Source organism: Hibiscus syriacus, unplaced genomic scaffold, assembly GCF_006381635.1.
Source record: "Hibiscus syriacus cultivar Baekdansim isolate YM2019G1 unplaced genomic scaffold, ASM638163v2 tig00110105_pilon, whole genome shotgun sequence".
Lineage (NCBI taxonomy): Eukaryota > Viridiplantae > Streptophyta > Magnoliopsida > Malvales > Malvaceae > Hibiscus > Hibiscus syriacus.
The window spans coordinates 211,405-346,026 of NW_024062591.1; the positions used below are offsets into that span (position 1 = coordinate 211,405).

General features: G+C 36.4%; 17 protein-coding genes and 10 pseudogenes across 23 annotated transcripts; 18 read left to right on the forward strand and 9 right to left on the reverse strand.

Moving 5' to 3' along the window:
* Positions 1–884: 884 nt before the first annotated feature.
* LOC120214721 (YTH domain-containing protein ECT1-like) lies at positions 885–6,790 on the forward strand. 3 transcript variants are annotated; one of them, XM_039212551.1, is made up of 10 exons: positions 885–1,036; positions 1,728–1,794; positions 2,304–2,368; positions 2,495–2,636; positions 3,284–3,348; positions 3,505–3,858; positions 4,191–4,697; positions 5,104–5,316; positions 6,059–6,223; positions 6,422–6,790. In XM_039212551.1, exons 2-10 carry the CDS (start codon positions 1,767–1,769, stop codon positions 6,602–6,604), a joined length of 1,722 nt encoding a protein of 573 aa, XP_039068482.1. In that variant the 5' UTR covers positions 885–1,036; positions 1,728–1,766; the 3' UTR covers positions 6,605–6,790. The 3 variants fall into 3 exon arrangements, with proteins under 3 accessions (XP_039068482.1, XP_039068481.1, XP_039068483.1); XM_039212550.1 differs by having other exon boundaries at positions 890–1,046; positions 1,736–1,794; XM_039212552.1 differs by having other exon boundaries at positions 890–1,046; positions 1,736–1,794; positions 2,304–2,365.
* A 2,261-nt stretch (positions 6,791–9,051) lies between these two features.
* LOC120214722 (ion channel DMI1-like) lies at positions 9,052–15,165 on the forward strand. The gene is given in 13 exon segments (XM_039212553.1): positions 9,052–9,790; positions 9,942–10,010; positions 10,355–10,984; positions 11,156–11,338; positions 11,503–11,562; positions 11,644–11,847; positions 12,775–12,892; positions 12,895–13,022; positions 13,288–13,386; positions 13,593–13,787; positions 13,959–14,051; positions 14,334–14,600; positions 14,734–15,165. Coding segments are annotated over 13 exon segments (2,871 nt in total). The 5' UTR covers positions 9,052–9,184; the 3' UTR covers positions 14,953–15,165.
* Positions 15,166–15,399: 234 nt separating this feature from the next.
* On the reverse strand, positions 15,400–16,162 carry LOC120214686 (annotated as a pseudogene).
* A 2,850-nt stretch (positions 16,163–19,012) lies between these two features.
* LOC120214723 (probable magnesium transporter NIPA4) lies at positions 19,013–22,990 on the forward strand. Of its 3 annotated transcripts, XM_039212555.1 has the most exons (10): positions 19,013–19,223; positions 19,459–19,625; positions 20,421–20,477; positions 20,844–20,934; positions 21,007–21,167; positions 21,276–21,403; positions 21,502–21,639; positions 22,020–22,112; positions 22,599–22,704; positions 22,810–22,990. In XM_039212555.1, exons 2-10 carry the CDS (start codon positions 19,475–19,477, stop codon positions 22,932–22,934), a joined length of 1,050 nt encoding a protein of 349 aa, XP_039068486.1. In that variant the 5' UTR covers positions 19,013–19,223; positions 19,459–19,474; the 3' UTR covers positions 22,935–22,990. The 3 variants fall into 3 exon arrangements, with proteins under 3 accessions (XP_039068486.1, XP_039068485.1, XP_039068487.1); XM_039212554.1 differs by lacking the exon at positions 19,013–19,223 and having other exon boundaries at positions 19,239–19,625; XM_039212556.1 differs by lacking the exon at positions 19,013–19,223 and having other exon boundaries at positions 19,240–19,625; positions 22,825–22,990.
* Positions 22,991–26,841: 3,851 nt separating this feature from the next.
* Positions 26,842–27,611, forward strand: LOC120214724 (protein JINGUBANG-like). The gene is made up of 2 exons (XM_039212557.1): positions 26,842–27,506; positions 27,540–27,611. Exons 1-2 carry the CDS (start codon positions 26,843–26,845, stop codon positions 27,569–27,571), a joined length of 696 nt encoding a protein of 231 aa, XP_039068488.1. The 5' UTR covers position 26,842; the 3' UTR covers positions 27,572–27,611.
* Positions 27,612–36,666: 9,055 nt separating this feature from the next.
* Positions 36,667–37,264, forward strand: LOC120214692. Its single transcript, XM_039212517.1, has 2 exons — positions 36,667–36,775; positions 36,831–37,264. The coding sequence occupies exons 1-2, from the start codon at positions 36,667–36,669 to the stop codon at positions 37,262–37,264; spliced, it is 543 nt and encodes a 180-aa protein (XP_039068448.1).
* A 2,792-nt stretch (positions 37,265–40,056) lies between these two features.
* Positions 40,057–40,853, forward strand: LOC120214725. The gene has a single exon (XM_039212558.1). It carries the CDS (start codon positions 40,072–40,074, stop codon positions 40,792–40,794), a length of 723 nt encoding a protein of 240 aa, XP_039068489.1. The 5' UTR covers positions 40,057–40,071; the 3' UTR covers positions 40,795–40,853.
* A 734-nt stretch (positions 40,854–41,587) lies between these two features.
* LOC120214701 (agamous-like MADS-box protein AGL62) lies at positions 41,588–42,440 on the forward strand. Its single transcript, XM_039212525.1, has 2 exons — positions 41,588–41,939; positions 42,013–42,440. Exons 1-2 carry the CDS (start codon positions 41,622–41,624, stop codon positions 42,403–42,405), a joined length of 711 nt encoding a protein of 236 aa, XP_039068456.1. The 5' UTR covers positions 41,588–41,621; the 3' UTR covers positions 42,406–42,440.
* Positions 42,441–43,338: 898 nt separating this feature from the next.
* Positions 43,339–44,764, forward strand: LOC120214693. Its single transcript, XM_039212518.1, has 5 exons — positions 43,339–43,402; positions 43,903–44,083; positions 44,214–44,375; positions 44,462–44,605; positions 44,689–44,764. Exons 1-5 carry the CDS (start codon positions 43,339–43,341, stop codon positions 44,762–44,764), a joined length of 627 nt encoding a protein of 208 aa, XP_039068449.1.
* A 9,492-nt stretch (positions 44,765–54,256) lies between these two features.
* Positions 54,257–57,847, forward strand: LOC120214729 (annotated as a pseudogene).
* Positions 57,848–57,925: 78 nt separating this feature from the next.
* On the reverse strand, positions 57,926–59,921 carry LOC120214734 (arginine/serine-rich coiled-coil protein 2-like). Of its 3 annotated transcripts, none has more exons than XM_039212563.1 (4): positions 59,814–59,921; positions 59,217–59,391; positions 58,480–58,747; positions 57,926–58,365 (listed from the first exon to the last, which is right to left on the reverse strand). In XM_039212563.1, the coding sequence occupies exons 2-4, from the start codon at positions 59,383–59,385 to the stop codon at positions 58,047–58,049; spliced, it is 756 nt and encodes a 251-aa protein (XP_039068494.1). In that variant the 5' UTR covers positions 59,386–59,391; positions 59,814–59,921; the 3' UTR covers positions 57,926–58,046. The 3 variants fall into 3 exon arrangements, with proteins under 3 accessions (XP_039068494.1, XP_039068492.1, XP_039068493.1); XM_039212561.1 differs by having other exon boundaries at positions 58,462–58,747; positions 59,217–59,385; positions 59,813–59,921; XM_039212562.1 differs by having other exon boundaries at positions 58,462–58,747; positions 59,217–59,390; positions 59,813–59,904.
* Positions 59,922–61,359: 1,438 nt separating this feature from the next.
* On the forward strand, positions 61,360–63,638 carry LOC120214694 (LL-diaminopimelate aminotransferase, chloroplastic-like). Its single transcript, XM_039212520.1, has 7 exons — positions 61,360–61,368; positions 61,572–61,634; positions 61,849–61,953; positions 62,073–62,123; positions 62,417–62,737; positions 62,836–63,042; positions 63,192–63,638. The coding sequence occupies exons 1-7, from the start codon at positions 61,360–61,362 to the stop codon at positions 63,483–63,485; spliced, it is 1,050 nt and encodes a 349-aa protein (XP_039068451.1). The 3' UTR covers positions 63,486–63,638.
* A 3,448-nt stretch (positions 63,639–67,086) lies between these two features.
* Positions 67,087–69,862, forward strand: LOC120214727. Its single transcript, XM_039212559.1, has 9 exons — positions 67,087–67,359; positions 67,536–67,600; positions 67,679–67,740; positions 67,831–68,712; positions 68,801–68,879; positions 68,988–69,107; positions 69,194–69,313; positions 69,388–69,441; positions 69,523–69,862. The coding sequence occupies exons 1-9, from the start codon at positions 67,206–67,208 to the stop codon at positions 69,736–69,738; spliced, it is 1,752 nt and encodes a 583-aa protein (XP_039068490.1). The 5' UTR covers positions 67,087–67,205; the 3' UTR covers positions 69,739–69,862.
* A 732-nt stretch (positions 69,863–70,594) lies between these two features.
* On the reverse strand, positions 70,595–72,045 carry LOC120214736 (peptide methionine sulfoxide reductase B5-like). Its single transcript, XM_039212564.1, has 3 exons — positions 71,659–72,045; positions 70,977–71,133; positions 70,595–70,840 (listed from the first exon to the last, which is right to left on the reverse strand). Exons 1-3 carry the CDS (start codon positions 71,988–71,990, stop codon positions 70,682–70,684), a joined length of 648 nt encoding a protein of 215 aa, XP_039068495.1. The 5' UTR covers positions 71,991–72,045; the 3' UTR covers positions 70,595–70,681.
* Positions 72,046–72,463: 418 nt separating this feature from the next.
* On the reverse strand, positions 72,464–73,565 carry LOC120214732 (annotated as a pseudogene).
* A 3,061-nt stretch (positions 73,566–76,626) lies between these two features.
* Positions 76,627–77,387, forward strand: LOC120214738. The gene is made up of 2 exons (XM_039212566.1): positions 76,627–76,859; positions 76,998–77,387. The coding sequence occupies exons 1-2, from the start codon at positions 76,815–76,817 to the stop codon at positions 77,256–77,258; spliced, it is 306 nt and encodes a 101-aa protein (XP_039068497.1). The 5' UTR covers positions 76,627–76,814; the 3' UTR covers positions 77,259–77,387.
* A 2,338-nt stretch (positions 77,388–79,725) lies between these two features.
* LOC120214739 lies at positions 79,726–83,253 on the forward strand (annotated as a pseudogene).
* Positions 83,254–83,766: 513 nt separating this feature from the next.
* On the reverse strand, positions 83,767–85,533 carry LOC120214695 (annotated as a pseudogene).
* Positions 85,534–95,099: 9,566 nt separating this feature from the next.
* LOC120214737 lies at positions 95,100–95,717 on the reverse strand. Its single transcript, XM_039212565.1, has one exon. The coding sequence runs from the start codon at positions 95,616–95,618 to the stop codon at positions 95,205–95,207; it is 414 nt and encodes a 137-aa protein (XP_039068496.1). The 5' UTR covers positions 95,619–95,717; the 3' UTR covers positions 95,100–95,204.
* Positions 95,718–98,557: 2,840 nt separating this feature from the next.
* Positions 98,558–99,615, reverse strand: LOC120214731 (annotated as a pseudogene).
* A 558-nt stretch (positions 99,616–100,173) lies between these two features.
* LOC120214728 lies at positions 100,174–103,498 on the forward strand (annotated as a pseudogene).
* Positions 103,499–104,038: 540 nt separating this feature from the next.
* On the forward strand, positions 104,039–105,186 carry LOC120214730 (pathogenesis-related thaumatin-like protein 3.5). Its single transcript, XM_039212560.1, has 3 exons — positions 104,039–104,153; positions 104,248–104,914; positions 105,021–105,186. The coding sequence occupies exons 1-3, from the start codon at positions 104,054–104,056 to the stop codon at positions 105,157–105,159; spliced, it is 906 nt and encodes a 301-aa protein (XP_039068491.1). The 5' UTR covers positions 104,039–104,053; the 3' UTR covers positions 105,160–105,186.
* Positions 105,187–105,347: 161 nt separating this feature from the next.
* Positions 105,348–109,834, reverse strand: LOC120214726 (annotated as a pseudogene).
* Positions 109,835–111,044: 1,210 nt separating this feature from the next.
* LOC120214735 lies at positions 111,045–114,026 on the forward strand (annotated as a pseudogene).
* A 1,065-nt stretch (positions 114,027–115,091) lies between these two features.
* LOC120214733 lies at positions 115,092–117,290 on the forward strand (annotated as a pseudogene).
* Positions 117,291–117,891: 601 nt separating this feature from the next.
* On the forward strand, positions 117,892–121,166 carry LOC120214696. The gene is made up of 6 exons (XM_039212521.1): positions 117,892–118,407; positions 118,528–118,646; positions 118,728–119,432; positions 119,571–120,538; positions 120,667–120,815; positions 120,969–121,166. Exons 1-6 carry the CDS (start codon positions 117,892–117,894, stop codon positions 121,164–121,166), a joined length of 2,655 nt encoding a protein of 884 aa, XP_039068452.1.
* A 2,594-nt stretch (positions 121,167–123,760) lies between these two features.
* On the reverse strand, positions 123,761–125,955 carry LOC120214697 (WAT1-related protein At1g68170-like). The gene is made up of 7 exons (XM_039212522.1): positions 125,771–125,955; positions 125,570–125,629; positions 125,374–125,490; positions 124,984–125,254; positions 124,743–124,901; positions 124,025–124,176; positions 123,761–123,956 (listed from the first exon to the last, which is right to left on the reverse strand). Exons 1-7 carry the CDS (start codon positions 125,953–125,955, stop codon positions 123,761–123,763), a joined length of 1,140 nt encoding a protein of 379 aa, XP_039068453.1.
* Between the last annotated feature and the right edge of the window lie 8,667 nt (positions 125,956–134,622).

Sequence of the window (134,622 nt, forward strand, 5' to 3'; positions counted from 1 at the left end):
CTAAGTAATGTTATATTATGATAATTTCATTTTTAATTTTCTTTTTATATTTTTTAAACCAAATATTTCTAATAGTTTAATTGTACACAATATTTTAATATTACTTGAGTGTTTTTTTATTTAAATCTTATGAAGAAAATATTGCATTTACGTGTGAGGATTTGATTGGGACCCAAAAATTTCATTTAATATCTAATCTAATTTGATCATAAAAGATTAATAAATTGAACTCAATATTATGATATCTGGGATAATTTAACGCAAGTCTTATAATTGAACAAGATTAAAACTTTTCTCGATTGTCTTGACCCAAAACAGAAAAAGATATGTTCAATTAACAAGTTATTTGTCATACATAAAATCAAATTCTTTGGTATGTTAATTATAATTTAATAATTAAAAAGATTTAAATTGATGCGTCTTATTGACAAGTATACTTACCATATATAAAACCATTTCTTTTAGTATTTAATTTATAATTTAAATCTAACCGTTCAAATTTAATCGGTCCAATTGACAAATATACTTACCATACATGCTATTAATTCATTTGGTATTTTGTTATGACTTATAATTCAAACGAAATAATGCAAATAGAACGGAAGTATTGGGAATTGGGGGGAGTTAATTGGAATTTTAATTTGAATATTTCTACACCTTTCTAAATTTGAGTGGGAAAATTTCATTAAAAAACATGATCAAAATTACAATTAAATAATTTGTAGGACTGGAGAAATTAAATGGAGCTTCAGCCCAGCCCAGCCCAAGGCGGACATTGACTGCACTCTCCTGAAATACAACGGTCAAGATTCCTTGTTTCTTAAGCTATGAACTAATCGCATCCGTCCATTATTTTTGGAATCTCTATTTTCACTTTTAAAAGCCCTTAGCGTTTCAGTCCTCTCTCCCACTTCCTTTTTCTACTCCACTCTCTTGAGAAAGGAAGAGAAGAAAAAATAGAGTAGTTTTTCTTCAAATCAAAAGCGGGTTTCCTAGCGGGTACCCTACTCATAAGATCGGGCCGGTCCTTCTTCAGGTAGGTATTTGATCCACGCTCCTTAGGGTTTGCTTTCGATTTCAGTTCATTTTAACTTCTCGAAACCATATTGCCCCAAAAGAATTTAAGCTGCCCTTATTTTGTTTATTGTTTTAGCAAAACTCTTCTTTAAAAAGTTGCAATGGGAGTTTTCTTGAAATGAAAAGCTTTTTTCTTGGCAATTTTTGTTTCCCTCTTTAAGTCAAGTTCTTTGGTGGTGCGAAATTATTCAAAACCCTGATTTCCCCTCAAAATATCTTAGGTTTTATTTGCCTTTTTCTCATATATATATATATTCTTTTTTGTCTAAAAATATATGTGTATTGTTTTTTTAGATATTTTTAATTACTTTTTAAAAAAGAATCTTTTGCTTTCTATTCATGAGTAAAGAATTGAATCTCTTTCTTTCACACCTATTTGATGTACCAACGTTCAAAAAATCTTTTTTTTTTAAGTTGATATGTATAGATAGTTTAATTTTTTAAATAGTTATTTAATATAATAAATAATATTGAGAGATACCTTATGCGCTAAGTCTACGACCATGACTTATAATATATAGGAATCGTATTAAATATTTTCCTTTCAATCATTGAAAATAGGGGTTGAAGTTTAGCTCGAATTTATCCTTTTATAAAATACTGCAATTTCAACCTTTAACCTGAGCCTTTTGACTCTTCTTTTTTGTTAGGTCAATTGGGTTTTCGAATATTTGTTTGGTATTTCGATAATGGCCGGTGAAAAGACCATGGGGAATCGTATCCTTTGCTTCAGTTCTGATTATTTGTTATGCCTTGTATGTAATGTGGCGAGTGCTTTTGATGGCTTATGATGTTTATAGGTTGAATGTTAGTGACTAAAACTCTGGTTTTATGTAGTTTATAGCTTGCGAATTACATCAACTTTATGATCTCTTAAGTTTGAGAGTGACCATTAACGATAGGTAGCAGTGGGGATTAATCAATTTGTTTGGCATCTCACTTATGGTGCATGGAACGGGTATGTTAACAAAATCACATTAATACTATTAATCTACCTTGTGATATCAACTTGATTATAATAAGAAGCAGCACTTTAACGTGTTATTAAGCTTCCTTATTGATGTTATATATCAGTCTCGCGAACTTGCACTGGAAGTCATGATCTAACCTGGATTGGTTGTGATTGTGTAATCTATTTTTATGAATTGCATTTTGATTTTGATTGTGTAATAGTTTTTGGAATGTTATGCGATTCTCTGATGATATTACTTAACCATTTAACGTAGCCGAACCTATCAATGTGGTTTTGAAGTCTGAAGCTGTTCCCAAATTGGATACCCAGCAGGATGTAGTATGCTGTGAAATTTTATTCAGAACTTTTATTTATCTAGATTTTTTTCTCAAAATTAAACTCTGTTTTTGCTTTATCAACTATCCTTCATGGTTTTGTGACGTTGGCACATTTTGATGTTTCCAGCCTTCTGGAAAACTTGGAATAGCATCTGATTTGACTTCCACAATATCTTCTACACCATATCCTTCTTCTGGTGCAAATCAAGACTTGGTTGGAGAGTCTGGTGCCAATCAATCTAGTGGCTTTGAAAATTATTACTATCCAGGTTAGAGTTAGATTAGATAGATAGCAGTTCTTCATTCTGAAACTTGGCTCTTGGACCCAATGTTGGAATCAGTACAGGCTACAACCATGGGTTTTATTGCAAATGAGATTAGGTTTTCATTCATCTTTAATTGCTGTGATGCATCAGATATCACATTTACATGCCAAAGTTTTAAAATAATGATGAATTACATTGGTTCTTCATGTGAAACTTGGCTTTCGGACCCAATGTTAGAATCAGTACAGGCTACAGCCATGGTTTTTATTGCAAACGAGATTAGGTTTTCATTCATCTTTAATTGCTGTGATGCATCGGATATCACATTTACATGCCAAAGTTTTAAAATAATGATGAATTACATTGATAATGTATTTTTATAAAAAAAATCAAATGAAAAAGCAATTGTTGGAAAGTGTTTTCAAATTAAATAGGTTTTAGAAATCTTTATGAATTTGTACGTGATACTTTAAATTCACCCTCACAATTTTATGTGACAAAATTTCTAGGCTTTAGTTCCTGTCACTAAATTTACTGTTCTGATATGTCAAATCATTTTTCTTCTTTTGCAATTTAGTTTACCATTGTACTTGAACTGTTAAGCAGATTTAGTTTTGTAAAAGAACATGAATTGGAAGTGTTTTGTGCAGGTTATGATGGGCCATTTACTCAATCGGATGATAAGGGCTATTTTCTTACCGATGGTTCACAAACAGTATGTTCTTCTGCTACTTCTTTCACTCTGCACTTTTTTTTATGACATCATTCCTTCATATTGATTCCATTGAATCATATCTTCACTTTATCATTAATGTGGAATCACAAATTCTATATATTGATTCTTCTGTTTTTTATTGGGTTGTTGCACCAGGGAGTGCAATCAGAAAATGGTTCCTTGGTCTACTATTTGCCTGGCTATAACCCATATGCAACTGGAGCTTTAATGGGTGTTGATGGTCAATGTCTTGGGCAACAACCATATTATTCATCAGGATATTATCAGCATCCGGTTTCCTATGGATCAGAGGCCATGCCTTGTTACACATGGGATTCAACATATGCTGTAGATGTTTCAAATGGGGACTTTGATGGTTTTGGAAACGTAAAATATGGTTCAGGTTCTGCTTTTGCGAAGTCGGATGGTTTCAACTCAACAAAATCAAATGGCCTTGGTGCTAAATTATCTAGATCTACTTATACTCAGCCTAACAAAGCACTAAGCAAGGTAAAGTGTATGGGGTGTCATTCATTTTGGAGATTATGATTTTATTTCTAGTTTATTCTAGGCATATAAGTTGGAATTATTTTCCATATGACAAGACTACTACTGTTGCTGCATATATTGGTAAATATGGTTTACATTATCATTTTTACAAAGATATTATGTTCTGGAATATTATAAGATCTATATAAGTCAAGAATTATGCTTCCATGATGCAACTAACTTGTTTGAAGTTAATTTGAACATCATTAGATTGTAGTGGACGGTCATCATTTTTTTGCATTTCTTTGCCCCTTGGGATTTCAAGGTTTTGATTATCTGTGTTCGTGTTGCAGGGGCCTTATTCGGGTTCAGATATATCAGCGGGATCTTATAGGGGATACTACCAAGCTGGAAAATCTCCTTCATTTAACAATCAAAAGCAAGGTGTTTCGCAATACAATGGTCCTATGAACTACAGACAAAATGGGAGAGTATGGAATCAAAATGACAGATATAGGAAATCCAACAGAGACGTTGACTTTGAAAACTCTGCTGAGCTAACTCGCGGTCCAAGGACCTCTAACAGGGCTGTTCCTTTGGATTCTTCTGTTAAGAAAGAAGACTTGGGACTTTATTCTTACAAAGATAAATACAACCTACCAGATTTTGAAATTGAGTATGAAAATGCAAAGTTCTTTGTCATTAAGTCCTACAGTGAGGATGATGTCCACAAATCCATGAAGTTTGATGTGTGGTCAAGTACTCCAAATGGCAATAAGAAGCTAGATGCTGCATTCCATGAAGCAGATACTAGAGAAAGTGAGACTGGCACCAAATGTCCTATCTTTCTCTTTTTCTCGGTGAGTTATAAATATAACTTTCGCAAGAGTTTCCATATTTTGTTTGCATTTCACTTAATCGAATAAAGGTTTCTCAAGGAATCAGTTTCCATTGATGTTTAATTAATTAACAATATCATATAGCATTTTTATCTGACCACTATGATGGATCTAAGATTCAGATTTGCTGTCTTGAATGTGTTGTTAACTGCTTATTTAAATTCCTATAAGTGTGCATTTAAACTCTTTCAGGATGTCTTTGCTAAGTATATCTATTATTTCAGTCTATTTCTGATGGCTGCTGAAATCATGATAATCTTTGTTCGTTTATGTTATTTATTATTTGCTGTTGATTGTTTTTTCTTTTGATTGGGGACTTACTTTTTAATTTCTCTGCTTATGTTGTTTCTTGACAATGTTATGTCAGGTTAATGGAAGTGGACAGTTTGTTGGCTTAGCTGAGATGATTGGCAAGGTAGACTTCAATAAAGATATGGACTTCTGGCAACTGGACAAGTGGAATGGTTTCTTCCCTGTTAAGTGGCATGTTATAAAAGATATCCCTAATAAGGAGCTGTTCCACATTATCCTGGAAAACAATGAGAACAAACCTGTGACTCATAGTAGGGACACACAAGAGGTATTTTGTTTTCTTCTCTTGATCTACAACATGTTATATTTATGGTTGTGTATGTCAAAAGTCATTTAGCTTTGTGGGTGTTCTTGCTTTGATGTGTTATGAAATGATTTATTGGAAAGAATGGGAGGGACAGATTAAAGTTCAACATGATGTGCAAGCAAATGTTAAAAGAAATATACTAAAGAACTAATGAACGCTTTCCTTCTCTTCTTCTCCCATCATCCTCCCTGTTGTCTTTTTGTTTCACCTTTTACATAATGAATCGAAAGGATTCCTGTTCATTGGAAGTGTTTAAAATTTTGTAGAGTTATTTATTAATGATCATTCAATAAACACATTATGTGGCTTTGTAGAACAAATATTGTGTAATTCAATGATAGGATTAGAAATTTTAATTCATACAGTATGTTGTTTTTATGATTGTTGTGATTATTGACTTTATCCTACATTTTGGTTGGAGTGTTATTTTTTTCCTCGTGTTTTAGTTCCATGAGTTAGCGATAAACTAGTTAACTTTTAGCCGTTCACATGACTAAGCTTGAACAAAGAGAAGGAATAAATATTACTTGTTTTGGATATGTATTATATTTTAGTCATCCTTCTAATTTCAAGTTTAGATTTGTACTAGTTCTTTTTGTATGTGTTGACAAACTATTGACCTCATGAAATAATTAAGCTTTTTCTTATGTTAACACTTATGTAACCAAACATATCGTTAATGTTATCATTCTTATGAATGCAGATTGGTCTCAAGCAAGGCTTAGAAATGCTGAATATCTTTAAAGGTTATTCAGAAAAATCATCGTTGTTAAATGACTTTGGATTTTATGAAAATAGAGAGAAGACGCTTAATGCAAAAAAGAATTACAAGTCCGGCACTCTAGGATTCATGGAAGATGTTTTGACTGTGAGTTCTCTCGGTCTCTCTCTCAACCAAACACATCATTGTTACTGCAAATTGCGGTTGACGGAATTCAAGAAGTGTTCACATTGCTGGTGCCAAGCATTATGGCCTTTAATGTTATCATACTTGTATTCATCTTTCTTTGTGGTTAATATCACAACTTGTTCATAGTTTGATACTGGGGTTAATCTGTTCATGCAGAATCAAACAAAAGCAGTTGAAAAGAAAGTGGAAGAAGACTCGAGGAGTACAAAGAACAGTGCAGATCCAACATCCCCCATCATCATTCTGACCAAAAAACTGTCCCTTAATGGCTGCAGTCGGAAGAGCGTTGGTGTGAAGAACCCGATAGCAAGTGTGTTTCCTTCCGTCCCCTCACCATAGCCATTCAAGTTTTAACTTAGTTAAGATGTGCAAGGGGTTCTGCTTTTTTTCTTTCCCTTCAGTTTTTTCTTCTTTAAAGTTGTTTTCCTAAGTTGACAAGCGGTGGAATTGAATTAGATTTGTTTGGAGTATTATTGTTCATTTCTGAAATAGTTAATTTCTTTGGTTTTTATGGATTCCTGTTCCTTTTCAATACCTAATAAAAGCAGTAATAAATATGAAGGTTGCTGCCATCTGATTAAAAGATGCTCGAATGTATTCTGTTTCTTGGATATGCCTGCATAGAAAAACCATACAACGACAGATGCAGAAATATTGGGCAAGCTAATAACATTTCAGTTAAATTACTTGTACAACCACTTGTGCAATTGAACATAAGTGTTGGAGGGTCTCAATATCAGCTCCACGTCAAGGAAAACAAGGAATCTTTTGTCAATACCAGAAATGATAAAATTAGACAAGTTTAGGGGTTAAACTAGAATTTAGCTCAGTAGTATATATTCTTTTGAATTCACCATTGAGTAATCCACTGCCAAAGGTTCAGACAGACGAAGTATCAAAAGCCGTCGGGTACCTTGCACTGCTTAAGTAAACGGAAGTCAACCACTACCTACGGTCGAAGATTCCCGGTGCTGGAGGAAACTTCAAGGGGCTTACTAAGGTGCTATGAAACTTATGGGAAGGGTTGCTTTAGAGGCAGGTGTTGGAGAGCTGCGTCATAGAGGCGAGTTTGACAAAGACAATGAGACCAAACAGCTGGTCGACATCATCGATAAAGGGCGGAAACGCATCAGCAAGTGCTGTAAAATCAACTGGTGGAACTTGATCAGTAAGATTTACTATGATCACAAACTTCAAGATTTGAAGAACTAGCTCGAGAGACTCGAAAGGTTATGCAACACATGCCGTGAGAGACATCAAAGAGTTGCTGTTTGAAGTTATAAAGGGAATGGTGTGGCAATTAGAAGATTGAGTTTGAGAGAGGGGTCCAGCAACGGGAATGAGATGTGTAGTCAGGTTGCAGATGTGGGTGCATTCAAAGTTCCCAAGCCTCAAGGACAAGTTGTTAGATTCGATGAACACTGGAAAGAGCTCAAGACACAGCTTTTTAAAGAGGGGGTTTCAGTCATTGTTGTGTATGCGCCTGGAGGATCCGGGAAGAGTACGTTGGTTAAACAGCTATGTCAAGATGAAGAAGTCAGAGGTATAATTCCCAAGCTTATAGCTTGTCTACTCTTGACCTTAGTTCTAGTTCTCGGCTGGTATGATTGTTCATGTCTACTCGTTTGAATGGGTTTCTAATGCAATGTTTGAACAGAAACATTCAAAGACACCCAAAGTGGAGGTCATTTTGCAGAAACTACATGTTAAGAATCATAGTGGAGTGTCTGAATTTCAAAGTGAGGAGGATTGTCTGAATCAGCAGGAACAAAAATTTAAGGCACGTGGCAACCAGTCCCATATTACTGATCCTTGATGATGTTTGGTCTGGGTCTGAATCCCTTGTTGAAAGCTCACGTTTGGATTGCCATAGTACAAGATCATCAAGATTTGATTTTATATATTATTTGAGACCACTAAATGATGATAATGCAAGCACCCTTTTCCGTCACAGCATTCCGGAAGATATCCAGAATAAAGTAGTTTGTCATCCCCAAGATTTGAACTTTCACCTCTTGTTAAAAATGACAGCTTGTGTGTTCTACTTTAGGTAATGGAAAGCTGTAAAGGACTGAAAAGAATGCTAAAGGACTATCCATCTTGCATTCTAATGCTGCTTACCTTCAATATTATTTTATAAAATAGTGATCATTTTATAATAATTTGACAAGTCTAATGTTTTTATAAATCTCAAAATTTGTTGACAAAAAAGATTATTTTGATATAGTTCATTTGATTTCTAGCATATTTTACTCGAGCATTGGATTAACCAGTTTTCTCATATAAACATCTTTCTACAGTAACCTGTTTGTGTTTTTCATGCAAGGTTTAACTAAGCTTTAACGATTGCTCTATTATTTATTATTAGAGTTGAGTAACATGGATATGCATTCTTGATATATATATTTTTTTAAATCCCAAAAGCAAGACAGTATCTTCAAAGCAAATTGGAGAGAGGTTTCAGGGCAGCAGATTCCCAGAATTTACAGCCAAACACCAGTTCCCGGGAAAGTTCACCAACACTTTCCGATTAATGACGACAAAAGTTGGCATAAAATGAATATACCGAGCTTCAAACTTCCAAACATGTCTGCAATGCAAATCCAAACGAAATTAACTGATGCCTGTCCTAAACACATCAACCGTCCACGTCAGCATCCCTTCCCTGACTTTTCGACGGCCCTGATATACTTGGTGCCCACCCCGTTTCAATCATAGAGTATCCTTTTAATAATTATTTCTACTAAAAGTAGAAGAGATCAAAGAAGATACAAACAGAAGCACAAGCTCCCCACTGAATCTGAGCATCCTTTTTTCTTTTAGCTAAATCTTTGTTAATTCAGATCTCTTCCAATGGTTTTAGCAATTTCAATTGCTTTATCCAATTTTTAAGAAAAGCTTTGAACAAAGCACAAAAGAATGCCAAGCAACGGCGACTCTGGAGAATCAACTTCAACTCAATCACCTCCAAACCCTAGCTCCCGAAAAGCCGAGAGGCCACCGGTGCTGAAGAAGTTCAAGACTGTAGCACCGGATGATCCGCGGCCCACACCACACTTTCCGGGCCCACTTTTCCCCACCGTTCGTCGCGTCACGAGTCTTCCCCCGTCGTCCGATCGACGTGCATCCGTTGACATCGATGCCTCCGCTGATAAGCAAAGTAGCCAAGGGAATGTTGCTGCTAGTAGCCTTAATCACGTTGATGCTGTGAATAGTTTATCAGGTAGGGATTGGATGTATCCTTCGTTTCTTGGGCCCCATGCTGCGAGGAATCGGTTGGTGACGGTTAAGCCGGCGTTGAAGCCGCCGGTTCGAGGAGATGGGGAGAGATTAGTGGAACGGGTTCAAGGTAAGTTGGTGGATGAGAAGCAGCTAAGTAACACTCCTGCCAACAAGGAGGAAATCAAAATCGTGGCGAATCAAGCTTCGACAACTACGACGATAACTGAGAGGAGTTCGGTGAGTTCGTCGAGCTCGAGGAGGATTCGAGGGCTGAAATTGAAGCGTTATTTCATCATCTTTTTGGTACGTTATTATTATTCTTTTAAAGCACAACTCTTATAAATGAAGCTTAAATTAAAATGATAAAGCAAAAGAGTAATCTTAGTAATCTAGCACCGTAAGAAAATAGAAAGTTGTTGGTTTCTAATATTATTGTTCTTATTATTATTTGCAGGTTATTTTCAGTTGTATATATCCTTTAACTTATGTGTGTCATCTGCGAAATAAAGTTGCCAGACTAGAGGTAAGTGAATTTATATACCTTTGCTCTTAACTGGTGTTTTCTTTTTAGAAGTAGTTAAAGAATTGGAATACGATATTTGAATAAATTTATACTTAAAATGTACTAATATATATATATACATACAAACCTATTGGTTTCTTATTAAAATAAAGTCATGTTTTTTCTTCTTCTTTTGATTGAAAAATGAAATAACCATATAATTATAAAGCATGAACTACTATATTGATCTTAAGAAGGCAACACTTTCTTATGTAAGACTTTCGGATGTTTTTCTGTAACATTATGCTATTTTGACCTGGAACATCGATTTTGGTAAATTTTTAAATAATGGCATCTGCTTGCAGGTAGAGAACATTAACCTTCATCGATGTTGTAGTGAAACCAATGTTGGTGGTAACAATGGCAATGAAGTTTTTCCGCCTGAAGCTGATGGTTTATATAAATTTTTTGGTAACGCTGACAGTAAAACTGTTGCTTTATACACCGTAATGTTAACCCTCACGATGCCTTTTGTGTTGTACAAATGTCTTGATTATCTTCCTCAAATAAAGATTCTCTCCAAAAGAACAAAGCCTAACAAGGAGGAGGTTCCCTTGGAGAAGAGAATTGCATATATGGTGGATGTTTGTTTCTCTGTATATCCTTATGCAAAGCTTCTTGCACTCCTTTTTGCAACAATATTTCTTATAGCATTTGGTGGCTTGGCATTGTATTCGGTCACTGACGGCAGCCTTACTGAGGCTCTTTGGCTTTCATGGACATTTGTGGCCGACTCTGGAAATCATGCTGATAGTGTTGGAATTGGTCCCAGGATTGTCTCTGTCTTTATAAGTTCAGGAGGCATGCTGATATTTGCAATGATGCTAGGGCTTGTCTCAGATGCTATCTCAGAAAAGGTTGATTCACTCCGAAAGGGGAAGAGTGAAGTCATTGAAAAGAACCATATGCTAATTCTTGGGTGGAGTGATAAATTGGTAATTTTCATCATTTTGTATATTCCTTTTTTGACCAGTGATTGATTATTCCTCAGTAATCTTTAAGTGATACTGAATCTCTAATTTTGGTCTTGTAAGAGATAGATGACTAAAGTTAAGGGCCTCCAGATAGAAAGCCTTGGGTTTAAGAAATAATATTTTTTATTGTAGGGATCACTTTTGAAGCAACTAGCAATAGCGAACAAAAGTGTTGGTGGTGGAGTGGTAGTAGTACTAGCCGAAAGAGACAAAGAAGAAATGGAGATGGATATAGCAAAGCTGGAATTTGACTTTATGGGAACATCTGTCATTTGCAGGAGTGGAAGTCCTCTGATACTTGCTGATTTAAAGAAGGTAATTTGAGATCTTAAATCAGTTGAGGGTTACATGGATGTTAGGTTCCCGAGGAACATTCAGTGGGTTGTTTCCTTTATTTATATACTTTGCTCATTTCATTTTCTCCCTTGTTTTTTTCTCCTTATACAAATGCATCTGGATTTATATTCTTCAAATTACAGGTCTCTGTATCGAAAGCGCGTGCCATTATTGTATTAGCATATGATGAAAATGCAGATCAGGTTGCTCAAACTTTCATTTTGTTCGTGTTCTTCAAATTTTTTTTCTTAGAAAACATCAGTGATTCTGTATTCTTTTTCCAGAGTGATGCTCGGGCCTTGAGGGTTGTGCTCAGTCTAACTGGGGTTAAGGAGGGTTTGAGGGGTCATGTTGTGGTTGAAATGAGTGACCTTGACAATGAGCCCCTGGTAAAGCTTGTTGGAGGAGATCTCATAGAAACTGTTGTTGCACATGATGTGATTGGCCGCTTGATGATACAGTGTGCTCTGCAACCTGGCCTCGCACAGGTTACTCTTTTTTAAGTTGCACCTTTAAATTACATGAAGTACATTGAAGTTGGGGACTTTTTCTTATGTGTTGAAGAATGTCCAGTAATTACCAATGAAAATATTCAAATATTGTTATCTGTAAATAAGGTGCCCATTTTGGATTGGTCACACATCTTGATTGGACTAAATGATTAAACTATTTTCCCTTTTTTTTCGAAAATACTTTTCTCAGCACCTCATTGTGCATTATATTTGGTCTTTTTCCTGTTGTCTTCAGCGCTTTAGACTCGAGTAGCATGACTGCTGATCTTGTTACTTATGGTATTCATTTTAAGAACCCAATATATTCTCTTTTGCTCACCTGTTTAAGTCAGTCGTTTGCTATGTAATTTTTTATACTAATTCACCTAACAATTCACCACCGGGCTATTCTCGTTTCTAGGTTGTTGCATAAGTGCTAAGTACTTCTTTCTGAGGAAAAGATGGTTTCCCAGTCCTCATACATTTAATTAAAATAATAGTTGCACATTCACAATTTGTAGAATCTCTCCACTTCTAATCTTTTGTGTTAGTTTCCTCTGTATCATTAATTTTTTTCCTAGAGAGGGTTAGTCCATGCATTTCATCAAAATAATTGTTGCACATTCACAAATTTGTAGAATCTCTCCACTTTTACTCTTTTGTGTTATTTCCTCATTGCATCATTTAAAATTTTCCCATAGAGGGTCCAACTTTATTATTGATTATCTTCTATTTCCCATGCCATTTTTATTTGAATACTATGAATATTGTGATTTATGTTCCTCGTTTTTTTATAGATTTTTGTAAACTTTGGATTGGTAGCATATATTCAGAGTCCTAAGCCAACAGTAATCCTTAGTTTCTTTATTAATCAAGAGAATATGTTTTTTCGCTTTAGTTTGATTTTTATTTTTCTATTGTCAGATATGGGAGGATATATTGGGGTTTGAGAATGATGAGTTTTACATTAAAAGGTGGCCTCAGTTGGATGGTATGCAGTTTGAAGAAGTGCTCATTTCATTTCCTGATGCAATTCCTTGTGGGTCAAGGTTGCAGCAGATAATGGGAAAATAATCATCAATCCAGATGATAATTATGTACTGAAAGAAGGGGATGAAGTTCTTGTTATAGCCGAGGATGATGACACTTATGCTCCTGGTCCTCTCCCAGAGGTAATTTCACTTTCTTTTCTCTCTCTAGCTATGAAATTCTTGAAAGCTAGAGCATTAGCAGGTTGAGAAGTTATAAAGCTAATTCATTTTACTGATTTTCTAAAACTATTATCCTAATGTCATATTTAGTCATGAAAAGCATATCTATGTAGAATTTACTGATGGCAATCCTGTATTTTCTCTTTAAATCTTTTCTATTCTTTATATTAGAAGTCTAAAACAGTGGTCCTTAGTTGTCTTTTCTTGTTTGATATACCGCATGCAGGTATGCAGAGTTAGCTTTCCGGAGGTACCTGAACTTCCAAAATATCCTGAGAGGATACTGTTCTGTGGCTGGCGGCGTGATATTCATGATATGATTATGGTAATTCACTTGCTTATTGTTCTGAACTGTATACTATTTCTTTCCAATATCCGTGTTGTTATATAAATAACATACAAAGACACCAAGGGAATTTAGCACTGATGGAGCTTAAAAAGCAATGACAGAAATTAAGAGATTGGAGTTTGTATTTCCTAGAAGATGCAGTCTCATCTTTCTTGATATGTGAACCCATGTTTAACTTTCAGGTTCTGGAGGCATTTCTCGCACCAGGTTCAGAACTGTGGATGTTTAACGAGGTTACAGAAAAAGAAAGAGAGACAAAATTGATTGATAGTGGACTTGATATTTCTGGATTAGAAAACATTAAACTTGTCCACCGTGAGGGGAATGCTGTCATTAGAAGGCACTTAGAAAGCCTTCCTTTGGAGACTTTTGATTCTGTAAGTTGTTATGTCCTCTCTCTGGACTCTCCCTTTTTCAGTTGGCATAACTCCAAGTACTTTTAATTTATGTTACTTCGCTCCAGTAATTAGTGTTACTGTTTCTTAAGTCTATTGTTTTAGTCACTCGCTCCACTCGTAAGTCAACTGATTACTAACTCTAAAGGACAGATTTTAATTCTTGCAGATGAGTCACTGGAGGACTCTGTAGTGCATTCGGACTCTAGATCTCTTGCCACCCTTCTCCTTATTCGAGACATACAGGCAAGCTTTATGCTGTCTTACTAGTTTTAATAAAATGAGACAGATTACTGTACAAACCAGGATCTTTTAGCTTCTTGCCAACGTAAAATACCAGACTACCAAAATAAGGAATAATAAGCAAAGCAGGGAATGATAAGAGTATGAAACTAATAATCAAGGATTTTGGTTAGCATCTTTAATGTGGCATAAGCAATCTGTTGAGGTAGGCATTAGGCTGCTTACATGTGAGATTCCCTAGTCATGATCATGACCAGTACTATTTGCTTCCTTTGTGAATTGCAGTCAAAACGTCTCCCCTACAAAGATACAAGATCAACTTCTTTACGGCCTGCCGGATTCTCTCACAGTTCCTGGATCCGTGAAATGCAGCAAGCTTCAGATAAATCGATAATCATTAGTGAAATTCTGGACTCTAGGACAAGGAACCTAGTTTCTGTTTCGAGAATCAGCGACTATGTGCTGTCAAATGAGCTTGTAAGTATGGCACTGGCAATGGTGGCTGAAGACAAGCAAATAAACCGTGTTCTTGAGGAGCTTTTTGCAGAGGAGGTAACTCTTACACCCCTCTTTTTTGTTTGTTTGATGATACAGAATGTTTACGACGAAAATAAGTACTCTTTATTGGTTTCAAAATGTGAGGTGCAAGATCTTTGCTGAGTTTTTAGCTTCTTTTCTTTTGCAGGGGAATGAGATGTGTATCAAACCTGCAGAATTCTACTTATTTGAGCAGGAAGAGCTATGCTTTTATGAAATAATGATTAGGGGTCGCCAAAGAAAAGAAATTGTTATTGGCTATCGCCTCGCAAATTCCGAGCGTGCAGTTATCAACCCTCCAAGAAAGTCGGAACCAAGAAAATGGTCTCTTGACGATGTTTTTGTTGTCATCTCATCAGGTTCATGAATGCAACGCATAGGATACTTTCCTCTGTAATTGTGCTATTACTGATCCTCCTCGATTCGTCTATATATGTCCACTTGCATTTTCAACTGTAACTAGAGTTTCACTGAGAAAGATAGCTTCATGAAACAAAGGTAGGTAGAATAGAAACCTTGATTCGCGGATTTAACCCGACAATCATGTTCTGCTACTGTACCGAGATTATTGTCAAGAAAATGAGGGCTTTTTAAAATAAAATAAAATTAAAAAGGGTGATGCAGAGTCATTCATTGATGTTAGTATCGGAGGACTAGGATTTGTTGCATTTTGATACACAATATGACACCGCAATGAACACAATTCACTGATTGGTGGAACAACAATGTTTTCTACAATATCAAGGGAAGGGAGAAGAATTCACATTTGACATTTATTCATAACGTTGATAAAATACAATCAATTGAGACGACCTAAATTGTATGAGGCATACAAAAACATGTTCTTCTCCAAAATCACACTTGAGGCCATGTCAAATTGATATGTCCAGCAAGTCCAGGACCAAATTCTCCATCATTAGAGCCGCCACTGCAGAACAATTCGTGCCCTTCCCTGCTTTGTTGATGGTAGAATTGGGTGGGCAAGAGGAAAGTGGAAGAACGGGGAGGTTTTGGCAGTTGCAAATCTCGACCATGTAGCCATCAGGTTAATGGAAGAACAACTGGTCCACTCGAACCCCGCCTTCTTCCACCACTGCCGTCACGTGCTCCATCCCCATCTCTTGCAGTTTCCTCATCACCTGCTTCATGTCGGAGCACTGGAATGATATGTGGTTGTCTTTGGGGTTTATCTTCTCTTTCTTTGCCGGCGGCACACTTTCTGATTCCAGCAAATGGATGCCCATTCCATAGTTGAACAACCTTCAAATGCCCATGTACAACTTAATTTACGCATACTACTAAAATTTCACTCGACATATTTAACACATAAATCCAAATTTAAAAAATAAGATTATATTAAAACAGCAGCTTAGAGAAAGCATACCAAGCTCCTTCAAAGTTGAAAGAAGAAGGGCGTTTGATGAGAACAAATCCAAGAACCTGCTCATAAAACCTCACAGATCTGCTGACTGATTTGCAAACAAAAGAAACGTGGTTCAAAGACAACAAAGGCATTCTTGTTGAGTTGTTGTTGAGTTTGAAGAAGACAGCTCTTCCATCTCTCCCACATTTCCCATTCTTATTACTTTCTCACTCTTTTTGCCGTTAGACTTGTTCCACTGAGTTTTATCATGACCCCTTTTATAAAGGCTAGAACTTCAGTGTATGAGAAATAAATGGTTAATTTCATCAAATGTCCTCAAACAATTGACTATATTATAAAGTGACCCCTAAATGTCAAAAAATCATTATAATCTAACAGCTGAGGTGATAAATGCAAATTTAGATATGAGATGTAGCCATGTAGGTGGATCAAATGGTAAGTATATATGTGTTTATCACATGTATGATTTAAAATTAATATACAAGTATTCACATACGTAAATTATTTATATAGTATTAGTATGTATATTTTCAAGTTAAACTTAATATATATATCCCATATATAATTTAAATTGATATTAAATATTGAAATTAATGACTAATTTAATAAGAAAAAAATTAATCAACTATCAGGTGGTCTAACGAGATGAGATGTTAAGTCTCTTAAGCAAAGTTAAGAGTTTGAATTTTGATATGGTGAATGAAAAAAAACATAGATTGAAATGATTGTCCTATAATATATATTAATTGATCAATAGATTAAATTTGGATGATTTAAAAGTGGAATTAATATTTTATAATTTAGACATCAATATGGTCATAGTTGGAGGATACACGCATGGTGCAACTAACCCTGAGAAAAATGAATAATGTTTAATATTATTACAAGCTTTCTTAGAGAAAAGGAAGGCCAAGTATATAATTAGTAAAATATTACAAGTAGTCCCACCAACGTAATAATTGATAGAAGGGGAAACTGCATGACAAGTTTTTTTTAAAACACAGATTTGGTGCTATTCTTATCCACACACAACCTACCACCTACCCCTCATTTTCTACCATTATATCAAACACATGTGTGGCATTTTAACTTTTATTTTCTTTAAATTGATTTACAAATAATGATAAGTCCAAGACTTCTTCTTTGTATTTCAAAATTCAATTTAATTATAAATAATTAATAATCTAAACTAAACTTAAAATGAAACTAATTTTAAAACCAATACTTAAAATTAATTAATACCTATACGCCCTCTCTCTCATATTAATAACTGATAAAGAGGCCTATCCCAATCTAAAACTTTCAACACTGGGCTCATAGCTCAGATTCAATTGTTTATCAATCTTTCAAGGATGGATATTAATAATTTATAAAGAAATTTTACTAATGCTTGGATTCAAATATTTAATGCATTGATTCCATTATAAGCTCCATAAATTAAAAGATATAAAAAATATACAATTTCATATTGAAATTTCAGTTTAATTACGTAGCTAATGCTTTCATTAGTATTCATAATACAATGTGAGGTAACCTAAGGCCTTGGTTGCCAATTCTCCTAACTTAGGATGCCTCAAAACAGCCGTGCGTCCTCCCCTTTGTTGGGTTAACTGTTCTACGGCCGCGCTATAATCAGGCAATGAGCTGCAACCCATGAAATTGCAGCCTCCATTCCCACTCAACAGTTTCACCAAAAGCTAAGCGGCGTTCAACTCAATCATCCTGTTGGAATGCTGTCTGCAAAGATGGATATGGTCACAGGCCAAAGCAGCTTCATTCTTCCCCATGCCCATTTTCAAGCTGCCATTACTAATTACCTGATGATTATCGCTATCACGGAAGATTCTGCCCAAGGAACCAATCCATCTTATGGCCTTTCCACCTGGGGAGTTGGTCTTAAATGCTTTGCATCTAAGATTAATATTATATTCGGCTTCGTGGTGTAGATGTGATTCACCACCACAATGTTCTGTTGTAACCATGCACGCCCAGACCAAAGGAATGGGTGAACCGGTTGAAACTTGGGTCGTAGATGATAATAAGGCGGTTGGTGTTGGCGATGCAAGCGTCAAAAAGGCGGTAGAGCTTGTGGAAACGAGAACGATTTGTGGCGGTGAAGAGTTGGCAAAAGATGGTCTTGCGTTTACACATGAAGGTAAAGATAAGGCCTCGTTAAGGATCCTGGAGACCGCTGAGATTACAGAGAAGCAATGAATTGGGTTCAAGTAAAGCAGTACCGGGTCCAAGGAGATGTAGCGGAATAGGGTTTTAAGCATTTGCGAAAGTTGACACACTATCTTCCCCATCTGTCTGCAGTTCACCCTAAACAATTTGGCTTGGCCGAGGGCATGGTCGACAACTGAAAGATAAAACTTTATCATCCTTCATATGCATTAACACACGATCTTTGTTTATAAAACCGATTACCTGGCGAAAAGGATTACACTCAATCGTTGTAACCGGCCTTCATCGGTAGCTTATTACTTTTAACATGTGCATCATCCTTCTCGCTTCCACCTAGGATTGCACTTGAAGTCAATCTCGCTCGGGATGACACTGGTTCCAAATCTACACTGGGCTTACCAAGTCGATGACATTGTCAAGGAAGGAAAAAGAAGTAGGCGGAGCTGTTATGTAAGTGTAAGTCTGTTTTATCGTAATATAGGCAAGAAGCCTACTAATGAATATGGTTTGGATTTCTTGTAATTTGTAAATATAGTGTATTAGTAAGGGATTTCTTAGAAATCATGGCCTAGAGTGATACTAATTCATCTCGAATGGGGTTGGGTATGAATGCTGCTGCTGTTGTAAATTCATAATAATAACTGCTCAAAGCATTAACAAGAAGCTGCCCTCAACATGTGTGGTAGCCAGTGGCCATGCGCACATGCCACCAACAAATTGGCCCAACTACCCCAAAAATCTCTCACAACTGAAATAATCATTTAAAAGAAAAACAAGGATCCAATCCGATTTGCTCCAAAATTGCATATAAAAGAACAAAAAATGAGGCTGTGATCCAAGCCAACAATCACAGCCAAACATCTGTTTTGCGATTGCTGAGTGACTCACTGGTTACCCAACTCATCAAATCTCTCATCACTTTCTTTTAAGCGCCGACAACCACTTATCTTTCCTTCAGATCCACTCGTTCCCCTCTCCCAACTCACCTATTCCCTCGTCAACCCAGTCAAGATTCTTACCCACCTTCCTATTTGTAAATGCTCGTCTTCCTATTCCCCTCCCCTCTTTCTCAAATATTTTTCTCGACTGATATTCCAAAATCGCTCTCTTTCTCAGGGCAAAGATCTGTTGAACACCTTCTACTCCAAGTTTGTGTGAAACTTGGATTTTTTCCTTACTCAGATCCATGAACTCGTTTTTTCAGACTCCGTCCGAGTTCAGATCAAAGCGAAAATCGTTGCGGAACTGTGACGACGTAGAATAGAGTTATTTCCCCCCCCCCTCAGAATTAGGAATTTTTTTTCAAGTGTAGGGTTCGAGTATGTCGGCTGTGCGAAGATGGAGCGAGGGAATGTCCTCGGATAATGTTAAGGGTTTGGTTTTAGCTATTTCTTCCAGTTTATTTATTGGGGTAAGTTTCATCGTTAAGAAAAAAGGCTTGAAAAAAGCCGGTGCTTCTGGCGTCAGGGCAGGTACTGCAATTTATCAAAAGTTTACTTCTTTTTTTGATGATTTGATTTCGCATTTCATTTTTTTCTCTTTAATTGGAAATTGCAATTAGGTTTAAATATCTTGCAGTGTTGTGGGATTCTGTGAAGAGTTGTTTACAAAATTTAGAAAACGAATTTGAGTGAAGTTTAAGTGATGAATATTTATTTGACCTTTGATTTTAATTCATCAATGCGGGAATTATTTGATTTGAACTCTTGTCAGTCTAGTATGTAAGCTTGTATTTAGTAAACTAATCTTCATGTTGTTTCTTTTTCTTCATAAAATTAATCATTTCTGTCTATCAAATTGCACCGGCCTTTTCGTATGCATCCTTTTGATCTTGGGTTTCAGTGTCATCTTTGATTGTATGTATCTTCTAACTTATTGATTTACGAAATTCCTCAATCTGTCCAAGTTTCTGTATGCTGAAGTTTTGCATAATTTGTGAAAGAAAGATACAATATGTCTCTATAGAATGAAATTGACGAAAATGATATGCTTTTGATTTTTCAAATTCTAGCTGATCTTTGGTATTGCATGTATGTTTTGTTGCAATTGAACAGATTTTTTTCTATTCATTATAATTATGTGTTTATTGCATTAACTTTTCTGCTACATATGCAATTAGATATATATATTATATTTTTTGTTTTATCTCAATTATTTAAAGAACTTTGAATGTATTTGTTAATATTTAGTGATTCTTCACCTTTTTGTTTCTTATTCTTATGCATGATCAATCACAATGACATTAGTTTTTTCTGGTTTATACACAGGAGTTGGAGGGTATTCGTACTTGCTTGAGCCACTTTGGTGGGCTGGCATGATAACAAGTGAGTTTTATGGGTTTCTCATTGATAATTAACTCTATCTTATGGACTTTTTTTCTTCCTATTTGGAACCTAAATCGTTTTTTTCCTTTTCTCATTTTTAACTTATTTTCCAAATATTATCCCTAAAAGCAGATGTTATAAAAGCTATGTTACACCAATTAACAATGTGTTATTCTTTTCAATAATATATCCTGCATCCATGATAAGATTTTCTTAGTTACATTGCATGCTTACACCTCAATGTTCGGGAAGTTATCAGACTGCAGCCTTTTAAATACTAGTGAGATGGTCAAGTTTTTTTGCTTATGATTCATGATTCTAGTGGAAAACGTAGTTAATTCTAATTTTTAATCAACTTTGCAACAGTGGTCATCGGGGAAATTGCTAATTTTGCTGCTTATGCATTTGCACCGGCCATACTGGTCACTCCTCTCGGTGCTCTCAGCATCATTATCAGGCATACAAACTTGTCTCTCAAATATAGGTTTGACATTTAAGTGTTTATCGTTAATCACCACTTCTAATGCAGTGCGATACTAGCACATATCATTTTGCGGGAGAGGTTACATACTTTTGGGATTCTCGGTTGTGCTTTATGTGTTGTGGGCTCAACAACAATTGTATTGCATGCTCCCCCTGAACGTCAGATTGAATCCGTATCAGAAGTTTGGGCTCTTGCTACAGAGCCAGGTTGCATTTTCTTAAAGATATTGTTGCTAGCTCTTATGTTTTTTTTTCTTCTCGAAATTGTTGAAATAAAAAAGGAAATGAATGTATCATATTTGAGTTTTTTTGCAGGATTTTTGTTTTACGCGGCTCTGGTCATAACAATTGTCTTTATACTTATATTCCACTTTGTTCCACAATATGGACAGACACACATTATGGTTTACATTGGAGTATGTTCTCTCGTGGGTTCTATTTCGGTATGCGTCAGGACTAGGTTATTGGTTGCTTTATCCTATGTACGTTTGATTGTATTGCCTTCCCTCAGATTGTTGTTTTTAAGAGTGTTCTTTGACAGGTCATGAGCGTTAAAGCACTCGGTATTGCCTTGAAGTTAACATTTTCAGGAATGAATCAGCTTGTATATCCGCAGACATGGGCCTTTACTTTAGTTGTGGCTACTTGTGTGATTACCCAAATGAATTATTTAAACAAGGTAATGGTTACACAGTCTTTTCTTCCTTTGGTACTCTCTATTTCCTAAAATGCCTAGATTTGTGTTTTTCTTTTGATTACTTTTCATACCCCTGAAAGAAAAGGAGATGAAAGAAATGTTGGCCAAGAAGAATTTTTTTCATTTTACTTCAAAATTTTTCTCATCTCCCCCTCAAATGTTACTTATGGGTATTTTTGTTTATGTTGTTCATAATCATTAATTTAAACTTGAAATCAGTTGAAATTTATGTATTTGTTATTTTCTTACTCGAATCAATGTTCACTTACCTTGAATTTGTGTTGCTGATTTTTGCTTATTTAAGACTTCAGTTTCAGTCTGATTCTGTTGTTGTTATAATTATTTTGCCTTCATAATTGCAGGCACTTGATACTTTCAACACAGCCGTTGTTTCTCCTATATACTATGTTATGTTTACGTCGCTGACCATTTTGGCTAGTGTGATCATGTTTAAGGTAATTTCCAGTCATTAATGGTATCAGAATGGCTCAAAAGTTTTAGTAGTTATTATGTTTAAAAGAACCTAGTTGATACTTTCTGCCATCGTGCACACAAATGTTATTGCAATTAATTTGTCTTCAACATGCAATGAGTTTGCTTAATCCTATATGTACTGTGCTTGCCTTCTTAAAGGAAAAAGAACTGTGTGTAGAAGTGCGGAATGTTTGGTCAGTCAAGATGTAGCCGACAATTCTAAGTTAAAATTCTCTTGTTTGGTTTCATATAGTAGCCCTGTTTGTGACTGCTATGATATGAAATCAAACTTCCTTTTGGTTCTGCGCTGGTTTAGATTGCTGCTGATCCCTTATCTGCCTTGTTCTCAATTTTGAAGCTAAAGATTTGAGTAGCATATTTGATAACTGCTTTCTAGTTTACTTTTTTTTTAAAAACTTGGATTGACCTTGGCATTACCTTATTGAAGTTTGATATTCTGATATCAGGACTGGGATAGGCAGACACCAACTCAGATTATAACAGAGATTTGCGGATTTGTGACAATCCTCTCAGGAACATTTCTTCTTCACAAAACCAAGGATATGGTTGATGGTATGCTGTCATGAACCTTGAATTGTGAATTCATACGCTTTGACCATTCATTCTCTAACATCTCCTTTTGGCTCATAAAGAAACATTTGTAAACTTTTAATAGAGATTATGTTCAATCAGGTCCGAGTTTGTCAACATCCATGTCTATGCGATCATTAAAGCATGAAGAAGAGGAGGTGGTAATTGAAGGCATCCCTCTTAAGCGGCAGGATTCACTGAGAAAACCTTGATTGAAGTTGTAGGCCATCACAGCTATTCCTACACGGCTCAAATAGCACCTGGGGAGGAACACCTCGATGATTGTATTTTATTAGCAGCTTATTCATTTTTTGGAGGAGGTGAGATGATTGTTCATGGCCTTGTTTCTTTCATTATCATTAACCCTTTGGCCGAAAATAACATCTTATCTTGAGCAGGGTCAGGGTCAGGGTCAGGGTCAGGGTCAGGGTCAGGGTCAGGGTGGTTAATACATAGTGTTATGGTTTGCTTTATTGTATCAACAATTGAGTGGAACACTAAGAAAAAGAATCAAATACATGCTTTGCTTATTTCTTTCGGTTGGAATGCTCTTTTTATTGAACTCCTCGATAGATAGAAATGTAGTTGAATCCATTTCTAACCGAACCAGAATGGGCTTTGATTCATTGTGGCTGTAACAAGAGTGATCTCTCTACTCCATTTTTTTATGAAAAAATAATAGATTCGTCACGTTATTAAAAATTAAGTTTTAAAAAAGTCGAAAGAAGATTATATATTAAATAACATTTAAAAAAAATAAAGGTAAAAAATATCATTTAATTTGTAAGGTCTATTTTGATCCCAGCCGAAGTGGATCGAGCTGCGATTCAGTTTCTTCATATTGCTAATTTACATTAACGTTTGCTTTTACAACATCTTTTCTGCGTTAACCTAATAACATCAGAGCAGCTGGCCATGGTTTTAGTTTGTCGCGCTGATGTAAATAATCCAAAACTGACGTATTATAGGTCAAACCCTAGTGAAATATTAAAAATGATGTAGATAACGTGTTTGAAGATTAACAGACAGGTTTAAATATTTTTGGTGAACTACAACAATACGTACTTTTTCTAACAAAACAATGAACATGTTCAGTTTGTCGGATTAATTTCATCGACACTTGCCCTAATCCAGTTTACTGTTCCCTTACTCAAAGCAAACTTGATTACTTTTATGTTTTAATTATTTAATTAATGTTTGCTGATAAGTGAACAGAACCAGAAAGTGGCCAAAACTTTGATTTCAATGAGGTCATGAATTTGTTTACATTCATATAAGCTAAAGTAAAACAAAAGCAGCTTTTTATGACACTTGCCATCTTCACCCTACGTTTTATAAATAATTTTTTACTTAAAGTGAAGTTATGAATAAAATACCCTACATAAAAAACAAGCTTTTAATTTAATATTGTTAATTGTTGCTATGCAAAGGCTGTTGACTTGTAAACAGGAGCCAAGTGTCCGACATTAACTTAACTTGTATACTAATTTCACTTGAAGAATATGATGTATAGTCCCCACGCTAGGATTAAGCAACATTGAAAAATTGATTAGTATGACCATTTAAATGGACACGTGTTGAATCTATGTCATATCTTCTAGGATTTTCTTCTCCATTAATCAAAACAAAGAATATTTTATATAGTATAAGCTCATAAAATAGGCCGCAAGCGTAGGTTATAATTAGGCTATGCCGACCAGCCACTGTAGATCTTGAGTAGTAGATACGTGACCAAGTATACTTTGGTTAATCATCTTACGACAATGATTCACCATTAAATTATATTTGTTAACCTCTCTACGCAGTTTAAACCTTACTTACGTGTGTATAATGATCCAAGTAAAACCTATAGATGTTTTTTGCCTCGTTTATTTCGGATAACTTATTAATTATAAATTTTCAATTCAATCAAACTAAAAAATTATTATTAATTAAGTAAATCTAATACTACCCCTCTAATTGAATTGATATTTTTACATAACATCTTTTTTATATATCACGATTAAATGATATTTAATTATTTTTTAATTATTGTTTATAAAAAAAACACATTCTCCTTTGAATTTATTTAAATGAAATGCTTGAGAAAATTTTAACATAAATTAAATTAAATTATTGGCCTTAATGAAAATAAAAGGACATATTTGATCGTTTCCTAAGAAATAATTGTTATGAATGAAGATACAATTAATAATACGAAGCAAATGAAAATAAAAATTGTTTTGGAAATTCATAAAAGATTTTTACAACATGGGACATGCTAAAAACTAAAGTATACAGTAGATGGTCACGGATATAGATGTATATGAGGGGAAGGTAGATAACGTGGCGAGAGCAATCCGAAAGCGGTTGAAGGTCGTCCACCAATCATATGCAGGTGGCAAATGGTTTGGGTTTTGGGGCAGTGAAATCTCATAGAATCCAAAACCACTCTCTCCTCTCGTTTCTACATCATACATAATATTAGCTTGTGTATACAAACCCAAACCTCAATCGCCCCTTATCTTTTTCGCTTCGCAAACTCTAATCGCATCTTCTTCCTAACATATTTATCCTCCAATCGTCTTTTCACACTTCATGTTTACAATAACATTTTCACGATATTTTACAAGGGAATATGGCAATCAAATTCATATTAACACACCAATCATTCCTGAATCATGATTTTCATTTTAGTATAATTACTAAAACAGTTATTATGTTAGTTGAATTATTATTAAATTGATTAAATGATATTTCTTAAATTTGTCTAGATCTATTATTATTGTTATTGTAACATCACAATTTTATTTTATAACAATTGAATCAACTTACTAATTATTCTATAATTTTTGGAAGTTCGATGATATGAAAATTATAATTTATAAACAATTGGTACAATTTACTCTTGATTTTCATTTTTGAAAAAAAATTATTCAGAGGAGAAAGGGAATTTCACTCATAATACATATTGTACTCACAATCCAATAAAAAGGAATATGTCACCTTAAAATTTTAACCACGTATTTTAAAGATTATCGACACCTTTAATTTTTTTATTTTTTGATGAAGGGAGGATGAATGGCTTGAATGGCGAAGTTAAGGAGCTAAGAGGGCCATAGCCCCATAAATTTGGTAAATTTAGTCTTTATAGAAATCTCTACATAAGTTGCATGAAATGAATTCATATATTTTGATAAAAAATAAATAAAGAAAAACTTAAATGATGATAACTAAAACTTCATTTTAGCTGGGATAATTTTTATACCATTGAAGTCTGAAACAAAAGTTAGATTGACATATATATATATATATATATTAGTTGTTGAGTGATGTCGATAATTTAGAGGAAGTATTATTTTTTAAAAAATCTTACTTTCAAACAGTCTGTAGATATATACACACTAAAATTATATATAAATATTATTTTTTTTTATTTTCTATGATTTAAAAAAAATAAAATATATAAATTTTCTTAATTTCACTTATACAAATGTGACCAAATAGGAAAAAGGAAATAAATATAGAAATTTCATTAAAAAAAAGTTTATCGTAGTTTCCATGTTACGGGCATACCCGGTTTACCCAATCGTAATGATTACGTCTCATCACTCCACGTGGCCAAATGCCACAACCTCGCATTACCTACCTCGATTCAACCTTTGTACAATATATACCCCTTGTATCTCACAATTCGCTAATTCTTTCCACAAATATCAAAAGCAACGCTCACATTTTTATATTTCAATCTTCTCTAAACACAGCTACAGTTTATTCTTCACATTGTTAATTCACCAGAAATTAGTAATGGGAAACGATAAAGGCGGAACCAAGGTAATGGAGCAAAGAAGCAGCCTCCATAGCCCCCGACCAAATCTGGGATCTCTCTTCAAACAGTCCGAGCCTTCTTTGTTTTCTTTTAACAACAACGTCGATTTTGGTGTCGACGAAGAGTTCCCTAATCGTAAAAGCAGTGCCTCGTTGGCCAGCCCGAGGTATTCCAACAGCACGACCTCGTTGGCCAAGACGGCACTTTGCCCTCATTCAAAGACGTCCTTAAAAGCTCCGTTAAACCTAAGAACTACATTGAAATTCGAAGAAACCGAAGTGTTCTCCGAATCAGACACTTTGACGCGGTCTCATGCAGTCATGCTTGAGCTTGAATGAAGAACTCGGGCTGTTATATTCAGGGTCTTGGGATAAAACTTTGAAAGTTTGGCGGCTGGCGAACTCGAAATACTTAGAATCCATTGATGCTCATGACGACGCTATCAATTCCGTGGTGGCCGGATTCGATAGCTTGGTGTTCACGGGATCGGCTGATGGGACAGTCAAGGTGTGGAAGAGAGAGTTACAAGGGAAAGGGACGAAACATTTCCTGGTTCAAGTGTTGTTGAAGCAAGAGAACGCGGTGACCTCATTGGCTGTGAACCAAGAATCGGGTGTTCTGTACTATGGTTCGTCGGACGGTCTTGTCAACTTCTGGGAACGTGAGAATCACCTTTCACATGGCGGGATCCTAAGGGGCCATAAAATGGCTGTTCTCTGCTTGGCCACGTCTGGGAATTTGGTGTTTAGCGGGTCAGCCGATTGGAGCTTATGCGTGTGGAGACGAGAAGAAGGTGGGGTTCACAAATGCCTCTCGGTCTTAACCGGTCACAACGGCCCCGTAAAATGCCTAGCCGTCGAAGAAGATGACCGAACGTCCACCAAGACCGACCGTAAGTGGATTGTTTACAGTGGGAGCCTCGATAAATCCGTCAAGGTCTGGCGCGTTTCTGAACACGCGCCATATATGAAGGAGAATAAGCAAGGTTACCTTACTGACCACCATACGGTTGACGATGTCATGGTAATGGGGAAGAGATGATGAGCTAGTTGCTAATGTCACGGACTAAACAATTGGGTCCATGGGCATTGGCGTAAAGGTTCACAGAAGGGGTTCAATTACGCAGACTTTGGGCTTGTTGGGCATGGTGAGTTGGCCTGGTTCTTGGAGAATGCTTGCGGGTCCGTAAAGGCTCGAGTTCGTGAAGGATCAAGTCCGAGGTGTCCGAGAGAAGCGACGAGGGTGTTACATGTTCGATGGGGGCAATTTTGTCAAGGCTCGTGGATTCGAACCGAGACATGTGTGAGCAAATTTCTGTAGAAGAATAATACAGAGTGTTGGGCTTGCCCAGAACCATCAGACCTGGCCCGTTCCTTGGAAGATTCCAGAAAGAATATTATTATCCAATAATTAAGGATTTAATTATGGATAATGTTTTATTTGAATTCAAATACCTTAGAGATAGAGTTCTGTTAAGGTAGGATTCAATGTAAGCCGTCGATGTACTTTGATCTAGACCGTTGGATCTTGAGGGCCTCAACTATAAATAGAGAGCTCCTCCCCTCATTTGTAATCATTCACTTCATTCATTCTCTTCAGAGTAATAAAACTCAGGCATTTACTCTTACTCTATCTGAGTTCTTTCTTTCTAGCTTTCCAGCTTGCAGCTTTCTAGCCTTGTCGGCTTGATCTCCTTTGTGCTTAAGCCTTTGTGGCTGGTGTTACCGATCGGGAGGGCTGAGATAGCCTCGGGAGTGTTCTTTCCGAGTTCTTTCAAAGTGCCAAAGTGATTCAAGTCTTGGTGACTTAGAAAGTTCCCACAACGCACGTGCTTCAGAGATCTGCTTCAACCCAGGTGGCTTGGATTAGCCCCGATTAAGTGTTATTTCCGCATTATTGTTTAACCCTTGAGGGTTTGTTCGTCGCTTAGTGAGCCAGAGACTCACAAGGATGTGGATAAGGCTGACTTAGGCGCCATTTCGACCTGGAAATCGTCTAAGTGCCGCACGAATCGTCTAGCAGAAGTCTAGCCCCGTGACAGGTGGTATCAGAGCGTTGCTGTAGCTGCAGCCCCGACACAAGTGGTGTCAGAACGAGTTGTCAGTGTAAGTAGTTTACCCGTCTGACTTAGTGGCAAGCAGTGACAGAGCGAGTCGTTACTGGCAAACAACGATCGTTTTGTACGTGGTTTGGGGAAGCAAGTCAAAGCAAGTCGGAGTGTAGGTGTTGTGGATTCAACAGTGATCCGAGCTTGTCTTGTGACAAGAAGCATTTTAGCGAGGTGATGGAAGCCGTTGTGGATTCAACGAGTGTTCCAGACAGGTTGTGGAAAGGAAACGAGATGGCACAACAAAAAGGAGTTGTTCCCATAGAGGATGGCGCGGAGAGCCGTGGTGTTGGGATTGAGCTAGAGAAACAAAGTGTGGGAGTTACCCCAGGATCATTGGAGGTGAGGATCAAGAACCTTGAGAGCTTCACGGAAGAAGCCAAGGAGGTCCAAGGAGTTATGGAGTCCCGTCTTGAACAGTTAGAATCCATGAGGGATGGGTTCAAGGATGTGGCGCAACAGAGTCTCCACAGTTGGACGTTGATAGAGATGAGTAATGCGCTCAGGGTCGAGTTGATGGCCTTGAGGGAAGAGATGGATGGGCTCAAGAGTGAGATACTCATGCGCAAAACAGTAATGAGTTATAGTGGTGCGTGCAATACCTTCATCGAAGGATTTAGACCAGGGGTGATGCTTGCCAGTGAGCAAGGTGATACCCAGAGTTATTCGGAAGCCGGAGCTGTAGCCGAGTCAAGGTGCGAGCTTGCAGGAGCCAAGCCAACCGAAGATGAGTCATCCAGACCCATGCCCAAAGATAGTGGTGAAAATGGGGGAGACCATGACAAGGGACAGTGGATAGATGGCAGAGAAAACTCTTCGAGTAGCCAAGAAGTGGCATCGACTGATCGTGGTCGGATAAAGCCATCGGGGAATCATGGCAAGGCCAAGTCCGTGTCAAAGAAGAAGGTGAGTAACAAGCCTCTTAAATGCTACTTCTGTGATGGTCCTCACTTGATAAGAGGATGCCCCGAGAAGAATCGCCTTGCTTCCATTGTCAAAGGAGAAGGCAAGTCAAAAGGGGAAGTAGCCGATGATGGTGCGACTGCGGGAGTCGAAGCAGTCAAACCAGGAGCGAGGCTCGGCGCGAATGCTAGTGGTGCAGGAAAGCCGAGGGTAAACAAGCGAGATCCACTGAAGTGCTTCATATGTCAAGGAGCACATAGGGCCAAGAGTTGCCCAAACAAAGCAAAGCTCGGTGCCAATGCGAGTGGCGAAGCAACTAAGCCGAGGATAAAGAAGCGAGATCCATTGAAGTGTTTCCGATGTGATGGAGAACACAAGGTGCGAGATTGTACCAATGAAGCAGGGCTCGGTGACAATGCGAGTGGCGAAACAACTAAGCCGAGGGTAAAGAAGCGAGAGCCATTGAAGTGTTTCCAATGCGGTGGACAACACAAGGTGCGAGATTGCACCACCGAAGTAAAGCTCGGTGTGAAAGCCAAGGGCCAAGCTGAAGAGCCGAGGGTAAATAAGCGAGAGCAACTGGAGTGTTTCCGGTGCAAAGGTCCACACATAGTGCGGGAATGCCCAAACCGAATCAAGCAGTCCAAGGGAAAGGACAAGGTCGAGAGTAGCGAGCCTGCCAAGCTTGGTTCAATGGTGTTTACTACTGCCAAGGTTAGTCAAAACCAAAAGCAGAACGGGTTGCCCAAACCCAATTTTGCCAAGGAGCTTTCCAAGGATACCGAGGAGGTAGCCGTTGCTGTTGAAGCTGGAGTTGGCAAAGGACCAAAAGAGTCCGAGACCTTTCAAGAGCAATCGAGCTCAGTGCATGCCGAGAGTGAGGCATGGTCTAAGTTGATGAATCTTAGACATGATGGGACGTTGAAGGAGTATGTGAGAGAGTTCGAGGAACTCATGCTCCAAGTCCCAGAGTTGACTGAAGAAGATGCATTCTTCACCTTCACAGATGGATTGAAGCCATGGGCAAAGGCGACGATGGAGAGAAGGGGAATCAAGGAGTTGTCTAAAGCCTTGATAGCCGCCGAGTCCATCATAGAACTTGGATTCAAGAAGACATCCAAGACAAAGTTGAAAGCCGAGGGTAATGGCGAAAATATTCGAGATGAGGGTCAGTCCAACAATGATGAGGAGCAAGGCTCTTCGAGTGAAGCTTGTTCGAGTGAAGTTTGTTCGAATGGTGAGCATTTGATCATTGATCGTTCAAGTGGTGAGCACATGTCAAGAAAAGACATGGATGATGTTGGCACAAGTAAAGCGAACAAGTGCCTTACACCGAGGGCAAGAAAGGAGCAGACGAAGGGTCACCGAAGTAAGGGGCCACAAGAGTTGCAAGTTTGCCGGGATAAAGCCGAGTGGTCCGAGAGGATGGAGAAGCCCAGGATCGAGTTACCCAAGGACATGGGTAAAGATAAGGTTAGCGAGGCTGCGAGACTTGGCTCAATGAACTTGAGTTCTGCCAAGGCAAGTAGAGGCCGAAAGCAGAATGAGTTGATGTGTGCAAACATCAACGTTGTCGAACCATCGGGAGTTGTCTTAGTAGACACGGGGGCAACTGATCCATTCATGTCAAAGAAGGATGCCGACAATCTTGGTTTAAAAGTTGAACCATCGAAGGGGGCAATCAAGACTGGCAATTCTGAAGAAGTTCTAATGGAGCGGAATGTTGTTTTAGGGACTACCATCGAAGAGACAACTGAGACGTGGTTGATGGAGTCTAAGCCTTTAAGAGACATGATGGGCAAGAACTTGCCACCCATGTAAGAGGGTGGAAGTCGCACCGGACTTCAAGGGAGGAAGTGCTGATGCGAGTAGAAACACCAGACTTCCGGATAGAAGTGTTGGTGTGTGGAGTGCCAGACTTCACGGAGTAAGAAGGGCTGACACGTAGAGTAAATGTGCTGGGGGAAATCGAGGAACATCTCAAATACATTCCAAGTGTTGAGTTTGATTCACCATCGTTGATGAGCATAGGTCGAGGACCTAACCATCTTTTTACAGAGTTATCAAAGGTTGGAAGGGACATCTGAGACTTTCAGAGTTCTTAGGGACAAGTGAGTGTTGCCGATGAATCTGAGTTGTCGTGTTGTATGTTGCCAGAGTATCCAATTCTTTACCGCTGGATAAAAAAAATATCCATGTTTGGGTGAATGCAAACGGGTAGGATGGATTTCCTACGTTCGAGATGAATGCCAAGGTGTGCTAGATGGTGATAAGACATGACGGTGTTAACCAAGGTGAGGAAGCCAAGGTGTTTGTTAAAGCGTCCAAGGTGATCAAGACCAAGTGTTCTCACCTAGCGACGAGGGCGTCGCTAGATCAAGTGGGGGAGATTGTCACGGACTAAACAATTGGGTCCATGGGCATTGGCGTAAAGGTTCACAGAAGGGGTTCAATTACGCAGACTTTGGGCTTGTTGGGCATGGTGAGTTGGCCTGGTTCTTGGAGAATGCTTGCGGGTCCGTAAAGGCTCGAGTTCGTGAAGGATCAAGTCCGAGGTGTCCGAGAGAAGCGACGAGGGTGTTACATGTTCGATGGGGGCAATTTTGTCAAGGCTCGTGGATTCGAACCGAGACATGTGTGAGCAAATTTCTGTAGAAGAATAATACAGAGTGTTGGGCTTGCCCAGAACCATCAGACCTGGCCCGTTCCTTGGAAGATTCCAGAAAGAATATTATTATCCAATAATTAAGGATTTAATTATGGATAATGTTTTATTTGAATTCAAATACCTTAGAGATAGAGTTCTGTTAAGGTAGGATTCAATGTAAGCCGTCGATGTACTTTGATCTAGACCGTTGGATCTTGAGGGCCTCAACTATAAATAGAGAGCTCCTCCCCTCATTTGTAATCATTCACTTCATTCATTCTCTTCAGAGTAATAAAACTCAGGCATTTACTCTTACTCTATCTGAGTTCTTTCTTTCTAGCTTTCCAGCTTGCAGCTTTCTAGCCTTGTCGGCTTGATCTCCTTTGTGCTTAAGCCTTTGTGGCTGGTGTTACCGATCGGGAGGGCTGAGATAGCCTCGGGAGTGTTCTTTCCGAGTTCTTTCAAAGTGCCAAAGTGATTCAAGTCTTGGTGACTTAGAAAGTTCCCACAACGCACGTGCTTCAGAGATCTGCTTCAACCCAGGTGGCTTGGATTAGCCCCGATTAAGTGTTATTTCCGCATTATTGTTTAACCCTTGAGGGTTTGTTCGTCGCTTAGTGAGCCAGAGACTCACAAGGATGTGGATAAGGCTGACTTAGGCGCCATTTCGACCTGGAAATCGTCTAAGTGCCGCACGAATCGTCTAGCAGAAGTCTAGCCCCGTGACACTAACGTTCTTTTTGGCCCTCAAAGGCAAACGTCAGACAAAGCGGAAGAAGATTCCCACGAGCAGACAAGGCTGCTACGGCAGCTTTGTCGTTTAGTGGTTCGGTCCTTTCGTGATTGGCTCGAGAGCCGAACCTTACCCTTGAAGGCAACTGAAGGTGGGTGTGGACGGTGCCACGTGTAAAGACGGAATCTTTCAACCAATGGAAGCCGAGTAAATGTGAAAAATGTTTTTTTTAAGCTCCAAACTTGTTGCATTGTTCAATTTGTTTATTAGATTGTCTTGTTGTTTGTGTTAAAAAACACATGGCTAGCCTCCAAGAAATGTCTTTAAGGGGAGTAGGAGGTTCCTCCCTGTTGACAAGTGAAAAACAATTGCAGTTTCTGAGGATTGTATAACTTGTAACTCAAGGCTCACAAATTTATTGAGCAATTTGACTTTTTACTTTGCTTTTGCAGTTTTAATGTGGGGTTCCATAGGTGTGAACAAACTTACTCTAATCTACCTCTATTTTATATACAATTTGCATCGGACGTCCTTAAATGTACGTGTCAACATAAACTATTCATCTTGATACTGTACAATTTCATACTATTCATTAATACTAATATAATATTTATTCGTTTATAATTTCATTTGACTATAATTTAAGGAAGTTTTATTTTATCTTATTTTTAGAAAGAAAAAAATCGAATCCTATCCAATTTAATTCGACCAAACATATGAAGTAATTCTTTCTAAATATATAAAAATTATTAAATTATTATATCTAAATTGGATAAATACTTCTTACTCTAAAATCGAATCTGATCCTATAAAATGGAATCGAATCTAAATCTACTGGGATAAGATCAAATACCCATCTCTCCATGCATGCAACCCCAATTATATCAGGCATTAGCAACTGAGACAGCCGGATGTGGGTCATCCATCACAATAAGACCAACAGTATGGGAAACCCTCCATATTGCTAACGACGCTGTAATTAATAATATTCTTTTGCCGCGACACATGCTGCTGTCTCTGCAAAAGAGATTCTCTATTGCTTTTATAAGACCAGCCGAAGGATGGTTATCCCTAACACCACTGAGAACACAATTAATCGAAACTAGGGAGTCATTTTATTTTTACCGCGATAGCGCCTCAAAATAACAGTAAAACTGTCTTTCGATATACCCGATACACCCACAATAGTGCCCAATAATATCCGTTATAACCGCAATCACGGTAAAAATAAAATGACCGAAAAAACGATCGCGACCACGATTTAAAACCCTGATTTCAACAATTAGGTCTCTACTCCATGCCAAGATAAGAATTCAAAACTTTATCAATTAAACACGTGTAAGAATTCTAGCAACAAATGAACATTCAAAGCAAAGCACTCGTTATTCATTAACATAACAACCAACCTTGTCTACATAAGACTAGAAAACTTTGTTATTTTACATTATATAGCACATGAAGGTCCATCAAATATAGTACAGTGGAACCTTCCTTGTACTTTCTTTCTCCGTCTCTTCAGCATCAACAAGGTACAAACCTGTCCATAAGCAGACATAGAGTAGTTTCCGACATACAGTCATCTTTAGCACCTTTTTCTTCAACGCGTCTTTCCTTGGCAGAGCGCTGCTCCTTTTTCGCCCTCGACGTCAATGTCCTTCTTGCTTGAACTTTCCCTTTGAGCTTTTCGATCTCATCCATCCACACCCCAACTATCGCAGACATTTCTTCCTTTCCTTTGAATGTGTTTGTTTATGTGCTTGTGTGATTTCTCTGTTTGAAGGGTTTTTTAGATATATATATACAAATAGAGAGAGAGAGAGAGAGAGAGAGAGAGAGAGAGAAGAAACCGTTGCAGTGTTCATTGCTGGTGTTAAGGCCGTCGGTTTTGACTAGTTGGAAGAAAAATATCCGTGTGTGATCGGCCACTAGAGACTGTTAAATTGGAAGCAATGGATATTCCCAAGGGCATGGTGGTATCTTTTGTTTTATGATTGAACCAATTGTTTTTGTTTCTCTCGAAAAGGTTTAATCTTCACGTGGTCTGGGAGCTAAGCAACAAAATAGTGCTCAACACCCGCGGTAATGAGCAATTGGCCTGATGGGAACCCAACATCAGGCCCTGGAGTCTAGTTTTCCCCTGGTTCCTGGAGGCTTCACTTTTACATTTCTACTTTATGAGCCGTCGCCAGGTTTAGGACAGGATTTATTTGGTTTTCTTAGACTAATATGGCTTTATATTAATGCGATAAACTCTTATTTGGCTGCAAATGCTTCATCTTGAATTGAAAATGCAACACTAACAGACAGGGTTTTTAATTTGGTAATCCCTGCTAATGTTTGGTCAAGTAGGTTCTGAGTTTATGAGAAAACAGCACTACTTCAGTCAGAACATATCAGCAAAGTGCAAAGATATGCACCGTTAAATGTTCCTGTTATTGTCAGAATCTCAATCTACCCGAGTCCTTTGGTCCTAATAAAAGTAAGATTTTCATATATCATACATTGGCAATTATAAAGCAGATATAAAGAACATTTTTTTTTCTTTTTCAAGGGCTGATGCATTCAACAAGCAAGGAAACAGAACCTCGCAGCAGGGCACCGGTTGAGCTAGAGATTTGACCCGCATAACTATGGTATCAAAAGTTCGAGCTACCTCAGTTGAGCTCTTCTCTTGTGACTGAACCGCTTGACTAGACTTGAACCGGTAGGGAGAAGGGTTTGACCCTTTTTTCGCAGCTTGTCAAGCTCATTAGTCCATATATCCACAAGCGCAGACATAGCAACAAAATAACAAAGAGTAAAGCAATTGACAGGGATTAGGAGTTTTTTTTTTCTGATATTGATGGTTAGTGTAATTAACGTTTTTGATATTTAGTTACGAGTGATTAAAATTTAAAATAACACAATTTTAAAAAAAATTCTTACTGATTCTGACGATTAGGTTGAGAGTGTCAGCCTTTCATTGAATCATCAACAATTTCCATGCATTAGGAACTAAGCAATACATAGCCTGTTTTCAAACGCCAGAGAAACGACCACATATCATACGTAAACTTGAGCTGCCATAAACATAAGGCCAACAAGAAAAAGGGGGGATCTGTATACTAAGAGAGCCTGTCGATAAAGGCAAAAGAATGCATCAAACCAAATGCAAGCTCCACTTCCCTCATCGTTGCAAGTACAAGTCATCATCCCACTCAAATGCTAAGGAAGTTGAAACTAGTTTGAAAGATAATTAACATCTTTAAATGTCACTGACATTGTCAGAACTCACAACCAACCAACCAACCAAGTCCTTTGTTTACAATAAAAAACCGTTGAATCTTATAAAAGTAAGGTTTTCACGCATCAAAATCATATATTTACACTGGGAAGGATATTTGAAATCCGAATACCCGATCGTATGTTACACTCTTATTTCTTTTTCCTTGGTGGGGTTTCTTTATCAAGAGCTGAAGCATTCAACAAGCATGGAAACAGAACCCTCGGAGCACAGCTCTGCAGGAGATTTGACTCTCATGATTCTGCTAACGAAAGCTCGAGCTAACTCAATGGAGCTCTTCTTTTGTAATTGAGCCGCTTGACCAGACTCAGCAGCAGCTGCAGTGCTTGAACCACCAGATAAAAGGGTTTGACCCTTTACTCGCTGCTTGGCAAGCTCATCAGTCCATAAATCAACAAGCGCAGACATACCTACACAAAAGCAGATAATGAAAGAGTAAAGTAATTGAAAGATATTTGGGGATATGGATTTACTTAGGGACATTGTGAATTATTCTTTGCCTGAGGATGCTGCCTTGTTCCTGACTAAGGAAGTTTCGAATGAGGAGATTAGACTTGCAATCTTCCAGCAGGGTGATGATAAAGCGCCGGGACCTGATGTATAGTCCCCTTGTTTTTTTTAATGCAGCTTGGGGGATTGTTGGGGCTGACTTCACTTTGGCTGTTCGACATTTTTTTGACCCTTCCTCCCTCCTGCATGCTTTTAGTGCTACAGTGATTGTTCTTGTTCCTAAAACTGTAAATGTGAGCAGTATGAAAGAATTTAGGCTAATTTCTTGTTGCAATGTGGTGTATCGAACTATCACGAGAATTTTGGTGAAAAGGTTGGGTGCTTTCTTTCCGGCTATGATTGCCCCTAATCAATCGGCTTTTGTTAAAGGAAGGAGCATTGTTGATAATACATTGCTAGCTCAGGAGTTGGTGAAGGGATATGTCCAGAAGTCGCAGTCCCCGCGCTGTGCTGTTAAAATAGACCTGCAAAAGGCTTTTGACAGCATTGACCGAAATTTTGTGCTAGCTGTTTTGAGGGCTATTAACCTGCTTGATAAGTTTGTTGAGTGAATTCGGATTTGTTTAACTTCTCCTCAGTTCTCGGTGGTTTTTAATGGCTCTTTGGTGGGCTTCTTTGAGGGTGCGAGACAGGGGATCCCCTCTCTCCATATCTTTTTGTACTGGTTTTAAACGTCCTCTCCAAGCTTCTGGAGTTGGCGGCGAAGAAGGACATTTTTCAGTTTCATCCAAAATGTAGGAAGGTTTCTTTGACTCACCTTTGCTTTGCGGATGACCTACTTATATTTTCAAAGGGTTCTGTTGATTCGATTCTTGGTATTCAATGTGTTTTGGAGCGATTTTATTTGTGGCCGGGCCATAATCTTAATGCGTCTAAATGTGAGATTTAAGCCTCGGGTGTCTCCAATGATGAGATGGGCAGAATTGAGGAGTGTTCGGGGTTCAAGAGAGGGCGGCTGCCGGTTAGATATCTCGGGGTGCCCCTTGTAACGTGAAAAACTCTCGGAGAAGGATTGTCATAGCCTGATTACGAGTATTAAGGGAAAGTTGGATCATTGGTCGAAGAGAAGGCTTAGCTATGCGGGTAGACTGGAGCTTATCCGTTTGGTGATGTTTAATATTTCTAACTTTTGGTGTAAATAGTTGCTCTTACCTAAAGTGGTGGTTGATTGTGTGAATCAACTTTGTATGCGCTTCTTTTGGAAAGGGGAGGATACGGCGGTGACCGATGCAAGAGTTGGGTGGACGCAAATTTGTTCAATTCGATCGAAGGGAGGTTTGGGTGTGAAGGACTTGGCGAGTTGAACAAAGCTTGCTTCTTCCAGTTGCTGTGGAAACTGCTTGCGATGGAGGGCTCGCTATGGGTTGCATGGGTCAATGCTTATGTTATAAACGGTGAGGATGTTTGGAGCTTTCAACCGAGAGGGATGATAACCTGGAGTTTAAGAAAAATCCTTTCCTTGCGAGGCAGCTGCTGTTTCGGGGGGTTAAGTGATTCTGATGCACTCCGAGTGCCGAAGATTTGGGAGAAAATTAGAACCAAAAAGCAGAAAGTTACATGGCATAGACTAGTTTGGTATCCATTACATGTTTCGAGGCATGCTATTAAAGTGTGGATGGCGCTCCTCGATAGGTTACCAACACGGGACAGGTTGTTACGAATGGGAATGAACGTTGCTCGTAATTGTCCCTTCTGCAGCAATATGATAGAAATTCTTGCTCATATTTTTTTCTGTTGCCCTTTCTCGGCTGGAATTTGGAGGACTATATTGGCCATGTGTGGTATTAATCGTTCGATGTTCGATTGGGAAGCGGAGGTTGCTTGGGCTTGTTCTCATGCGCAAGGAAAAACCATTACCGCCACCATTTAGACTTGCCTGGAATGCGTTCATTAATTTTGTTTGGATGGAGAGAAATAGGAGATACTTTAGAAATGTGAATGAATCTGCAGATTTTATTGTCCAGTCTATTAGGAAGGAAATGGGGAGGGAGACTTGACTCTCGGTTGTGTATAGTTTGGGGAATTGTTGGGTGAATATAGGCATTCTGGTACATAATAGTTTGATGGTGAATATCTTGTTTTTATGGGTACTCTTGAGGATGTAATATTCTTTGCTTTTAGATATAAAATATACATTATATATATATGTGGGGATGTGATGTGAAGGGGTTTGGAGTTGCTTTGGGGATATATATACACAAGGGAGTTGATGAGTGGTTTTCCAGGCCGTTGACCGCATAGCCCTCCTTACTTGACTTTTGTATCACAGTACCATGTGCTTTGAGATAGAGATATAAAGGATTGTCCTTTTGTTTTGTATTTACAAAGTCTTTTGAAAACCGCAGCATACATTGTTTTTAAACCATTGTCTACAGAGACAGCGATGGCTGTAGACGATGACTTCACCAAGGAGAATGCAGATACTATAATGACGTTTTCCGGTCTCGTCTCTATAAATATCTGATGCTTATATTCCTTTTCTTGTATATTCTGTACTATTGGCATTGAATTTTTAACAGGAAAGATGGCACAGCATAGAATAAATTCCATGTAATCAAATGCCCCATCAACATGGAGACAAGATGCCAATCATACAACTTATGGCACTCATGTTGAGCGTACAGTCATACAAATGTAAATATAATTTCTTTTACTATAAGCTAAGGAGCATATAGTATCACATAATTCGAAAGAATTTTGGATATATGTTGATCTTGAAAAACTGAGAATTTGTTCCCATACGTCATCTTTAATAATTGAAGAAAGAAGATATTATCCTCAAAATCATCTTCCCCAACTATGTCTCAAAACTCATGGCTATGGTTTTATTCCTTTTAGCATTACATCTCCCATTCCATCTACACGTATAGCTTACCACTTAGGATGGAAACATTCCTAGTTAAGTTTCTTCAATTCAACCATGTTACAACACTTCCTTTGCTAATGTTGCTCATGTCTTGAAATCATCTTTTAAAGATGCTAAGATTCTTATCTGCTCTTTGGATCCTTAGACACTGATGATGTTTCATATACTTCTGTGGGGCATGAACATATATGCCTTATTTCTGCACTTTACTATCTAAACATCAGGGTTTCCTATGTACAATCGCTGACCACCATTGGTTTATTGCCACCATTTTCAAGCATAATTCCTCATTTGGCTTCAGTTTCAAGCCATAAATTACATGACCCTAATTAGAAGCCTAACCATAGTTACCAGAGAATCTCAATTGAATTTAGCTCTCTTATCAGAACACAAACAAAAAATGCAAACTTTCAAACCATTATAAATCACTATCCAGATTGTTTCTTTAAAGGCCACACCAGAGGAAAAAAACATAGAGGAAAGGAAAAGGCAATGAAATACAATGAGATTTCCCATTTCAGCCACCCCCAGCACATACTAAAATTCGAGTACACCGAAATTCCATTCAAGTGTGACGGCTGCAAGGAAGTCGGCATAGGCTCACATTACCGATGTTCCTTCTGTGACTTCGATCTCCACATGCACTGTGCTATACCTTCTCTTTCGATCTACCACCCTTTCTACACCAAATGTTCCTTTCAGTTCTTTTACAGGCCGCCCGGTGACACCCCTCGTTACTGCAATGCCTGCGAAAAGGATATAACCGGTTTCGTTTACCATTGCAAATCATGTGGGTTTGATCTTCATCCGTGTTGTGCAAAGCTACCGATGGTGTTAGACGACGGAGAAGTGAAACTGTACCTGCATAGGAAAGTGAGAGCACCATGCCATAGATGCGGACGTAAAGGGAGGAGCTGGAGTTACAGGTCTGGTTGCAAAAAGTATAACTTGCATGTTGCATGTGTTAGGGAAATGTTGGTGGAGAATTGGCATGAATTATACTTTGGACATGGCAAGGGAAGTACTAGGAAACTGGAGACAAGAATCCCAAGCTTGGAAAATACACTTCAAACGCCTCATAAAAGGAGTAAAGGGAAGGTAAAGAAATGCTGTGAGATGGCTGGTTTGGCTCTGCAACTTGTGATATCGGCTGTGCTTGGGGATCCCACTGCTCTCATTGCTGGGGTTATTGGAAGTTTGATGTCAAGAGCTTGAACTGTTTGTGTTCTTGCATGATCAGTTTAATTCAACGTAGGTGCCTGTAAAGAGAGAAAAAAAAAAAACAAGTAGAGAGCAGAATGCTTAGCTTTTGGGTAGACGAAGTTGATGCACCAATTATCTGTTGTGAGTCAATTCAGTGTGTTCATGTTATCCATGCACTTTGATGAAATTGTCTTTTCCCTTGTACTCTGTTGGGCTTATTCCATTTAAGATCTAACAAGAATCATCCTCAAACCAATTTTGCAAGTTAATAACTTTCAATCTTATCTCCATAACTTTATCAACAGCATATTTATCAAAGGGCTCTTCCAAAATCTTAGCGAGTTTCTCAACATTTGCCTTGGGCTGCTGTTGCTGATCCTCAAATAGATTCTGTTTTATTTGCCTTTCCTCCTGTCAACTCAACATACGTGGATAACTTGAACTAAATTAACCATTACCAACTATAGCCTATCTACTGCTCATTGAAACATGACAACAATGTTATGTCACAAGACATTATGACCAAGAAATTTCTGAGTTGTATACATGATTTTTATTATGATGAAATGGGAAAGTGTTTAAACGCAAAGGTGGAGAGTTACATTATATTTTTTTATTAATTTTGGGTGACTTAATTCCCATATATGTAAATAGAAAATATAGTATATATTTAATTAAAGCAAAGGACAACAATAATTGTACATAAAACATAGTAAAATTGGACAGCTCAAAGTGTAAATATCCTATCTTGTTCCCCATATAAATACTAACCTTCTCCTTCCCAATCAATTGCAATTCCCATCACTGTCTTTTCTTTTCTGTGAAAGTTTCTGGACATTATGGGGAAGAAAAGCTTAGGCCGTCAGAAGGTCGAGATGGTGAAGATGAAGAACAATAGCAATCTCCAAGTGACCTTCTCGAAACGAAGGTCGGGTCTTTTCAAAAAGGCCAGTGAACTTTGTACTCTGTGTGGTGTTGAGATTGGCATCATCGTCTTCTCACCGGGGAACAAAGTTTTCTCCTTTGGTCACCCGGAGATCGGCAACGTTATTGGTCGGTACATCAACGGCAACCCTCAGGATAATTCGGGCACTTTGCATATCATGGAGGCTCATCGTAACGCTCATGTTCGTGAGCTCAACATGCAACTTACAGAGGTTTGATTCTAATCCGAAACTATTTTTATTTTATTTGTTTTGTTTGATTAATAGTCGATTTTTTTTGTTTCAGATGACGAGCCAAATCGAAGTCGAGAAAAGGCGCCGTGAAGAGCTGAACCACATGAGAAGAGCGAGCCAAGGGCAGTACTGGTGGGAGGCGCCGATCGAGGAACTTAGCCTGCCGCAACTCCAGCAGCTGAAATCGGCGTTGGAGGAGTTGAAAAAGAACGTAGCAAAGCAAGTGGAAAAGCTTGTGATTCAGACTACCAACTCCCAGCAGTACTTCATGGGGAGTTCGAGCGCCGCCGGGGTGTTTCCCGATAACATCGAATTCGACGTGAACATGATGCCTCAGGGATACAGTCCTCCTCCTCCCAATATGATACCTCCTGGATTCAATTTCAACCCCAATCCTGAAGGATACAATCCTTCTCTTCCTGGATTTGGACATTCATTCTTTTAAGTAATTAAGTAATTTTCTTTTGGAATAAACAAGGAATTCAGTCACATTGTGTTTGGTTTTATGTATGTATTTTGGCCTTCCTGTTGCTTCATCACGTCTGTATTTAATTGGGTTTTCAACTTCTTAGGATAATAACAGATTGTCTAATGTTTTTTTAAACTCCCATCGTCACTTTCGTTCAAATTCAGGGTTTATATTTTTTGTCATTTCTAAAGTTCGAATCTTCGTTTATAACTAGAATCAAAATATGTTTAAACATAAATTTGGATACAATCGACCTGAACCAAAATAAAATCTAAACGAACTCGGGAAAAATAATGAAAGGCGTTTTTAATTTCTCTTATATGTTTCTTTGATGATACATTGTATCACAAATTTTATCCAAAAAGGGTATGAAATGATATTGCAAGCAAGGTGGACCTTTGTTGTTTGGTGACAGGAATCATTTGAGACAACAACGTTGTCTAAACTGTCCGTAGATGTTGTGGATATTCATAATGATGAACTTGCCTTAAATGCTACTAATTTCATCATGTGGTTGAGGTTCATCAATCACGAATCAATGTAATAAGATTTTGCAGTTTAGGGGAATTAATCCTTTACAGCAATGCTCTTTTTATGATCTTTCGAAGATCAAACGCATAGTTGCATTGTAATTCTGCTTAAATATTTAAGATTTTGGTAACCTACAAAATCATGGATTAATCATACAAAGTGAATTTAATTAGTACAATAAAGATAGCTTAGCACAAATTAACGTGATTAATAACATATATTGGAAACAACTCTATGAACATCGTTTCGTGTTTCCTTTCCACATGCATATTCTAAAACCAATATTTTGCTACCAAATTTTCAATTATTTACATAGCTAAAGGATCACAATCAAACATTAAATAAATAAATAAATAAATAAAACTCATCGTGACTTCAATGGTTAAAGGGAGTATTGTTCTCCTTAGAAGTTATGGGTTTGAGCAGTTGCGTTTGCAGGAATGTGTGTGTTGCCAATAACTAAGAAATATTACAACTTTATAATCACCTTAGACTATTTCAAAGAAAATATTAAAAATTTATAGAGGGAGAGATGCAACCAACAACTCTCTTAATCTCTACATAAGTCCATCTCTGATAGGTTTAATAAAAAAAATATGTGCTTAAATTATTTCTTTTAAGTGTTTATAATTTTCTTTTTGTCAAACTAAGTTTCTAACGTTTCATTTTGTAACCGTTTTCAAGTCGTCTATTAAAAAATTGTTATCCTCTATTGATAAGTTGTCCAAATTCTATAATTTCTTCCCAAAACTCATCGTCATTATACGTTATTAATTAGCTAAATTTTAAGGTTTCCTTTTTATTAAGCAAATATGTTAAGCTTAGCCGTTCACTGAAATAATAATAATATATATATATATATATATACACACACACATAAACTGAATCTCAGTGGTTTGACCCTCACCTGGCTCCACGTACTTGTCCCTTCCGTCTCTGCAGTAACCCAGCTAATACTACAACCTGTTTTCTCATTCTCTTCAACTTTCCTGTTTGCTTTGAAGAAGAAACAAGCTCCAAAAAATGGATCCCAGCCCTTTTGTAAGGATCCTGGTGGGAAATTTGGCTCTGAAATTTCCACCATCAACAAACACCTCACTCTCAAGAGTTCACCCTTCCACTTGTCCATACTTTTGCAAGATTAAACTCATTAACTTCCCTAACCAAGTGGTTATAATCCCGTTTATAGTATCACAATAAGACGACAACAACTCTTCTCCTGATTCTCAGAAATCGCTGGACTCTTGTTTTAGTCTTGACAAGTCTCAGATCGATAGAATCTTGAGGGGTTCTTCGTGCAAAGTTTCTGTCAAGGTTTATTATGGTTCTAATGGGAGCACTTGTGCATTGGCTTATAACAAGTTGTTGGAGAAGGTCACGATACCATTGGATCTACGTGGAGCTGAATCAAGACCGTGTGTGGTTCACAATGGATGGACTGCCATAGGCCGAAATAGAAGCAGCAAGAATGGATCATCTCCACAGTGTGTTTAACTCTCAGAACCGAACCAGACCCGAGATTTGTGTTCCAATTCGGTGGCAAACCTGAGTGTAGTCCTCAGGTTTTCCGGGATCAAGGAAATCTTAAACAGGCTGTCTTCACTTGCAAGTTCGGTTTCAGAAACTCCAGCAACAGGAGCTTGGGGTAAGGTTACTCTTGGTTTGCTTATTAGTAAGATTCGAGAAAATCAAGTACTAGTTTTGACTTTGTATTGTGTTATTGTGCAGATCATCTTTGTCTGAATCAAAAACTTCGAGGAATTGGCTACTTCCTTTGAAATTTGATAAAGAGCAATCCTCCTAAGAATGAAAAGGAAGGTCGATTACAATCACAACCTCTCTGGTTCTCCCGTAGCAATGGAGAAAATGGTGACACCATTCGTGCCATCTCCTGGTTCGGACAAGGTCACCCTATCCAACCTAGGTGCATGGCTAATTCTGAGTCCAGGTTGTGGAACATGGAAGTCTTGGGGTCGGCTCAAATCCTGGTGTGAGTCTGGTTTCACCGACGTTCTGGGATACCAATTTGATTTCTTCCATGATGATATCGCCGCCACAAATGCAACCACCGCCGTTGCCACTTCCACCATCAACACCAAACATGGAGGGAAATTCACCATGGACACGACAACCAACGATGCTATATGTTGTGATTAATAGTGGCGTTTTTTCCACAAATGTCACAATTATCTTGTCTTTAGTGGTGTTTTTTCCCCACAAACGCCACTAATTCCTTTGTCTTTAGATGCAATTTTTGCCACAAATGCAGCTAGTTCTATTGTTTTTAGTGGCATTTGTAATAGAAAGCGCCACTATATATTATGATTTGTAGTGACATTTTTACCACAAACATCGCTATCTTAATCCTTAAACTTCCATTAATGCTAATATAATATTATTTTACTGATGAGTTTAAATATTGGGTCTGATGATATTATTTACAGAGCTGGTGGCAGCTGTTATTTTGCAGTAACCAGAAGCCTAGTTCTCACAAGCAACATTCTTTTTGGAGCTAGAGAATATGAAAGTAAGTAATTTATTAAAGAAAACAATTTATCATCATTCATTGTACATGATATCTTTAAAGAATATTAAGTTCAAAGCTAACAAATTAAACTTTCATAACTTTAAAGAATATCTTTGCACTCCTTGGAGCCCCAAAAGCTTTAAGCAACCTGAAGTATACGAGAGAAGATTGTTCAGTACATGATAGGGTATCAAGTGGAGCACATAACATTGCATAACTTGGAACTAGCTCTTACCAAGTTCAAAGATTGGTGGAGCAAATTTCAAAGCTTGAAATGCCACCTGATATTAAATAATGAAAAATTAAAATATTAAGAGCAAACATAACTTGGTAAAGAAGATGACAAAGACATCCAATTCCAGTAAGATTTTGTGTACCTTGCACAAAGAGCAAACGTAACAATAGGTGTAGATTAAAAGGAAAAGAGAATTGACAAATAGCAGCTGCTTCTTCAGCAGCACCTAAAATAATCAGACACAAAAGAATATAAATATGAATGAATATATGAGAACAAGCACTAAATGATACTAGAATAGGAACACATGAAAAATGAAATATTACGTGAAACAAAATCAAGCAAAACTAAAACAATCTGCTGAGACACTTAAGTGGCAATTCATAATACATGAAAATTTTCAATCCGGCAATCAACAAATTTCCACTTTGTCATCGTAACCTTTTTATTTCAAACCAAACAATCCATATAGATAACCAAAACAAGAGTTGCCCAGACCATGTTGGATTGATGTAGAAGAAGCTTACAAATTTGATGATCAATCTCACGCTGCTTTGTTTCATGGTACTTAATCTGCAAAGAAAAAGAGCAAGAAAGTCAATTTAGATATGTCAAAACTACTCTCGCACAAATCACACATGTAATTTTTTTTAAATGTCACTCAGAAGTAATCAGACAAAAGAGTACCTTGAATCATTGATTTAACCAGAGAATGTTCCATAATCTTGGAATGTTATAATGTTGAACTTTTTATTTCCCATGATCACTTATACTCTAAAACCTTTTAGCATCTAAACTAACTCCTTTTTACACAAATTGAGCATGAAAAAAAGGATTTAAAAGGAAATCACAGCAGTCAGAAGTACTCGAATATGGAGTTTGAACTAATAATTTAACTTGAGAATGTCTGTTAATCTTTACTTGGCATGCTATAATGCTGTACATTTTCATTTTCCATTATCACTTATCCCTTGAAACCTTTACCATCTAAACTAAATCCTCACCACACAAATGAACAAGTAAAAAATAATTTTTTTTCAAAAAAAAAAAAAGATCACTGCAGTCAAAAGTAATAAGATTTAAGACTATTTTTGAAATAATAATAATTTAACTTGAGAAAGGAACAACACCCTTTTATTTTCCATGACCATTTAACTTGAGAAGGTTATGCTTATATCATAAAAATCTAATTCAATACCAAAGAGTCAAAATGGAAAATCAAATAAAATGGAAAAACACCTTGGAAGATTAAATAGAGTCTCCGTAAATACTTTCTCCACCTAAAAACAAAAAACTCAAATTCATAACTAAAGTTTCGACTAACCCTAACCCTAACTAATTTAAAACGACTAGAGCAAACAAAATTCGCTGAATAACAAGGGGGATTACAAGCGTCGGAATCGGTGGGGTCACCTCCTTGGACGAGGAACCCTAACTAAGTAGGAAAGTTAAGAAAATAGGTAGAAAAGTTATGGATTTGGAACCAGGTAGGTTAAAAGACTAAACAGTTGCGGAAAAAACGCCACTAATGCACGTTATAATTACGACGTTTATTACACAAACGCCACTACATCACATCATATTTGTGGTGGAATTTGTCTAAAAACGCTACTAAAGTATTAGGTTTTAGCGGTGTTTGTCTAAAAACGCCACGATATATGTACCCTATTGCGACGATTGTTTAAAAACGCCACTAAAGAACAATTCTGTTGCGATATTTGTTTAGAAACACAACTAAAGTAAGATTTTGTGTCGGCGTTTGTTTAAAAACGCTACTAAAATACTTATCTGTAGTGGCGTTTGTAAAATAAATGCTACTAAAGTACTTATTTGTACCGCTGTTTATTGAAAACGCCATTAATATTATTACTTTATGGTGTTTTGGATATAAACGCCTCAATATATATAAATTTAATGACATTTTTTCAAAAAAAGAGCCACGAAAAATATCACTATATACTTGTTTTTAGGGGTGTTCAAATAATCGAACTAATTCGGTTAACCGATCGAACCGAATTAGTTTGGTTAATTCGGTTCGGTTACCGAATTAGTTCGGTCGGTTAACGGTTAAAAAAAATTTTAGAATTCGGTTAACGGTTAATTCGGTTTGAATTTGGTTAATTAACCGAAATTAAATTTTAAATATTAAATATATTATATATAACATATGGGCTCAGCCCAAACCATTTAAAACCCAATTAATAATTTAAGATCCAATAACTTTTAAATCTAAATCAATATTAATTAATTAAAAAATTATATAAATTTTTTATTTTATAATTATATATTATTTAAATTAATTGTAAACTGTTTTTTTAATTAAAAAATATTAAATATATTATATATAACATTTGGGTTAAGCCCAAACAATTTAAAACTCAATTAATAATTTAAGATCCAATAACTTTTAAATCTAAATCAATATTAATTAATTAAAAAATTTATCTGAAATTTTTATTTTATAATTATATATTATTTAAATTAATTATAAACTTTTTTTGAATTAAAAACATTTAATTTTTATATAAATTAGAAAATTAAAAAAATCGGTTAATTCGAAAATTAACCAAAATTTATTCGGTTCGGTTAATATGTTCGAAAAAAAGTTCGGTTCAATTAACGGTTAAAGAAAAAAAAAATTGATTAATTCGATTAAGGGTAATTCGATTCGGTCAACCACCGTTTTAACCGAATGAACACCCCTACTTGTTTTGTTGTAGTGATTGCCAGAACGTGAATCTTGCTTTCCGTGACAAATATACCCATCGAATATATATATTATTGAAACACGCGGATTTTTGATGTCGTAAATTAGTTTGAATTTGCTTTGATTTTCTTTTATTTTAGAAAATGAAATGATTACATTAATATTTGTATATTTAAAATTGAACTGTGTAATGGGCCTAAGTGTCCCTATAAACAAGGACCTTTGGACGACATAAAAGAGGCCCGAAAGCCTTCGGTTTACATCCAAATGAATTCAACGATGACCAAAATAAAATAGTGATTCCAAACTAAGTTGATGATATTTATTTACACAGATGGAATTTAATTTTATTTTTGCATGGTCTTAAGTAAATAATATATTATGAAATCAATAATATAAAAGATAATTATAATCAATCTCTCGTACAAGTATACAAATATTACTATTTAACTAAATATTTACCCACGGAAGCATTAAATAAAAAATAAATTATACAAGTCTAATTTAAATCAAACAAGTTCTTGTCCTACGCTTATTGGCACACTTGCAAGTGTTTTGTAGCTTTTGAGAAAGTCAGGGTTTTGTTTGTTTCAAAGAAAGTCTTAAAGGCTAAAACTATTGTGCAGTTTTTATTTATTTATTTATGACTCCAAATGAGTTTTATTTTCTATTTTCTTTCTTGTAGTATAGAGAGGGGACGATTCAATTCTAAGTCAAAGCATGCCATGATTTTATTTAAACATTATGATTTGAATTTAATTTGATTCGTTTCTCTCCGATGCATCAACTCATACTTATAATCAATCTATAAATGTATCAGTCGTTTTTTTATATAGAAATTATAATTCGAATTTCGTTTAATTTAATTTAATAATAAATAATTTTGTAGAATTAACCGACACCGTTGATGTATTTAATGATTATCCTTTAGGCGTTTGAAGAGAAACATAGGATCTATCTTCAATGGTCCAACCTGACCCGACCCGACCCGACCCTTACTCTAAAAGTATGATTGAGACGATAAAAAGTATATTATTGAGGCTAGGAAAAGCGAGGAGTCGCATTAATGCATGTGGGAGGAGAGGCCAACCCAAATGCTGACATCTAACCTAATTCATGTTATTTGTTTGAGACACCATCATCTGTTCTTGATAAACATCCGTTAATCGCAATTGTCAATGCCCATATATATATATATATATATATTATATCCATCCAAAGCATAAATTTTGTTACGTACCACATCACAAAACCTATACAACCTTTGTCGTCTCAACACTAACTTTCACATCGTTACTTGTCCCGCATATATTTGTATGTCTTTCTTCAACTTTGATGCTGATATGTATTTTGGCTCTTATATAATACTATTGAATTCAAATTTTATTTATCCACTGATTGTAGTTCGATTAATATATTTATATAAAAAGGTGTGAAATCAAATATATTTAATCATTTTAATTTATTAGTTTAAAATAAATTTGATAATATAAATATTTGTACACAAAGTAAATATTATCTTTAATTAAAAATAATAAAGATAATATAAAAATGTTATTCATGTCCTTAACGGTAGTCGATGAATTTTTTAGCTGTGACTTGTCACAATTTAATAGAGTATATTAGAGTGTGTTGTTTGAGAATAATCTGAAAACTCTTCATTTGTGTGTCGATGATATGAGTTTGAAACTAATAGTTTAAGAAACTTATAGATATCTAAAGAGATTGATTTCGAATTATATTTATAACAATCAAATAAATTAAAATAAATTGTGATATATAAAGTGTTATAATATCGAAACGATTATTATCGGCAAACAAATAAGCACGATCGAAAAAAAAAACGAAAAAACGTCAAGATTTAAGTGGAAACCCCCAAAAGGAAAAAACCATGAGCAGATAAAAAAATTTCACCAATATGAAAGAAGAAAATACAAGAAGATTATGGAGAAAGAAAAACCAGGTTTTCTACTTTCTCAAATTTGTATATTAATTAATTTGTATTATTTTGAATTCAAGTCAAACTCTAATAAATCTCCATCCTGACGTGAATTCTGAAAGTGCGAAGGTTTCTAGACAAAACACTCAAATCGATTTGACGTCCAAACTCAACAAAAATAATTCTTCACTTCAACGAACAAGTTCTCCACCTCTTCCACAACACCCCTCAAAGGGGTAAAATTCAATAATGGACACCGACCGAGTCCAAGTTTTTTCTAGTCTTTGATTTAGTCTTCATATCGACATGGTTATCATAAGTGCTAATTTTGCTCACAAATGTATCACCACGAGCAATATCATGCACAACATGATCCCGATCATTAATGATAGTTCTATCTTCAAATTCGTTATGATCACAAAATTGAACTCTTTTCTACTTCACATAATCGTTCTGCCCACTGTTATCTTGTTCAAAAAAATCTTCTTTTGCTTAATTTAGTCAATACATTTTTACCAGTAACAACGTTATTTAACACGAATGATGAAACTCCAGTTGTATTATCTAAAATTGTTGAACCCTGTAGAATATAAAATTTGACAGTCTTTCTCTACCCTTTCATCACAATAAAAGAGCCTTTGCAAATTTTCATATATCTACCTTCACTGGAGAATTTGTACCCTTATGAATCTAGGGTACCTAACGAAATTAGATTTATACACAAATCTGGATCATGTCTCATATTACCAAGTGTTCGAACAATCCCATCGAACATCTTAATCTTGATTGTGCCAATACCTGTGACTTTACAAGAGACATTATTTCTCAAAAATATATCACTTGCAGATACAACTTTATGCATCGCAAACCAGTCACGATTGAGACTCATATGAGAACTACTACTAGAGTCAAGTATCCACTCATCACTTGTTATAAAGTTATCGCCAGTCGCAAATAGGAGTTCTGTCATCGTACTCCTCCTCTACATCAGCTTCACCAAAATTTTCAAAGTTCTACTCTTCGTCTTCTCTTTTGATTTAATTCTATAACTTGTAAGACTATGATTTAATATGACAGTTCTTTTTTACAAAAATGACAAGTTTTACCTCAGTTGGAAGATTTTGATCTACCTCTTTTTAATATTATCAGAAGAACGCTCGCATTTTCTTCCACGGTCTAAGCTAGTCGATTCATGCACCATGAGACCTTTTGTCTGAGGCTCGAAACCAGATACAAGATGTTTCATCTTGTCAAATGAGTGTAGGCCATTGTACACTTCTTCAAGAGTGATTGTTTCGCGATTGTACAAGATTGTATCTCTGACAGATGAGTAGGAAGGAGGCGGCAAACATAAGAGGATCAATTCTAAGTCTTCTTGATCATACTTCACTTTTATAGTCTATATATCATAGACAATTTCCTTGAATGCGGTCAGGTGCTCTTTAAGAAACGAATCTTTCACCAACTTGGGCGAATAAAGTCGCTGATTTAAGTGCATATTGCTGGTAAACGATTTCTGTATGCAAAGTTGACCCAATATCGTCCATAAAGAAGCAACCAATTTTTCTTTCAACACATCTTGCAAGATTTGATTTGATAAGTGTAAACGAATCTCAGAAATGACTTTACGGGGCTTACGACTTTACGATTCTTACGCTTTTCCTCATCCGTCCATTGTGTTATTGGCTTCTCAACAATTCTTTCTATTGCATCGTCTACATCTAATTGTGCAAGAACATCCCAAATTTTCACCTGTCATATCGAGAACATAATTTTTGATCTAATAGCAGAATATCATACTTCATTGTTGCTATAATCTTAAACCCAAAACTCTGATACCAATTTGTTATAATATCAAAACAATGATTATCAGCAAAATAATAAAACGATCGAAAAAGAATAAGCGAAAACACCTAGATTTACGTAGAAAATCCAAAAGAGAAAAACATAGGTAAATGAGAAAATTTTCACTAATATGAAGGAAAAAAAATACAAGATGAACTTAGAGAAAGAAAAACTTGATTTATAACACGGTAACCCTTACTCTTAGTATCTATTTATAGAAATAAATACTTAATTACGAAGAAAAACTAAATATGGTAGAAATCTACTTTAATAAAATTATCTACTTTTAATCAAATTATACTTCTTATTTTCCTAAATTTATATATTAATTAATTTGTGTCACTCTAAATTCGAGACAATCTCTAAAAAAAATAATAATATAAATACACTTTTAAATATTCAAATTTAAAACATAGCGAAAGAATAAATTAAATTTAATGTGAAATCGATTAAATGTGGGTGGAAATTTTGTCAAAAGATAGGCAACCTTTTGGCTTAACTATGTCATTTTGTCACCGCTCACTACTTGGGAGTAAAGTTGAGATTTTTAATAAGTAGTAACTAGTGTTTTCCACGCGAATAAGCTAGGCATTCGTTGAAGTTCACCCGCGAATCTAGCGGCTTAAAGCTGTTTGACCACTAATAAATCAACTATTATAATCAAGCTATAGCTCAGCCGTGCAAGATTATTGTTTTATGCATTTTTAGCAACCTAATAATATTATTTTAATTACCACCCTCATTTTTACCGCTCTAAATTGATTTAATGAGATGAGATACTAGATCTCTTAAATAAGGTCAAATCTTAACATTTACGAATAAAACAAACTAGATTGGAAAGATCGTCTTCATATTAAACTTCTACACTATCTAGTCCGAATTAATTGACTAAAAGAAACGAATACCGATAGTTATAAAAAATATTATAAAATAAAAATATGACACAAAACTTATTTTCTTAGCTTAATTCTTTATTTTACTTATTTTTTTCTAATTTTTTTAAAAACTCAAATTCTAAAATAAACATAATCACTTTTCATCGAATCAATTACAACAATTTATTTTTCTATCATCGAATTTTCACTATCAATCTTCTCACTCTTTTATAATTACAAACTAACAAATATTATAAACATACGAGAGACAATGACAAATCTAAAACTTTAAAAATATGGTCTAAAATTCTAATATTCTTTTCTTAAAAATAATAAATATACAATTTTTTTATTTTTCATTTGACACATTAGATAAAATTAATTTTTTTTCTAAAACAACGAGGATGCGCTTGATTTTCTAGAGGGCTTAGAGCATATGCTCGAGACGAGAGATGTTATAAATTGAATCTTACAACAAGAGAATAAAACTTCATTGTCGTGATAATAAAATGTTAATGAAAGAGAAATTTAGGGATTTCAGAGAATTTTTTAAAAATTAAATATTTCATTTTTTAAAAATAAAAGATAATTAAATTGTATAAACAAAATAAAATATAAGATGACAGAAATTTAAATTAAATACCTAAAAAAATATAATTGAAATGCTGGATTTTAACCAAAAATAAATTATTATTTTAAAAATTAATGAGGAAGGGTTCTTGTGTAAAGTAAAATAAGCGGAGATATGAATGGAAGAGGTCGCCACTTAAAATAGATTTGATGATAGAAACGGGTTACATAGGAAGTCTGAGAGAGAAATAATTATAATATGTTTTGAAAACACACGCTGGCAGTAGAGCGGGACACGTAGGTATATCATCTTCATAACTTATTTAGTTAATCATAGACATGAGCTCGATAACCGATAAACTCGCAAATCACAACTGTATAGATTGGATCCTTATTTGTTGGCGTTTCTCAATTTCATCCACAAAAGGCATTTTCTTATACAACTTTGCTTTTGCTTTACTCATTTGTTTCTTTCAAAGCACCTCTTAACAAATTTGCTTCCGTAAGTAATGGAGGACGTTCCTCGTCTTCTCTTCCTCGTTTCTCTAACAAAACCCCTAGCTGTTTCTTTATTTTTAATTTTGATTTTTTAGGTTGTTTTGATAGAGAGGTAGAAGCCGAATGGCGGTGGAGTACAGTTGTTGTCAGACGGGTTTCTTTATTCACATATTGGTGATTGTATTGCTGGTGATGTTCGCCGGGTTGATGTCGGGCCTTACTTTGGGCCTTATGTCGATGAGTCTCGTTGATCTTGAGGTTCTCGCCAAGTCTGGGACTCCCAAGGATCGTATATATGCTGGTAAACTTCTCTTCTTCATTTTCATCCGTTTCTACTCTGATTTAGCTTGCGTAAATAGCTTTACTTTTTATTTTTGCTTTAATCGAGCTACGTTTCTTCTTAATTTAACTTGTTCTTTGAAATTTATGGGGTTTTCTTTCGTTGGAAAATCCAGTTTAATGAAAGAACCCAATACATGAATATTAATTGATAAGGTCTAACTGCCTAGTTCCTGAAATGCAGCAAAATTTGAACTTCAAGGATAGACTTTAAAATTACATGACAAAACTGGATTGTGCTTCTGAAATTAAGCGATAGTTATTGAAATTATTGTCAGATATTGCTGTACTCTGCATGTAAAGCATTAAGATTAAAGGTTACACATGCTGATTTTATCCTTTTTTGGAACAGCAAAAATATTGCCGGTTGTTAGAAGACAGCATTTGTTGCTTTGTACACTACTTATATGTAATGCTGCTGCGATGGAGGTATGTGTTATAGATACACCTTCGACCTGTCCTTTGATCTGGTTTCATGTGTTTGAAGATGTTATTTAATGTTTGGAACTTTTTTGTTATTTTCATCAGGCACTTCCCATTTTCCTTGATGGTCTGGTCACAGCTTGGGGTGCTATCCTGATTTCAGTGACCTTGATTCTTCTGTTTGGTGAGGTGAGTCCACCTTGGCTTATCTTATTTGAAGTGCTTTTGAACTCGCTAGAGTTAGAGATCCTTGTTAAACACTGAACATGACTATTTGCGATATGGCAACTTTGATGTTACTCGGATATTATTTGCTAAAAGTTTGGCTGAGCAGCTTTTTCCCCAAAGGTTGCAACCGTTGGTTTAAAAAATTGTTTTCCAACCATTATATTTATGGCTTAAGACTTGCTCTTAGAAAGTGAAATTACTTATAGATGTTAAAAAAGGAATCAAGTTCTCTTGATGTCCTAAATCCTAATTGCAATTTAACTGTTTGTGCAGATAATACCACAATCTATTTGTTCTCGATACGGTTTGGCAATTGGTGCAACAGTAGCTCCATTCGTTCGAGTTCTTGTTTGGATCTGTTTTCCTGTTGCGTACCCGATAAGCAAGGTGATGAATGTTGCTAGAAATACTCACGTTTAATGCTTTTATGAGGGTGAGAAGGACAACCAAGCATGTAGTTCCTGCAGATTGCTCTCGTGGCTGATCTTCTGTGTGTTTTTTTCAGCTCTTAGACTATCTGTTGGGCCATGGACATGTAGCACTTTTTCGAAGAGCCGAGTTGAAAACCCTAGTAAATTTCATGGCAACGAGGTTTGCATCCAAGCTTTTCCTTATAGTTGTTTAAATTGCTTGTTTCTATAACTAGTTATTATCTTGGTTGTTTCTGTTTATCAAAATCAATGTTTGTTTTTGACCATTAATTTATCTCTGTTGTTACTTTCTGACTTTCCTTATTTTCAATTGTAAAATTCTTGATGTGTCTTTGCCTTTTGAAGTGCAATGCCTTCTTTCAGAGGATATGCTTTCATTCATCATAACTTTCAGAGTTACGATCCTTCTGTTGGACCTTTATTAGGCTGGCAAAGGTGGAGAACTGACACATGATGAGACAACAATTATAGCTGGAGCACTTGAGCTCACTGAGAAAAAAGCTAAAGATGCCATGACACCCATATCTGAAACATTTGCAATTGATATTAATGCCAAGCTTGACAGGTATGTTTTTCTGTAAATTATCAAGAAAGATGGCATTTGCATATCTACTTCAACTTTCATTTGGTTTTGTAATTTACATGCTTGCTATTGACAGGGAGTTGATGAGTTTAATATTGGAAAAAGGGCATAGCAGAGTTCCAGTTTATTATGAGCACCCTACAAACATTATTGGACTTGTTCTGGTAATCATTTTTCTTTGACTAAAACTATTATCATTTATGGTTTTCCAAGTGATGTTTTTTAATTGTTTCCAACTTATCTTTTTACTTCCCTTCAAACTGCTCCCTTTAACATGAAATTTTGAACTAGATGATGCTCTATGACATAACGGGCTTTCTGGTTAACCCCTGCTAATGGTTGCATGAATCATTAATGAATCCCACCACCTTTGTACCTCCATTTCTCTTAAGATTTTCCCTTAAGTACTTATTATCTGGTGGTACATTTAGTACGAGTCCCCTTCTGAACAATTATATATATTTTTACTTATTTGACCTTTCCCTATTCCTTAAGATTTTACATTTTTTTGAAAGGAATTGAGACCTCACTAAACACGGCTTATCTTTTAATCTTGCAGGTCAAGAATTTATTGACAGTTCACCCTGAAGATGAAGTGCCTGTGAAGAGTGTCACTATACGAAGGATTCCAAGGTATCTTATAGTAAATCAACTATAAAAGAAATGGACGACTTGTATTTGTGTTGTTCTGCAAAGAATTCACAGTCCACGCTACACTCATTGGTTGATCTTATATGTGTATATATGTGCTTGTTACAGGGTTCAAGAAACATTGCCATTGTATGATATATTAAATGAATTCCAAAAAGGACATAGCCATATGGCTGTTGTTGTAAGACTGTGCAAAAAGACAGAGCAGCTATCTTCCAACGACTCTTCTATGAGTAAGTATCACCCTCTTAATTGGAACATTCTCTCCGAAGTTCCACTTTTCCAGTTAGCCTTCCATTAAAACTTGTTTTCTATAACTGTTTGATCCTCTCTTAAAATAGGCCCTTTTCCGGAAGTGAAAGTTGACATTGATGGTGAGAAACATCCACAAGATAATGCTTTAAGGCGTAAACGTTCACTTAAGAAGTGGAAGAGCTTTCCTGCTACACATAATTCTTTCAGAAGTGGTTCTCGGAGCAGGAAGTTGACAAAGGGTATGGATTCAGACATCCTACATCTAAATGGCAATCCACTCCCAAAGCTCCCCGAAGAAGAGGAGGCTGTTGGCATTATAACAATGGAAGATGTTATTGAAGAGCTTTTACAGGTACCTATCAGAGTTATCATGCTTCTAATTTCATGTTTGTGAACCATTTCTCACACATTTACCTTATGTGACCTTGGCCAGGAGGAGATATTCGACGAGACGGACCATCATTACGAGGACTCATGACGTTTGCCTTGCCTTGTTGTTATACCGAGCACTTGGCCAGGAGGAGATATTCGACGAGACAGACCATCATTATGAGGACTCATGTCATTTGACTTGCCTTGTTGCGATACCGAGCACTTGTTATTTCTTGTCTGGCACGTAGTTTAATTTGGTTTGTTAAGAGGTTATTATGGGCACATGTGAGGCTGTACTAGTTGCATACAATATACATTAGGCGGTTGAGGAAACTATATTTTTGAACCATGTATGACGAAAACAAGTAATCCATTCATAAATGTAAGGTTATTTAAAAATCAGAAGTTATTTGTGCTTGTCGACCATATAAACCCTATACCAAGAGTATTGCATCATCTCTTCAATAATCAAATTTGAGTCCACAACTTCCCAAATGCTCTCATTTTCATCATAGAACAAGTAACAATCCGTTTTTACAGAGCTACTACCGATCCAAATGTTACATAAATCAATTGACAAAACTAGCTTGTGTAAAACCTTTTATACACTAGCGATATTTTCTTCTTTTCTCCTCCCTCTTCCTTTTCTTATCTATCGATTTTTCTTTAGATTTGTGTTTTCTTCTATGTTTATTTTCTGAGCTCTTAGAGAGGTCCTTCTCTTTCTTCCGTCTATGTTCTCGAAGCTCCTCATCAGAAAAAGATTCATCAGATGTCAGTGAAGAAGGCTTCTCAGGACCTAATGTGACCCGATGTTCCCTCGCAATAGGGTATGTTGACAACATTTCCGGGGAGTGGGAATTTGTGGGTAGGTAAGGTCCAGTTTCATCCATCCTCGAACCTACGGAACCTCGACCGCGCTTTACCCTGTCATTGTAAAACAGGTTCAAGTCAGTCAATAAACCACTGTTTCTTCATACATAACAGTTTTCGTTCTCATATAAATGTGGGAAGATAAATTACAGCCGGTTGCAGGTAAACCTTGACTGAAGAAATTTCTCAATCTCTTCATCCCTTAGACCTTCATCTTCCCCCAAATAAGAACTCTCAGCTATTATCTTGCTTGATGAGGATGAAGAACTCAAATCGGTCTCATGCTTTTCACTGGTCCTTCTGGAGGAGTTGCTACTGTCCCCATAACTCCTGCTGAGCTTGGTACCATTTTTTGATCTTCCTTTTAGCCTATCATTTAGCTCCAGCTCCTTTTGTCTTACCCGCCACATCTCATTCACTTCAACAGCACGATTAGCTGAGAAAGAAGGGGAAAGAAACATGCACAGACAACAAAACACACATTAGCAACAAAATGTGAAAGGGACAAATCATTTACAAGGGGGAAATTAAACCAAGTTGCATAAGAACATCAATAGATGTTTATTGCTGGTTCAAAACTATCCAAAAACAAGGCAGCAGAAATTACAGGTCGAGAAGGGGTAAATCAAAAGATTGTCATTTTATTTTCTACTATTTTACAAGATTCATGTGTGCAATAATTGTACTTTGGAAGGGCACCTAGGAAAACACTAATTTGTTATAGGCATGTAAAAGCTCTTAGTTCTTCTCTCATATATCCATATTGGGATTTATATAATAACCTAACTTCGCTCTAGAATTAGACAGCAAGTATAGGTAGTGAGAACTCACCATCAATTACAACACTTAAATCTAGAAGCGTACAGAAGAATATGCAAGCTTGATAGAACGAAAAGATAACTAACCTTGCTGTACACCAAGCACAGTTGCAGTGAGGAACCGTGAATTTGACCGACCCCTTGCTTTTGGCTGCTGACAATAAATATGGACACCTTCCCTATCTGCTTGCCGCCTAAGTTCAGCCGCTTCTTTCAAGAGAATAGCAGCTATTCTGTTTTCAGTTTCCAGATCCATCTAAGCGGCAAAAGCATATTCAAACCCAGAAGAATTAACATATTTCCCATTCAAAAACCGATAATTCAAATTCAACAAAACAAAAAAAAAATCTTACAGCAGATGACTTCTAAAATACCCAACACGTATTTATCCAGTTTTTCAAACAAGCACAAAAGCAAACAGAATCCATTCCAAAACTTTGATAAAATATAAACAAAAATAAAATCTATTTATCGAAGGCATAATTCAACTCATTTGACCGTATTCACATGCATCGGCACATCAAAAGAATGCCCCTTTTCATTATCCTTAAATTCCAAGGAAAAACCAGCAGTTCAAATCGAAAAATCCCTACAAAGAAATATAAATTCGTTTTCTCATAGACGATTTAAGCAGTACGATTTCTCCTCAAAATAAAAAAAATAAGAAAAGGGGGGAAATTTACCCAATCACTTGAAGGACTGATGCAATCCCAAAGTGAAAACCCGAATCAATTGAAGCAATCACATGTCCTTCGGTATCGAAAACCCTAACCTAAGACTTCTAATTGAGAGGAGGTTTTCTCACATTTCCTAAATATATATTTATTTTAAAATTAACGCGTAAATGTTATTGTCCTTTCATTAGCGCGGATACGGTATCTGCCACGTCGGATAATAACATGACAAATAGATGGGTCCCAGTTTCTGTTGCACTAGGTGACTGAATTTTTTTATCCAAATATCACTGTTAAAATTATTATTTCTCTTAATCAAAAACATATAATTATTTCTCAAATTAATCCGATTTTTTTAAAAAAAAATCATTATTTATTAATCGAATACTTGTAAGTTGTATCTTTCAAAAGTATAATTTACTATACGTGTATTTATTTTACATGATACAATTCGATCAATGAGAAAGTTTTATTGATTAGAAAAATACAATTTATGAAATAATTTTTCCTTGAATTCGAAAAAAAATAGTAAAATATATTTTAAAAATTATTTTAATTTTTTTAAAAAAGCGTCCATTTGTCATTAAATTATTTTAAAAAAATATTTGAATTCATTTAAATTCTTTTTAGTAAAATTTAAAACTTAGCTTTTTCTTTTTCTATATAAACTTACAATTATTTACTTTGTGAACTAACACATATGCTAAAAATTTATGTAGACAAAATTTTTATAAATAAATAATTATTTACATATATTTAAGTTCAATTTTTATATTGTTTTCATCAATTATTTTTATTCTATTAATTTTAAGTATCTTTTTAGTTTTGTTTCAAAATTAATCATTTTTAATGTACCAAATTTTGATATTTTTAGTTTTTTTTCATATTAAATAATATTAATTTGATTAATATTAGAAAGTATATTGTTAAATGTATTACCACTCCTCAAGAACAACAGACTGGTGATTTTCTTACACTTTTTCCTTATTATTACAATATTTCTTTGGCATATGGAAGCTTTAATTTTGTTGTTTTGAAGCTGATGTTGAGTTGTTGAGTTGGTAATGTTACTAAGAACAGTTCATTAGTAGCAGAAATGACTTACTGATATTTATACTTATGATTAAATGGAGCTATGTCTGTTGCTGTTTGTTTTGAAGCTTACAAGACAGGTTTCTCGCAATGCGAACATTGCCAAACTTCAAGCTGGTTACCTGTTTCCGGAGGCGTGTAGTATTTCTCATTTGTGTAATGCTTTTCTTTGTTGCCATTAATGTTATGCACACACTTTTCCCTTGAGACACAAATTATGTTTTCCATGTCCTGTTTTTGGAATGCTTCGCTTTTGATTGTATTTTAGTTTTATGTAAGAAGGCATGGTTTGCTCAGTTGTTTGACCGGACTATTATTTATTTGATGTCGAGAGTAGTTCTTTTAAATGGTGTAATAGATTGCTAGAAGAAGAGCTGCGCACTTGCTCAAGTACCCAAATGCACAAGTGATTAGCCTTGGAATTGGTGATAACTGAACCTATTCCAGATGTTATTACTTCTGCAATGGATAAGGTAATTATTCCTTTTTTTAGGTTTAAATCTCTGTGTTTAGTCAATATTTCTCTGCTCAGTGCTCACTACCATCATTAAAATCTATTCAAGCCCGTGCAGTAGGAATTCTGCTGCGAAGAATTTATGTTTACAAGTAGTGTCTGAACCAATGGATGAGTACAAAATTAAGCTGATATCCATTTGAATTATTTTCTATTTGTCAGAGGTCTCATGGATTGTCTACGCTGGAGGGTTACAGTGGTTATGGAGCTGAGCAAGGTGAGAAAGTATGTCATCGTTTTGAGTCTTCATTGTAAACAGTAGAGGCTTCAAAGTTGAAGCTTATTAATAAGGTTATGGTTTGGTTTTATCAGTAGTTGGGGGGGTGTATCAAGTTATTCGTCAAACTACAAATTAAAGGCCCAAATTGGATTAACTGGGACAATAAGTTAAGTCCATTAATGTTATTCAAAGACACAACCTTAATGCTAATTTCTTCAGGCATTGAGGGCTGCACTTGCTTCGACATTTTATGGTAACCTTGGCATTGAGGAGGATGATATATTTGTCTCAGATGGTGCTCAATGTGACATATCTCGACTTCAGGTTTGATTTAATAATTCTTTGAAAGTAACTTGCCTTACCTCTTCTTGAAGTAGTTGATGTTTGATTTAAACTTGTCTAACAAAATTAATCTTGATGGATTTGTTTTCACTCTGGGCCAGGTTATTTTTGGATCTAATGTTACAATGGCAGTGCAAGACCCATCATACCCGGTAACTTTTCTTTGTTGTGTTATGTATCAATCCTTTTCAATTTATCATATTCTTATGTTAAATTATCATGTTGGGTTGGTCTGGTCATCTGGTGTATGAAGCTTCAATGAACATACTTTTAGATTGTTTATTTGAAAGGAGACAGACTTGTGGAATTCTGATTTAGATATTCCCATCACCCTCTTGAAACTTGGCATCACTCAGCCTTGTCATTTCTCCACTCGCTATGTCCGGCCAAGGTCTCTTACAATGATCGAGTTTTGTGTCTTTCTAAATTTTTCTATTCTGTGTAGGCCTATGTAGATTACAGTGTTATCATGGGTCAGACTGGACAGTTTGAAAAGGATGTTGAAAAGTTTGCAAATATTGAGTATATGAGGTGTACACCAGAGAATGGTTTCTTTCCTGATTTATCCACTGTTGCCAGAACAGACATCATATTCTTCTGTTCACCTAACAATCCTACTGGAGCTTCTGCAACAAGAGAGCAGTTGACTCGATTGGTTCAGTTTGCAAAGGACAATGGGTCTATCATAGTCTATGATTCTGCATATGCCCTGTATATGTCAGATGATAACCCACGTTCTATCTTTGAAATTCCTGGAGCAAAAGAGGTTAACTTTGGACTTAACAATTTTTTCTTACCAGTGCTTGTTGTGAGCGCGGTAAGGATAAATACATGTTTGAGGTGTAAATATCCTTGTTATTGTAGATTGCAATTGAAACAGCTTCCTTTAGCAAGTATGATGGGTTTACTGGAGTTCGTCTCGGTTGGACTGTTGTTCCAAAACAGCTTCTGTTCTCAGATGGATTTCCTGTTGCCAAGTACTTCAATCGTATTGTTTGTACTTGCTTTGATGGTGCGTCTAATATTTCCCAAGCTGGTGGCTTGGCTTGCCTTTCACAGGAAGGGCTTGAGGTTAGTGTCATTGCCCAGCTTTATTGTCAAAACATGGAGAGACCTTTTCGAATATTTTGCGTTCAGCTTCGCCAAATTTGTAATATTCTGAAATTTTCATACACAGCCTATTTTTTAATTTCATGATCTCGGATTTTGTTTCTTGGCAGGCAATGCAAGAGGTGATTGTCTTTTATAAAAAAAATACCAAAATTATAGTAGAGACATTTAACTCGCTTGGGTTTAAAGTGAACGGAGGACAGAATGCTCCATATGTGTGGGTCCACTTTCCGGGCCAAAGCTCATGGGATGTGTTCAGCGAGATACTTGAGAAGACCCACATTGTTACTACGCCTGGAAGTGGTTTCGGACCAGGTGGTGAAGGTTTCATCAGGGTCAGCGCATTTGGTCACAGGGAGAATGTCTTGGAAGTTTGCAGAAGATTCAAGCAGCTTTACAATTGAATCAGTATCATTTGACCTGTTGCCTCGGTTTTAAACCTGACATGAAAGGCCATCTGCTTTTATATTTTTTATTCTATTTTCTTTTAGTAGCATTGCTTATAATATTGTATCGGATTCTATGCTAAGAATGCAGAGCATTGTCCTGTAACATTCACTGAAGTGAGCTTAGATCTTCCCTCGGTTTGGCCAATTAGTGAGTTTAGATCTTTCCTCGGTTTGGCCAATTATTACATATGTTTTGTGGAGGGCTATTCCTGCAGGGTGAAATCACTCACTGATTTATTGAAGAAAGGAAGTGAGTGGGCTTGGTCAAAGGAATGTCAGGAGGCCTTTGATAATTTCAAGATGGTCGTGATAAGTGAGCCAGTTCTTGCCTTATCGCATCTTGAGAAACCTCTGGAAGTGGAGACGGATGCGTCAGATTACGCAATTGGAGGGGTACTGTTATAGGATAGACATCTCGTGGCATTCAAGAGGAGGAAGCTAACTAAGACTGAAGTGAGATATATGTCCCATAGAAATAACTTCTAGAAGTAATTCATTGTTTGAGGATTTGGAGGCATTATTTGTTGGGTTCCAATTTTGTGGTAAAGACGGATAATACGAAAGTTAGCCACTTTTTGACTCAACCGAAGCTGACAGCGAAGCAAGCTAGATGGCAAGAGTATCTAGCAGAGTTCGATTTCAATTTCGAGCACAAAGCAGGGAAAACAATCAGGTAGCTGATCCGCAAGGCGGATTTGGCAGCATTCAGACGTTTACTTCCCATATATGCGAGTAGAGTGTCCAACAACGTTCGTCAGCTTATTATGAACTATTCCAAGCAAGATCCACAAGTGGTGGCACTCATGGAGATGGTTAAGAAGGGTCATTCGAAGTGCTTTTGGATTTAAAATGGCTTGTTGATGACAAAGGGACCACAAATGTTTGTTCTCCGAGTTGAAAATTTGCGGCAAAAGTTATTATGGGAATGTCACGATACCCCATAGGCTGGGCATCCTGGTTGGCGGTGCACTTTTGATTTGTTAGGATAGGGGTATTATTGGCCTCAAATGTTCCAAGATGTGATGGACTACACCAAGACATGTCTCATCTGTAAACAAGATTAGGTGGACCGATAGAAGATAGCTGGGTTGCTGGAATCATTGTCGGTGCCTGCTCGACCTTGGGAGAGTATCTCCTTGGATTTTATATCAAGCTTGCCACAGGTTGGAGATATTGGATCTATTTTGGTAGTAGTGGACAAATACTCAAAGTATGCCACTTTTATATCAGCACCGAAGTATTGTTTGGCTGAAGAGGTCGCTAGGTTGGTGTTCAAACATGTAGTGAAATATTGGGGCCTTCCGAAGAGCATAATTAGTGATCGAGATGAAAGATTTATTGGGAAGTTCTGGAAGGGTTTGTTCAAGTTAGTGGGAACACAACTCAACTTTTCGTCGAGTTACCACCCTCAAACAGATAGCAGACTGAGCCATTTAATGAGCTCTTGGAGGAATATCTGAGGTATTTCATTCAGGCCAATCAGAAAAACTAGCCTCTATTGTTGGATGTTGCACAGTTGTGTTTTAATTCACAAAAGAGTTCATCCACTAATAAAAGCCCTTTTGAACTAGTGACATGTTAGCAGTCGAGACTTCCTTACACGATGGATGAGACTTCTCAAGGAAGATGCCATCATTCCTCGAATTTTTTTGGGGGAATGAAAGCAGAATACTAAGATTGCCAATGCTTACTTGTAGAAAGAAGCGGAGCGGATGAAGAAATGTGTAGATCGTAACAGAAGGGATATGCATTTTCAAGTTGGAGATTTGGTGCTAGTCAAGTTGATGTCAGAACAACTTAGATTCTTGCGCCTGAGAGATTGTCGCTTGGTGCGCAAGTATGAAGGTCCGATCTCGATAGTAGCAAGAGTGGAAAATGATTCGTACAAGGTTGACCCTCCTGCTTGGATGAGAGTTCACCTAGTCTTCCATGTGAGCAACTTGAAGTCGTTCCATGTCGATCCCAATTACGACAATTGGAGTCAGTCTGCTATAGAGTTGATTTGTACGCAACCACCTTCAGAACGACATGTTGATAAGATTCTTGCAAGTAGAGTGGTTAAGGTGGGTGGCAAGCAAAGACGAGAGTATCTAGTTAAGTGGGGAGGCCTTGATCGTGAAGAGAACAATTGGGAGAGAGGGTATGACCTCAGGGCATTCAAGGAAAAGATCGAAGAATTTCATGCAATGCAGTTGACGAGGGCGTCGACAAATTAGGTGGGGGAGAATGTCGTGGTCGTCCCTTTTATGGGGCCACAACCGAGTAGGTACGCCAAAACCAATCATGTATAGGGCCTATTGGCAGGGTAGAGTAAGCTTGTCCTCTTTTCAAGCATTTTAATGTCTATTTGTAGCATTTATGTTCTTTTGTTTTCACATATATGTAGGGGTGGGCAGTCAATAGAGTTTGAGCTGATCCACAGGTAAAGATACGTATCTGTGAACACCATTGAGGGCTGCCCATACGACTTAGTCGATGGTGTGTGTGAGTTTTATATAACCTGATGTTATTTTCCCATTAATAAAACATTTTTACCCTCGAAGAAGTCTGAGGTCGACCAGGTGCATCCGATATGCCCCACGGTCTCGGTTTTTGGTCGAAGGGCCCTGTTGTTGCGAAGATCTAACCAGATTCATGTTTGTGTTTGATCAGATATACGAGATTAAGGTTGGTGGGGAAGCGTCCCTTTCAAGTGCGCACGGGTTAGCAACCAAACCAACTAAGTTAAATCCGTGGCACGAGGTTGGCCCAAACGATTTACTAAATAGGGTATATAACAGCGTCGGCAGAATATACAAACCAGCAAAAACTTCCAGGAGAAAACAAGCCATCCGAGGAGTCAGCAACGGAAAAATTTCGCACCACGTTAGAGATTGTGCTCATGAATGCATCCCAAATGCGTAATTCCCACTCAAATAACACCCTTCTAATTTCGATGTTCCAGGACCATAATCCGTTAATCCTGGAACCAAATTCACAAACCATTCCCCTGCTTCTTTAAAGCAACATTATATATCCGCGGATAAGCCTCGCGAAGTGATGGGACAACAGTCCAAGGATCATCCCAAAAGACGATATTTTTTCCATCATTTAAGAAACACTTGATATTGGATGAGAAAGGTTCATACCTTTTTCATTAGCTTGATTATCATGACTTTTGCTCATTTGATGTTTGATTTGTAGTTTGGTCTGATATTTAGTCCATTACTTAAAAAGTTAAATCTTTGAGATCATATTAGTCAATGTATTTTTTTAATTGTAAAATATATTTCAAAATATAAAGGTTAATTATTTTAATACTAAAACACTATTTTTGTCTAATATATAAATATATAAACGTTGAAAGGGAATAAAGAACTTGTTTCTGAAAAAAATGGAATTATTTTAATTTATTAGTTGAGGAATGCTTGAATGGACAGGCGGAAGCGGTTGTGTTGTGTCTCAACTATCCAATGACCAGTTTACAAAATAAAACCCTTATGATGCAAACTATATTACGATCATGTCCGTAACGGCTAGTTTCTGCACCTGCTACAAATTTAAAACATTTGGCTTTGGGAAACGGCTATCAGTGAACAAAAAATAAAAAATACCAAGTGCCAAAAGCCTTTTGCCTCTCTCTACCGGCTAGTTCACGCTCCTCTTCGTCGGATCTTAGATCTACGGCAACTAAAAATGGACGATTTTCAGATCAACGGTGCCGGCGGTGAAGAAGTAATCGGAGACGATTTCTACGAGGAGATTGAGGCTCCCAAGTTCGTGGACCTCTCCGCACCTGATCGTTGCCGCACTGAACACGACGACCGTTACTGGTTCTGCCTACGTGTCGGTGAGTTTCCTTTTTTAAGAAAAAACTTTTGTTCTGTGTTTCATTGAAGCTATAATTGATTATGTGGAGAAGTTAAAGCTTCGATTTGTATATGGATTTCAGTAAGTTTGGTTAACAAAAAAAAAACAAGTGCTCGTTGTTATGTCCCAATGATTTTGTTTGTTATTGTTTCTCAGGATGTGATCAAAAGCATGAAGAAGAAATGGACTCTGAAGAAATTTATAAAAAATTTGTTCTTAGGGTTTGTACCCCCTTATTTCCCTTCACACTTCCTCATATTTTAAAGTCATTCCTCAACTTAAACAACTGAATCTTTCAGGTTATGGCAGCTAGGAGTCCAAGTGTTGGGATTAGAAAAGCTCTTTGCAAAAGAGACTCAAGGTATGTTCATGGAAATTCTTATCTGTTTTTCTTCATTGAGACTTACATTTTTGCTCTCTCCATCAATTTGTTTCTTTATTGTGATTTTAGGTCAAAATTGGAATGCCCCCGTACCGTTCCTGCTAAGTCTTCAAAGTCCAGAGTATCAAAATTGGCTATGATTTCATCCATTTCACAAAAGATGGGTGAAGCAAAAGTGAGGGTGAGACATGTTGCTAAGCAGAGTTCAACTACATCAAATGTGAAGGCAGCAAATCAATCATCTACTAAGGCCTTGACTACACCAAGGAATCGAAAAGCACTCCCGAATCCCACTACTTTTCGAAGTGCTCAGAATCCAAAACCGACTACAATTATGGTACCAAAGGATAGAGTGGTGGCAAAGGCTTTGGTGTTTCACTCTCCAAAGAAGGTAGTGAAGTTGAAGAAGTCTGTAGAACTGAGTAGTTCGTTGAGGAAGATATGTACAGGGATGAAGAAGCTTGAGATAAACGATGGAAGTAAGAAGAATGCATTGGGGTGTAATAATAAACCTTTAGATGCTCCAAGGAAACAGTTGAGAGGGAGAGAGGTTAAAAGCCGAGTGTATGATTCTTTGCATTGCCAGAAGCAGAAGACTCAGGAAGCTAAATCTTTAAAACGTTTTCAGAAAAAGAACAGCAACAAAGACTTGCCGTTGTCCGAGGCCCCTATGTGTCCTAAACCAACTGAAAAGGACTCGGTTGAAAGTGCTTCGAAGAATCCTTCATATAGCTTGGAGCAAGCAATTGGCGAGAATGTCAAAATTTCAGAGTCTGAAGGGGACAATGAAATTAATGAGAGCAGCAGCCACGAAGAGAACACTAAACCGTGTTCTAAGGACATTGAAATCTCAGAAGCAACGGAGAATGACGACAAAGAAAATGCTTTGGCATCGAACATCAGAGTCAGTGAAAGCAATAAGGAAAATGCAACAACTTCTGGTGAAAATAGGTATGGAATTCATGACATGTTTTTTCATACTTTTGTCCTCATTATTCACCTGCATTCGCCATTGAATTTGTACAACATTTAATTGCAGACAATTGAATTGTGCTACGGGAAAGCAGGTGAAAAGGGATGTTCTTGGGAGGCATGAAACCTCTAAAAACATTCAAAAGGTAGCTTATTTTATAACTAAAGTCGAATTTTTTGTTTGTGTAATATCTGTTTCGTGACAGTTTGTGTATCACCATTTGATTTTCTAATATCTGTTCGTGATTATGCAGGGTAATAAAGTAATGAATAAGACAACGAAAGAAAACTCTACAGCAGATAAAGGTGCTCAAGGGATGAAGTACAGAAAACCAAAGCTTACAAATCCCAAGCCTTTTCGACTTAGGACCGATGTATGCATCATTTATTGAGTAGATATTATTGAAAACAAAAGAGGCATAAACTGTTTCCATGTTATCTGACAATTTTCTGGCTTCAGGAAAGAGGAATTTTAAAAGAGGCAAACTTTGAGAAGAAGCATCTTCAAGCACCATTGAAAGAAACAACCTTTACAGGACCCCAAGTTGGAAATTCATTGAGGAAACATCAGACTGTAGAAGTGAGTTCTTTGAGCTTACACTCATTATACCAGGGAGTAAACATAGCCCTGACCTAATGGTTTTCTATTTGCAGATAAACGATATCGGTGACAATGGATCAGATAAAGTAACACTTGAAGATCAACCAGTAAGTTAATTTTCTATTTGCTTTCCATAGCTGTTCATTGGTCATCTAGCTAGTTTGCTGAAGTTATACCGTACTTTGTAGCAAACCATCAAGAGTTCTAGCTCGAAGAAATCTAAAGGATCAGCGGAAACGAAGATTTCTTCTGGTACTCCACAAAATCGTAATGTTCTTATGCATCAGAAAATGACATTTCCATCAATGATGGAAAAAGGTCAAGACAAGGCAGCTCAAAAATCCAAGGACAGACAGAATAAATCACCATCAATCATCAAACAATTAGTAAGACCACGAGGGTAAGTAGTAAGCTGGAAAAATCCCATGAATATGAATTCGTATGTTCTGTAAGGGGTTAAATCATATTCCCAGTTACAGGGTAGCATCTAGTAGGAAGAAGCTGCCCAGGCCCCAGATCCCCCAAGGAAACATCGGATCCTAACAATAGTGGAACTTCCTTAGCGAAGGCGTCATCTCAGCAAACAAGGCATAGGAACATTCCAAAAGAACCAAACTTCCATACCCTTCATGTGCCAAAAAGCTGCAAAAAGAGAGTAGCATAATGCACTGTCATCTCAGCAAACAAGGCATAGGAACAGTCCAAAAGAACCAAACTTCCATACCCTTCATGTGCCAAAAAGCTGCACAAAGAGAGTAGCATAATGCACTGTGTATCGTAATCGTCTCAGTCACTAGTCATCCTTTTTCTTTTAAGTATTTATTTATTTATTTGCTTCTTGAATTATTTTAATAGCACTTGAGGGAATTCCAAGTTCCTTTGTAAGCAATCTTGTATTTAAGCTGTAACATTTGTGCTAGAAGAATGAAATATGTAAGTAATCTTGTATTTAAGCTGCACAGTTATAGTACGAAAATGCTGTGACCGCAAAGGGAGTAGAATTGCTGTAGTTGGAGTCTGATTTTGAAAAACCAGCATGGATGAAGCATGATGAGCATATCAAAATCTATTCCGAGGAAACATGGAATGAGAAAGGATGATAATTTTCAACATCAATGCAGGAATTGTAACAAATGCAACTGTTAATCTGATGCTCACATTGCACTGGAAAATGAGTTGAAAATATGTGATAAACTGAAAGTAGTTCAAGCAAAGAATTTACAACAGGCTTCTCTGCCAGATAGCATAGAATCAAATACTCTGAAATTAAACAGAATTTACTGCCATTATGGCCATGTTTCCTATAAATAATGAATAGTACCAACATATCTGCTACCATAACAGGATTTACTGCCCAGAATTAGCAGGAACAAACTTGAGTGATATGCTATTGACACAATGGCGTTCGTTTGTGGGCGTTCGAAACCCTTCACCTTTAAATACATGGCCTAAATGCCCACCACAAGCTGCACAAGTAATCTCAATCCTCATCCCATCTGGGTCCAGCTGTTAAACGTGAAACTCTCACCATTAGTAAAATTTAGTTGAAAGATACACCAGCTTTAAGATAGTACAAAGAAAACACTAGAATATACAGAAGAAAAGTATTAAGACAGAGCAGAAACGGATGACGGAAGCTCACATTACGATTAATGGCTCCAGGGAGACCTTCATAGAAAGCAGGCCAACCACAGCCAGAATTGAATTTCGTTGTAGATCTGTAGAGCGGAGTGCCACATCCTGCACAGTTATAAACACCCTCACCAAAGAACTTGTCATATTCTCCGGTGCCTGGATACCTATACAGTATCAAAGTATTGCTATGAATTTATCATGAATTTGACTTGAGCTATGTGCTCGGACTCTTCATTTCCATGAAGCACCCGTGTCCGACACTTGGATATGGTATATGAACTTAAGATCCTTAAATATATGCAAAAACTTGGAAAAATCTAACCGTACAAATGTAGGATAAAATACCCAAATCCGACACTTAAACTAGAGTGGAGAAACATAGGACTTACGTAGCATGAGTCGGACGAAATTATATTGAGCAATTAAGCGTATGATAAATTCCATTTGGGAGAACATATGCCACAACTTTGAATGAACTTCCTAGAAGCCATTCCATGAAAAAAAAACAGCTAAAAGAAGAGAATTTTGCATATTGAAAGCTCAAAATTCTCCAAAAATGTCAACTATCCATGTAATTTATTAGATTACAAACTTTAATGGGTCCAAAAACAATAAAAGTTGAAAAAAAATACAATTTTCCATAGAAAGGTTCTAATCAACACTGTCAATTCTTTAGAAAGAAAACTTACTCAGTGCCCTTTTCTCTCAAAATTCGAAATTGCTCGGGGGAGAGAATAGCACGCCACTCTTCCTCAGATTTCTGGATCGACCCAGAAGCAGCCATAGCCACGACCACGCTCCCCCGGTACCTACGATTGCTTTGGTGGAGAAACCTTCCGGACCCAGATGAAGAGATGGAGCAAATAATGGCCTTTGGCAAAGAAGATGGAAATCTCAAGCGAGTATTACAAGGAACAACAGAATTAGAACCGATACATCTAGCAAGAGTGGTGGTGGTACAGAGTAGAGCTTTGGAGGAGGAAGAATAGAAGGGTGTCGTTTTAAGGATATGAAGCCCCATCTCTGGGAGTGATTTCCAGTTTTTTCGCGAATAAAAGGATCGTAGATAATGCGAAGCGAAAATGGCAAAATGCTAAAATTTTCTATTTGTTCGAGAAGGGAAATTAGTAGAGGGTTGTCACCAGGCCCATCCGAGAAGGTGAACACGACTTAACAAAGCAATAAGTCCTCGAGGCCCCCGCAACAAAACTGTAGACTAAGGGCCTGTTTATTTTTTGGGCACAAATCCCTTTGTATCGTTTTGTGGCTTGTGGACCGTCAACTATTTTTAATTACGATGAAACCAAGATTAAATAATAGGAAGAGAGCAACTTCAAAACACTGAAATTTTAAAAAAATTGTCTGATTGTTCTAAAAATAATTTTTTTGGGTTTCAGTTGTGATATTTGTGGCAGACCAAACCTTATGTTTCGATGATTGGATCAAGTTACTGCAAAAGCCCTCCGGATTGCATTATTATTTTATTACTGATATACAAAACGGGAGGCTAATACAATTATTTTATTCAAGCCTTACAGGGGGAATATGCTTCTGAGCCAACGGTGTTACATAACATTCATATCATTACAATGAACTAAACCAGGACCAGTGCGTTCAATCAAGCAGACAAAGACACCCATACAAGATTATCCGGCGGGAAGAAATGGCACACCGGGCATGACCCGGGCTCGATTTTCAGCAAACGAAACGATACATGATCGAGGTCCCATTGAGAGGTATCCATGTGACAAGCAGCAATAGCTCTCACCTTATCTCCATTCTCAGCACCTAGTGAAACCCGAAGCAGCCTGGTTTCACTCTTTTGGGTGTGACAATAAAACACGGCATAAGGATATGGCAAAGTATGGCATGCAATCATTCTAGAGGAAGGGATCCGTTCTGGAATGTCCGAAATCGTATAGTTCTGTAAAGGAACGGCCGGCTTTCGGAGCAACGTTGTAGTTAAAACTTTAATGTTCGAGTTTGATCCGAACAATGAACGAGCATAGTCTAACATTGATTCCAGGGAAGTGGCGCAGAACATTAGCTCACCTTTGAGGGGTTCGAGCTCACATAGTTTGATTGTGTATTCCACGGCTTTGGCTTGATGAGAGTCGTTCGAGAATTCGAACAAGTCGATGATTTGGGAGTTTTGTTGATGTGAAAGGGATTGAATCGGCTTCCTTTCTAGAGAGAAGTCTTGGCGAGGCCGAAAGGTCTTTGCTGGTGAAGTAGACAGCCATTGTTTTGCTACTTTAAGGTCTTCCATCTTGAAGAAAATTTTCCCTGAAGGGTCAATATGGTCTCCATAGACGGTACTCGAAGGCTGGTACAGATAATTCGAGCTGATCGAATCTTGTTCGATATGATGTCTTCGAGTTATCTTCCTAGCATTACTTACCTGTACAACCTGCAATCAAAATTGAAGAAAGAAGAAGTTTCAAAGTAGGAACAATAGGTTAGTTATCGAGTATAAATCTAGCAAAGCTTATGTTGGTCCGTACCATCAAAGCAAGCAGAAAAGAACATGATATGCACCAAGAAGCAAAACTAGAACCCATATCTCTCTGTTTTTTTTTTGGTAAAAAAAAAACAGTGCTCAACTACACAAGCTACAATATATTTTCTAACTTCCACAGAAATAATGTACTTTTAACTAATAAAATATATGTGTAAGAAAATAATGGACTAAACCCGGTTCCAATGGTCAGGTGTCGGTCAAATTGTTATGTCATTCGGCATTATCTGGCTTGTTGGCTCGCTCTATCATAAAAACCAGGGGCTCTCAGGAAAATATGGTTGAATCTAAGTTAACCAGGGTTGGATTGGCAGAAAAAAAACAGAATGGGTTGAATTAAGACCTGCAGAAGAGTTGACTATATAACAATGGGGTGCCCAAGTGCAGAACGTACCTTGTCAGGTACAGAATGAACATATGCATGAAATATTGTTCATTTCTTCATTGCAATGATTAAAGTAGCATATTGCTATTGAACAAGAGAGCTGAATGTCCACTGAAATTCTTATGGAGGAGATTCATTTCTCTTTTATATTTGACAATATAGCACATCAGATCATACCAGGTTCATATCTGCAATTTCATAAGTTTTTATTTTTCTGATATAAAAGTTACAGATGTTGAGATTTAAATCCCGAATTAAATATTAAACTATATAAGCACAGGTTTTGCACATTGCATAACATAATATCATCCACATAACATGGAAAACAGGTACCCTTTTCTTTTCTTTGCCTAAAGTTGACAATGTGAATGATTGACCTTTCTTTAGACTCCAATGAAAGTGATTTTATCACTCCCCAACACAAAAGCAACCAATAGAACATTGACCAATGGGATTAAGTGAAACTTCAAGGAACTCCCTATTTATTTTTCTTCATTAAAGCTGCTCACAGTGCTTTGAAACCTTTTGCTTTGTGTAGTTTTTTATTATTATTATTTCCTTGATAGTGAAGCAATCAGAATTTACAGTATTAAAATGGGTTATTTTCCCATCAAAGGTACAATCAAGCTTACATGTTTGATAGGCAAATGAAGTTGACTTTAGCACATCAGGCCAAGACAGTGATCATGTGCACAGCAAATCACAGCATAAGTAGTCATAACAAAAAAGTAAAAGATTAGACCGAACTAAATGATAAAAATATAAAGATGCTGTTTGCATTAACCAAATTTGAACCAGAAAAACAACTAGACAAATTCTTTGATAAGCACAAGATAGACAATTGTGTATCAAGTTGACTTTAGCCCTGGAAAGAGCCAACTTAGAGTTGTCATGGGGTCTCAACACTCTATCTAACCTTCAATATTTTTCCATTTTCCCATCTTCAAAGTCTCACCCCCTTCTCATTGCACTTAAAATAACTGTATTGTTTTGGTCATCTGATAATGAACAATAGGATCATGCAAGAGTATATCGGGATATATATTTATTTATACACACACACATAGGCCCATCTCCATGATTAAATAAGAACATGTCACTAATAAAGATGAACAAATCTTTGAATTGAAACCCTTTTCTATATTGTATCTTACCAAACGAAATGAACATATATATAAAACATACGGGTATAGGCTATGTTTCACATGACAGGCATTAATTGAGTAAAGGTAATCATAACAAGAGGCTCAACTTTCAACAGAAAATTTTGAAGTTTAAAAGTTTTTTCGTGGTGTGTAAGAATCACTTTGTATTGCATCATTGCTGACTGATTGGCATTATTTACTTTTCAGCTAAGTAATCTTCATTTGAGAGTCAACTTAAGACTAAATGGTCTTGAATTTGTTTTCTCCGGTATTTCTCACATCAAACAACAGATAATGCTGTTCTCTAGTGTCTCTGTGCATGAAAAGGACATCACATCAACTGTTCATCAGAAAAAAACCTAACCTGGTTTGCTCAAACATTAGCCATTAGATGTTGATGAAATGATTAATTTGTTCAAGTCAACGAAACACTAGGAAGATTTTTTATTTTCCTGCTATACTTGATTACCTTCTTTTCAATTAGGAAGATTTTATGTTTGGTTCGTTTAACAGGAATGTACGATTACAATATTTGGTTAAATGAATAAAAAATTATTAGAATTTATATTTTACCAAATTATCCTTATTATATATTTATTGTTTTAACAAGTTGAATTATACTATAATTTATTTATTTTCTTTAAAATTTTTAAATTCATAAAAATTATATAATTTTTTTTACAAAATTGAAAAGATAAATAGGTTTAATGAAAGGGTAAAATTTTATTTTAACCCCTAAACTTCATATAAAATTCTAATTATGGACTTTTATTGTAAATCTAAAATAGTTTAAGGATAAATTTGTAATTTAACCTTCGTAGAATTTTTTTATGCAACGATAGAAGAATGATATTTTTGAGAAAAAAAATTTAAGGACATTTTAGTCCAAAATATCGGGAATGTAACAATACCTAAGGAAAATAGGGTAATCATATTACGGGTAATATACCCAAAATATCACTGTTGGAAATAAAGGATTACCGGGGGTTGGGAATGTTTGCCAATCAAACGGGAGAATGACATTCCATTCTCCGATAATCCAAGATTATTTGAACCATACGCCCCCTTAGTGTTTGGTACATCATCACTCCAAATGCGGCATGATAGGATAATGTCCCACTCAGAAATCCATTTCTAGATTTTCATATCCATTGCCTTTTGCCATAAAGTGAGACTTCTTCAAAGCTTGTTTTGCTGTTGCAGTACAGATTGCAGATATGACTTAATTTAATCAACAGGCTTGAAATACATCAAGTACAACTGGGTGACATGTGAGATCAATTCGAGGTGTTATCCTTTGAATATCTTATCAGAAAAAAGGTTCATAACATAAAATATAGGTCAAAAGTAGGTTATTGCTTTTAGTATTATCAGCTTCCTTCCCACCACAAAACAAGATTTCAACAATGCTTGCCATTAAAACGTGTAGGAACATTGTCCACCACTGAAAGTGACAGAAAAAGGGTCATTCATGTGCCTGTTAACTAATCGATGAGGGATAGTTTCCCGAAAAATGTTGACAATATTGGACTCTTGAAACTTGAGGCTCTAAATTATATTAACATTATATCTAATGGACACTTATGCCTACAGATCATGCAAAAGTTAATCAAGTTAAATAACAATACTATCTGTTTAATAGGTTCTTCAATAAAACAGTGAAAACACAACATATAACAATCATCACTTTCTTGTCCCTTTGCTAAAGGTCTATAAATGGTTGGTCATTCTTGAGCAGCTTACAATACAAAATAGCAAAACCTAACCCTTGTTTCTCAACAGGCTACCACCATAGATATGAAGACTTTCTCCGCTTTCCTCATTTTCTGCTTTCTCCTCCTGGTAAGCAAAATCAATACTTCATCAGTTTCTTTTCATATATCAATTGTGTGTTAGAGTATGCGACTCGAATTCTATTTTCGATCTTATCCTGATTATCTTAACAGTGTGTTTATTTGAATTTTCTTGTTGGATATATAGTTTGCGAATCTTATCCATGCTAGAAAAGAACCAGGGGAGTACTGGAGAAGTTTGATGAAAGATCAACCCATGCCCGAAGCAATCAAAGGGCTATTACATGAAGATCCGACAGGTTCTGGGAAGAAAGTGAAGCATTTTGTAAAAGATTTCGACAGTAGGCATAGCCTTATACTATACCACAACAGGCCCGAGTCTAAGCAACAAGACATGACATATGGCAAGGATGAGGAACAAGTACATAAATCTGATATAAAAAACTAGACAGCTTTCATATTTGTCTGATATGTATGCAGCTGCTTGGTTGTTGTGATTAGTATTTTAGAGTTTAGACAATCAGAAACACTATTGCTGTTTCTATTGGGGAATAAACATCCATCATTTTCTTAGTTATTTTCAATCTCCTGTCTCGACCCTAGTTTCCTTGTTCAAAGAGAATTTGCACAAGCAAATTGAAATCTATTTAGCTACTGTTAATTATATTTTAATAAAATTTAATCATATCATTTCGGTTAACTGTCCCCAAACTATAACCCTCGTCTTAAATTGATCCTTAAACTTTTGAACATTCTAATTTCATCCCCATACTATGACCCTCTTTCTAAATTAGTCCCTAAACATTTGAATATTCTAATTTCATCCCCAAACTCATCCAAATATGAAGTCAGTTCAACCATAATTTAACCGAATTTTTTTTCTTCCAAACATTTAATAATATAACTTGGACTAACGATTTTATTGACAAGAGAAGTGATTAGAATGTACGTATGGTTTGGGATGAAATTAGAATGTTCAAAAAGTTTGTAACCAATTTAGAATAAGGGTCATAGTTTGGAGATGAAATTGAAATGTTAAAAAGTTTAAGGATCGATTTAGAATGATAGTCGTAATTTAGGGATGAAATCAAAATATTTAAAAGTTTAAGAATCAATTTAAAATAAGGGTCATACTTTGAGGATATGTCTAAATCGATTAATTTAATTGACATGAAAACTCTTGTCCGTTAATTGCTGAGAAAGTTTAATGAATTAAGAGTAAAATCCACATTACTTCTTGTGAAGGTGTGGGCCTCATATACCAAATACTGGGCTTTAAAGAGCCCAATTTAACCCAAAGCTTAGGTTTTGGGGTGAAACAAATCCACCCACAGCCTGCCTTTTAATCATACCAGCTATCATCTTACCATTTCATTTGTTCTATATTTCATCAAATAAACTATATTATAAAATTTGAATTACAAATTCTAGTAGATGTGAGACATAAATATAGTTGATCCCATGGTACCATAATTGAATTACCGGACATGTTCCATAAAATTTGTGATTCCTAGTAGATTTGCTTTTTAGAAAGACAAACTGGTCATCGTGTCAATAATGGTAATGGAAACGAGTGGAATGTATCGTTTACTTTTCCATTTGAATTATTAAGGATCCTTTTCGTGTTTACAATGTGAGAGGTCATTGTCTTGTCATACTTTAGTGGTTGATTATCCAATGGGGCATCATAGTATTTTCTAGGATTAATTACATCACACATTTCTTTTAATCATTAAAACTATTAATTGCTATATAAATACAATATGATATGATATAAATAATAATTAATTGCTATATAAAACTATGATGTTTTAAGTGCATGTTAGACACGTGCTAATTCTAGTCCATGCTGTGAAGATGTAAATCATAGCGTGCAGAGAGAGAGATTGTAAAGTTTAAGAGCATCTCCAACGTTGCGCTACAGTGGAGATATTTCCACTGTAGCGCGCTCCAACCCTACGCTACATCTGTCGCTACACTGACAAATTGCTACTCTAATGGAAGGATAGAGAGATTTTTTAGGAGAAACTGAGAAAAAATGATAGTTTATCACTAATGAAAGGAAACTTTAAGTATCTAACTGCAAATCGAACTATAGTTTAAGGTCCATTTGTTAATAAAGCCAAATATTTATATATAAAAATCAACGGGACCCAGATTGTCATTTGGCAAAGGTATTGCTGCTCTCTGTCTTCCACGTTGCATTTGCTGATTAGTTTCCTACAGAGAGACTGAGAAGACAAAAACAAAAAAACAAACAATTTGCACTAAAAATTTTAACTTTTTAAAAAAAGAAAACTAGAGTGTTTTGGAAAGAAATTTGATGATTCCCATAATCTGAATTCGAAACATTAGTTAATGGAAAAAAGGGATGCCCAATAGGCCATAACACAGAAAATAGTAAAAAAGAAACAGAACAGAATAAAACAAAGAGAAAGAGATAAGAGTGGAGACGGAGATGGAGAGGTGAAGTGTCAACTCAAGAGGAATACATTCCCCGGGGGGCAGAGCCTGCTGCTGATTATTATTATTTTTACAAGAATCATAGATATTCATTTAGTTTTTTCTTTCTTTTTGCCCTTTAGATTTATGGTGTATAAATTCTGGGTTTATTCTTATTTTCATTCAAGTTTTGTTGTTGAATTCGGATTGTCCTAGTTCAGAAGGAGGAGGAGCTAAGTTTATTCTCTATCCCAAGTGAGTTTATAACTGTTTTGATCCGAATTCATGAGTTTCTGCTTAAGAAGTTATGATCTTGATTATCAGTTGGTTATGTTTCATAGCTGCGTTCTTGATACATAGAACATGAACATAAAAGCATGGAAGATGATTGATAGAAGTTTACAATTACTGCTTTACCTGTAGATTCTAGGAATTATTTATGTTTTAATTTTAACAGTGGCATATTATTTCTTATCTTTGTTGCTTGAATGACTTACTTGAAGAATCAACTTGATGAGGATTCTGAAATGGATGCCGAACCGCCCTGCCCCGTATCATGCAATGTGCAGAATACCGAAAGGTATCATTACCAACTCTTCGGCACCACATTCTACTCCTTTTCTTTGTTGTCCCCCTTTCTTTAATGTACGAAGGCTTCGAATTCTTGTTCTTGCAGGCTTAATATGAAGGCCTTCTCGAACGGAGATTTCTATGTTGGTGATATTAAGGAAGTTCTTCCCCATGGAAAGGGGAAGTATACATGGTCAGATGGAACCGTGTATGATGGTGATTGGGAAGGAGGGAAAATGACAGGTAAAGGAGTGATACTTTGGCCATCAGGAGAAAAGTACAATGGTGACATATCGGGGGGTTACCTTCACGGTTCCGGCATGCTTACATCTCCTGATGGATCCTTATACAAAGGAAAATGGAGGATGAATAGACATCATGGATATGGAAGAAAGAAGTATTCTAACTCTGATGTTTATGAAGGAGAATGGAAAGAAGGAGAGCCTGAAGGTAATGGTAGATATTTTTGGAACAACGGAAACAAACATACCGGGAATTGGAAACGTGGGAAAATGCACGGTAGAGGTGTTATGGAATGGGGAAACGGTGATCAGTACAATGGCTGTTGGTTAAATGGCTTCAAACATGGCTCCGGGATTTATCAGTATGCAGACGGGGGATATTATTTCGGAACATGGACCCGAGGCCTTAAAGATGGAAAAGGAGTATTATCCTGCTGGAAGTATCTCTTTGGCAAATGATAATGGTCCTAAAAGAGGGTTATCTCAATGTTCTTCACTAAATTTGGAGGAACGTGCCGTCAAGAAACCAAGTGTTAAGCGAAGTTTTTCTGAGAAAATCTCGGTAACTGGAGTTCTAAGAAGTTCAGGTCGATTATCGCACAAGAGTTTTGAGAGTTCTAGTCATTCTGGTTCTACTAGAGAATTTGTACGCCATAATTCCTCAGGCACATTCTCTCTTGGTTCTGATGCTGGTCAGAGCGTGGTTCAAGAAAACGCTGCCATAGTTTACGAGAGGGAATACATGCAAGGAGTTATGATTAAAGAGAGAGTAAGAGATTACACTGAATTATCACAGAAAGCTGAAAAGAAAACCAAACGTCATGCCAAAGAAACAGAAAAGATTTCGTGTGTAGCCATTTTCAAAGGCAAAAACAGCTATCATTTGATGCTTAATTTGCAACTTGGTATAAGGTAAACCGATTGAGATTGTATTTCCTGCCGTCTTTTGACAGCTAAGGTTAATGGGATATGAAAGTGATTGAATTGAAATTCACAGGTATACCGTTGGCAAGATAACACCAGTGCCTAAGCGTGAGGTTCGAAATGCTGATTTTGGAGATCGAGCTAGAATTACTATGTTTTTCCCTAGAAGGGGTTCACATTTTACACCTCCACACAAGTCTATTGATTTTTACTGGAAGGACTATTGTCCTATGGTTTTCAGGTATTAAAATCCTAATGCAAATGTTCCTTTTAGAATTCTGATTAAGGGATTGTTAGTCTGCCTTGTTTAAATTCTAATCATCTGCAAAAACGATGGAATTATGATCTTTTATACTTCTGTACTTATTTTTTGTTCCGTCTTAAGGAATTATTTTTTGTTCCGTCTTAAGGAATCTGAGGGAGATGTTCAAGCTAGATGCTGCAGAGTACATGATGTCCATTTGTGGAGACGATGGTCTAACTGAGATTTCTTCTCCGGGGAAAAGTGGCAGCATCTTCTATCTGTCTCATGATGATAAATTTGTGATCAAGACATTGAAAAAATCTGAACTCAAGGTTTGAACCCATGTAGCTCATCATGCATATCAGCCACTTATTCTTATGGTTATATATCCGATTTCAATCATGTTTTCTTTCCCAATTACTCATCAAACCTTAGCAGTTGCCTGATTTCGAACAGGATTTTCCATATGCTGACAGAAGCTTAAAAGTTTAAACCACTATGTTTTCACTTTTATTCGTGTTTATAATTAATCATGAGGTGTAGCATTAAAAGGTGTCCTCAAATATTACATAAGTAATCTTCTTCTGCGTAGGTTTTACTGAAGATGCTGCCAAAATATTACGATCATGTGAAAGAGCACGAAAATACTCTGATAACAAAATTTTTTGCCGTCCACCAGATAACTTTTCAGGGAAGAAGAAAGGTATGTGTTATCCATCTGGCTTTATTTATACATGGTGCACCTAGCTTATGATTGATTTTCTGCTTCTAGGTGCGCTTTGTGGTGATGGGGAATATGTTTTGCACAGAACTCCGAATTCATCGTCGTTATGATCTAAAGGGATCAACTCATGGGAGATGTACCCACAAAGAAAAAATTCATGAAAATACCACATTGAAGGATCTTGATTTATCATATGAGTTTCATATGGACAAATCATTGCAAAAATTCCTTTTTCAGTAAGTTCCTCTTCATCCTTCTATTCTATGGTTTTGAGCACTTACATCAGTGCGTTTATTCTTTACCTACTAAAACCTAACACCTATTATGCCTACCCCAAAGTATATATATGTGTTATAACTCCGAGTCTACTTGACTTCTGACAATCCAGTTTTTTTTTTCTTCTTTCTTTCGCTTTCATCCAAATTGCTGTGGACTGTAACTTCTTGAAATCTCAGCAGATAATTGATTATAGCATTTTACTGGGGTTGCATTTTCGAGCTCCTGAGCAACTAAACGGCCATCTGGGACCTCCCAATATTGAGAGCTCACAATCTGATCAAGGTAGCAGTCGTATTCGATTTGACCATTTTACTTTAAATTTATGATCTTGTCGTAGCCCAGTAATGTTTTCATACTATGAATTCATTGAATAGCATGCAACTTATTTTCTTCTTTCACTAGGTTTGACCACGGAAGGAGAAGTGTTATTCCCTTCAAAAGGCTTGCTGCTGGTGGCCCACGAACCTAGCTCTGTTAACACCGAACCCGGACCTCACATCCGAGGAAGACCCTTAAGAGCTTTCTCTCTCGGTGACAGGGAAGTTGATGTTTTGGTGCCCGGTACTGGAAGGTAGCTGCTTCCATCCCCTTCTTTTGGCACAAAGGACTGAAATATCGTCTTCAATGCTATGCTATACTTGTGTTACATATTTCTGAATATATAGATTTTTCATTGTTGAGACTCGTTTTATTTAATTTTGGCGACCACTTCTTGCTCAGGTTACAGGTACAGTTAGGAGTGAACATGCCCGCACAGGCTAGTCAAAAGCTTTGCCGGGATGAAGCTGATTCAGCCGAAGCTGAACTTTTCGAGGTTTATGATGTGGTCGTCTATATGGGAATTATTGACATTTTACAGGAATACAATGTAAAGAAAAAGGCCGAGCATGCATACAAATCAGTGAAATTCGACCCCTTGTCAATATCCGTTGTTGAACCCCAGCATTATGCTCAACGTTTCATCGATTTCTTACAGAAAAAGGTTTTCCCAGAACAACCCTGAAAAAAGAAACTTCTGGGAATGTCTGATGGTAGAGAAACAATCGAGCATGCTTATGCATATGCATATGCATTTTGCTTCCAATAACTGATAATTACATCCTGAAATTGTAAAACTTTAGCAGAAAGTCTAAAATACAAGATGTTGTTCCTTTATTTTCTTGCTTGTTATTTTCTTGCTTGTTATTTTCTTGCATTGCAAGCCAATCCTTTTTAGTGAATATATGGTTCCGAGTGTCGAGCTCACTTGCCGTTCATCCCTTCTGCTTGTCGACCAAAACTCGAGAACAGTCTATTCTTCAAATGAACCTTGTTATTTATAGAAACGACTCGGTTTCTCTAAATTAAAAAACGGATAAAATGGTTATATTTCTAATAAAAATATTATATTATTTATTTGCATTACCAACAAAATTTACTTTCGGTTCGAGCATAATACGATCCCCAAATGTTGTTCGAGCATTTTACAATTGAAGAATGGCCTAAATTTTACTGAGACCCAAAACTAAGGCAAATTGTATCCTTGAGTCCTTTAAAAGGCATTCTTTTTACCAATGAGCCACAACCAATCCAGGGCTACCCCTGAAAGTATCCCAGTTACTATACATAGTCCTAGTATATTGCCCAAGGCATTTTGCTCATGCCCCTGCCAAAAAGATTAAAAAAAATCATTATAAATTGCAAAGATTTGTAACAAGTTTTCATGTTGCAAATGATTACGTTGACACTTGACACTAACCTTGTAACCTCTAGGTTCTGAAATCAATACACAAACTGTAAGGTGACCGTTTACTAATCCCAGAACAGTATCGAGAAATATCATCCATCCCTGGTCACCATATTTTCCGGTGAAGTAAAAAGCCGGGACAAGTAAGAAACAACAGAGTGTTGCAATCATAAGCCATTTCCTGGATTCTATCTTCAGCAATTCCACCAGGGGAAAATATCTTGATATCAGATCCCATATGTTGAAAACGGCTATCAGCACAAGTGGATACCATGTACTCGGTTTGTGTTTTCCGGTGTTTTCGTACAAGAATCCGGGGAAAATTGACAATGTCAAGGCGTATATCAGAAACATACCGAGCGCGTAATCTATGTTCTGATAGAATAATTGTTTGTTGCTTAGCCTATCAACCTGTTTCACACTATCTTCATGCTGTGAAAACGGAAAACAATATAAGAAAAGAGTTTTGACAAGTATTATGCTAGAAGAAGGTTATAATACTCACTGGGTCTGTTTGTGTTTCGATACCGGCTGCTTCGAGATCGCCTAATACAGTTTTCGATCCTTCTAAGGCTGCCTTGGCGCGGAAGTACTTCACTACTGGCAATTTGGGGAAGAAATATGTGTACAGAAGGATTAATGATCATTTATCATTCTATTTTTAAAATGAATTAATTTAATCTTATTTAATAATATATAATTATCGTATATATATATATACTATCTAATTCATTATTTTAATTTGATTGGAATAATGTATTTATATTCTATGCATCAAATAATAACCCAATCTAATATATATATAATGCATATTATTCTAAGCACGATTAATGATCACTTATCATTCCATTTTCAAATATTTTAATTTAATATTATTTAAGAATATATAATTGTCTAATTCACTAACACTATATATAATGTATTACTGCCCGTAAATCAAATATGAACCTAATATATATAATGCTTTATAAATTATTTCCTTCTCCCTTTCAAGTAATAACATGACATAAGGTTGGTAAAAAAGATTCTTTTATTTCTTCACTATACCTTCTTTTTTATTATTTTCTTCTACAAGGTATACATATACATTTCACTTCACATGGGAACCAAAGCCCTCATCGCCTTCATGATTTGTATGGAATTTCACCATATCCAACCTTGACAGAGAAACATATAATTAGACATATACATATATGCATGTATAACAAAAAACAACATGATATATACACACTGAATATGCGAGCAGTTGCATATACCTGTGAGTGCAAAGTTTTCTTTATTCGTAGAACAGATATGGAGGATGTAAAAAGGTGAAATTAAGAGTTGATTTATTATTAATTAATTATATTAATACCATAGATCTATCATTTATGTTTGGGGGAGAATTGTCGTGGAAAAGAGAGAGAGAGAGAGAGAAGGTCCACACGAAAAAGAGGCAGCAAATTAAAACCGAGTGAATGGAATCTTCTGTCAGCGTTTTTGATAAGTTGGTCAAAAGGATTCCATGCAAAGCTAGTCAACCAAAAACAATACTGCCAGAAACTGAACAACAGAAACAGATGGGAGCAAGTGTTAGGTTGACGGGAATGAAGCCTGGTCCGAGATCATGTAGGGGCGTATCCAGAAACTTCCCCGGAAAGAGGAAGAAGAAGAAAATTTCGTGGAAATATAAAGATCAACCTAGATGACCTCGAGCCAAACAACATTCCCATCAACCGTTTCTCCTTTGTTTTTCTTCTTCGACCGCAAAAAAATGAAAATGTTTGAGGGGAATGAAGCCTGGTCCGATACCTTCACTTGAATAAAGTTCAAAGCTCAAAGCCCTCGCATCGAGCCAGCCAACATTCCTCTCAAACTCAACCCATTTCCATCAACTTTCTTGCTAAAAACAAAACCCTAAGAGGCTTCTTCTATAATCAACAACCCCGGAGACGATAAAGAAGAAGAGAAAACAGACCAAAGAAAGAAAAATGGCAACGGGAGCCCTTGTTTTGTTTTTCATCTTCTACAAAACCCTAGCCTACTCGGATTTATAGAGAGAAACAAGGTTAATCGGTGACACTTGAAAATAAGCCCCCGCTTATCGTATAGCGCGTTTCTCCACGCTCTTCCACACTAGTACTTGGTTTTTTAAATATTAAAATATTTTTGGCATCCAATGTTGTTATTGAAATATATTGATAGTTACTCGTGGATATTATAAAATGTTGGTTTGGGGCATGGTGTGGTCAAATATTCTATATAATATATAGAATAAATAAAATGATTTGAAAAGAGTATGTAGGTGTGTATTAGGTCAGTGAGTAGATGGAGCAGCAGAAATTAAATAAACATTTTAGTCATTAGGATCTTTGAATTCTTAAAGTTACGAAAAGAAACAAACAAAAATTAGTATGAATTCTTTAATTTTCAATTTTATTTTGTGTTTGGAGCATTGAGATTCTTAAGAAAATGGCACTGCTCTTTCCAATGCAGGAATATCACATGATTAGTTTGCCCCTTAATCTATTCCTTACCCTAAAAAAACAAATGAATTAATTTCTACTCGACGTTTCCAAATTCCAATAAAATCACTGTGTTTATTTTGATTAAGATGATGACAATTTTTTTTAAAAAACAAATAAATTATTTGTCAGTGTCGCTTGTAAGCTAATTTAAATAATTTATATTATGCAAATAATTATAATTTGAGTTTATTTTTAATAAAAAAGTAACTAGATGTATGGGTGAGTATGCATTTAATTTTACTGAAATCAACCTATGCATGTTACTGTTTGAGTTTGTGGGCACGACTACCTCTTTGTGATCCTTAAGCATCCCAGTAAAGAAACATTAAATGTATTTATCGGTATATATTTGCATAAATTAATAAAATAATTAATTGTTATAAAATATAATTAAATTTAGAATATATTCAAATATGAGTCACATATAAATTTAAATTTAAAATAAAATTCAAAACTAATTTATAGTACAAGATATACTCAAAAGTCATAAATGCAATGGAATTTGATTTTCTCAAGTAAAGAAAAAAAAAAGGGGCTTCGAAAGAGAGAGCAGGCTTTCTCTATCATTTGTCCCAATGCTTTCATCATTACCTTATTATTGGACCGTTCAAATTTCAAAAGTGAAATAAATCAAATAAAAACAAGTACGCAGATAGTACTAGTTTCTTTATTAGTCCAATGACCTTTCTATCTCTACATTCATTTCTCCTGTGTACGGCTCCCTCCTCAAAGTTACCATATTAATTCCCCTTTTTTATTTTTATTTTCACTTCCACAAATAAAATGTCAATCCAAAATTTCATTTTTTTTCTTTTGTAAAAATGGTATGCTTATTTTAATAATTAATAGAATGGAAATATTATACAAAAATATTAAAAGAGAGGGAAAAAAAGTGAAGCTTTGGAGGGTGTTAAATTAGCTGGAATAGGAGGAGTTGTCAGCGTGAGCAATGGAAATAGCCCGAGTAACGAGGAACCGAATTTAATGGCCGACGTCGACGCTTCAAACATGTCTCCCTCCTCACGCTCTCCGAGTAGTGCGCGACAACAATATTTTGTTTTTTTGGACGACAAATTTAAGCAAAGGGCATAAGATACATTGAATATTTAAAAAAATAGAGGTACTACAAATTTAACAAAATGCAGGGATACTTGAATCATTAACCCTATAAACTATATACTAAATAATTTATCATGTATACATGAACTGTAAATTAACATTATTTTGACATTTTTCATCATAATCGAGATGAGAAATGTTTTTCGAGGAATGTGAAATGGACCTTGATGTTATAAGGTTAGGTAGGATTCTATGTTAGGGGAGAAATTGTTAAAAGTTTAGAAAGTTACAAATTTATAAAATTTTAAGAGGGATGAAAAAATATTTTTAATAGAAAATATATAAAAAAATCTAAAATATATGATAATTTTAAATTTTTAGAGAATAATTATCTCATCCACCCCTTAGTCCCCTTAGTCTATCCCTCACAAGATGGATGTGAACTCGAGGGCGTTGAACTTTCTACTTTCGGACTCTTTTACATTAAACTCGGTGCTAAGTGCTAATCATCGTACGTGGAAAGTTACATAAAAAAAATGACAACAAGTCAAAGCTCAAACCGGCATGATAGGAAAATGCAGAATTGAATAGATTTGAAGGTGTAGTAAGATGATAGGAAAAAACATCTAACCCCATCTCACCTTAGAAACTATTTATTTACTTCATAATGATTAAGTGCTGAATGATTCAGAGGCTCTGTATGAATTAGCTCTGAATGTGACATGTTGTTTGATAATGACTCTGAATCATTCAGAATGCACTTCTGTGCTGAATCATTCAGCATTGTTTTGCTGAATCAGTTAGTACTGAATCATTCAGAGGTACGAAACAAACACATGAATAATTTCATTAAGAGGCAAACAAACAGCTCCTTAAACAACATCCGGTTGTGAACCGAAACTACCTATGAATATTGTTTTGCATGTAGGGGAAGTGGGACGTATGATGGAAGAGATGAACGGGTGAAATTCTCCCACATCATACGTAGTGGGGAAGAAAACTTCCACGTGCTTGTAATAAATGCACATTCCCACGTACAATCACTGTTTTTTAGTTTTTTTTATCTGAGTGTGGGTCATCACAAAAGAGGAGACATGACCGTGTTGGTGTCCTGAGAAGCTTACAAAGGGACACGTGGTATCATATGGTTCGAGGTGTTTTCCAGAACAGGGCCCTCAATGAGTCCAACACATTTTTCTCTTAGCTTTGAAGGGTTAATTATGAGTTAATGATGAAAGATGTGAGAGAGGAGAGAAAAATAAACATAAAAGATGCATCATCAGAGTCAGATTCGGCAGTGCCACCAGATGCTCAGGCTACAAGAATTGAGTCGCTGAGTTAGCTCCATTCTCACGGATGTTGCATTTGTTTGATTAGGTCTAACCATGCTCTCGGTCCCTATACTATTTGAAAACTTTAAATTTAATCCATCTACTTCTCATCGTAAAAGTTTAGTACCTTCACTCATTTGATTTAATAATTAAAGATTTGATGTAATAGTTAAAGTTTAATTTAAATTTTCTACTGAGTTAGTTTGAGTTGATTTAGTCATTCAAGTCAATGCTTGTAAAGATTTATTGGTTTGGAAGTGTAAGTATAGTTGAACGTTGTAAAATAATTTTTTTAAAAAGGGACTAAATTTTAAATACGTGAAGAGTATAAGAATTGAGAGCATAGCATTATTTGCTAAGAAAAGAGGGAGTGATTCTCGTTCCCGCCAATTTTATGTTGGTGTTTGGAATTGGGGTCATATTTATAGCTGGGGTCCTACTCAATTTAATGAATCTATTTCTAGTTTCGAAAAATGAAATTGCTTTGCGTGGTACAACTACAATTATTATCTTTCATTTTTCTCCCACCAACCTTTCATCTATTGTTATGTAGACTCTTCACAGTCATATTTAATGAGTTTGGTAACTCATACAATATGAGTTCGACAATTCATCATAAAAGTAGTGTCATTTACAACTCATAACACATGCATATATATATATATATATATGATCAATTATAGCGGATATCTCTAAATTAGATTTGTTCATGAATCAAATACTTTGATCACTTTGTCTTGAGCCATAATCTAACAAGGATTCTGTTGGGATTTTCGATGAAGCTCAATGATCAACTGAATAATTTGTCAAGAGGGGTTGAATTGGTTTTTGAGATTAGGGAGTAAAGAGATTAAAAAAATTAGACAATTGACACAATGATTTATAGTGATTCGACTTCTCAACCAAATCTACATCCACTACCTTAGCTTCTCACTAAGGATTTTCTAACAAATTCACTAATTTGTTCTTTCTTTTTACAGGATAAACAAATAACATTTACAAACTCCCTAGCTTTTAAAATGCTTAGCTAGAAACTCTCCCTTTTTCATAAAGGATAAAAAATGTAAACAAGAAAACCCTTACAAGGTAGGTGTTTACAAAATTAAGCTCATAAGAACAAAAATATTTACAAGAGAAAGGAAAATAGAAATGAAAAGCTATTCTCTTGCGTTTGATTGCTTGGATAGATGTTCTCACCCTTATTCAAGTGTCCTCAACTTGTTTTCATATGTTGAAATGTGTTTGTGGTCGTTTCTAGCCGTTGGGGATAATTTTTTTTGCAAAATAAAATTGTTCAGGACAAGGAGTATCGATACTCCTTTAATGAGTATCGGTAATACCTTTTTAATTTTTAAATAAACTAGTCGTTACTAACCGTTGGGCCTGACCATTATCGATACTATGATCATGATATCAATACTATTGTGTAAAGTAGTATCGATACCCCTTTGGGTATCGGTACTTATTTTGCATTCTGGAATTTGAGCAATATGGAAAAACAACTGGTAGTATTGATACTACCTTGAGAGTATTGATACTGTAAGAACAGTATCAGTACTACATACCCAAAAAAATGTTTTGTGCTCAAATCTTAGTTTAATGAACTTTGCATTATTTTTGAAAACTTTGAACAAATTCAATGAAGTCCATAAACATTTTTCCTTTAATTTGTTATATCAAAATATTATAAAAACATGATTCAACAATCTCCACCTTTTTGATATAACAAAACATTGAAAAATTATTTTTGGTAAAACTCCCCCTTAATAAAACATATAATGGAAAAGAGAACTATTTTGAAAATATTAAAGCTCCCCCTCTTTCATTCTTGAAATTTAATTTTTCAAACCCATACTTCTCCCCCCTTTTTGTTATATAAAAAATAATTCAACTTTAAGGTTCAAATATAACAATAAAGAGTAAGTGATAAATTTTAGCATAAAAATCATTTGAAAAATCAAAACTCCCCTCAATAAAAGCATTCCAAACAAAAATTTGACTTTAAAAGCTTGACACTTAAAAGATTGAATTTCAACAAAGATGAACAAACATGTTAGTAGCACAAGAAATTCAATATATCAAGTATAATATACTTTATGCAATACTAATTGTTGAATTTAAGTGCATGTGCATAAAGATATCCAAAAATATTATGCATTTGAAAAATTAATATCAATTGTTAGAGAGCTATCATTTGCAATAAATCACATGCATAAACATTTAAATTTTAGGTAAAAACAAAAAAGTTTGTAAAAACAAAACATTAAAACCAATTTTGACAAAAATTATGAAAAATCATTAAAACTTTAAAATGTCCATCATAATACACTTTTCAACATGAGATGAAAAACGTAAATTATTTAAAGTCAAAACTCATGTATGCATACAACAAATAGGCAACCAAATATCCAAAATTAATAGCATTAAGCTTAGAGATTACCCATTCCTTTTCAAGTGTGACTAGAGCATTTGAATATCTTCACTTTCATCACCATTGTTCCCACACCTACAAGAGACATTTAAGTGGGTTTTTGTATCCAAATTACTTGGGATCCTTGAATGTTAGTCTCAATGCCCCTTGTTTCTTTAGGAATACATACTTGTTTAATTTAAAATGTTTTCCTTTCTTTAAAGGACAAGTATGTTCCTTGTGACCATGATAATGTGAGCATTTTGTCATTATGGAACTAGATAAATTATTTAAAATGATTTCTTTTTCTTTTATTAATCATTCAAGCTTAACCTTTAAATCAAAACATTTTTTTTCAAAATTTTCAATTTTCATTTTGAAAGCTCTAAATCATTTTTCAAAATTTCATTTTTTTTCAAAATCAACTTTTGCTTTGAAAAGAAAATCGTTTTCAACTTTAAATTTTGAAATCATTTTCTTATATTTGGAGTTCATGGTCTTAAACTCCAAAATTAATTCATCGTATGCATCTTGTAACTCTTTAAAAGAATATGAATTAGATTCACTAGAGTTAGACGATACCTTGGGCTCTTCAATAGTCATTACTCACATCGCCTTTGTTGGTTCTTTTTTCTTGTTTCTATGAAATTCTTTGAGCTTGTTCCAAAGGTCATTGACATTTGAATAAGAAGAAACTCCTTCATAGATTTCGGGACTAAATGCACAAAACAACATGTGCATTTTGTTGATTTTTCTTTCGTTTTTGGGCACTCCACTCCTTCGTCTTCTTATTTGGAGAAGAGTATCTGTTCTCGATCATCTCCCATGCATCAAGATCATTGGATTGTATGAATAACTTCATTAATTTCTTCCAATCACAGTAGTTTACTCCAATTAAGTATGGAGGTTTGTCGGTTGGTTGGGAGTCTTCCATGTGGAATGAGTCAGAGGTGGAAGCCATCTTCTCGGTTGCTTCAAAAAAATGGATAGAGCTTCTTCAAGGAACGTCTTAAGGTTGTTAGACCTTCCAATGAGTCAAGCTCTTATACCAATTGTCGGGATTTTCGATGAAGCTCAATGATCAACCGAATAACTTGCCAAGAGGGGTTGAATTAGTTTTTGAGATTAGGGAGTAAGGAGATAAAAAATATACAATTGGCACAATGATTTATAGTGGTTCGACTTCTCAACCAAGTCTACATCAACTACCTTAGCTCCTCACTAAGGATTTTCTAACAAATTCACTAATTTCTTCTTTCTTTTTACAGGATAAAGAGATAACATTTACAAACTCCCTAGCTTTTAAAAGGCTTAGCTAGAACCACTCCCCTTTTCACAATGGATAAGAAATGTAAACAAGAAAACCCTTACAAGATAGGTGTTTACAAAATTAAGCTCACAAGAACAAAAATATTTACAAGATAAAGGAAAATAAAAATGAAAAGTTCTTATCTTGTATTTGATTGTTTGGATAGGTGTTCTCACCCTTTTTCAAGTGTCCTCAACTTTCTTTATATGTTGGAATGTGTTTGTGGCCGTTTTTAGCCGTTAGGGATGACTGGGAGTTGTTGGAGATAATTTTTTGCAAAATAAAACTGCTCAGGACATGGAGTATCAGTACTTCTTTAATGAGTATCGGTAATACCTTTATAATTTCTAAATAAACTAGCTGTTGGGCCTGACCAGTATCGTTACTATGATCATGGTATCGATACTACTGTGTAAAGTAGTATCAGTACCCCTTTGGATATCGGTACCTATTTTGCATTCTGAAATTCGAGCAATTTGGAAAAACAACTGGTAGTATAGATACTAACTTGAGAGTATCGATACTTCTCTTACTTTTGGTATCGGTATTGTTCATGCAGCATCGATACTGTAAGATAGTATCGGTACTACATACCCAGAAAAACGTTTTGTGCTCAAATCCTAGTTTAATGGACTTTGAATTATTTTTGAAAACTTTAAACAAATTTAATCAAGTCCAAAAACATTTTGCCTTTAATTTTTTATATCAAAATATTATAAAATATGGTTCAACATATTCTTTTTATCTTTGGGCCTAAGCTTGGTTTTACTCTTTTTTTTTAAAAAAAAAGTCATTATTTAGTCTGATTTGTGGACACCTCTATTTCAAGATTTGACTTTGATTTATTTTGGTCCTAAATTTCATAACATTCTAAATCATATGAGTATTAAAAAATATGTTAATCAAGTCCTCTCATTAGTCGAACATTTGTTTAGTTACATACAAGTACGTTTTAAATTTATGAGGACTATTTTTGTTTACCAGTCAGATCCAAATTATCTATATAATAAGAATAAACATGTTTAAAATTTAATTTATATTTTTTAAAATGTTTAATGTCATATCTTAATTAACATTTAATGTCAAAATGCTAGCTATTGATAAAATAATGTAGAGAATGAGAGGTCCCTATCCCCCATTTTTTATCTAATGAAAATTTTGGTTCCTAATAACTTGAATACATGTTAAATCATATCTCACCTCTAATCCTAATTTTGGTTCCTAATAGCTATTGATAAAAAGTTGGGATTAAATAATTACTAAAGTCATTGTTAATTTTGAAGTCATCTCTCACCTCTAATCCTAACTTCAACCCTATTAACAACTATGATAACGAAAAAACAATGAATATAATATTAATTCTTTGAGAACTTAATTAATATCTGTTAATGTTAAATTTAGTTTTAGGAAATCCATACGTATGGGTGTTGTAGGTGTAGGGCTTAAAAGCACCATTGACAATGTTCTGGATTGGGTCGTCAGTAGTCATCTTCCAACAAAGACTTGAGTTTTCGATGAATCTAACAAAGAAAAGGTTTGGGAATTGGTTGTCTGTCTTAAAAACACAAGACAATAATTCTTGTGTAAGCTATTATATCGTATTGAAATTCAATTCAGTCCCAACTGTTTAGCATGCGAATCCACAACTACTTAGTTTGAATAATGTATAGATTATAGAATCTATGCCTCCTTCCCCCAATCTATAGTTATCAAGTCAGTGTGTGTTTTAAACAACAACCTTCACTTCAACTTCAACGTTTCTTCCTATAAATTGCAAATATAGTCTCTTATGGTAGATTTGGGTTGGAGTGGACAAAGTTATTCAACACTGTTTTTCCGCCCACAAGCATCCAACCTATAACTTTAAGGATCCATACGCTTAGATGATATTGGCCTTGGATACAAGTTCCAAGATAAGCTATGTGATATAAATTATTAAAATAAATATATAAAATAAGTTAAGTGGAGTTCGAGTCTTGAATCTTGGAGTTACGGGTTCAATTTCCGTAGAGTCTAATATTTTTGTTCAAACTTTCTGGAATTTCAGACGAGCTCTAACCCTTGAACAAGTTTGTTTTAAACCTCAAAGAATGTGCTGAAGCATAAGTTTTGTGCCCCCAAATTATTAGAGTGAACCTTGAAGTTATTTGAAGAGTTCACCTTTGATGTGAGCAAGGCTGGCTTATAATGGAGGGAATAGATTGATTATACAAGTTCAACATACATGAAGAAAGATGGCTAGCAATTACACGTCAATTAAGCCGTAAATTGAACTCGTCCCTGCAAATATTTCAATCAAAGCATCCTTCTAAATATCAGTTAGTAAATTCAGCTAACAGTTTGGTTTTTCTCTCAATCTCAGCCTATCAGATCTCAGTTTGTGAAAACAAAACAACTATCCATTACCGATGTTGCTGTTAATATCCTGCGGTTTCAACTCTCTTTTGTCAATAATATTTGTTATGTCTGTAATCTGAAGAATTTTGTGTTGGAATCAGGCCAAAAAGAAACTTCAAACCTAGTTCATGGATTTCAATTATAAGAAATAAGCGAGTAATAAAACAGTGGCATCAAAGGAAACCCATAAGGGCCCTTTGAATCGTACATGTAAATTACAAAAGCGGATTTCATGATGGATGAACCTTGTTAGTGGAAAGTCCCTTGAAAGCAGATTTCATAGCAGCTTCAATATAAAAATTTGAGGCAATAGTTGCACCTTTCTCCATCAAATTCCCCATTCTTCTAGCTTCCTCAGCTGCATCTTCGAGATCATCGACTTCGTCCCTCGACTCGCGTTCCATTTCCTCTTCGAACCGCCTGAACTCGTCCATCGCGGTCTCCATGACCGAGTCGAGATAGTCTTCGGCTTCCTGCATGGTTATTTCGGCTTGCTCTTCGTGTTCCAGCTCCGTGGCTGGCCATGCCTTGTAAGACTCGATCTCGAAGAGCTTCATTAGGTCTTCCATGGCCGATGGATCGAAGTTCTTGTCTCGTAAAGCTTGATCCGACAGGAAGGTGAATTGGGAGAGGAGGGCTTCCATGGCTTTTTGATGCAGAAACAAAGGTATGAATTCAAGCACAGATCTACTTGATGAACAGTGTCATGTTTCAATGAAGAAAAACAAGTTGCGATTGTGATTTCTATATAATTCTCTAATCATATCTCATTCTATTACTAGACTTTATATATATATATATGGGTAAAGTGTAAACCAGTGGACCGCTTGAACTCATTATCTTTTTCATTTAATTACGAGAAAGCTAATTGGTGCTTAATGTGTAATGACATTGCTAAAGTAGTAATAATAACAACAACAATAATTTGATAAAGTATACCGTATTTTAATGAACTATGTTTAAATGATTAATTTTGGTCACTAAAATTTTAAAAATTATAATATAATTATTAAATTTATCAAATTGTTAATTGATTTTTTTATTAATTTGAAAAATACAAGATAATATTAATTTAAGAATTTTAACAATTTTTTGATAATGAACATTCATTTCCCTACACATACTCAAACTCGATTGAACTTTAATCTGAATTGACTTGATTGAACTTTAATCTAATTTGATGTTGAAATATTTTTATCCAATTTGATGGTTCGAGGAAAGTAGAGAAGTGGATGGCATTGGTTCCTTATCTCAATCAAAGGATGTGAATCTCTAACATAGTGAAAGGTAGGGCCAAGGCCATGACCATTTGACATCGAAACTGAAAAATAGGGGTTTTCAATGTTGCCAATAATGTAAATTTAGGTCATGATTTGAGGGGTCTGACCGATAACGAGCACACACAAATTGGAATTTATATTTATATCAAAACAAAACAATGTGATGTGGACCTTCCTTTGATGACCGTTGAAAACAGACCCATTACCCTTTTCAATTTTACATAAACACAATCATGCCCTCATCTGGTTATTACCCTCGAATTCCCAATTTTATTTTAACACTAACTTTTATATAAATAAATAAAATGTTATTTAATCTTTGAATTTATTATTAGTTTGATTAAATCTTCGATTTTTATTTATTTAATCCTTGAATTTTTTAATAAGTTCGTCACACATCACTTTAATATAGCATAATCTCTAAAGATCACATCATTAAAATAACTAAATTCCAAATTCTTATTAAATTTAAAATAATAAAAAGTTCAATGATTAAATTAAATATAGGGGCATGAGTCGATTACATTAGCTTAAAGCTTTTAGTTTTACACATTTTTATGATTATTGGGTGAGAGAAATCAAATGTTGATATTAACAATAAGAAATGAGAATATTCACTAAAAAACAAAGAGTTAATCTCTTGATTTCCCTCATCCAACCAATGATCCTAAAAAGATGTAGAATTAAAAAGGTTTACACTAGGGGTAAGTGGATCTTTACCTTAAAAATATATATTAAATTTAAAGATTAAATATTGATTTACCTCTAATTAAACTGGCAGAGTGACCATCCTAGGCCTATTATTGGCCCAAATCTGATATGGAATTTTTGTACCTCCACGGGAGCCACCATGGGGAGTATTCAGCTGCAGTCTAATGATCTTTGAACTCTGGGTTTAATGCTAAGCAAGCTATTAAGCTCAGTGGTAAGACTTCTTTCAAGTTTAGCTTCTTATATTCTTTGTATGGGAAGTCGGCATACCTCATCGGTTTCAAGAACCATCTCCCATATTGATTCAAGTATAAAAAATATGCTGTTTCATTTTGAACAACTATAATGTAGGGTAAATGCTAAATGTAAAGACTAGAGTTTTATAATAATGAAAGATAGATAAAAATAAGAGTATATACTTGTATGAATATGACATGTTGATTAGATTCTTCCAATGGATGGAATTCTTAAATGGGAGGAACAAGTTACAAGTTAATGAACCTAGAATGGTTTGAAGTACAATCTGGTCTGATCACGGCGGCCTTAGCTCATATTTCCAGGCAGGTCCAAACCAGGACATTGCTGCTCCACCAAGAAAGCAGAAGACAGCACAGAACCAGCCTAGACAAACGAATAATCAATTATCAACCTACGGTTTCCATAAATCCCATGGAAACGAAACAAATATGAATCCAAGTTCTTCACCAATCTTATCCACTCAGTCTTACCTTAGCTCCCCAAAGCAACAGCTTCCCTAGCGTTATCAGTTGTGTGCATCAAAAAATTCTGCAGACCACCATATGTTAACTTCTGATTTTTAATAGACTTGTGCATGGGAAAACTTTCTAGGCATTAACGTGGGAGTAACTGAGGATACATTGTGGGAGGACCGGAGGAGGAACCCTATGGTGGAGCTGGTGGCAGACACAAGCTGCTGCGGTGATAACATGGGTATCTGAGTTGGACAATGGCGATGACCTACCGGGTCAAGTTCTACCGGAAGTGTGGCCATAACCTCTTCTTTTTTTTTTAACCAGTGTTTTGTTTTCATTGATTTTTGTTTCTTTTTTTTAAATTTAACCAGGAATGTAAGATTGGAGACTTTATGAATATTTACATGAATATAACAAGTATACATATATTAAAACACCCATTTCTATATCGAAACTATGACTACTTGACTAGACACTGAATCCTAGGGCTGAACACTAAGCTCAAAGCATGTAGTAATATTGTCTTCGTGTGTTAAGTAACTGCAGATACATAAGAAACCATGTAACTTGTGAGAAAAATTGCTAGCAGCAGCAACAAAATCTTGAAACAACTTAATTTCCAAGAAAACTTATGTTCTTCCTTGCTGAGATGAATTGGGACATCTTGCGGAACAAAAATGTAAAAGAAAAAGAGCAGTAACATACCTGGTAAAGCTCCAATAACTTGTCATTAATTTTCCCATATATTTTTTGTCTTGAAAGTTAGTAAAATATAGAGTCAAACATATATATACACATATATACACCCGCCTTCGAAAGTGTTGCAAATATTACCATTTACCATTGTTAACAGGCTGGTGATTTTAGAGTTGACAGAAGCTATAGAATGAGCCAAGATGGCCACCAGGAGCTAGCTGTGGGGGAAATCATAGCAGCCGGGTTACAGAATTGCTAGATATATATGCTAGAAATATACATATATACATACATATATAGATGTAAACCACAAGCAGGGAGAAGATTAAGGTCTGACAATAGATCCTACCCTCTCGAGAGAGATCGCTTGCATTGGTTGTGCTACCGAGAAAATATAGATATCGGTGCGTCCAGTGAGAGAATGTACGAAGAGGCCCCGAAGAAAGGAACCGAGTTCGCAACCGGGTAAGCCCATTCGCAAGATCGTCCACAACGAAACCGATGTCCCGAAAAACATTTCACCGGTTTGATCATCGTTGGCGGTGGCAGTGTCGTTATCATCACTAATCTCGTAGCGACAAACGGGACAGGTGTTGTGAATGGTCAACCAAGGTACGATACAATTAGAGTGATACAAATGCTTGCACGGTAACTCTTTTGCTTCGCCGTCGACCTCGAACTCATCCTTGCAAACGGGGCAATGAGTGACATTGATCAGATGGTTTTCTGTGATTTTCACCACCGGCAACGCTTCGATGGCCGAAGCAGCCGCAGGTGGCGGCCCTGGCCTGTCGTTCTCAGTTAAGCCTTCGATGAAACCATCTATGTCGTTGCCTGTAACCTGGGGTGCAACGATAGGACTCGGCTGCTGGCGAGGTCGTCTAATCTCGGGCCCTGATTGATCCCCACGAGTTCTTCTATTAGTGCTTTGACGCCTGGTGGAAGGGTCGAGAGCCGCGGCCAGCGTATCGAATAACCTGGTAGTCGTCTCATATGATTGGAGGCCATGATCAGGTCGAAGCCTAGGCCTTGAGACATCCAGCTCGTGACTCAGTTGATGAAAACAATATGGACAATAAGTTTGGAAAAGGTTTGAATTGGTGAACCTTATGGTCCGTTGGCAATGGAGACACCAGAAATAATGGTACGTTCTCATCCTACGGACTCCATTAACTATAACACCAGGACGACGATGGGTGCTTAGAGACATGGTTCTGCTGGGTATGAAAATGGGGATTAATTGTGTTCAGATTATGGAAGAAGAATTCACAGCTCATTATATACGTGAGAAATAGAGGAGAGAGAATATCTTGTAGACATGCAGCAAGGGATTCCTTTCTCTCTTTTAGCATGTTGTGTGTTTTCCTGGACATTTTCCCCACTTCTTGATTGCAGTAAAAGCAAAGGATGAATTGACGATTGTTAACTCGTTGTATAGGTTTTGTTTATCGAGAGGAATTAATGGTTTTTAATTTTCCTTTTTTTAAAAGATTATCTTCTGTTTGAAGTATGCTCCGAGTTGTAATGAATTGGAAAATATATTTATTATATAAGTTAACATAAAGAAAAGGGTGTCAATTCGTTCTTAAAACAAATTGGTGGCCGAAAAGTACTCTCACTCTCTGTTGGTATGGCCCATGAGCCCAAACTCAAAGAGCCTGTTGATTCCCCTCGCTCCGAGTCAACTCACTTATTTTTTCTCGCCAATCGGATTGGATTGGGTTGGGTTGGGTCAGCCTAACCATCCATCAAAAACCACCCCAAATCCCTTCTGCATCTTTCTCTTTTTGTTTCGCTCTCACTTCGTGAGAGCAATCCAAACACGCGAAAATGTCTCATTTAGTGTTCCAAGCATCTCCACTTCCCAAAACGTTGTTATTAAAACCCAGACTGCAGCCCTCTGCTCGTCCTTCAGTTTGTAGGCTCAAGAACAATCTAACTGTGAGATGTTCGTCATATTCTTTAATCGACGATGTGGATTCCTCCGTCGCTGCTCTCGAGCGTTGTTTCTCGGCACCTCCGGCTCCAGTGGAGCTCGGTTCTTCGGGTTCGAGTGAGGTGGGACCGGTTATGAAAGGCGGAAAATACGGTGCGTTTGGTGCGGTTACTTTGGAGAAAGGGAAGCTTGATTTGACTCAGAAACAGACCACGTCTACCCCCGAGGTTCGTTTTCAGTGTTTTAGCTTTTGCCTTATGAGTTAATTAAGCTTAATTAGAGCAAGCACTTGCTTAGTATTTTGATATCAAAACTTTGCAAATATTTAAAGGCTAGTTTTTATAAAATATGTGGAGAAAAGAGTTGTCTTGAATTTAATTAACGATTTTATATACTTTGGTAAAAAGATTTTTAATATGTAGAATGAATTCAAATTGAAAATTTAGCTTATTTATGTCATTTAAGCTGAAGGAATCTAACAGAGAAACTTCCTTCTAGAAAGTCTTTATCTTCTTGTTAAATTAATGAAATTTGAACTGTTTACCTTTCATAACATGTATTTTCGAACTAGGGTTTTAAATATTAGTTTAGAAACAAAACCCTGCAACACACAATGGTGAAAATGGAATATGCTTCGGACCTTTTGGTGTTATGTTTGTAAAACTCTTAAAACATTTGCAGTGCTAAATTAGGAACACAGTTATTTTCGTTTGAATCTTAAGGTATCCTACCCACATGTGATCTAGTTTGCATGATTTACATATGAATTTAACTACAGTTGTTGGTTTGTTAAAATATCAGTTACATAGCAAGCTATGGACTTACGTCAGGTTTGTGCCTGATGTATTGTTTAGACATCTTTATATTTATGCTACTTTGAGTCGATTTTGTATGAGGATTTGGGTTTGGATGCTCAACCTATTAACCTCGATAATTAGCTTTTATTGTTTTGAGTGTCAGGTTCATTTTTTTATTGTAAACCAGATGTTTAATTCTTGGTGTCGTTTATTATTTGTTTCCTTGGGAACATTGTCCAAAATTTTGGAACGATCAGCTAATACATTCGAAATTACAGCTTGCGACTGGGGGAGGTGGTGGAGATATTGGTAAGAAAATTAATCATGGAGGTGGGGATGGAGGTGATGATGATGGCGATGATGATGATTATTTCGATGACTTTGATGATGATGGGGAGGGAGACGAGGGTGGACTCTTTAGAAGGCGGATGTTTCTGGAAGAGGTAAGAGATCAAAGTCTAGTAGATTCATTATGCATATTTGACAACTTATTTGGCTAAATGCTTAAGGAATAAATAGTCACTTGAATTTTTGGATTTTCCTTCATTTTCTTCCCAGCTTTTTGATCGAAAATTTGTAGATGCTGTATTGAACGAGTGGCAGAAGACAATGATGGACTTGCCTGCTGGCCTCCGACAAGCTTATGAAATGGTTTAGTGACTTTTCTTATTGGTATATCTCATGGTCAAGGACTGTCTGTTCTTGTTCAGTTGCTGACTAGAGCTTTTTCCCTTCAGGGATTGGTCAGTTCGGCACAAATGGTAAAATTCTTAGCAATAAATGCCAGACCAACCACCAGTAGATTTATTTCTCGAACACTCCCTCAAGGAATGTCTCGGGCATTTATTGGCAGGTAATCCTTGATATGCTCATGTTTACCTCTTGAGGATGTCTCCAGCAATCCGGATAAAATGAATATTTGATCACAGCATATCGTTGAATCTATCATTGATACTTACATATTATCTTTTTCTGTTTTTAGGATGCTTGCAGATCCTGCCTTTTTATACAGGCTTCTTTTAGAGGAGGTTGCTACAGTTGGTTCTTCTGTTTGGTGGGAGGTGAAGAATCGAAAGGATAGGTGATTTTAAATAGCACGATGAGATATATGTCTGCCTTGTTTATCCATTTTGGTAAATCAAACTAATAGAATTGCTTTACTTTGTCTACAGGATTAAGCAAGAATGGGATCTGGCTCTAATGAATGTTCTCACAGTGGCTGCTTGCAATGCTCTGTAGTTTGGTCTCTTGCTCCATGTCGTTCTTATGGAAACACCTTCCGGTTGACTTGCAAAACACATTGCAGAAGCTTCCAAACAATATTTTGAACGGAGTTACCCACTTAGAGAATTTGACTTGCAAAAGAGAATCCATTCTCTTTTCTACAAGGCTGCAGAGTTGAGTTTTGTTGGATTAGCTGCTGCAACAGTGCAAGGCTGTTTGTCAAATTTTCTAGCCAGTAAAAAGAAGGAAAAGTAAGTAGATTTCACTGATCTTCAGTTATCCTTTTGTTCCATCTATTTGGAAAGGAGAATCTTTTCTTCTAGTTAGTAGGCTTCTTTTAACTGTTGGCAGGTTATCTGTGACAATTCCATCTGTGAGTACCAATGCACTTGGATATGGTGCTTTCCTTGGACTCTATGCAAACCTTAGATATCAGCTTTTATGTGGATTTGATCAAGCAATGGCCAACCATTTTGATGTCATTGGTGTAGCATTGTTCTTCAGCACAGCTTTAAGGTCTATCTCTCTCTTTTTCTCTCTCTCTCTCTCTGGGTCATCTCCGCCTGGCAAGTACTTCTGACAATTTTGCTATGTGATTCCTTTCTTCTTTTTGTTGATGACTTAAATGGAATTTGTGGTATTTTTGCCTCACCTAATCGGTCGTGCGCAGGGTTTTGAATGTTCAATTAGGCGAAAGATCAAGGCTGGCTTGGCTAGGTGTTGAGGTGGATCCGCTCGTTCAGTCGGATGACCTCTTGAAAGCTTACAACAGGCCTTCTGAGGATGGTGCCGGGTCATCTTCTAAGTGGTTTATATCCAAGAACGCCATTGTTTCCGGCCTTGGACTTCTTGGCATCAGACAAGGAAATGCTGAATCTGTTGGCAATGGGGAACCTGGAGCTCCAAAGGCCCGGAGAAAGAGGATTGTCCGGAAGAAGGTAACTGCAGGCTCTACATAGTTGGTTGACATAATTAGCATGGCTGTCCAATTTTGCTACTTGATGAATCACATAAAGAGTAGCTTGTAGATGATTTTGTGGGGGGAAGAGTTGTTGACTCTTTGTATTCGTTTTTGATTGAATGTTAAATTTTTTTTCATATTCAATGAAGTGCTACACTCCAAGTTGAGAGCCCTTAATAAATTGCAAGGGATTGTTTTTTGGGTAAGATCCTTGTTTACTCGACAAGAGCTTGTATGAAGTTTTTCTTCCTTAAAGCTGAGGCTTTCTTCGGAAATAGATTCTGATTTTTACATTGAATATTAATATGAGTCAAGTCGGATAATAATTACTGTTTTTTTTTTCAAAAATATTAAAAATGCTTAAAATTTTCAATATTAACAATCTAATGTCCAAATATTATGGATGAACCAATCAAATCAATCGAATAGAAAATTGACAACCTTGGGATTCGAATACAAAACGCAACCAACTTAATTAGCTCTTATCACAGAAATTATCCAGGCTCTTAGAAAGTCAGAAAAGGAAAAGGAAAAGAAATATGGAAGATTGTAAGACAAGAAAGTTGTAAAAACTATATTATATGTTGAGCATAATGTAGTATATGGTAGAGGCAAGGTATCGATTGGTTAAGGAAGTAAGCAAAGTCGGTCTTTTGGGATTCTGCCAGCAACTGCTCGTTAGATTCTACCAACTCACTCACGTATTCTCCCCCCTTTTGAGCAAGTTATGCTCATTTAAAACCAACCGACATTAGTCTTACATGGCTGTCTCAAGTGCCTCTTGCTTGCAGGTTTACTCTACTATGGCATTGCCTCATAATCCCATTTTATTTTTATGCATTTTCATCATCTTTGCATCAGGTAACTTCACCATTTTTGTTGCATCTGTTTTCTTTAGTAAGTTTTAGTGGTGAATTGTAAATGTAATCGGTTTGCATTTATGTATGATTATAAGGTGCAACAAAGCCTGCAAATGCCAAAAATTTTACCCTGGTGAATCAGTGCAAAGACATGATATGGCCGGCGATAATCACAGACGGAAGCAACTTCCATGGCGAAGGGTTTACATTGAAACCGGGAGAAACTGCTTTCTACAATGCCCCAAACGGTTGGAGTGGTCGCATATGGGGTCGAACAGGTTGCAGTTTTGATAAAAACGGCAATGGAACATGCCAGACAGGTAACTGTGGCACTTCCGTTAATTGTACAAGCTCCGGTAGTCTCCCTGTTACCATTGCTGAATTCACCCTCGGCGATATCGATTACTACGATGTTAGCCTCATGGATGGCTTTAATTTGCCTATCGTGATTAAGCCTGGTGGTGGTAAAGGAAACTGCAGCACGGCTGGTTGTGATGGAGACTTGAAGCAAAATTGTTCATCAGATCTCGTTTTTAAGAAAGACGGGAAGGTTGCTGGTTGCAGAAGTGCCTGCGATGCGTTCAATACCGATGAATATTGTTGCCGTGGGGCGTATGAAGATCCGGTTGCTTGTTTGCCAACGAATTATTCCAAGAGTTTCAAACAAGTTTGCCCTGCAGCATCTAGCTATGCTTATGATGATCGTGTTAGTATCATAACTTGCTCTGCATCAGATTACATGGTGGCATTTTGTGCAACAAGGTAAAGCAATATCATAGTTTCGCAACTGCACATAATATATAGTATCGAGAAAAGGGTATGTGCTATGGTTTGTTAAGCTCACTGATGGGGTTGTTGCTGGATTCAGGAACAATACAATCTGCAGCTTTCAGGATGAGAAGCTTGTTTGCAGTGTTACATCAGAGGGCTTCAAAGCATTCTCTCAAATATGGAGGATTGTGATGCTGGCATTACCGTTGGCTTCCATTTTACAAAATTTCTTTTAGCAAACTCTAAGCAGAATGCTGTTTTGATTTATATGATTTTGAAAACTAAATTCATGTTAGGCTTTCCTTTTTTTGTGTGTGTAAGAATCGTTGCAGATGATAAAAACAGTGTATCCCTATGTTTGACTTTCAATATCTGTAACTCTTTTCTATGTTCAAATTTCAATATCTGCAACTCTTTTCTATGTTTATGCTCATGTTAGGAGCATAAAAGAAGTGATTCTTTCACTATAAAACTCAAAAGTGTTTACGGATGTCAAAAAATTATGTCTCCAATTCCTCTGCATTGTTTCCGATTGCCTTTTTACCAGTCTGGCTTTTTTGATTCACTGATTTGGACTCCTCGTCTTCAAACGGTAATACAATTACGGGGGCTGCCGGCACCGTAAGCCAACGCTCTTTCAAGAAGCTTAGGAATCTCTTGACCATTTCCCTCCTGAATTTGAGCTCTCGAGTGAAGAGATCGCATAGAACAAAAGCAAGTACGTACTTGAAAGGTATAATGAGAAGAATGGTTGCGGATGTTAAAAACACTAGTGCAACCTCAGTTGTTATCTGCAAAAAATCGTTTAAATGAATATAATTGATTCCAAATTTGCCTAAGCAGTCAGTATAAAATCACGATGGTCTTATTATGTTCTCATTCTTGAATCATGGCATCGTACCTGAGGCTGACCAGCAAGGAGGATCGTGCGTAATTTCAGGAGAGTAACGTTCAGATTCTGGAGAAAATACTCGACATCGCGGATGCCATCCTTTACTGCTATGATCTTTGAATAGTATTTGAAGGTGGCTGATCACGTATAGTGACTTTCCCGAAAGATCTTCCGAGACGACCTTGCTCCTTGAGGCCTTTAAGCGTTAGCATGCAGGCAGCTAAGACAATCAAAGCCATCGGAAAAACATATGGCAGCAGGTTTCTAGGGAGTAAATGCTCAACGCATCAGCATACCAGTGCTCAAATGGAGTGATAAGAGGGAAAATAATAACAGAAAGTAGCTAACAAATAAGGCCATCGCCTTCTATCGCAAGAAAAAGCTTGAAAGCTCACCCTTTAACCAAGAGCTAAAGCTTGAAAGCGAAGTACAAATTTCTAACCTTAGAGACCAAAATATAGACCACGAACCTGAAAATAATTGTATAAACAAATGCAAGGAAAGAGAGAGTCAAGTGTGGCTCCTCCCAGCGTCTAAGCTTGTCAAAATTCCGAGCAGTGATTGTAAAAGGAAGAATAAGTTCCTGCATAAAGAGAACGCATCAGTATAATCGATTGACATGTAAGGTTATATGTATAAAATAAACAGTACATGCTGAAACAAGAACAAACGTATGATAAGTAAGAAAAAAAAACATAGTAAAATAGATGCCGGACCTTGAAAAGGTCGATATTACTGGGTATCCCTTCAGGTTTCGCTGCATCGATGGTGGCTTGAGTTTTTTCCACTGCCTGGTATTTTTGTTTGCAGGTCCCTGCTGCCCTTTCAATGAGAGACTTATCAGCCACAACAAGATTTTTTATTTAGCACTACTGCGGGTCTATTTGAAGAATGCTTCCAAAAACTAATGGAAGCACTAGAAACCCAAGACGGAGATCTCATCCACTTCCACAAGTAAACACTTCCGTCAATGTCAAATACATGATCGCTGATTTCTAATCCCGATTCAGAACGGCTTGTTCCTTCAGCTCCCGTATCCGTAGCTTTTACAACTAATGGTCCACCCCAATAGTTTAAGGCTAGAGTTTGGAAGACGAGATCACCATGGGGTGCATTTTGCAAAAACGAGAACTGAACAAGTTTGATTGGATCATCCAACAACTTTCGCATGAACAGGAGTGCTTGAAGTCTAGCAATGCCATTAACGGTACCTGTCGTAGCCTTTTGCTTCCCTTTTTGAGAACCAAATACTTGAGACAGCGATCGGTCACTATCATCCGGTCCATACTCAATAAGAAACTTGTGTAGAGTTATAATTTCACTGATAGATGCGTGCCAAACATCTCGCCTCAATTCACCTCCCAAGTCGACAAACTCCAACACCCATGTTTGGGTTCTGAATACAAGTTCAAAAATATTAATTATTTGTTTAAGAGGAATTCCGATGGAGAAAAAATGGATCTCCAAGACTAAGTTGGCAACAAAAGACTGGAGAAGCTCACCCCGGACCATTTGAAACAGCTACTCCAGAGTCAAAAAGGCCCCAATTGAAAGGCCCGACTTTTACTTTCTCAACTTCCAATCCCGGACTTGTAAGATCAAGTTATTGCATCGTTTTGACCTTTAAATTTAACATCCTGCAACAACATGAAAGTCATCAATCTCCCATGCAATTATATGCCCAAGAACTGGAACAGTAGGATCGTTCTAAGTTTCCTTGCAAACTTGTTAAAAATTTTCCAACTTTTCAACTCATTTGCTTAGTATGCTAGAAACGGAATCAGTTAGTGCCATCAGTCAACTCATGAACTAATGAAAAAAGGTATCATGGGCTACAGCATAAAGGTGCAATAGACAAGTTGTTATCAACAATATGTACCTCAAAGTATAGAGCCTTATCCGTTAGAGTAAGTTTCCCAGGCCATGCCATGTTATTCTCCCATTTTAGAACAGGTCGTTTCCAGCTAGAACCAACGCACAAGATTCATTCTTCTGAAAGCTGAGGATATTCATGGATTTGATACGATCTCCTTCCTTCATGTACTCTACACTAGAACTAGCAGGAATCAAACTTAGCACTACGGCAATAACTAATGTAAGTAACACACGTTAAAAAGGATACAAGTCCAGTGTTCAATAGCATCTTACTTCTATTTTCAAGGTTCAGATAACAATACACGGAAAGGAAATACGAAAGAGAACAAAACTTAGAATAGCATGGTGAGGTTGAGCAATTAGTGATTGCTTATTTTACTGTCAATTCACCGACGTTAACGTTTAATTAAACTAGCAGTAGTGTATGAAATCAGAAGCTTACTTGAGAAGTTAATTGATATAAGTTAACCACGATCTTAATGAGATGCCAGGTTCATCACAGGCAAGAGCTTTGAAAAGATTATGTACCGTAGGGTGATCAGCCACACCAGAAATTGCAGGTGCGATTCGAGTAAAAGCCTCTTCTCCCACTAGCTTTCCCTTTGATAAGACCAAGAAAAATATCGATTTTAAAGCTCCCACTCTTAAATGGTATAATTCCAGAATGCTTTAAATGTTAATAAAAGAAAAGGACCTTAAGAGAAGATTTTGTGAGTGCATGTGCATGCGAATCGTTTTTATTGCTGTAAGGATTCTCCCAAGCAAGCATTGTGATGAACATTAATCTCTGGAATGCATGTTCCTGTAAAAATATCGGTAACATGCATGAAAACGGTAAGGGACACAGAAAACGAGTCAGAAATAATAAAAATGGACATAAAGCATTCGTATGATAATAGTTCTACAGACCTTGAGGCAGGGATGCAAATCAGAGGCATCCCTTGACAAGAACCTAAAGCAGCAATACTCCACCATATTACGAGCATCATCATACTCGGGTTTCGGAATGATAGCTTTGAATATTTTCTGCATTCTTTTGCCACTCAATCCATTCATCCTGTAAACTCAACTTCCAATGGTCATTATCACAATCCAAACTAAACATTGTCCAAAGTTAATCAAAGAAAACATTCTTGGAACATGTATACTTGGGCAAAAAAACACACAATTCGCATAATTCATGATAAGTCACCTGCTAAACTGCTCAATAGAAACAATAGCAGCTAATGAAAGATTTCCATTAGCCATACTACTAGGAATGATCCCTTGTGCCATGAAAATGTCTTCAATGTCTTGGGTGTCAGCTTCATTTCCAGTATCAGGCTTTCCAGTTCCACTTTGAGCAGTTTTTACAAGTGGCAAAGTTACCTCACTAAAAAAATGTTGGGTCTTTGACAGCCATGAATTCATTCTTTCTTGCAAAATCTCTGTCAAAAGACCAAAAACGTAAGTGCAAACATTGAACTAAGAATTAAGTCACAAAAAACCAACAAAATTTACACTTTTATGAATCATAAAGAGATTATCTTGAGAAATGTATTGATAAATAGTTTAAAGGTGAATAATAACATACTGGGTTCAATGTCATTGAGCTTCCATCTATCCCTCTGAGCTCCCACAAGCTTGAACCTTAACTTGTGCTTTGAAGCAGAGTTTCTTGAGAAATACCCAAACTTGGAAAAGTTTTCATTGCCGTTTATCAGATAATTCAACCCAAAATCCGATGCTTTTAACTGAGTAACCGGCAACCTTAAAACCATCTTATTTTCTACTACCTTTTTCTTCTTTTTGGTGGGATTTCAAGATTGAAGAACTGAATCCATTATTGAGTTGAAAACACAAGTTTCCTGGGCTACTACTGGTTTTCAAAGGTTCAAGCTTTTGTTTTAGCCAGTGTTCAAAGATTCAAGCTTCGAGACAGATTTCTATCAAAAGATGTTGGAAATCAAAGAAGAAGAAAAGATGAGAGGCGTGAGGGGATGGCTTTCTCTTTGGAGCTAGAAACTTCAAACTTGGATGATTGCTTCAACAGTTGCTAGCTGACACGAAACCAGACCGAACCCAACACAAGACCCAAAATTTTGTCTTTGAAGTTAGAACCACTACCACCACTTATATTAGCTTTAAGCACCTGCGTCTCTGTGTGTTTAATGTTGATTCCTCAAAAAATTTGCCATTTACCCTCATATAGCCTAACTGCGATAGACGTTATCCAAACTCAATACACTTTTATTCTGGTTCACCGATCAACTTGTCTTAAATCCCTATTTCCTTGATATTTTTTTACTATTGGCTCTAACTTACCAGTTATAATCATTCTTTCTGACCAGAAATTCGCTTCAACACAAACCCAACACCCAAAATTTTGTGTTTGAAGTTAGAACTAACCACTTATGTTGGCTTTAAACACCTGTGTGTTCTTATGTTTAATATTTATCCTCAAAACATTTGTCATTTTCCCTGAAGTACCCTAAATGGGGAAGTTCTGATATGAGGGGATTAAAACCGTTAAAAAACGGTGTGATTGGTTAAATAAGTAATCGGTTAAAAATTATACCGTAAATGTTATATAATTTAACTGAAAATATTATTTTAGTTAGTAATAAAAACGGTAATAACTTATTATGTTATCGTCCAATGTAGAATGCATCAAAAATATATAGACGATAACATAGTCGGTTAATTATTAAAAATATTATTAATTACAATAATATATTATGTAGCGTTTATATAACGTAATAGGTAGCGCCTTGTTAAAACTGATGGAGCTTTAGAAATCCGACGATAACATAATCAGTTAATTACTAGAAATATTATCAAGCATAATAACATATTAGGTAGCGCTTATATAACGTAATAGGTAGCACTTTTTTAAACTGATGGGCTTTAAAAATTCGACGATAACAAAATAGGTTAATTATTGGATTTGTCATATTGAAACCAATCTTATCAATTTTAATCAGTTATATTGTCTTGTATAGATACATGTTTTATAAGTATCGATACTTCCTAGGTTCATCTAGTTTTATCATATTGAACCTGATTTTCTCATATTTTACCTGATATATATTATGTATCGATACATATTTTAATAGTATCGATGCGTACCGACAAGCTAAGTTTACCGATTATCAAATTTTTTAATATTTCTTCATGATTTCTACATACAATATTATTATTTCTTAACATTTTTAATAACGCTAAACCGACTTATTAAATATTTTATTATATTTCTAGTAACACTGTATATTAGCCCTATATTAATCTACCTTTTCTTAGACAACCCTCTCCCCCATTTCTCCTTCAAAAGCAAAAACCACTGTAGCTCAAAATAACTAAATAAATAGAGATATTGGGAGACATACTGAGTCAGTGAGCGAGGCTTTTTCCTTTGTAAAGCAGCAAAAAATGCCACCTACAAACCATCTAAACCATGGCCCAGAGACGCGTTCAGCCACCGCCAACGGCGACCACCAAGGCGGCGGCCATTCCCATAGCGCCCCACCTATCCAACGCTATCACACTTACTACCCTCGCTCTTCCTCTTCCTCCGCCTCTTTCAAAGGATGTTGTTGCTGCCTCTTCCTTCTTTTTCCTTCTTAGCCCTTCTAATACTAGCCGTCGTTCTCATCATCGTCCTCGCCGTTAAACCCAAGAAGCCACAGTTCGATCTCCAACAAGTAGGGGTCCAATATATGGGCATTTCCACATCCAATCCTTCCTCTTTCGACGGCACCGCCGCAGCCGTCGCGACCACCCCGACGACCGCCTCTTTGTCTCTGACCATCCGCATGCTTTTCACGGCGGTGAATCCCAATAAAGTTGGGATCAAATACGGCGAGTCGAGGTTCACCGTTATGTACCGCGGGATTCCTTTGGGGAAAGCTTCGGTCCCCGGATTTTACCAAGAAGCTCACAGCACCAGAAACGTGGAGGCAACCATCGCAGTGGATCGAGCAAACTTAATGCAAGCTAACGCAGCTGATTTAATCAGAGACGCCTCGCTTAACGACCGTGTCCAGCTTCGAGTTTTGGGTGATGTTGGCGCCAAGATCCGGGTAATGGACTTCGATTCTCCCGGCGTTCAGGTCACGTATTTAACTTCCTCTCTTAGAAACAATTTAAACCCATTTGCAGCCTCCATTAAATTTCTAATTATAGGATTAAGCTATTAGTGATTTTAAACACTGTTTTACACATTGCAAGGCCCCGTAAGAGGTGGCTGCTTTTTAGCCACCGCCATCCCCACCACCCACTAGCTGTCGTATTCAACTTTTGATGTTCATTGTTTTAGAGGAATGTACTTAGTTTTTGATGCATTGTTGCAGTATTATTTGACTAATTGTTGCCTTAGGACATGTAGTAAAAGGCGATTAAAGCTATGTTTTAATTTTTTAATAACGGTAAGAATTTTGCTTGCTTCTCACGCGATTTAACTACACGCACCAATGGCATTTAGCTATCGTGCGGCAAGCTTTTTTTTCATGCAAATACTTGACCATGAATCTATGAATGTATATATGATATTGAATTATTCGATATATTTCTTACAATTAAACAAACCAATCCATTGATTTCTGGGATTTATTTATCAATTTGGATTTAGGATTATTCTTTTTGGACAATTTTTTGGGTAATTGTAGGAGCATGATGTTGCTGCTGTAGTAGTGAAATAAAACTGAATAACATATAGGGTAAAGTTTACCGAATGTCATGATGAACTATGCTCAAATGATCTATTTGATCTTTGAACTTTCAAAAAGTTATAAATGGTCATTTAATTTATCCAACTGTTATAACCACTGTTTTATAATTTTTAAAATTCAATGACCAAAATGATCATTTGAGAAGAGTCTAGTACCCTCCAATGCGCATTTATGGAGCAGAAATGAAAAAATATATTTTGTTAAGTTGCTGGTTTCTAGCCATGTGATTTTGGGTAAATGGTGGGCTATAACTTGGACCCACTTTACTCTCTTATCTGCAGCAGTGGGATCCACCGCCCATGAATTTCCTTTACAGTGTGATCCACAAGATTTTAACTTTTAACCTCAATCCTCCTTCAAAATTCACTATAGTACTTGGAAATTTCTTGCCTTATATCTATGGTACCTGAAATTAAACCTTGTGGATGGGAAAACATTATTGAGTGAATTTGTTCTGAAATGGAGTTTGATCCGACTCGAATCGATTCGGGCATAATCAAGACCCTTCTGGCTACCTTACATCGGGGTCTAGAGAAAAATAGAAATCAAGTTGCATATTTGATATGGTTTTTTGTTGTTGTCTAAATTGGTTTCATATACGAGAGAATTATACCATTACATTCATGTATGAATACGTGCTCGAACATAGGTTTGCATTGTCCATTACTAATGCTTTAGATATTTGCTTAACAAAATGGGGTTATATGAAAACATTATCGAGCTTATTGGAACCTAACACATCATTGCTTAGCCATGAAGCAGCCTTAACAATAAAATATAATGTGTTTTAGCTCATATATCAAATAGGGACCCATGTTCATTGACCTTAAATCGTCACTTTCATAATTGTCATGTGATCTCTCCACATGCTCACTGATGGGGAAGCATAGCATCATATCATGTTTGACACGTTTTGACATTCAATCTTATCTTTTCACATTATTACATTCAAGTAGGAGCTATCTAATGAGTGGGAGGGGGTGCCCCCCCTCAAATTTTTGGGTCCTTCATACTTTTGAAACTATGAAAATTAAGTATTGCCCCAAATATTTTAGTCTAGTTACTTGTAAGGTACCTATCAGTTTTGAAACTAGAAAAATCAAATCTTAGTCCACGTTTTTTTTTCAATTTAATTACTTATCAGATCCTTATTTTGAAATTAGGAAAATTAAGTTTGACCCTTAATTTTTTGGGCTACTCATAACATTCTTGGTAATTTCAAAAATTAGACAAAATAGATTCCGACTCTCTAATTTTAAAATTTTATATTGGTGGCTTGATATTTAGGATCCCATTTTATTATCATTTGAGTTGGTCTCTCCCGAAGTTTCATTCTGATTCCGTCCATGATTACACTGATTTTTTTTATTTTGCTAAATTATTTTTGTAATGGAATGGGCAGGTATCTGTGGATTGTGCAATAGTGATAAGTCCGAGGAAGCAGTCACTTACATTCAAGCAATGCGGATTTGATGGATTGGGTGTTTAAAACCCAAGCTTGTTTATATCCGTATTGACTGAGAAAGGTATTTAATTTCTCTTTCATTGTTCTCCATTCTCTTATCCAAGATGGATCTGATAAAAAAAGAAAAAGGAAGAAGGGGGAAGCCAGAATTCAGGGGAAGAAAGAGGCACAGAATGGTTGGAGTATTGCAAAAGTAACGCATAGTCAAAGAAGATGACGAGAGTGGGAAAGATGAATTTTTGGAGCCCCCCTCCCCCCCCCCCCAATAGTTCCCAAAGCAAAGATTTTGCTCAACTTTTGTATTGGGGTTTTAAGGAAAAGGGGTTGTAAAGTTGGCATGTGCAGTTCCTAATCTTAACCCAACTGCCAAAATATGTCTCTTCGTGCTGTGGTGTTTCTGCCACTACTACATCGTGTCATCTAAGTTACGAAGGAATTGGTAGAATTTTGTATGCTTTGATGGTTTTGACCCATAGTTATACTTGAAAGAACTTCAACCAATGCCTGTGCAGTGTGATGATGCTCATTACCAACCACAATAAATGAAGTTCCAAAGGTTAAATTCCAGGGAGACGGAATGATGTGGTTTAAGACCAATGCCAACATTTTCATCAATTTTAATGATATGGTTTGTTTTACTTTTATATATCGAATCAAAACTATAACAATAACAACAAAATCCTATTTTCATATGCAATGGAGTAAGGGGAGGTAGGGTAGTAGGCTGCTCCCAACGTCAGGTTGAGAGTAGCTTTTGTAGAAGACCTCCGGTAGTCGGAAAATTAAAAATAAAGATAAAATACAATGTATGTATATATAAATACATAGGTGAAATAGTCTTCATATGCAGTCTTCATATGCGTATCTATAATAGGAAGTAATTCCTGTAAATGAATTCCTGCGTAAAAATCTCTGCATATAGACAGAAACGTAAGACCCGATAAAATTTAAAAAGAGGAAATATGACGAGAAGGATACACAAAAAGTTGACGATAACAAGCAACGAGAAAGAATAAAGTCAAAATTGATTAAAACCTAAACTAAGATAACATTATTCCGCTACTCTAATTCTAAGTCTTCATAAATTCTAATGACAGAAAAAAAAAAATTCATAGAAATTACTATAAATGCATTAAAATAAGACAGAGATGATTCATTGGGTAAACTACTCGACTACCTTATCCTAAGTCTCTATATTTTCCCTGTTTCTCTCATTTGCTCACTTCTCATTGCTTTGCCTTGCGTTTTCCAGTTTGAATTTTCCTCTCATCCGATGAGCGGAAAGAAAAGGACAAGTGAGCAACGATGTGGAGAAAATAGAACTCAAAATTCGGGATGTCATGGCATCTTCCAAGGTGATTACGACCACGTCAAAGACGAATCCCGACGTGCCACGTCAGCCATCCCTACGCTCTTCGCTCTCCACTCTCCTCGCTGATCTCCAAAACCAACAAAACAACAACCAAAACCAATCTCAGAACTGCCTTGGCTCCGTGACCATGAACGATCTCTTGAAAAACATATACTCGTCGACGCCGCCGCAGCCGACTACTTCATCCGACGCCAACGCACAGTTCCTCGGCGCTTCCATCTCACGCGAAGGTAGTTTCTCGCTCCCGAAGGATGTGGCGAACAAGTCCGTCGACGAGGTTTGGAAGGAGATCGTCACCGGCGGAGGAGGCGATCAGAAGCAGGAAGGTCAGTTGGAAGAGATGACTTTGGAGGATTTTTTGACGAAAGCTGGAGCGGTTAGAGAAGAGGATGTCGGGGGAGTTGTTAATCAGGTGGGAGTAGGCGCAGGCATTTATCATGTGGACCCCTTCGTTATCAACGGCGGTGGAAGTTAGTTTCCGGCGTTTGGAAACAACGGGAACGTTGATCATCAGACCTTGGTCGTTGTGCCAGCAGGTTTAGGCGCGATGAGAGGTGAACGACGCGCCGTGGAGGAACCTCCTTTGGATAAAGCGACGCAGCAGAAACAGAGGAGGATGATCAAGAACAGGGAATCAGCTGCTCGGTCTAGAGAACGCAAACAGGTCAAGCTTTCATTTCTAAATTATGTTTGGTTGCCTAGAAAATGGAGAGTAATAATTATACTTCACTTTATCTCATTGAGATTTTAATTGTATTACTATCCTTGTTGACACTTAGGCATATACTGTTGAATTGGAATCTATGGTTTCACATTTGGAAGAAGAGAACGCTCTGTTGCTAAGAGAAGAGGTATATATATGCTTCTATATTATATGATTTAAGATCGCATTCAAGAATTTCGATTGTTTCCCCATTACCAAGCTTAATGAACTACTTAATTTCTAAATGTTTAATCAAAATTAAAATATGCTTCAAAATAATTCCAAAGCTATTCAATGTACATAAATCAAAATGATGCATTACCAGGTTTTCTTTCAAGTATATTCATTCGTAACATGAACTGAAACTGCGGAGATTTTGGCACCCTTTTCTCTTTAATCTGGATTTCAGTCAATTAGTATCTCGATGAATATATGATGAATGTATGAATCATCGTTATTCGTTAGGCATTAGATCATGAACATTTTGATTCTGAATTGATTTATCAACATACATTGCAGGCTGATTTCAATTCAATTACATAACGTGCTTCACATATCTCAAGATTTCTTCAGCTTATTTTATGAATCATCAATTCTTGAAAATCCCATCGTTGGTTTAGTGATTTATGTTCGGAGATGTCTTTAATTTGCAAGTAAATGAACATTTCAGCAAACATCGACTCATTGAGTGAATACATTTTCACTTTGGAATTGCTTTCTTTTACATAATACATCATAACGAGTTAAGAGCTCATCACCATGGCTGCAGATTTTTTCCCCATGATAACAATGATTCGTATTTAAGATATGCTATGGCTGTTAAACCTTGTACCGTTGTCCTCTTTGCTTACCAGGTTGATGACACCTCGTGGTTTAACTCTAACGCAGTTGATGAAGAACCTCATCCCCGTCATGGAGAAGCAAAGACCACGTCGTGCAGGCGTGTTCATTCCATGGAATGGTAAATGTTCGGCAGCAGTTCCTTATCTTTTTTTTTCTTGTTAATCCTGTGTCCATAATTGAAGCTATAGGAAATAACTGCAAGAACCAAGCTGAAACTGAAGTGGGGTATTACGAGTAATGAAAGCAAAAACCGAGTTCAAGCTTGATCTAGATTTTACCCATGTGGAATATCTTTTCAGAAACTAAAGTTTGAGGTGTGGAAGAAGATGCATTTTGCTTAGGTTAGGTAATTTGTGAATAAAGAAAAGGAAGAAAACTAATCTCATTAGCCATTTATGTAAATCCTGTCAGAAGGGGAAGATGGTAGGCCAGGCCCGAGAACTGATCTAACACATTCTGAGTGTAAAATTTCATAAGAATATTCGAATGGCCTCACTTTCTTTCTCTATATTATTATGATTCATTTATATTTTATAGAGTTATGTGTTATGATGACGTGAAAGTTAGGGTTTGATCGTGTTGATTTGGGAGAAATGGCGAAGGGAAGAATTGGGAAGCAACAGCCGAAATTGGGGGAGGATCGAATGAATTTAGGGATTGACATGGAGGTTAGGGATTGAAATTGTATCTTAGGATTTGGGGAATTGAAGAGAAGACATAATGAAGCGTAAGAGACACGAGTTAAAGGTAGGCGGGTGGAGTGTTCAGTGGGCTTATTTAGACTTAAACCAATATAAGTTACAGGTGGGCTTATATGTTGGGCTTGAGTGTTATAATAATTTTAGGAGAGAAGTTTGGAGGGTGAGTCAGCTTGGGACGGTTATTTTGTTGGATTTGTTGTTATGACAGTTGGTACTGTATATATATAATTTGTACCAATCCTTTAAGGGTTATCTTATGAATGAATACAAGTTTTCTGTATCTAAGTCTTTTTCTATTATGAAATCCCTAAAATTCTTCTACATTCTTATCCTAAATCATAATAAATTGGTAATCAGAGCTAAGTTTTATGATCCAAAAATCCATTTTTCACGTTGGGAAAGACAAGAAAGATGCAAAAGAAGGGAATAATTGAGGTACTGGAACAAGCATTAGAGGTGAATGAGGAGACCTTACCATCTTGGTGGGTTGAGCAGAAAGCAGAGCTGGAGGGAAGGATACAAACCTTGGAGGATGGGATGACTGAGAACAGGGGCTATTTGCAGAGAATCCTACAGTTGGTCAACCAGGCAGCTGAGGAAAAAGACTCACCTCAGTCAGAAAGGAGTCAATCATCAGCAGCTGAAAAGCAAAACAAAGGTGAATGTAAGCAACCATGTTTAGTTACGGTTCCGAGTGAGCATGAGAAGTATACTTTTAAACCTAATGAACCGGGGATATTAGCTGCTAAACCTGTGGAGTTTACTAGTCCTCTACCTTTTAATCCAAAAGTGCAAGAAGAAAATATCATGGGTAGTTCTAGTGAGATTAAAGTAGACAGTAAGGGTTTGTTTAGGAGTTATGGGCCTATTTTACCTCGACCTAAATTGGAATTACATATGTTTAATGGCAGTAATCCCAGAGGATGGGTTAGAAAATGCCAAAAATATTTTAATCTTTTGGGAGTTCATGAGGAACAGAAACTGGATGTGGTTGCAATGTATTTGATGAGAAAGGCTGAGACTTAGTTTGATGGCTATATTATGCAGAAGCATAGAGTGACTTGGCATGAGTTTGAGGCTGATTTGTGTCATAGATTTTGTGATAGAAACTATTCAGATATCATTGAAGAATTTAATAAGTTAATGCAGAAGGATAGTGTAGAAGAGTATCAAGAAAAGTTTGATGAGTTAAGACCCTATTTACTATAACAACATATGCATTTAGGGGAGAATTATTTTGTTTTCAGCTTCATTAGTGGTCTTAAGGAGGAATTAAAACATAAGGTGAAGGTGTTGGAGCCTAAGAATCTATCTGAAGCTTATAGGCAAGCTAAACTCTATGAGTTAGCTAATGAGATTGAAGGGAAGAAGTACAAATCTCCTAGTAAATTTTTTTCTTACACTCTTTCAAACAGTCAACAGAACAGTGGTAATAGGAGTTTATTACCTAAGCCAGTTCCTCCTAATTCCAATCCAAAACAGAATTTGTTGGATTATAGAAGAGCCAACAATTTGTGCTTTAAATGTGGAGAAAAATTTGTTCTAGGGCATCAGTGCAAAGTCAGACAGCTGAACTGTATGGAGGAAGACGAACCTACAGATTCTGCTGAACAGGATTTAACAGAAGGTGAGAATAGAGAGGTAGAAGATCAAGCTAAAGAAGCCTTGGAAATTTTTATCAATGTTATTACAAGGAATGTGGGACATACTACTTTGAGGATTCAAGGTTTTATCAAGGGAAAACCTATTAATGTGCTAATTGATAGTGGCATCACCCATAGTTTTATAACTCCTCAATGGGCTAAGGAAGGGGTTGAATTGGTTCATACCCAGCCATTAGTTATTTCAGTAGCTAATGGGGATAAGCTGTTCAGTACGGCTAAGAGCAATAAAGTGAGTTGGAAGATGCATGGTTATGATTTCCAGCATGATTTTAGTGTTATCTCTGGGAGGTAGTGACATGGTATTAGGGGTAGATTGGATGGAAGAATTTAGCCCTATAATGATGGATTTTAAAACTAAAACCATCAGTTTTGAGAAAGATGAAGAAACTGTAGTTATAAAAGGGTCTTAAAAGCTGCATTAATTAGATCCATCACATGTGAGAAATTACAAAAGTTAGCAGAAAAAGACACTGAATTAAGTGGGGAGATTTATTTGCTAAGTGCTGAAGTAGAAGACAGTGTAGTTCCTTTACCATTACAAGAACTCCTAGAAGAGTTTAAAGAAGTTTTTGAAGAACCAAGGGGAATGTCTCCTAGTAGGAAACATGATCATGCAATTGTCCTTAAACAGGGAACACAACCAGTAAACCTTAGACCTTATAGATTTGTTCATCATCATAAGGCTGAAGTTGAGAAACAGATTACTGAAATGTTATCCTCTTCTATTATTCAGGTTAGTAAAAGTCCTTTTGCTTCTCCATGTTTACTTATTAAAAAGAAAGATGAAACTTTGAGATTTTGTGTAGATTATAGGAAACTTAATTCTGCTACAGTTAAAAATAAGTTTCTTATTCCTATAGTGGAGGATTTGTTAGATGAATTGAATGAGGCTGTTTTCTTTTCAAAAATTGATTTGAGGTCTGGATATTGGCAAATTAGAATCAAGGAGGAAGATATTCCTAAAACTGCTTTTAGGACTCATCAAGGACACTACGAGTTTAAAGTAATGTCTTTTGGTCTTATTAATGCTCCAGCTACTTTTCAAGCTTTGATGAATGATTTGTTTGGAGAATATTTAAGGAAGTTTGTTCTTGTATTTTTTTATGATATATTGATTTACAGTCCTAGCTTGGAAGAGCATAAACAACACCTAAGAACTGTGTTGGAGGTTCTGTTGAAAAACAGATTATATGCTAAAAGGAGTAAGTGCTTCTTTGGGCAGCAGCAAGTGGAGTATCTAGGGCACTTAATATCAGCTGATGTGGTGGTAACAGATCCTAACAAAGTTAAAGCCATGCAACAGTGGCCCTTGCCTAAGAATCTGAAAGCTTTAAGAGGATTTTTGGGATTAACTGGATACTACAGGATATTCATAAGAGGATATGGGGAACTGAGTAAGCCCTTAACTAATATGTTGAAAAATGATGGGTTTTGTTGGTCTGAAGAAGCCATAACAACTTTTGAAAAGCTAAAGGAAGTTATGTGTAATGCTCCAGTTTTGGCTTTGCCTAATTTTGAGCAGATTTTTTTTTGGAAACTGATGCTAGTTCTAAAGGGATTGGAGCTGTTATTTCTCAAGCAGGGAGACCTATAACCTATTTGAGTAAAGCTTTGGGTCCTAAGCATGCAGATCTTTCAATTTATGAGAATGAGTATTTGGCCATTTTGATGGCAGTTTCTCATTGAAGGCATTATTTGGAGAGTGGTTCTTTTGTCATTAAAATAGACCATGAGTCCTTAAAACATTTACTTGATCAGAAGTTAACTACAACTATCCAGCATAAGGGACTTACAAAGTTATTGGGGTTGGATTATATTATCCAGTATAGGAAGGGTAAGTCTAACAGAGCTGCAGATGCACTCTCTAGACAGCAACTGGATTCTGGTGAATTTGTTCAAATGGGAGTTACTGTTATAACTCCTACTTGGGTACAGGATATTGAAAAGAGTTATGAAGATGATGTTATAGCCCATGAAAAAATTCCTATTCTGGTTATTAAGCCAGATGACCTACAGGACTGAAAATTATTGAAATGAGTCTTGTATTTCAAAATTAGAATTTATGTGGGTAGAAAAGGGGATTTGAGGTAGAATATAATTGTGGCTTTGCATGATTCACCACAAGGATGTCACTCAGGTATTCAAGCTACTTATCAGAAAATTAAGTCTTATTTTTTCTGGCCAAGGATGAAAATGCAAATTCAAGAGCATATACAACAGTGTGATGTGTGTCAAAGGACAAAAATAGAACATATTTCTAAACCAGGGTTGTTACAGCCTATTGCAGTCCCAAACAATGCTTGGGAAGTGATTACAATGGACTTCATTGAAGGTTTGACATCTTCAACAAAATATAATTGCATTTTGGTTGTGGTTGATAAATTCACTAAATATGCTCATTTTATGCCACTATCCCATCCCTATACAATAGTGGAAGTTGCTAGAGTTTATATTGATCAAGTTTACAAGTTACATGGTCATCCTAAAGTGGCTATTTCTGATAGGGACAAGTCTTTTACTAGTTTGTTTTGGCAGGAATTAATGAAGCAATTTGGTTCAACTACATTATTTAGTATTGCCTATCATCATGAGACAGATGGCCAGACAAAGAGGTTGAATCAATGTTTAGAACAGTATTTGAGGTGTGTGTGTTTCTTGAAACCAAAGACTTGGTCCAAATGGTTAGCTCAGGTTGAATGGTGGTATAACACTAATTACCACTCTGCTCTACAAATGACACCATTTGAAGCTTTATATGGGTATAAAGCTCCTAATGTGACATGGACAACAGACTCTAGGGTGGAGGCAGTGCAGAATGCCATGCAACACAGGGAACAACTAAATTCATTACTATGAGAGCAATTACTTAAAGCTACCAATAGAATGAAGCAAATGAGTGATAAACATCGAACATACAGGGAGTTTCAAATTAGTGATGAAGTTTACCTGAAGCTCCAACCTACAAATAAACATCACTGGCCCTAAGAAGAAATTTGAAGCTTGCTGCTCGTTATTTTGGGCCATACAAGATACAAAATAGAATTGGTCAAGTTGCTTATAAACTTGATTTGCCAGCAAATTCGAAGATACATCCAGTTTTTCATGTAAGTTTACTTAAGAAGAAAGTAGGGAAAAGGGATTTATCTCGATCGATCCTCCAGAGGTTGCGTCCGATGGACAACTGAAGATATACCCAGCCCTTGTTTTGGATCAGCGAGTGATTACAAGACAAAATCGAGCAGTCATTCAACTGCTCATTCAGTGGACAAATATGGGAGCAACAGAAGCAACTTGGGAGGATTATATCGTATTGAGAAAACAGTTTCCTCAGTTCGATCCTTGGGGATAAGAATCGTCTGGAGAAGGGGGTATTGTTATGATGACAGGAAAGTTAGGGTTTGATCGTGTTGATTTGGGGGAAATGGCGAAGGGAAGAATTGGGAAGCAATAGTCGAAATTGGGGGAGGATCGAATGAATTTAGGGATTGACATGGAGGTTAGGGAATGAGATTGTATCTGAGGATTTGGGGAATTGAAGAGAAGACATAATGAAGCGTAAGAGACACGGGTTGAAGGTAGGCGGGTGGAGTGTTCAGTGGGCTTATTTAGACTTAAATCAATATAAGTTACATGTGGGCTTATATGTTGGGCTTGAGTGTTATAATAATTTTAGGAGAGAAGTTTGGAGGGTGAGTCAACTTGGGACATTTATTTTGTTGGATTTGCTGTTATGACAGTTGGTACTGTATATATATAATTTGTACCAATCCTTTAAGGGTTATCTTATGAATGAATACACGTTTTCTGTATCCAAGTCTTTTTCTATTTTGAAATCCCTAAATTTCTTCTACATTCTTATCATAAATCATAACATTATGATTAAAGCTGAACGTGGTGCCATTAAGATTTTGCTGCGCTAAAAATGTAAAGGAATTGATGGGTGACAAAACACTAAACACTGCATCAATGATCTGACAACAGCAAAGCTGATGGTCCTGGCACCGTCTTCCAATCATCACTGCCATTGCTTTGTCATGCCAATTTGCTTCACCAAATGCCAAGGTAACTCCACAATTCAGATTTTGATTGGGAAAATGGTGCAACTGATTCGTCAGGCTTGAATTAAAGAGAAAATTAGGGTTTCTCTATGATGTAAGCCTCTCATTCTGGTGATGACATCAAAGATACAGATTAGCTCACAAATAACACGGCCGTATCAATTTTTCATCCTACAATGGTCACCCTAAGGATAAGAAGTGAAAATAAAAGAAAGATAATGACAGCGAAAGGAAAGAAGAGAATTAAAGATTGTCATTAATCGTTTTTATGTGTTTTAGTGGGGCCACAATTTATCTTTTTTATGTATTTTTTATAATATATATTTTATATTTCACGATAATACCCTGTATCGATCCGAAACTGATACCAATACTTTAATAAAAGGGGGGGGGGGGAAACAGAAGATTATAGTTTTACAAACAATGAAACAATCTAAAACAGAAAGGGGAAATAACAAAACTTTACTCAAACCATTTCCCTATTTTCTCTATCATCACTATATTTTGCTTCTAAACTTTATTCCCTTTTCCGAAATTCATCTTAGTTTGGTGAATTTCTTAATGCTTACTATTGTCGTCGTTGTTATTAATGGTAGAAGTGTTGTCGGCGCAAGGAGCAACGACAACTTGAATAGCTCCATTGTTGGAACAGTTTTTGTTTGATGAAACTAATTGATTCATTCTCTTCATCTCTTGGCCTTTTCCCCACAGCACAATGTATAGTCCCACCACAACCAACACTGCTCCTATTATGCTGTGATTTAGACCACATTAAAACAAGATAACGTGATTGATTAATTGATTGATTAAGTAATTAATTACCTTCCGAGATACAACTTTTCTTCGAGAAAGAAAGCGCCTGCTAAAGCTACTAAAACGAGCGATAAAGGGCTGAAACTGGATGCGTAAAGCGGACCTCTCATGCGCACACACCAAGAGATCAAGCTAATCATCAACCCGGACCCGAAGATTCCCTGCTGACACACACCAGTGGCACATATAATCTCCAAATTTAGCCGTGCCGAAATTAAAAGAATTCACTGAATTATATACAAATATTTTTTTATTCTCATCTTTTAAATAATCCATTAAACTTTTGAAATAATTATAAAATAATCATTAAAAATTGGACATCTGTATTATTTTAAAATTTGAAATTTAATTTATATATTTTCCCTAATTTCTATTATATTTTACCGTTAAAAAGGAAAAGTAAATTCTTTAGTCCCCCATGTTTGCAGCTTTTAAAAATTTGACCATTCATCTTTAAATCAAATAAAAATTAGAGAGAGAAAAAAGATCAAAATTTTAAGAGCCAAATCGATAAAAAAAAACTAAAGAAATATTTTACTTTGTTTATAGCTGTTAAGTTAATGTTTAATGATAAAATTGAATAAAAATTAGAGAGAGAAAAAAGATCAAAATTTTAAGTAAAAAATAATACAGAAACTTAATATCATAAAACTAAAATATATAGATTAATTTGAAATTTTAAATATATTTAAAACTTGTTTTCTTTCTTTCTTTCTTGTAAACGTACCGCATAGGCAACAGTGAGAAGCCTGACATTCCAACCCAATTTCCACCGACTCCAATCTTTTTCCACGCAAAGTGCAAGAGCAGTTGTTTGTATGGCTGCCATTGTGCATGTCAATGCTGTGCTCGAGTAATAACATGGGTATTTCTCGCTCATCTTCGTCTTGTATTAAAAAAAAGAGTAAAATATAATCATAAAAAATAAAGAATATGATTCACTCATATATTGCAAATGAAATGAATACCTGAATGTTCAACCATATAGCATAACAAGTACAGCTGGCAAGAGCAAGCAAAGCTCCCAATACATGATGGGCAGTGCTTGGATGTGAATTAGACGAAGAAGAAGAAGAAGAAGGCACATGGTGTAGGTGACGTAATAGATCTAAATGGACCGATCCCATCTCAATTCTGGGTCCTTTGAAGAAGGTGAATATCATTGCCCCGCCTAGTCCAATTAATGTTCCGAACACCTTTGCCTTCCCTGCCATTGTTCCAAAACCCACCTTTTCCAATCTGCACCCCATCAAAATATGGCATTCAACTTCAACCATACTATTAATTGTAGAACTCATCCTTTTGTTTTATTAATCTCTCTACTTGTATGACTCAAATAAAGGATGGAGAATATATACCCAATGGTGACGGCCACAATGAAAGTTATGGCTGGAATTAGATTGGTTATGGCAGAAACAAATGTTGCTGACGTTAGTGCCATGGCTTCTATGTACAAATTTTGAGCCACTGAGCCCCTTCATAATACCAACAAACATAGAGAACTTTAAACTTAATGAATGGTTAATTAACCTGTTTGATACCAAATAAGCTTACCCGAGTAACCCACAGAAAAATGCTTGAAGTAGTATAGTCCAAGTTAGCTTTGGCCTCTTCCTGCGGAACAAACAAGAAATGCAAAAAGAAAAAGGGTTAATTACCATACGAGATTAATATGATAAGATTCGAACCTATGACCTAAATTGGTGGGTAGAGTCGAGAAACAAAAGCGAACATGAATGAAAATATATAAGCAACCTTTCAACAAGGAGAGCAAGAGGGATCATAAGAGCGGAGGCAAATATGAAGCGATAGGCAACCGTAACCTTCATGCTCATTCCATCACAAACTGCCAATTTATACAACACATTAACACCTGCAAACACTATTTGAACCACCACCATCAACATTGCAGTCTTCAACCCATGCAATATCTGCTCCATCCTTTTGTAAATCACCAAACTTTAAGCAAAGCTTTCGTGCCTTGAACAAATATTAGGGATCACGATTTATAAGCTACGACAGCCTTAAATACACTACCCCCCCCCCTTCCTCTGTTTAATCACGTCACCGTGTACGTAATCGCTGAGGCCGGCCACACGTGTGACGCAAGAGTTTTAACTTTGCAATGTGTGCACGTGGAGATTGCATGGCATGGTTCAATCACGTTACTACTGATTCTGGGTCTACCGATCCTTTCTTGGCGGCTCCTTTAATTTGTTTTTCTTTCCCTGGAAATGAAACCTGTAGGCAAGTAAGAAAATTATGGGAAACGATCAAAGAATAGTTGATAGCTGATACCAATTACGTAAGATAAGAGTGGTTGGGAGATATATATGTTTATTATATCATTAATAATGTTTCTATCATTGCAAATATGAGTTAATTAGCTATACGTGAAAGGTGTTGCCTTTCTTCTTGGGGGCTTGATAATAATATTGGAATTTGGATTTCCAATGAAAATAACCTTTCCCATAAAGGCATAAAGTTGTAAAGGGAAAACACAGTCTTAATCCACGCTGAACATGGACAAACTTAAATTTGCTATTCTTTTCTTTATTTTTTAATAATCTTCTAATTACAGTCAAGTAATTCATAGAAAATCTTTATAATATTCAATACGAATTAATGAGTCCTTTGCATCACATGAAGGATAAATCAAAAAGATTTTCCACAACTTGGCTTGCGGGGAAACACTCAAAAGTTTTCTAAATTCTATTATTACCTTTAGTAGGCAAAGCCTTTTAAAGGAACCGTCAACAACAAGCTTACTTTTGCCGCCCAATTCATTCGACGAATTTGGTAAATGGACTATGAATGCATTGCTTTTACTATAAAATATTTTCCATCAAAAAAAGGTGGCTCATTATAGATTCCAAAACAAATTGATTTCGAAAGATATCTGTAATCGTTTAAAAAAGAAGAAGCAAATAATATTTGCTCTTCGGCTCTTAAACCATTAGCAACAACCCCGACGACGGCAGGCTGTGTCTCATCCGACACAAAATAGCATGTTATATTTCAAACAAATGACAACTGAAATTGTCTTTACGTAGGTGGATGCTGCATTGACGCTTAACATGTGATATCTAATAAACTTGATTATATTGTCAAGTGTTTCATTTTAAAATTGTTAGATTCAATAAAAAAAATCCTCCTTATAGATAATCAAAGAAAAGAAAAACCTAAACAATGTCTATAATTATAGTAGATATTACATATTTAGATGTAATATCAGAATTTTTGTAATAATAAAGATGATGATTGAATTGAATTTTATTTTTCTATTCTTACATTACAATGTTGTATGATGAAGAGAGAGTCGTAGGACGCACGAGAGGTGTGAATAGAGTTGAATTGAAGGAGAAACAAAGTCACGTAACTTGCTAGTCCCACGAGATAAGGAGGTGTCGAATTCATGCAATTATTTAGAAACAAAGAAAAACCATGTCCAAATCTAATTTATACACGTAATTTGATTTTTTTTTGGATTAGGATGCTTTAAGCATTTAAGAAAACAATCTAGTCTTTTTTTTTTATTATTTTATTTTTGAACGACAAAGAAGAGAAAAGAAATGGTATCTCTTTACCTCAAGCATACACGATATTGCAAGAAGGAGAAAGATAAGTTCAAGAGGTAATGCACATAGGAGAAGTTTTTTTTTAATAGTACAAGATGATTGCAATGTAATTATCTGTTTAATTTTTTTTAGATATTAATAGTGTAAGTATATTTTATAAACACAATTACTCGAATCTAGAACTTCAAGAAAAAATAACAGCTCATTTAACAATTTGGATTAATTAGGTTATTGTTATGAAAATTACAATCAACCAAGTTCTTAAATATAAAAAAAAAAAGAGAAAATAACCTCAGTGACCAAAAATCCCATATAATATACGATTTTAACCAACTTTTTCCGGATTTGCCAAAATGACCAACAAAATCGCAATGCGATCTCCATTATCGCAAATTCGCTTTGCATTTCGCGTTGCGATAGTTGAAAATTGCGTTGCGATGGTTTACAGTGTCGTTGCGATTTTCCCAATTCGCAATGCGAATAAGTAAATCGCAACGCGAATTGGGAAAATCGCAATGCGATACTGACTATCGCAATGCGATACTTACTATCGCAATGCGATAATACAAAATCGCAACGAGATACTGACTTTCGCAACGCGATTCTGACTTTCGCAACGCGATAATACATAATCGCAATGCGATTTTCAAAGCACCATTAGTATCCTGGCCAAGTATTTTATTTTTAAATTCCAAACACGAATATTAATATATTGGAACACTGAACCGTCCACAGTATATCCCGTAATCGCAACTCATAACCTAAAACCTAAAATCACAACTCAGTCCCATCTCCATCTCTCACTCTCTCACCCATCTCCGACGAAATCCGTCCCCATCTCCGGCGAAATCCGTCTATCTCCATCTCTCAGAGCCACCCTCACAATCAGAAATGGAAAATCAACCAAATCAACCAACGAGGGTTAGTTTTTTAATTATTTCTTTTTGAAATTTTTGCATTATTATTAGGTTTTTCATATTGAAATTGATGATAAGTTTACTGGTAATTTTAATAATAGATTAACCATTTCACTTAGATTGCTTATTAAATCAACCGAGAATCGCAAAGCGAATTGAAAATCGCAACGCGATTTTAGTTTCGCGTTGCGATTCTCTCGTTGCGATAGTCAAATTCGCGTTGCGATAGTCATTTTCGTGTTGCTATTTTCATTTTCAGAAACTATTCTTCTTCTGCAAATTGAAACTTGAATAAATTGCATTACTTCAACCAAAAAACAAAGACAAATACGAAATTCACAGTGTTGCAAATTTAAGTTTGAAGAATAAACTACTACTCTTTATGTTTATTATTGTTTTTGGTATATCTTCACAGTGTAGTTTTTGGTATATCTAACTTAGTATGTTTATTGTTTTTATAGAACTTTTATTCGGCTCAATTGACCTTAAGAAATAAAGTCAGCCTGGCCAAAACAATTGCGTCGAAGCTTTCACTTGCACAAAGAAAAATGTTTGAGGATACATGCTTCGGGCCATGACTGAAAGTACAACATCCCGGTGGAGATGCGATGTTGACACACCTGTTTCTTCAAACCATGAATAGCGATCTACCAGAGACTATACAACGTCGTGATGAAGAGATATGGTTTGATTTTCCACCGGCGTATACGTGTTTTGGGCAGGAGGAGTTTTGCTTAATCACCGGTCTACGCTTCGGACACGATGATATAGGTCGGTACACTAGACACATTACCCGCCCATCATGGCTATCTCGGGTTTTTCCTGAGCTGGAGAGGCCGAATCTACACGTAGAAGACTTGACAAGATTGTTGAATAAGAAAGATGGTTTTACTCGGATGGATGACGTCGACGTTGTCCGAGTATGCCTTCTAATTCTTTTGCATGCCGGATTTTTAGGCAGAGGGGCCAGACAACCTATTCCAAATGATCTAATCAAATTGGTAGAAGACCTAAATGCGTGGAACCTGTTTCCGTGGGGCTCGTATTTATGGAAAGCTACATGGAATAAGTTATCGTCTGCCTTTGATGATCGAAAAAGTTTGCATGGCGATGGTTCCAAATACACTTTGACAGGCTTTATTTGGGCCTTTAAGGTAAGAATTTTTATATAATGTTTCCAAAATTATAAGTAATTATTTAACAATTACTAATGTTTGTTATTATATTGTTTGTAGATTTGGATATTTGAGGCCTTTCCCGCCATGAAGACATATGCAATAAAAACTTCAAATGATATTCCCAGGGCTATTTCCTGGAAGAGGAAACGGACCTTGCAATGGGAAGATTTACTACGGTATACGACAATAAATAATGTAAGTTAACATAAATACTACCATATATTTATAAACAAGTTATTACTAGTACACGTTTAACTTTGTTTGAGCTTTTATATTGTTAGGAGGCCAACACTCTTCTACAGAGGCTGACACCCACGGAAGCTGAGCTTGCCACTGATTAGTAGCAAGCTAGTAAGCGTTTTTTTGATGGAACGGTTGATAAGAAGCCTCCACTTCGGGAGCCATCACCTCGCCTAGAGCTATCACCTCACCTAGAGCCATCATCTGATCGACCCGACTATACACATCCACAACGACAGCCATCACCTATTCTGTCACATCATCGAGCCTCTTCTTCACCATCACCGCAAGATAGGCGACCGGCAAAGATGCCACGACGTTTATCTCCCTGTTCTCCACCTCAACGGGATGAGTTAGGGGAGTTACGTGATGAGGTCAATGCCTTGCGTGAGGAGGTTGGTACTTTACGCAAAGACGATGGTGCATGGCGTGTTGAGGTGTCTACATTACGCGGTGAGGTAGCCGCTCTACGTGAGATGGTAGCATCGTTGCAGAATGTGGTTCATACTCTACGCAACGAGGTAAGTTTAAGATTTTTCATACTCGTAATTCATTCGGTTGCTACCAATACTGCTAAACTGTTTTTGTTAGTATTTGTTTTTGGTTTTGTTTTTGTCTTTTGGTTGAAGTAATGCAATCCATTCAAGTTTCAATTTGCAGAAGAAGAATAGTTTACTTTCGCAACACGAAAATGACTATCGCAACACGGAAATGGCTATCGCAATGCGAAATGAAAATCGCAACGACAAAATCACAATGCGAAATGAAAATCGCAACGACAAAATCGCAACGCGAAATGAAATCGCAATGCGATTTGTGTTCGCGTTGCGATTTTGTCGTTGCGATTTCATTTCGCATTGCGATTTTGTCGTTGGGATTTTCATTTCGCATTGCGATTTTGTCGTTGGTATTTTCATTTCGCATTGCGATTTTGTCGTTGCGATTTTCATTTCGCATTGCGATAGCCATTTCCATGTTGCGATAGTCATTTTCGCGTTGCGATTTTAAGTTTCGTGTTGCGAAAGTAAACTATTCTTCTTCTGGAATGTTTATATATGTTGTCCTTTTAAATGTTTATATAAGTGCTTACTTCTGGAATGTTATCTGAGCATTTTGTGAACTATGATAGAATAATGATTTGGGTGAATACAATGCTAGTTTGAAACATATTTGTCTTTGTTTAATATCATGTCTGTTTATTTACTGATTTATGTATTTTTTTTAGCGGCCCGATAAGGTGGATGCTTTACGTCGGGTTTTCCTTGCACGACGGAGTTCACGCATCAGACGGCATAGACGTGCTATTACGTCTCCGTTCACCCCAATGGTGCGAAGACTCCGCAAGAAGAAGCCCAACTCACCTGTCATCCCTCAAGAGTCCCCTCCAATTGTTCAAGAGGCCCCTATCCTCCCTCAAGAGTCCCCCCACCGTTCAAGAGGCCACTGTCATCGTTGAAGAGGTCCCTCCCACCATTCCAGAGCCCGATTCACATGGGGTAATATATCGAAGTATTGAGAAACCCCCACCGGTTCCGGACATGATGGATGAGAGTTGGCTCTCGTATGAGTTACCGGCTAGTACCCTTCCGGTATCTGAAGTGGAGAGGAGACAACTACCGGAAACAATTGTTGATAATACCCTTTGGGCTAAGACCGCAGTTGATTTTTATCTACATGAGCGGAGCCAAGGGTGTTACACTGACATAAGCAAACTCAACGATGAAATGTTTTTGTTGCTTGATCGGTCTTGGTGGGGTGTGCTATTAGGGGTTGAAGACAATGGTTATTTCAATGGGGAGGTAAGTCTTATATTTGACTTATATATGATTTTAATTAATTTTTTTAAAAAATTAATGTAATTCACTAATATATGTCTTTTTTTTGTAAAACAGCATATCGATGCGTGGGTGTCACATCTTCTAATAATAAGGAAGCTTAGGAAAAAAAATTCGCGATATACAATAATGCCGGCGGCTTTTCACGCAGTTCACTTGAAGAATCAACGAGATGAATCATTTTCGTTGGGCAACGGATAAGCTAAACTTTATCCTGCATGGTGGGAGGTCGATAAGGTTAGTGTTTATTTTTTAAATTTTTTAAAGGTGTTCATAAATAAGTGCGCAAATAAATGAATTATTACTTATGATTGCAGGTGTTTATCCCTGTTTTGGAACGTCGTCATTGGCTTCTCGTCCAACTTCAGCTCCCATCCCTGAAGATAATAGTATATGACAGCATGATAAATTACATATCACTGTCTGATTTGAGAGATATTATCAAGGGATGGAGCTCTCATTTGGATAAATTCTTGGATGGGATTAATTATTGGACTCATTCTGGACACAAGAAGCCAAAGAAGTTCAATGTCACAGTTGTCAGAGACGAGACCGTGCCACAACAATCGCCGGGAGGTAGAGGGGATTGTGGTCTTCTCGTATGCATGTGCTTGGCGCGTTTGACGACGGGAAGCACAGAGTTTCTACCTCCTACCGATAGAGATAGAGTTGCAGTAGGCTTGTGGTTTCGGCATTATATGGCTAGAGCGATATATTCTAGACGCTGCCTACCTGCATCCGCGTTATGAAAGTATCCATTGTTAATTGGTAAGTCAAATGCAAGTTTTGTTAACATATATACTCCTTTTGGTTTGAAAATGTTTGGTTAAGTACCTATAATTCAATAATTTGCTGTTTGTAGGTTTTAGATGTGTAGGAAGTCTTGTTTGAGCAAATGTTTGGTTTTTTGCAGGTTAATCCTTAAGTGAGCTGCGTGAAATGGATGTACGAATGTACGTGTGCAAAAGTTGATTCATTGATTCAATAATTGATGAGTAAATAAGAATTATTATTATTTTTTGATTATACCGATCTCCTCACGCAAGGCATTGACCTCATCACGTAACTCCCTTGACTCATCCCGTGGAGGTGGAGAACAGGGAGATAGAAGTCGTGGCATCTTTGTTGGTCGCCTATCATGAGGTGATGGTGGAGAAGAGGCTCGATGATATGACGGGATAGGTGATGGCTCTCGTTGTAGAGGTGTATAGTCGGGTCAATCAGGTGATGGCTCTGGGTGAGGTGATGGCTCTCGAAGTGGAGAAAGTGGAGGCTGCTCATCATTCGTGCCATCAAGAAAACGCTGACTAGCTTGCCACCAATCAGTGGCAAGCTCAGCCTCCATGGGTGTCAGTCTCATTAATGGAATGTTGGCCTCCTAAAAATATAAAAACTCAAACAAAGTTAAACGTCTACTATTAATAACTTGTTTATATATGATAGTATTTGTGTTAACTTACATTATTTATTGTCGCATATGGTATTAAGTCTTCCCAATCCAACAGACGTTTCCTCTTCCAGGAAATAGCCCTGGGAATATCATTTGAAGTTTTTATTGCATATGTCTTCATGGCGGGAAAGGCCTCGAATATCCAAATCTACAAACAATATAATAACAAACATTAGTAATTGTTAAATAATTAATTATAATTTGAAAACATTATATAGAATTCTTACCTTAAAGCCCAACAAAGCCTGACAAAGTGTATTTCGACCCATCGCCCCGCAAACTTTTGCGGTCATCAAAGGCAGACGACAACTTAGTCCAGGTAGCTTTCCATATATACGAACCCCACGGAAACAGATTCCATGCATTTAGGTCCTCTACCAATAATATAGCTCCTGAGGAATAGGTTGTCTGGTCTCTCTACCTAAAAAGCCGGCATACAAAAGTAGTAGAAGGCATACTCGGACAACATCGACGTCATTCATCCGAGTAAAACCATCTTTCTTATTAAACAATTTCTTCATGTCGTCGACGTGTAAGTTCGGCTTCTCTATTGATCATCAGGAAAAACCCTGGATAACCATGATGGGCGGGTGATATGACGAGTGTACCGGCCTACATCATCGTGTCCGAATCGTAGACCAGTGATTAAGCAGAACTCCTTCCGCCCAAAATAATATACCGTGGAAAATGAAACCATATCTCTTCCTCACCACGTTGTATACTGTCGGGTAGATCGCTAGTCATGGTCTGAAGCCACAAATGGGTCAAATTAGCATCTCCACCCGGATGCTGTACTCTCAGCCATGGCCCGAAGCATGTTTCCTCAAACAATTTTCTTTGTGCAGGTGAAAGCTTCGAAGAAATTGTAGTGGCTAGGCTAACTTATTCCTTAATGTCAATGAAGCCGAAAAAAATTTCTACAAAAACAATAACATACCAATTAGATATACCAAAAACTACACTGTCAAGATATACCAAAAATAATAAACATAAATAGTAGTTATTCTTGAAATTAAAATTTGCAACAACTGTTTTGTCTTTTGGTTGAAATGAAAATCGTACGAGATAATGAGAATCGCAACGCGGAAATGACTATCGCGACGAGAATCGCAACGCGAAATGACTATCGCAACGAGAGAATTGTAACGCGAAATGAAATCGCAACGCGAATGAAAATCACAACGAGAGAATCGCAACGTGAAATGAAAATCGCAATGCGATTTTGGTTTTCGTTGCGATTCTCTCGTTGCGATAGTTATTTCCGCGTTGCGATTTCATTCTCGAAACTATTCTTCTTCTGCATTACTTCAACCAAAAGACAAAACAAAGACAAATACTAACTTCACAGGCTAAACAGTTTAGCAGTATTGGCAAGCAATCGAATGAATTTAATAAGAATCTAAGTGAAT

What these genes read in the sequence shown, in the direction of transcription:
- LOC120214721 (XM_039212551.1), top strand. Translation starts at nt 1,767, where the DNA reads ATGGCCGGTGAAAAGACCATGGGGAATC. An exon ending in TTACCGATGGTTCACAAACA is followed by an intron (nt 3,349 to 3,504) that starts GTATGTTCTTCT and finishes TTGTTGCACCAG; the next exon opens with GGAGTGCAATCAGAAAATGG. An exon ending in ATAGTAGGGACACACAAGAG is followed by an intron (nt 5,317 to 6,058) that starts GTATTTTGTTTT and finishes TTATGAATGCAG; the next exon opens with ATTGGTCTCAAGCAAGGCTT.
- LOC120214723 (XM_039212555.1), top strand. Translation starts at nt 19,475, where the DNA reads ATGTCGGCTGTGCGAAGATGGAGCGAGGGAATGTCCTCGGATAATGTT. An exon ending in GTGGGCTGGCATGATAACAA is followed by an intron (nt 20,478 to 20,843) that starts GTGAGTTTTATG and finishes ACTTTGCAACAG; the next exon opens with TGGTCATCGGGGAAATTGCT. An exon ending in GCTCTCAGCATCATTATCAG is followed by an intron (nt 20,935 to 21,006) that starts GCATACAAACTT and finishes CTTCTAATGCAG; the next exon opens with TGCGATACTAGCACATATCA.
- LOC120214724 (XM_039212557.1), top strand. Translation starts at nt 26,843, where the DNA reads ATGCAGTCATGCTTGAGCTTGAATGAAGAACTCGGGCTGTTATATTCA. An exon ending in CGCGCCATATATGAAGGAGA is followed by an intron (nt 27,507 to 27,539) that starts ATAAGCAAGGTT and finishes ACCACCATACGG; the next exon opens with TTGACGATGTCATGGTAATG.
- LOC120214692 (XM_039212517.1), top strand. Translation starts at nt 36,667, where the DNA reads ATGGATTTACTTAGGGACATTGTGAATTATTCTTTGCCTGAGGATGCT. An exon ending in ACTTGCAATCTTCCAGCAGG is followed by an intron (nt 36,776 to 36,830) that starts GTGATGATAAAG and finishes TTTTTAATGCAG; the next exon opens with CTTGGGGGATTGTTGGGGCT.
- LOC120214725 (XM_039212558.1), top strand. Translation starts at nt 40,072, where the DNA reads ATGAAATACAATGAGATTTCCCATTTCAGCCACCCCCAGCACATACTA.
- LOC120214701 (XM_039212525.1), top strand. Translation starts at nt 41,622, where the DNA reads ATGGGGAAGAAAAGCTTAGGCCGTCAGAAGGTCGAGATGGTGAAGATG. An exon ending in TCAACATGCAACTTACAGAG is followed by an intron (nt 41,940 to 42,012) that starts GTTTGATTCTAA and finishes TTTTTGTTTCAG; the next exon opens with ATGACGAGCCAAATCGAAGT.
- LOC120214693 (XM_039212518.1), top strand. Translation starts at nt 43,339, where the DNA reads ATGGTTAAAGGGAGTATTGTTCTCCTTAGAAGTTATGGGTTTGAGCAG. An exon ending in AAGAGTTCACCCTTCCACTT is followed by an intron (nt 44,084 to 44,213) that starts GTCCATACTTTT and finishes CTCTTGTTTTAG; the next exon opens with TCTTGACAAGTCTCAGATCG. An exon ending in CGTGGAGCTGAATCAAGACC is followed by an intron (nt 44,376 to 44,461) that starts GTGTGTGGTTCA and finishes TTTAACTCTCAG; the next exon opens with AACCGAACCAGACCCGAGAT.
- LOC120214734 (XM_039212561.1), bottom strand. Translation starts at nt 59,385, where the DNA reads ATGGATCTGGAAACTGAAAACAGAATAGCTGCTATTCTCTTGAAAGAA. An exon ending in TGTGCTTGGTGTACAGCAAG is followed by an intron (nt 58,748 to 59,216) that starts GTTAGTTATCTT and finishes CTTCTTTCTCAG; the next exon opens with CTAATCGTGCTGTTGAAGTG. An exon ending in AGGTTTACCTGCAACCGGCT is followed by an intron (nt 58,366 to 58,461) that starts GTAATTTATCTT and finishes TTACAATGACAG; the next exon opens with GGTAAAGCGCGGTCGAGGTT.
- LOC120214694 (XM_039212520.1), top strand. An exon ending in TGCAAGACCCATCATACCCG is followed by an intron (nt 62,124 to 62,416) that starts GTAACTTTTCTT and finishes TATTCTGTGTAG; the next exon opens with GCCTATGTAGATTACAGTGT. An exon ending in AAATTCCTGGAGCAAAAGAG is followed by an intron (nt 62,738 to 62,835) that starts GTTAACTTTGGA and finishes TTGTTATTGTAG; the next exon opens with ATTGCAATTGAAACAGCTTC.
- LOC120214727 (XM_039212559.1), top strand. Translation starts at nt 67,206, where the DNA reads ATGGACGATTTTCAGATCAACGGTGCCGGCGGTGAAGAAGTAATCGGA. An exon ending in CTTTGCAAAAGAGACTCAAG is followed by an intron (nt 67,741 to 67,830) that starts GTATGTTCATGG and finishes TTGTGATTTTAG; the next exon opens with GTCAAAATTGGAATGCCCCC. An exon ending in GGAAACATCAGACTGTAGAA is followed by an intron (nt 69,314 to 69,387) that starts GTGAGTTCTTTG and finishes TTCTATTTGCAG; the next exon opens with ATAAACGATATCGGTGACAA.
- LOC120214736 (XM_039212564.1), bottom strand. Translation starts at nt 71,990, where the DNA reads ATGGGGCTTCATATCCTTAAAACGACACCCTTCTATTCTTCCTCCTCC. An exon ending in TTGAGAGAAAAGGGCACTGA is followed by an intron (nt 71,134 to 71,658) that starts GTAAGTTTTCTT and finishes GATACTGTATAG; the next exon opens with GTATCCAGGCACCGGAGAAT. An exon ending in CTGGAGCCATTAATCGTAAT is followed by an intron (nt 70,841 to 70,976) that starts GTGAGCTTCCGT and finishes CACGTTTAACAG; the next exon opens with CTGGACCCAGATGGGATGAG.
- LOC120214738 (XM_039212566.1), top strand. Translation starts at nt 76,815, where the DNA reads ATGAAGACTTTCTCCGCTTTCCTCATTTTCTGCTTTCTCCTCCTG. An exon ending in TTTTCTGCTTTCTCCTCCTG is followed by an intron (nt 76,860 to 76,997) that starts GTAAGCAAAATC and finishes TTGGATATATAG; the next exon opens with TTTGCGAATCTTATCCATGC.
- LOC120214737 (XM_039212565.1), bottom strand. Translation starts at nt 95,618, where the DNA reads ATGGAAGCCCTCCTCTCCCAATTCACCTTCCTGTCGGATCAAGCTTTA.
- LOC120214730 (XM_039212560.1), top strand. Translation starts at nt 104,054, where the DNA reads ATGGCTGTCTCAAGTGCCTCTTGCTTGCAGGTTTACTCTACTATGGCA. An exon ending in TTTCATCATCTTTGCATCAG is followed by an intron (nt 104,154 to 104,247) that starts GTAACTTCACCA and finishes TATGATTATAAG; the next exon opens with GTGCAACAAAGCCTGCAAAT. An exon ending in GTGGCATTTTGTGCAACAAG is followed by an intron (nt 104,915 to 105,020) that starts GTAAAGCAATAT and finishes TGCTGGATTCAG; the next exon opens with GAACAATACAATCTGCAGCT.
- LOC120214696 (XM_039212521.1), top strand. Translation starts at nt 117,892, where the DNA reads ATGCAAAAGAAGGGAATAATTGAGGTACTGGAACAAGCATTAGAGGTG. An exon ending in AAGAGGATATGGGGAACTGA is followed by an intron (nt 120,539 to 120,666) that starts GTAAGCCCTTAA and finishes AATTTTGAGCAG; the next exon opens with ATTTTTTTTTGGAAACTGAT. An exon ending in AGTATTTGGCCATTTTGATG is followed by an intron (nt 120,816 to 120,968) that starts GCAGTTTCTCAT and finishes TATATTATCCAG; the next exon opens with TATAGGAAGGGTAAGTCTAA.
- LOC120214697 (XM_039212522.1), bottom strand. Translation starts at nt 125,955, where the DNA reads ATGGAGCAGATATTGCATGGGTTGAAGACTGCAATGTTGATGGTGGTG. An exon ending in CTATATGGTTGAACATTCAG is followed by an intron (nt 124,902 to 124,983) that starts GTATTCATTTCA and finishes TTTTAATACAAG; the next exon opens with ACGAAGATGAGCGAGAAATA. An exon ending in GAAAAGTTGTATCTCGGAAG is followed by an intron (nt 123,957 to 124,024) that starts GTAATTAATTAC and finishes TCTAAATCACAG; the next exon opens with CATAATAGGAGCAGTGTTGG.